At 45.1% G+C, this 124426-nt stretch overlaps 1 long non-coding RNA gene across 5 annotated transcripts; it reads left to right on the forward strand.

Annotated features, from left to right (window-relative positions):
* Positions 1-32711: 32711 nt before the first annotated feature.
* Positions 32712-110541, forward strand: LOC122546204 (uncharacterized). 5 transcript variants are annotated; one of them, XR_015754907.1, is made up of 13 exons: positions 32712-32750; positions 33389-33495; positions 36228-36310; positions 38712-38815; positions 39767-39853; positions 43585-43689; positions 48610-48716; positions 83088-83170; positions 83843-84009; positions 85728-86869; positions 102836-102934; positions 107067-107175; positions 110298-110541. It is a non-coding gene; the product is annotated as an uncharacterized LOC122546204 (long non-coding RNA). The 5 variants fall into 5 exon arrangements; XR_015754904.1 differs by lacking the exons at positions 83088-83170; positions 83843-84009; positions 85728-86869; ... (1 more) ...; positions 107067-107175; positions 110298-110541 and adding exons at positions 56947-57053; positions 62385-62490; positions 71142-72454 and having other exon boundaries at positions 32713-32750; XR_015754905.1 differs by lacking the exons at positions 43585-43689; positions 83088-83170; positions 83843-84009; ... (2 more) ...; positions 107067-107175; positions 110298-110541 and adding exons at positions 56947-57053; positions 62385-62490; positions 71142-72454 and having other exon boundaries at positions 32713-32750.
* Positions 110542-124426: the final 13885 nt, after the last annotated feature.

Below are 124426 nucleotides of genomic sequence, written 5' to 3' on the forward strand. Positions count from 1 at the left end.
AGCACGAGGGGGACTAGCTTTAAATTAAGGAGTGATAGATATAAGACAGATGTCAGAGGTAATTTCTTTACTCAGAGAGTAGTAAGGTTATGGAATGCTTTGCCTCCAACGGTAGTAGATTCGCCAAATTTAAGTCGTTATTGGACAAGCATATGGACGTAGTGTAGGTGAGATGGGCTTCATATGGAATAGTGTAGATTAGATGGGTGTCAGATTGGTATGACAGGTCAGCGCAACATCGAGGGCCGAAGGGTCTGTACTGCGCTGTAATGTTCTATGTTCTATATTCTATGACTTATATCCACTTCACATCTTTCTTTTCTAACCAATTCAATGTTTGTTTTTTTCCACAATACCTTCAACACATTTTCATAAGATATAGATTATGGACACTTTCTAACAGAATTGATAACATAATATTTTTACTCAATATCTAACCTATAAATTTGCAACAATGCTGAACTCTATTGTTGTCCCGTCACCCAGTTCCCAGACTGCAGTTGCAGCAAATAGTCATTAAATCCCAAATGAATTGCCAAGTCTTTACTTCTGATCTAAGTATCCATTTGTCCCTTTATTATTTAAATGGGCATATTAATTACAGACTGTCTGTCTGACTGTAACATTTTGATGTGGATTACTCCAGGCAATTAAACATCAGGAGGTAAGAACAGGGATAGGCCAGCTGGTTGCCAGGCCTGCTGTGAGAATCAACAAGGCCTGACTGTGGTCTTTTCTCCACATTAATGTCTTGTTCCGGACACACAGAGCAACCTGCATCTCCCTTAACCAAACCTCTCGACTCCTGTGATCCCAGCCACCAACGGTGAATAAAATCCAAAGAACTGTAGAAGGTGAAACACAAGAAAATAGAAATTATGAGCGGCGGTAGGAAATTCAACTGTGCAGTTAACCACATTAAACACCATCTGCCAGATATAGCAATCCGCCCCATTTTCTAACCCTACCATTATTCATCTGTAAACTCTTTAGATCCTCATTACAGCCTGTTTTACCACCTAGTTTAATGCCATCTATGAATTTAGTTGCTACACTCTGTCTCTCCTTCCAGCTCATTTGGGCAGATTGTAAACAATTGAGGTCTGAGAACTGAACCCTGCAGCACCTCACTAGTTTCAGTTCGCCAGGGAAAGACCATTTATCCCGATGCTCTGCTTTCTGTTAGTCAGTCAATCCTCTATCCAATTCAATACTCTACCCTTAACCCCTTGGTTCTAACCGCCTAGATCAGTCCTTCAAGCAGCACCTTGTCAAATGCCTTCTGAAGTTCAGATGTCCAGCAGTTGCTGCATCCCCATTATCCACCTTGCTGGTGACATTCTCAAAGACCTCCAGCAGGTTTGTCAAGCGCAACCTGCCCATCATGAAACTGTGCTGACACTGGTGAATTGATCTTTGTTTTTCCAAGTGTTCAGTTATTTCCTATTTTATGGTTGACTGAAGAAACTTCCCCACTACAGAGGTTAAACTCACTGGTCTACAGTTTGTTTATTTTTGCCTATCTCCTGTTTTATGTACGAGTACTACATTATTAATTTTTCAAGATATCGGTATGGTTCCAGAATTCAAGGATTTTTTCAATATCCTAACTAACACATCCACTATCTCTGCTGTTACATCCTTTAATATGATAGACTGCAGGCTGAGGGTCTGACCTGCCTATAATCCCATCAATGTACTTAATATCTTCTTCCTCGTCATCGTACTTCTATCGCGATCCTTTGCAGTTGTTTTAAATTTTGGGAATAAATTATCTTGCACTGTGAATACAGAAAGTGTTGGTTTTGCCTCTGCCATTTCTGAGTTTCCCATTATTACCTCGCCATTTTCATCCTCTCAGAGGCCAACATTTACTTTCAGCATTTTTAAACCTTTTTCTAATCAGAGAAGCGTTCTTTATCATTTCTTATGTTTTTTCCTCATTTTCCTTCATAGCCATTTTGATTATGTTTTTAGTAACTGTTTGGTGACAATTAAAGTGATTTTCTTTAATTCCTGAAAGGATGAGGGTGTCGCTGGTTAAACAGCACTCATTGTCTGTCCCTAATTGCCCAAAGGGCAGTTAAGCGTCAACCAAATTTGTGTGGGTTTGAAGTCACATGTAGGTCAGACCAGGTAAGGATGGTGTTTTCCGGTCATAAAAGACATTCATGACCGGTGTCACGGGTGTTTCCAACCATGACCAATGGATTCATTACCATCAATAGACTCTTAATTCCAGGTTCATATTGGATTCAAATTCCACCATCTGCTGTGGTGGCATTTGAAGCCATATCCCCAGAACATTATCTGGATTAGCAGTCACTGATAGCACCACCAGGCAAGAACCTTCATATTATTGCTGATTTCCTTGTTAAGACATGGATTGCTTTTCAACTTTTTATAATTCCTCTTCCACTCAGGATTAAACTTTATTTGAGGGGTTTTGACTATCTCCCGAAGTAGTTGCCACTCTTCTTCAAATGTCTTGCACTTTAATCTTTTTGACATGTCCACTCAGGCCAAGCCCTTTCTCAGGCCAGTAAAATTATCATTGCCCAACACTAAATCTCTCCTATGTGACTCTGTCTTCTCTTTTACAGTCTGAATGTGCAATTCCAAGATGTTGTGGTCACTATTTCTAAGATGATCCTGATACTACAATATGATTTTTCACTCCTTCCTCATTACGTAATGCCAAAGCCAGTTCTCTGTTTGGTTCCATTACATGTTAATCAAAGAAATAATCCATCATATATTCGACGAATCGTTCTTTGAGGCTCCCCTTGCCAAATTGATTAATCCTAGCAAATTGCATGCTTACATTCCCATAATCACTTTTGTGCTCTTGTCTCAAGCCATCGTTATTTCCTGGTTCATGCTATTCCCTACTTTGAAAGAAATTTGTCGGGGGGGTGGGGGCGGTGGGGGGGGGGGGGGGGTGGGGGGGGGGGGCAGGTTTTGGGCTGGAAATTCTCCTTCCAATAGGTTTCTTTCAACGTGTTTTATTTCAAACCAGACTGATTCATCAGTTTTGTCACACGTACTAATATCATTTCTTAATACTGCCTTGACATAATCCTTAACCAATACAGGCACTCCACCTGCTGTTCCTTCTTGTGTAAATACTGAGTAGCCTTGGGCATTTAACACCCTAGTCCTGACCTTCGTGTAACTACATTTCAGTCATGCCCACCATGCCGTACCTATTTATACCTGTTAGCACTATCAGCTCATTCATTTTATTCCAAATACTGCACACATTTAGTTAAAAAAAACATTTTAACATAAGTTCTATCGATTTATCGTTCTCTTTTAATACTTGTGTGCACAGGCGCTCCATCCTTACTCATTGATCCCTGATAATAGTGAGCCTATCTTTTATTGCAACTCACATTTTTAAAACTGTTGTGATTAGTTCCCTTAGCATGTTTATTTGACAAACCTTTACTTTCTGCTCATTTTATGACCTGCTGCTTTGGTTCCCATCCTCCTCGATCATTAGCTTAAATCCAGGATGTTGGGACCCCTCCAGTTAAACTGTACACTTTCCTTTCTGTACAGTTCCCACGTGCACTGAAAGCGATCGGAATCATCCAAAAATCAGAAACCCTCCTCCCAAACTAGCTCTTTGCCACATATTCAACTCGACTATCTTCCTCTTCCTTATCTCACTTCCAGATGCCCGGGAGTAATCCCAAGAATATAATCCTGGAGATCCTGCTTTTAAACTCACTCCTAACTCCCCTAACTCCCTTTGCAGGACCTTTCGCTCTTCTTACCTATGTCATTGGTGGCAATGTGAACCACGACCGCTGGCTGTTTACCCTCTCACTTCAATATGCCCTGAGCATGCTCGAAGACATTCTTGATCCTGGCACCCACCACCCTTCTTATGAACAAATCATTGAATCATAGAATCCCAACGGTGGGAAAACAGGCCATTTCAAACAGCACGTCCACGCTGACCCTTTGGAAAGTATATGGACCGGAAAGCTGGACAATCTGTCAGAGCTTTGAGAGACAGGAACAGCAATAGAACCTGAAGACACTAATACAGATAGGGAGTATTGCAGACGCTGGAGGAGGTTTCTGCTTTAGTGATGGTTGTAGGGGAGTGTAACGTTTACACAGATAGGGGTGTAAGAGCTGGAGAAGGTTATGGAGATGATTAAATTCGTGGGCAGACTGGAGGAGCTTACATTGACAGGGCGTATGATAACGACAGGAGATAGCCAGTCTTGTAGAAACTGATCGGGAGAGTCACAAGCATTGGAGTTGGTTCCACAGATCGGGGGTTTTACATGGTCCTGAGAGGATTACGCAGATAGGGAGGTTTGTAGAATGTCCACATTTTCAGAGTGTTTCGGGAATGGAAAATGTTACACAGTTAAGGAGGGATGTTGGAGCTGTGCGGGTTCACAGAGACCGGAGGTTTCAAGGGTTTGGGGCTGATTATGGATTGAGGGATATATTTACGCAGAGGGACAGTTTAGATTAGATTCCCTACAGCATGGGAACGGGTATTCTGCCCAACAAGTCCACACCAACTCTCCAAAGAGTAACTCACCCAGACCCACTTCTCTCTGACAATGCACCTAACACTATGGACAATTTAGCACGGCCAATTCACCTGACCTGCACATCTTTGGACTGTGAGAGGAAACCGGTGCACCCGGAGGAACCCATGCAGACACAGGGAGAATGTGCAAACTCCATGCAGACAGTCACCAAACACTGGAATCGAACCTTGGTCCCTGGTGCTGTGAGGCACCATCGCTCACCACTGAGCCACGGTGCTGCCCAAATTGCAGAATTACATAAAGAGAGAGTGTTTGAGGTGCTGGGAGGACTGTAGGGAGTGGATGAGCAAACAGAAATGTGGAGTGCTGTTGTAGCTTGAAAAGGATCTGGAGGTGTTTATTCAGATAAGGAGCTCGGTAGGGATGGGAGAAGGTTACTGTGGTCGTGTGGTGCTATAGGCCAGGAGGCAGGAGTGTGATCGGGCCTGCAGAAGGTTACAGTGATATCATGTTCTCCTGGGGCTTGAGGAAGGTACACAGGTGGGTATTTTGCTCCAGGCTGGAGGATTTTACAGAGACGGGGTTACTGTAAGTATTGTGCAAGACTACAGAAATAGGGATTATTGTACTGAGTGCAGGATGGGATTATTGTACTGAGTGCAGGATGGGATTATTGTACTGAGTGCGGGATGGGATTATTGTACTGAGTGCAGAATGGGATTATTGTACTGAGTGCAGAATGGGATTATTGTACTGAGTGCAGAATGGGATTATTGTACTGAGTGCGGGATGGGATTATTGTACTGACTGCAGGCTGGGATTACTGTACTGACTGCAGGATAGGATTATTGTACTGACTGCAGGCTGGGATTACTGTACTGACTGCAGGATGGGATTATTGTACTGAGTGCAGATGGGATTATTGTACTGACTGCAGGCTGGGATTACTGTACTGACTGCAGGATAGGATTATTGTACTGACTGTAGGCTGGGATTACTGTACTGACTGCAGGATGGGATTATTGTACTGAGTACAGGATGGGATTATTGTACTGAGTGCAGGATGGGATTATTGTACTGAGTGCGGGATGGGATTATTGTACTGAGTGCAGGATGGGATTATTGTACTGAGTGCGGGATGGGATTATTATACGAGTACGAGATGGGATTATTGTACTGAGTGCGGGATGGGATTATTGTACTGGGTGCAGGATGGGATTATTGTACTGGGTGCAGGATGGGATTATTGTACTGAGTGCAGGATGGGATTATTGTACTGAGTGTGGGATGGGATTATTGTGCTCAGTGTAGGCTGGGATTATTGTACTGAGTGCAGGATGGGATTATTGTACTGGGTGCAGGATGGGATTATTGTACTGGGTGCAGGATGGGATTATTGTATTGAGTGCGGGATGGGATTATTGTACTGAGTGCAGGATGGGACTATTGCACTGAGTGCGGGATGGGATTATTGTACTGAGTGCAGGATGGGATTATTGTACTGAGTGCGGGATGGGATTATTATACTGAGCGCGGGATGGGATTATTGTACTGAGTGCGGGATGGGATTATTGTACTGAGTACAGGATGGGATTATTGTACTGAGAGCAGGATGGGATTATTGTACTGAGTGTGGGATGGGATTACTGTACTGAGTACAGGATGGGATTATTGTACTGAGAGCAGGATGGGATTATTGTACTGAGTGCAGGATGGGATTATTGTACATGAAAGAAGTGAAACTATCACTGTATTCTAACAGATGAGGATTGAGCCCTCTACTATCACCTGATGAAAGAGTGTCGCTCCGAAAGCTAGTGAGCTTCCAATTAAACCTCGAGGTAAAAACAATGACTGCAGATGCTGGAAACCAGATTCTGGATCAGTGGTGCTGGAAGAGCACAGCAATTCAGGCAGCATCCGAGGACAGGCAAAATCGACGTTTCGGGAAGGGCTTTTGCCCGAAACGTCGATTTTGCCTGTCCTCGGATGCTGCCTGAATTGCTGTGCTCTTCCAGCACCACTGATCCAGAATTCCAATTAAACCTGTTGGACTAAAACCTGGTGTTGTGAGATTTTTATCCTTGAGGGAGACCTGCTTTCCCCTCTGTTTTACTGATCCCCACTAAGACAGCACAGGCCTGGATTGCTAACTGTCAACTTCCTATATTGACACAGGAAGGCTCAGTACAGCAGAGATGAAAATTAACAAGAGGGTGTGGATTGAGCCTGGGACAAATATTGCTCTGTGTTCGTTCTTCAACACTGTATCTATGTCATGTCTTCTGGACCAAAGTTCAATCCCTTAAATACATTCTGCTCTGTTCACTGTGAGTGATCTTACCTAACTGCAGGATTTACTGAAGGCTCCAGATCTCACTCTCCATCTCTCCCTGGCTGACAAACTGTCTTCAGTGTGGTGATGGACGAAACAGCAGTTGGGAATTATGCTGAGTCAGGAGCATCCTGAGCACCTACAGAAGACAGAGGATCAGACAGAATGGGAAATTAGACTGATGCAGTGAGGGTTACACATGAAGAAAGCCACTGAGTCCCACAGAGATCTGAAAAATCCCAGTCTCCATCCCTGGCCTGTGCTGCTGCGTCTCCCTGGAGTGGAGAATTCTGTTGGCTCAGGATCTGGAGTAGCTGCAAAAGGTGCAGTCAGCGGCAGCAATTAGACCCTCACAGTGACAGATACCACATGGAGAGAGACTGTGTGATATCACCAGAGTGCAGGATGGCATCACGATCAAACCAAGGTCACGAAGAAGGTGCACTGGGATCGGTACGCATGGATGAGCGAGCTATCAGTGGGCCAGGCAATGGCCTAGTGTTACTCTCACTCAACTGTTCATCCAGAATTTAATGCTGGTAGCATCTGACTGCTTAATACCCTTTAAGTAAGGAAATCTGTTATGGGCTGCTGGTCTGGCCTACACAGGAATCCAGACCCAGAGCAAGGAGATTGACTCAACTGCCCCCAGGAATGACCTGGTAAGCCACTCAGCTCAAGGGCAGCTCGGGGGTGGGCATGAAATGCTGGCCAGCCAGAGACAGCAACATCCTACGAGTGAATTAAAAACAACCGTGCTGGGAGAATTGGCCTGGCCAATCATATCGGCAGGTTTATGGACAGGGCTTTAAACTGACAGAGAGGATGCAGGGACAGGGTTCAGGTGAACCCTGTCCAAATATAAAAGGTGACGCATCAGAACAGCATGGGGATGTGACTGAAGACAAGCAGAAGGGAACAGGAAGGCACAGAGTTTAACTAAAACTGTACATCAGTGAATTAGGCTATGACAGGACATTCTGGGAAAAAAAAGTCAATTACAGTTTTTTTTGGAATTGTCAAAGTATCAGCAATAACTTGTGACACAGGGATAAATATGATTTGGTCACCAGAAATATGTGGTTACTGCAGAAACTGTGCTGTACTGTTCTGTGTTCCAAACAGGGAGGGTTACAATGGCAGGAAGAGGTTACAGGAGGCTGGAGAGGATGGAATCGGAAAGAATAGACACAATTAGAAAGGTTTGCTCGGAGTGCCAGCGGTAACAGAAACACCAATGGCCTGATCTGAAGCAGATGACCCAGACTGGGATGGATGTGGGGTTTGGAGGTGGTTTCACAGGGAGGGAGGACAATAGAGGCCACAGGAGGTTACAGAAATGCAGAGAGCTGTATGGCCTGCAGGAGTTCATGGAGATGGGGAGGTTGGGAGGGATGGTCCAGTTTACAGGGATAAGGATGTTGGTCGAATGGAGTAGTTTACCCAGTCAGGAATGTATTAGGCGAATCGACCAGATTACAGTGATAAAGTGGGTTGTATAGATTGGAGGAACAAATAGAGATATGGAGGGTAGTCATGGCTGAAGATGTTTACAGATACAGGAAAGTTTAGGCTCTGCAGATTATTTAGATATGGAGGTTGTGGAGTCCGACAGATTTTCCAGAATGGCAGTAATTTTAGTTGGAAAACAGTTTCACAGATGAGGGAGCATTAGTAACTATCTCCAGAATGGTCAAAATTGGAAGGGTTGTAGGGGATTTTCCCTCCACACTAACAGGGACATACTAGATTATTGAGATCACACTTTGAAAAACCTCCCATTTTCCAGTTATTCCTTTTCCTTCAAACATACCGACCCATGATTTGGACGTGCCGGTGTTGGACTGGGGTGGGCAAAGTTAAACACCACACAACACCAGCTACAGGAGCAATCGGTCTATTTAGAGGCACTAGCTTTCGAAGTGCTGCTTCTTCATCCGGTGGTTGTGGAGCACAGTCATAAGACACAGAATTTATAGCGACAGGATGGCAGTGTCATGGAATGAAATATTAAAAAGATTTTGATTAAGTCTTTCATCTTTTAGAATAATCATCAGAGCATGTAAATCAAGCGCTTCCAAACACAGAGGGTGCTCGATTATCCAAACATCAATTATCTGAATATTGGATTATCCAAAGGAGATCTCGAGGTCCCGATAGAAACATTACATCAAAGAGCTTATTCAACCCTGATTGTGTTTTTTTGTTCACACTGATTAAAACAGATCTCGGCTCACAGAAATCCTGCCGGGAACAGTCCTGGACATCGAGCCCTGGTACTATCTCCAAATGACTGACCTCCCACCCTCTCTGGCACTTCCCACACTTAGCCTAGAGTTCTACATAGGGGTAAATCCTAACCCCCCGCTTCCCTAGATATTCTCTCGAACATTGTCCTGTACAGTGCAGAGGTGGAACTTTTCGCAATGTTGCAGTAAAAAGTTGTGTGCGCGGCTATGTGGGTGCATGTGTGTGTGCATGCGCTATTAGAGACTTAATCCACCAAAGGCAGCAGCTGTCTTACTGTTGGTGTCCACTCCGGCTGCCCAGGAAGGGGAGGAGATGACGGGTGCAGGGGCGCACTAGTGGCGGGACAGCCGGGCGTATGGGCGCAAACGGTGGGTGGGGCGGGCAGGGTGGCAGTGTTGGACAGGTTTGGGACTGGAGGGGCACTGTTGGAGGCGGACGTGGGCAGTGTTTGACAGGTTTTGGGCGGGCTCAGTGTGGTGTTGGATGGGTTTGGGGGCAGGGGCAGGTGCCGGGTGGAGGGTGGCGTTGGACGGTTTTGATGGTGGGGGCAGGCTGGGTCGCTGTTGGATGAGTTTGGGTCTGGCGGGGAGGGCGACGTTGAGGGGTGGGTGATGATGGGGTTGAAGGGTATGGGAGCAAGCAGCGGGGTGTTTTGGGGGGCTGGCGGGGCAAGAGGGCTCACGCATGGTTTGGTGCTGCCGAGGCACCTCAACGGGGACTAGACATTACCGAAAACTCCAAGCCCGAGAGGAAAGGCATTGAATGGATTAATTGAATCATCAATTATCTGAATGAACTATTGCCTGCCCATCTCGTTCAGATAATCGAGGTTCCTGTGTAAACCAGCTGGATGATAACCTGGTGTTGTGTGATTGTTACCTTCACCCTGCTCGATCCTTCTGAATGTCCACAATATTGGCCCTGTTCCAGTTTAAGACCTTAATCTGTGGACTTGTCTGATCTTTCTCCATAACTATATTAAAACAAAGACAGGTTGTGGTCACTGGACCCAAAGTGCTCTCCGACTGACACTTCAGTCACTTGCCTGACCTCGGTTTCTGAGGGGAGGTCCAGTGTTGCATCCGCCTGAGTAGTGTAAAGCCCTCTACACCTTGGTTTAGGAAACTTTCTTCGACATATTTGACAAATTCCACCCCATATGGTCCTTTTGCACTCTGGGTGACCCAGTCAATCTAGGGGAAGTTAAAATCTCCAACCAATGCTACTCTATTATTTTTATAGGTACTTGCAATCTCACTACACATTTTCTCCTCTCGTACCCGCTGGCTATTTGGGGCTCTAATACACGATCCCAGCAGACTCACCATCCCGTTTTTGTTTCTAACTTTTAAATATATGGCCTCATTTGAGGACCGCTTAACAATATTGTCTCTAAGCACTATTGTAATGTCCTCCCTAATCAAAGGGACAACTCCCCCTCCTCACCTACTTGTCCTTCTGTCACACCTGTAGCTTCTGTATCCTGGAACACTGAGCTGCCAGCCCTGCCCTTCTCTCAGCCATGTTTCTGTTCTGGCTATAATATCCCAGTCCCCAGAGCTAATCCATGGTCTGAACTTGTCTGCCTTACCAGTCAGACCTCGTGCGTTGTAATTAATGCCTTTTAAACTAGAAGTCTTTTCCCTCCCTATACTGTGCCCGGATATCCTGGATAGGAAACTTGCTCTAGATGGCTGATGCATTTTTCCCTGACTAGTTGATGGCCCCTGTCTTATTCAGAGTCTCAACTCCCTGCCAAACTAGTTTAAATCCTGCCCGGGTAACACTAGCAAATCTCCTCCCAGGGATACTGGTGCCCCTCTGCATCCAGTGCCATCCATCCCCCTGGTACAGGTCACTCTACCCCAGAAGAGATCCCAATGACCCAAGAACTGAAAACCCTGCCCTCGACACCAGCTCCTCAGCCACACATCCATCCGGCCTATCTTTCTATTTCTATCCTCATTGGCACGTGGCACTGGGAGTAATCTGGAGATCTTTAACGTCAATATTCTGCTTTTTTTAACTTCTTACCTAACTCCCTGTACTCATTCCACAGGACCCCATCCCTTTGTCTACCTTTGTCATATGGGCCGATGTGCACAATGACCTCTGGCTGTTCCCCTTCCACCTTCAGAATGTTCAGTAACCGCTCAGAGACACCCTTGACCCTGGTACCTGGGAGGCAGCACATCATCCTGGGGTCTCTTCTGCAGCCACACAGTCTCCTGTCTGCCCCCCTCACAACTGAGTCTCCCATCAGTATTGCGCTCATTAGAGAGGATCTGGCAAACAGAGACAAGGAGGAACTCCCTACAATTGGGTGCATATTAGAAAAGTGGAGTATTTTAAAGTGATGCAGTGAGAACGCAGGGCCGGTGTGCTCCTTGAAGAGTGAATAGTAAAGGCAGCAAGTCCAGGGAATACTGATCAAGTGATATCGTGAGTTTGATAAAGAAAATACAGTGCAATACAATCAGGTGAGGCTCTTCACAAGTATAGAGAGTGCAAGGGGATTGTGGAAAATGAGGGGAATACAATAGTAATGAAATATATTTGGCAGATATGATTGTGGAAAAGCCACAGTTACTTTATCCGCATCGTGAGAGTAAGAGGATTCCCAGCGAAAGAGGGAGGCCTGTGAGAAACCAAAGGGACGATCTGTGCATGGAGCCAGAAAAAGCAGGTGAGGTCTTCAATGAATACTTCCCATCTGTATTCACACAGGAGAAAGACATTATAGCCGGGGATTTCAGTTGGGTTTGTGAGGTTCAAGTATATGTTAAGATCAATAAGGAGGAGGTATTAAATAGTTTCACAGGCATAAAGGTGGAGAAATCCCCAGTACCCAATGAAATGTATCCCAGGATGCTATGGTAAGGGAGGAGACTTCTGGGGCCCTGATCGATATATTTAATACTTTGCTGGCCACAGGTGAAGTGCCGAATGACTGGAGGATCGTTAATGTGGTTCCTTTGTTCAAGAAGGGCAGTAGGAATAGGCCAGGTAATTACAGAGCAGATAGTCTGACAGCAGGGGGAGGGAAATTGGGAACAATTCTGAGGGACAGGCTGAATCAATAACTGGAAAGGCAGGGATCGATTAGTGATAGTCAGCATGGATTTGGAAGAGGAAGATAATGTCTGATGAAATATGCTGAAGTTTCTTTGAAATTACGATTGACGGTATTGATGAGGGCAGTGCAGATGTGTTTTACATGGACTTCATTTAGGTCTTTGACAAGGTCCCAAGTGGAAGGCTGGTCCAAAAGGGAAGAGCCCATGGGATCCAAGGCAAGTTGGCAAATTTGATCCAAAATTGTTGGAGGGTTGGTTTTCTGATTGAAAGCCTTTGCCCAGCGGGTGTACCACAGGGATCTGTGCAGGAACCATTGTTGTTCATTATGGGCATTAATCACTCGGATGTGAAAGCAGAAGGTATCATTAGTCGGTTTGCAGATGACATGAAAGGTGAGGGTGTTGTCCACAGTGAGGGGGATGGTCTCAGGCTACAGTCTGAAGGTTGAGGCTAGGACAGAATTTCAAGTGAGTCATTTCAATTGACAAGGCAGGCAAGAGCACAGCAGGAAATGGGGGAAATCTGATCAATTAAGCTGCATTTACTTTAATGTAAAAGGACTAACAGGTTAAACAGATGAATGCATGGCATGGATGGGAGCATGGGACAGGGAGCTGAGGAGGGGCAGGACAGACAGCTCAATGTTCCAGGGACAGATGCTACAGGAAGGATAGAAGGGGAGGCAAGAGAGGAAGGGGATTGGTGTGTTTAATCAGTGAAAACATCACTGCAGCGCTTCGAGAGGATATTCCGGGGGATCGCCCAGTGAAGCTGTATTAGTAGAACTGAGAAATACGGCTGGATGATCAGTTTGATATGACGGCACTACAGGCCCGCAGTAGTCAATGGGAAATTGAGCAGCAAATATGTCGGAGATCTCAAACATCTGTAAGAATGATAGGGTTGTAATGGTCGGGGATTTTAACTTTCTAAACCTAGATTGGGACTGCCATAATATTCACAGCTTGGATGGGAGGAATTTGTTCAGTGTGTTCAAGAAAACTGTCTCAGTCAATCAGTCCGACTGGAGAAAGGGATGAAATCTGACCTCCCTTCGGGAAACAAGGAAGGGGAAGAGGTTGAAGCGTTTGTGGCGGGGGGGAGGGGGGATCTTTGGCAAAGTCACTACAATCTATTAGTTTGAAAATAGCGATGAAAAAGAACAGGCCTGGTCCACAAGTTAACGATCAAAATTGACCTTGCACCAGTCCAGAAGTTATTAGGCAAGACTGTCCAAAAGTCTTGGAGACTATTTGAAAGTAAAAGGACGTCGGGCAAATGGGATTCTTTCAAAAGAGAGATAAATTAAGATTTCAGGGCCAGCATATTCCTGTTAGTGTGAAGGACAATGCTGACACAAGTGAGAAACACTGGATGACTTGGGATATTGAGGTTCTGGTAAAGACAAAAGGGGGCACATGTCATATACAACCAGCTGGATTAAGTCAAGTACTTGAAGAACATTGTGGGTGTAGTAATACTCTTAAGAGGGAAACCATGAGGGCCTAAAGGGGAACTGACGGAACTTTGGCAGAGAAGGTTCAGGAAAATCCAGAGATATTCGACAAGTATATTAACAACAGAGGATTAACTCAGGACAGAATGTGACTCCTTAAACATGAATGAAGCCATCCGTGTGTGAACCCACAGGAAATAGCTGAGATCCGAAACAAACAATTCACGTCAGAACTTACTGTGGGAGAAACACTAGGGAAGCAGGGAAATAAACAGGGATGTTTTCAAACAAATTCACATTGGAGAACAGGAGGTGCTGAAGGTTTTCAAACACATTAAAATTAGACACCTCCCTGGGAACTAATCAAGTATACCCCAGGACATCGGGGTAAGTTAAGGAAGAAACTTCAATGATATTTCTATCACTGACACCCACGGGTAGTGATCTCGGAGCCTGGAGATTGCTTAATGTTGTGCCAGTATTTAGGAAAGGCTGCGACAGAAAGTTAGGGACAAAAACACCAATTAGCTTGATGTCAGTGGTGCAAATGCTGTTGGAAGCGAATCTGCGGGACAGGACTTCCATGCATTGGGAAAGGCAATGATTGGTTAGGGATAATCAGCATAGCTTTGTGCATGCAAAGTCGTGTCTCTCAAACTTGATAGAGTTTGTTGAAGAGGTGACCAAGAAGATGGATGAAGGCAGAGCAGTAGACGTTGTCTCTCCTGACTTTAGCAAGGCCTTTGACAGGGTTTAGCCTGGTGCACTGGTTACTAAGGTTAGATCACATGGGATCAGGGAGAGCAAGCCAAACAGACACAAAATGGGATTGACAGTACGAGACAGGTGGTAGTGGGAGAGGGTTGTTGTGCAGACTGGAGGCCTCTGACCAGCGGTGTGCCATAAGGATCGGTGCAGGGTCCACACATGTGCATTATTGACATAAACCAGACTATATGAATTATTGTTAGTAAGTTTGTGGATAGTATAATAAGTGTTATAGTGGGCAGTGAATACAGTTAACAAAGGTGATCTTAACCAACTGAGCCAGAGGATTAAGAAATGAAAGATGGAGCTGAATTCAGGTATTGGATTTTGTTAAGACAAACCAGGGACGACGAACACAATTAATGGCAGAGCTCTGTGCAGTGGTGTCAAACGGAGAGAGACCAAGGGCTGCAGTTACATTGTTCCATGGAAGTGGCATCACAGGTAGACAGGGCGGGGAAAATGGATTTGACACACTAGCCCTCGTGGGTCAGAGCATTGAAAACATGAGTTGGTCCATCATGATTCGGCTGTATCAGACATTGCTGGGACTCCAGTTGGAGTACTGTGTGGAATTCCGATCCTCCTGCTTTAGGAAGCATATTCTGAAACTGTAAATGGAGCAAAGATTGACGAAGATATTACTGATACTGGAGAGTTTGACAGAAACAGAGAGGCTCGATAAACTGCAAAGCAACATGGGTAGAATGAGATAGATATGGCAGATAAAGTTAAGGAGAATCCAAAGAGATTTTACAGCATACAAGTACAACAAAGCTACTAGAGTGACAATAGAGCCCCTCAAAGATCAATAAGGCCATTCATGTGTGGAACCACAGGAGATGGGCGCGACCCGAAATGAATATTTCATGTCAGAACATACTGTGGACAAAGATTATGAAACAAAAGGAAATAAATAGTGATGTCTTGAAAAGAGTCCCCATTACAGAAGAGATTAGATTTAGATTAGATTAGATTACATTACAGTGTGGAAACAGGCCCTTCGGCCCAACAAGTCCACACCGACCCGCCGAAGCGAAACCCAACCATACCCCTACATTTACCCCTACCTAACACTACGGGCAGGGTCAGGTGAATTTAGCATGGCCAATTCACCTGACCCTGCACATCTTTTGTGACTGTGGGAGGAAACCGGAGCACCCGGAGGAAACCCACGCAGACACGGGGAGAACGTGCAAACTCCACACAGTCAGTCGCCAGATGGTGCTGGAGGTCTTAGCACACAAAGGTAGAGAAAGCCCTAGGTCCTGAACAAGTGTATCCCAGAACATTGTGGCAAAGTTGTAGTGGGGGCCGTGACAGAAATATTTGTATCATTATCCTTCGCATTTCCATTGGGTGTAGGTGGCTGAGGGGTGACCTTATAAAGGTTTATAAAAACATGAGGGGTATATGTAGGGTCAATAGTGAAGGTCTCTACCTCAGGGTAGGGGAATCCATAACGAGAGGGCTGAAATATGAGGTGGGAGAGGAAATACTTAAAAACAACCACTGGAGAACATTTCCACACAGAGAATGGTGCACACATTGAATGAGCTGCCGCTGAAGTGGTCGAGAAAAGTACAATTCCATCATGGAAAAGACATTTGGGCAGATACATGGAGAGGAGAAGGTTTGACAGGATAGGGACCAAACGCAGGCAAATACGACTCGTTCGGGAACCGTGGTCAGCATGGACTAGTTGGATCGAAGGAACCGTTTCTGTTCTGCATGCCTCTTTCTCCAGTTATTGGAAGAGGAAACTACTGAGATAAGGCATGTTGTAGGCACTGAAGCAAGTTATAGAGATAGAGATGGTAGTCTAGAATGCAGTATATTTCAAATGTGTGGAGTGACTATCGGGAAGGGAGGAGGTTACAGGGACAGGAACTGTTATAGGAGTTAAAAATTGTTGAAGACGCTGGTCCACGAGACATGGTATATGTATAGTGTTGGAGGGGGAACACAGAACAAAAACATCCCAGGCAGCATTCCCACACACTCATGGGAAACCTGATGTCCCCTCTGTTATATTGATGTTCCCTAGGACATCACAATCCTGGATTGATAACTGTGACCCTCCCGATGCTTGACCAATCTTTTGGAATTCTAAGAAGACATTTCAAGCAAGGTGGACAATGGGGATCCAGTGGATGTGGTGTAGCTGGATTTCCAAAAGACCATCAACAAGGTGCTGTGCAAGAGGCTGTTGCATAATATAAGGGTGCATGGTGTAAGGGGTAGAAGATTAGTTGTCTAATAGGAAGCAAAGTGTGGGGATAAATAAGTATTATTCTGGCTTGCAATCATTGATAAGTAGTGTGCCTCAGGGATCGGTGTTGGGACTGTAATTATTTACAATCGATACAGATGCTTTGGAGTTGGAACCAAATGTAGGGTGTCAAAGATTGCATGTGACACTAAGATGATTAGCGGAACAAAGTGAGTGGAGGAGTGTGAAACTTTGCAGAGGAACATAGATACATTGAGTGAGTGGTAATGGTCTGTAAAATGACGTAGAATGTTCATAAATATAAAGGTTATACTCTTTGGTTGTAGTAACATTTAAAAAAAAACTTGAATGTTAAAAAGTTGAATCATTTGCTCTGCAGAGGGACCTGAGCATCCTTCTGCATGTAGGTTGGTCACCAGGTACAACAATCAGATCAGAAAGCAAAAGGAATTTTGTCCTTCATTGCTGAAGGGATTGTGTTTAAAAGCAGAGGTAATTTTCCAGCTGTATTTGGGTGCTGGTGAGACCACACCTGGCGTACTGCATGTAGTATTTATCTCCTTAGTTGAGAAAGGATGTATTGGCACGAGAAGGGGATGACGAGGGTGTTAACTAGGTTGACTCCGGAGTTGATGGGGGTTGGCTTAAGAGAGACTGAGTAGATTGGGATTATATTCATTGGAATTCATAAGAATGGAAACATATAAAATAATGAATGGAATGGATAAAATAGAAGTAGAGAGATGTTTCCATTGGCAGGTGAAGCTAGGACAAGAGGGCATCAGTACAAGACTAGACGCAGAAAATTTATGACTGAATTGAGAAGGGGCTTCTTGACCTCGATGGAATTCATTGCCCAGGGAAGTATTTGATGCTAGTTCAGAAAACATTTTTCAAGCTAGGTTAGATTTTTTTAAAACATAATTAATTAATGAACATGGTGAGAACGTGGGTAAATGGTTCTGTGTCCACGAAATGATCAGCCATGATCTTATTGAATGGCAGAGCAGGCTAGAAGGGCAGGACGGCCTTCTCCTGTTCCTAGTTCTTCTTCTGTTATACATCCTCCCTCATTCGTGACTTGGAGGTGTTGATGTTGGATTGGGATGGATAAAATTAAAATTTACACAACACCAGGTGTTAGAAACGAAAATCGCTTCTCAATAATCGCTCTAGACAAATTCAGGAAAACAAAGTTTTATTAACAAGTCTGCAGAGTTGGGCACCCTTGAAAAAAAAAGGCGCCCCAGGCTAACAATGTTTCTGATTAAATACAGTACAAGTCCCTCCCCTCTATAGCTCTAAAGAGTCACGAGATTCACATTCTCACAAAGTCTGCAACAGTTTCCTGAGTTGTTTTCCTACCCTGTAGTCTTATCAGTCAAGGACTTATTCTTCTCTGTCAGAGTTAGTGGTCTTATCAATCAAGGACTTGTTTTTCTACTCTGTAGCAGCAGATGTCTCGTCCTTTATTATAGAGAAGCATGTTTTACCCTACCCCCACGGCTCTATTCCCCTTAGACTCTGAGGTCATGCACATCTTAACTATTTGTACCGAAATCGTCTCTCACACCAGGCTATTGGTCAACAGGATTATTTGGAAGCACTAGGTTTGCTGCTTCTTCATCAGGTGGTTTTGAGATGGTGTTGTCATTTTTAACTCTTGTAACTCATGAACAGCAACAAAAGCCACGAAGCAATCCGTATGCTCCAGCCAACAATGGGCTCCAGGTGATTGATGTCAGCGGCGGACCAATGGAAAGGCAGGGACAGAGCTGGAGGACCTGGCGGGGCAGGTGGTCCTCTGACCAATCAGGGTGATTTAGGGGCGGGGCTATGCTATATCACGTGATCATCCTCGCCGTCGTTCCGGATGTGTGGACGGAGAGCTGTTGGTTAAGACAGAAATAAACAGCAGGAAGTGTGAGGGAAATGGTGTTGGTATGGGTTGAGAAGGTTTATAGACATTTGGTGCACATCGAAAATACAAATTTGAAACTTAGTCCCTTTTTTGCAGTAAACGGGAAAATGCCTCATCCAGCGATTGACTCGAGTAAGCGCCGCCATCTTTATTCGGGGCAACAATTCACTGGACACGTGCAGCCGCCAGCTTTGTGGGGGGCAAAGTTCAGCGGGACGCATGTGCAACACTGTCTGGGAGAGAGTCATAGGGCAGGATTTCCACAGAGCATATTCACACCAAGAGAAATGGATTTTTTTTTTCTGGATTTGTTTTGTCATTCACTTAAATGATTTGGATGTGAATAGAGGCGGTACAGTTAGTAAGTTTGCAGGTGACACCAAAATTGGAGGTATTGTGGATAGTGATAAAGGGTATCTCAAAGTACAATGGGATATTGATCGGATGGAACAATGGGCTGGGGAGTGGCAGATAGGGTTTAATTTAGATAAATGTGAGGTGCAGCATTATAGAAAAGCAAATCAGAGCAGGAGTCACACACTGAATTGTAAGATCTTGGAAAATCTTGCTGAACAAAGAGACCTTGGAATGTAGGTTCATATTTCCTTGAAAATAGAGTCGCGGGTAGATACGATAGTTAAGAAGGCATTTGGTATGCTTCCCCTTATTGGTCAGAGCATTGGGTAAAGGAGCTGGACAGGTCATTGGTTAGGTCACTTTTGGAATATTGTGTGCAGTTCTGGTCTCCCTCCTATCAGAAGGAGGCACTGAAACGTGAAAGGTTTGAGAATTGATTTTCAAGGAGTTGGAGGATTTCAGTTGCAGGGAGAGGCATAATAGGCTGAGGTCATTTTCCCTGGAGTGTCATAGGCTGAGGTGTGATGTTATAGAGGTTTATAAAATTGTGAGGGACATGGATAGCGTAAATAGACAAGGGTTGGTGGAGCCCAGAACTAGAAGATATAGGTTTAGAGTTGGAGGGGGGGAATTCAAAAGGAGCCTAAAGGACAACTAAAATTGTAACATTTCAAAGGCATTTGAATAGGAAGGGTTCAGAGTGATGTTGGCCAAGTGCTGGCAAATGGGAATAGATTAGGTTAGAATATCTGTTTGGCATAGATGGGTTGGACCGAAGAGTCTGTTTCTGTGCTAGACATCTCTGATTGTGGGATCATAAAAGTGAATATTGCTCTGATTCATCTCTGGGCTCTTTGATGTCCACTTTGTTGTTGTCTAGCTTTCTCAGTCTATCGTGTATATTTTTGCTATGTGTAGTATTTTACTGTTACGTTCACAGATCTTTTTTGTAAATGAATTTTCCACTGCTGCCTGGCTCCTGACCATATGCTCCATTATCAGGTTATTTTTTCTACAATATCTTTGACAGTCAAGAGTTCTTTTTTCCAATAAGTGAGTGGATTTTCCTTCCATTTCTGACAGTCAAATTCTGCACCATTTTCATTCCCTATAAATCATATTGCACTCTCTGAAACATGATGTGTATTTCTCCTTCCACAGACACCAGTGATCAAGGCCAAAGCTCTGTTGCCTGTTGAGAAGGTGATGTTTGACTTCCTTGTACTGCTGCAGTTGGTACAGTGAAGGTGCTCCCACAACGTGGTTGGGTAGGAGACATTACAGATTATTCACTCAGAGATAGTGAAGAGTAGAAGATATCTGTACAAATCAACACATTTTTAATTTCACAAAAATATTGAGAACTTTTGACATGAGGCCACCGATGGAGAATATTATGTCCGGTGACCAAACCTTTGCCAAATAAGCAATTTTTCAGGAATGACTTAAAGGAAGAAAGCAGATCTCCAGACCATGTTGCCTTGGAATCTGTAGAAACAGTCACACAGCTGAACTCAAAAATAAACACATCATTGGGAGTCTAAACTGAAATGAGTTATTGAGATGTGAAAGGGTGTCTGGTGCATGGAGATAGGAATGATTACAGCCAGGAATTAAGTCTAGGGTGTGAAAGTAAATTGCTGTTGCTGATAAATGGGAGCCTTTTGATGGATCAGCAAGCTCTGGTACAAGTGAGCACTTGGGCGGTAGAGTTTTCAATATTCTGGATATTATAGGGAGGGTGATTGTGGGATGTTGGCCAGGAGTGGGTTTAGATAATGAAATCTACAGTTAACAAAATGAATGAATGAATGAGAGTTTCAGTAAATGAGCTGAGACTGTGGTGAGGTCAGGTGATATCACTGAAGTCGAAATAATGGTCTTGGAGTAGGATTGGGCTATCACCCTCACCTCACCTCTGGAATTCAGCTGTTTGTCAGTTTGTGAATCAAGTCTGTAACAAGATCAGGAGCTGAGTGGCCCTGGCAGAACCCAAACTGGGTGTCACAGAAGGTTATTGTTGAGCAGCTGCGTGACAGCACTGTTGATGACACCTTCCATCACTTCACTACTGAGCGAGTGTCGACTGATGGAGGGAAATTGGCTGGGTTGGCTCTGTCCTGAGTTTTTGTGTTGAACATCCCTGGGAAATATTCCACAATGTCAGTAGGTGCCAGTGCTGGACTTGTCTTGTTGGGCAGCAATTTCTGGAGCACAGCCACAATGTTGGTAGGGCTGACAGCCTTTACACTACTTCTCCGTTTCTTGATCTGATTTGAAATACGTTTTGAACTAATTTGATTCACATCTGTGATGTGAGGGACCAATGTAGAAGGCTCATCCACTCGGCACTGCTGGCAGAAGATTGCTGCAAATGCTGTTGTCTTGTCTGTTGCATGGATGTGTGAGACCCCTCCATCAGTCAGGTTGGCGATATCTGTGATGCTTCCTGCAGCGAGTTGTTTAATTGCCCATCAACATTCCTGACTAGGTGTGGCAGAACTGCAGAGCTCAGATCTGATCCATTGGTTGTTGGATCCATTGGTTGTTGCCTCCTCTATATTGGGGAGACAGGCCGGCTACTTGCGGAGCGTTTCAGAGGCCTCCTCTATATTGGGGAGACAGGCCAGCTACTTGAGGAGCGTTTCAGAGAACACCTCTGGGACACCCAGACCAACCAACCCAACCACCCTGTAGCTCAACATTTCAATTCTCCCTCCCACTCCACCAAGGATATGCAGGTCTTTGGACTCCTCCATCGTCAGACCACAACAAAACGACAGTTGGAGGAAGAACGCCTCATCTTCCGACTAGGAACCCTCCAACCACAAGGGATGAACTCGGATTTCACCAGTTTCCTCATTTCCCCTCCCCCCACCCTGTCTCAGTCAAATCCATCAAATTCAGCACCGCCTTCCTAACCTGCAATCTTCTTCCCGACCTCTCCGCCCCCACCCCAGTCTGACCTATCACCCTCACCTTGACCTCTTTCCACCTATCACATTTCCGACGCCCCTCCCCCAAGTCCCTCCTCCCTACCTTTTATCTTAGCCTGCTGGACAAACTTTCCTCATTCCTGAAGAAGGGCTTATGCCCGAAACGTCGATTCTCCTGTTCCCTGGATGCTGCCTGATCTGCTGCGCTTTTCCAGCAACACATTTCCAGCTCTGATCTCCAGCATCTGCAGACCTCACTTTCTCCTGTTGGATCACATAGTTCTATTTGGTGTTGCTTGCACTGTTTGGCGTGCAGGTTGGGTAGCTTCACCAGGTTAGCACCACATTTTTATGTATGCTTGGTATTGCTCCTGGCATGCCCTGTGGAACTCTCCATTGAACTAGGGTTGATCCCCTGGCTTGATGTTAATGGTTGAGTGGGGGTTATACCAGGCCATGTGATTTCAGATTGGGCTGGAGTACAGTTCTGCTGCTGTTGTTGGCCTACAGTGAGGCGGAAGTTTGACGGCTAAGAGGGCTGATTGTGTTGTATTTTCCAGTGCATTGGAAGGTGTAATGTGGTCCATCCAGTTTCATTCCTTTATTGAGACTGTGCAGTGATTAATACAATGAGTGATTTGGTGGGAGTGTTGAGTGTTGTCAGGAATGCAACTTTTAAAATAAGGTTTTGTGATTTACACATGAAAGAAATGAATCTATCATGGTATTCAAACAGATGAAAGACTCAACAGACAATCAAGGTATTTTTCAATGGAAAATTTCAGTTACATCACACTATAAATTTTTGCTATACATTCTGTGCCTTAGAACTGTGCCCTCCACAATCACCTGATGAATTAGCGGCGCTTCGATAGCTAGTGTACTTCCAATTAGACCTGGTGGACTATAACCTGGTGTTGTGTGATTCTTAGAACATTACAGCACTACTAACAGGACTGCATGTAAACAGGCTCAGTCCAGTTAATCAATACATTCGGAAGGATTTCCTCCAAGTTTGATGACACAATATTAGTTAAAACCGTCAACTTCAACCTGCAATGTTGCTGTTAACAAAAACTTCAGGCTGACACAAAGCTCCCCATCCCACTGCAATGTAGTAACTGGGCCCGGCCCAGGAACTGGAACTGGGACATATGTGGACTGTGATCTCAAAGGAAGCGAGCAAACACAATTCTGATAGATTAGTCCTCAAAGATGAGTAGCAGGTTTGAGACAAGGCAGGTGATATGCCATCTTGCACTTAGCTTAATTGCATTTCTTATTTACAGTCGTGTTTTGCAATGTATAAAGAACTGTGTTTTTTTCCATGGTTGGGGAGTTTTATCCTCGTTGATCACAGTTGCTGCCACTCGCTCCTCAAGTCAAATCATAGGATGTATAATAAAACAAACTGCAGGTGATGGAGATCTAAACCCCAGAAACAAAGTGCTGGAGAAACTTAGCAGTTCTGAGGGCATCGGTGAAGAGAAAAAATGTTACATTTCAACTTCACTGACTCTTCATCTGAAAGGACAAAAGGTCATGAGACTTTGAACTTACAATGTTTTATTCCCCTCAGATATGCTGCTGGACCTGCGGTTCTCCAACATTGTGCTTTTTATATTGAACTTTATTTACAAAACAGATTGGAAAATACTAATCTGCAAAAGTGAAAAGTTCATTGTAAACATGAGCATAGTGTCTACACTTGAGTTACAGAAGCACACCTCAGTTTAAAAAAAACACGATTTAACTCAAAATAACATTCCATCTCAAAACTAGCCAAGTTGCACCAGTAATAAAGCTCATCCACCCAATGAGGCACTTCAGCACAACATCCTGCAGTGTTGCACACAGCCACCTTTATCAAAGAATGATCACATGTCACAAAATTGAACGCCAAGAGCATGTCTCTTTAAAGGAATGGAAGGCAAACTCAATTTTTGGAAGGATTTTTATTAAACCTGATTGAACATTTAAATCTCAGAGCATACTCTTTGCTTTTTTTAAACAAAGTTTGTGGGAAAGATCCCACATCTTGCTAAAGGTTCAGTTCAGTCTAATACATAGAGCCAAATGTCAAACAAACATCACACTTTCCATTCACTTCTACAAATTGTTTGTAAAATCATGTCACGTTAAAGAACTGGACAATAAATGTCATTGTATGCAATAAGAGTGAAGCCTGTGACAGCAGATTTAGCTTTGGAAGGCAGTGTGTGCGCTTTCTAAATTCTGGGAGCACTTTGGGAGACTGCTCCCAGATGGTGATAGTGAGCATATCTGGAATGCACCGTTTAGATTTGAGAATCCTTGGGAGACAATCTGTGGTTTCAGTAGTTCTTGGCTTGTGTTGGTGTACAGTAAGCAATTTAAAAAGTTACTTATGCATTGTTGGTGACTACCCGAATGGTATTCACATCTGCCAGCTTTTCTTTAATAGTGTGAATGCATCTATTGTAAATGTTTGGAATATTTCAGAACTGCCCAGTGCTTGGCAAATTCAGGGGGGACAAATAAATCACATTTGAGTAATTTGAAATTAAGAATCCAAGAGGACTTAACCACTGAAGTATTCAATTCAAATAGTTAAATGGAGTGCTCACATTTAAAATACCTGTTATCCATAAGAATGGATGGACTGACCGAATTGGGACCAAATTTCTAGCTGGGGCATGTGAAATGTGCTTTGATAAAGTCACCTGCATTTACCAACAATAACTTGGCAAGCTCGGAAATTTAAAAAAAAACAATACGAGCTTCATTGCTGCTCCAGTCGGGTCCCAAGCTCTGTGAAAGAAAAACAATGTTCAGGTTTATTGCATACACTCTGAAACACGTGTTTCTTCTACAGATCCTGCAAGTTTCCCCAATGAGCATAGTCCATCCAAATGATGTGGCTAACTTTGGCCAACTCATTTCTTTGAGCCTCTATAGCCTGATGAGTAACCAGAGCAATTACTCCCCATATGTGGGAACATTACCGACGAGGATTTGTTCCTTCAGAATTGACTTCCATATATTCAGTGCCCAGAACAGATAAAAAGCTTGTTACCTTATATAGAGCAATGATTCAGTGGGAGTAAAACGCTAACCTTTTCTTGCTTAATAATCAAGCTGCCTAAATTCTAAACATGAACACTTCTTAATAGTTCACTAGATCATAACAAAATAATTTGTGCAAAACAAATTATATGATACATAGTTATTCAGATAACAAAATAAGTTTGTTCATTGAAGAACCGAGAGGAAAAGGTCATGAAACAATGTGAGTTTGATATACCTCAATCATCATTTCAAGTGCATTCTCTGCATAAATTCTCCTTTTCTCCTCGAAGTATTTAACGTCTTGAATAATTGAGAGAATGAAGTCACAGTTGTACAACACAAAATCAGACCCTTCAGTCCAACTTGCCCATGCTGATCAGATATCCAAAATTAATCTAGTCCCATTTGCCAGCATTTATTCCATATCCATCTTAAACCCTTTCTACTGATTATCAGTTTATTTTTCTTTATCAGCACTTGAAATACTGACTTTTTTTTCTCCCAACATTGGTTAAAGAAATCATTCATCCAAGTTAGTTTTGTAATCTTTCACAAAGAAACAAGTGAGAACAACATATAGCTGAGTGCAAAACGAAATACTGCAGCTGCGCGATATTTGGGAACACGCTAAAGGTGAGGCACTGATACTGCACAAGTTTGTCAGCACGGTTTCATAGAACATAGAACAATATAGCACAGAACAGGCCCTTCGGCCCACGATGTTGTGCCGAACTTCTAATCTAGATTAAGTACCCATCCATGTACCTATCCAAATGCCGCTAAAAGGTCGCCAATGATTCCGACTCTACCACTCCCACGGGCAGCGCATTCCATGCCCCCACCACTCTCTGGGTAAAGAACCCACCCCTGACATCTCCCCTATACCTTCCACCCTTCACCTTAAATTTATGTGCCCTTGTAACACTCTGTTGTACCCGGGGAAAAAGTTTCTGACTGTCTACTCTATCTATTCCTCTGATCATCTTATAAACCTCGATCAAGTCACCCCTCATCCTTCGCCGTTCCAACGAGAAAAGACCGAGAACTCTCAACCTATCCTCGTACAACTTCCTCTCCATTCCAGGCAACATCCTGGTAAATCTTCTCTGCACCCTCTCCAAAGCTTCCACATCTTTCCTAAAGTGAGGCGACCAGAACTGCACACAGTACTCCAACTGTGGCCTAACCAAAGTCCTGTACAGCTGCAACATCACTTCACGACTCTTGAATTCAATCCCTCTGCTAATGAACGATAATACTCCATCGGCCTTCTTACAAACTCTATCCACCTGAGTGGCAACCTTCAAAGATCTATGTACATAGACCCCAAGATCACTCTATTCCTCCACCTGACTAAGAACCCTACCATTAACCCTGTATTCTGCATTCTTATTTGTTCTTCCAAAATGGACAACCTCACACTTGGCAGAGTTGAACTCCATCTGCCACTCCTCAGCCCAGCTCTGCATCATATCTAAGTCCCTCTGCAGCCGACAACAGCCCTCCTCACTGTCCACAACTCCACCTATCTTCGTATCATCTGCAAATTTACTGACCCACCCTTCGACTCCCTCATCTAAGTCATTAATAAAAATTACAAACAGCAGAGGACCCAGAACTGATCCCTGCGGAACTCCACTTGTAACTGGGCTCCAGGCTGAATATTTACCATCTACCACCACTCTCTGCCTTCGACCGGTTAGCCTGTTTTCTATCCAATTGGCCAAATCTCCCTCTATCCCATGCCTCCTGACTTTCCGCATAAGCCTACCATGGGGAACCTTATCAAATGCCTTACTAAAATCCATGTACACTACATCCACTGCTCTACCCTCATCCACATGCTTGGTCACCTCCTCGAAGAATTCAATAAGACTTGTAAGGCATGACCAACCCTTCACAAATCCGTGCTGGCTGTCCCTAATCAAGCAGTGTCTTTCCAGATATCATAAATCCTATCCCTCAGTACCCTTTCCATTACTTTGCCTACCACAGAAGTAAGACTAACAGGCCTGTAATTCCCAGGGTTATCCCTATTCCCTTTTTTGAACAGGGGCACAACATTCGCTACTCTCCAGTCCCCTGGTACCACCCCCCTTGCCAGTGAAGACGAGAAGATCATTGCCAACGGTACTGCAATTTCCTCTCTTGCTTCCCACATAATCCTAGGATATATCCCGTCAGGCCCGGGGGACTTGTCTATCCTCAAGTTGTTCAAAATGTCCAACACATCTTCCTTCCTAACAGTAATCTCTTCTAGCTTGCCAGTACATTTCACACTCTCCTCTTCTACAATACGGTCCCTCTCGTTCGTAAATACTGAAGAGAAGTACTTGTTCAAGACCTCTCCTATCTCTTCAGACTCAATACCCAGTCTCCCACTACTGTCCTTGATCGGACCTACCCTCGTTCTCGTCATTCTCAGGTTTCTCACATACGCATAAAATGCCTTGGGGTTATCCTTGATCCTATCCGCCAACGATTGTTCATGCCCTCTCTTAGCTCTCCTAATCCCTTTCTTCAGGTCCCTTCTGGCTATCCTGTATCCCTCCACTGCTCTGTCTGAATCCTGTTTCCTCAACCTTATGTAAGCCTCCTTCTTCCTCTTTACCAGACATTCAACCTCTCTCGTCAACAAAGGCTCCCTCACACGACCATTTCTTTCCTGCCTGATAGGTACATACATATCATGGACACGTCGTATCTGCTCTTTGAAAAAGTTCCACATTTCCACCACATCCTTCCCTGACAGCCTATGCTCCCAACGTATGCTCCTCAAATCCTGCCTTACAGCATCGTAATTTCCCTTCCCCCAATTATAAAATCTACCTCGTTGTGCGCACCTATCTCTCTCCATAACCAAGATGAAAGTCACAGAATTGTGGTCACCATCACCAAAATGTTCACCCACTAACAAGCCCACCACTTGTCCCGGTTCATTACCGAGTACCAAATCCAATATGGCCTCCCCTCTGGTTGGACAATCTACATACTGCGTTAGAAAAGCTTCCTGCACAAACACCGCCCCATCCAATCTACTTGATCTAAAGAGCTTGCAATCAATATTTGGGAAGTTGAAGTCGCCCATGACTACGACCCTGTGGCTTCTGCACCTTTCCAAAATCTGTTTCCCAATCTGTTTCTCCACATCTCTGCTGCTATTGGGGGGCCTACAGTAAACACCCAACAAGGTGACTGCACCTTTCCTATTTCTGACTTCAGCCCATACTACCTCCAGAGGCAGATCCCCCTCAAACTTCCTTTCTGCAGCCGTTATACCATTTCTAATTAGCAATGCCACCCCCCCTCCTTTTTTCCCACCCTCCCTAATCTTACTGAAACACCTGTAACCAGGAACCTCCAACAGCCATTCCTGTCCCTCATCTATCCACGTTTCCGTGATGGCCACAACTTCGTAGTCCCAGGTACCGATCCACACCTTAAGTTCACCCACCTTATTTCTGATACTCCTTGCGTTGAAGTATACGCACTTGAGCCCATCTCTGTGTCGGCAAGTAGTCCCAATCAGTGATACCTTCTCCACAGCCTCCCTACAGACTTGGGCATCCTGACACACAGCTAGCTTACTTGCTGGACTACAAGTCCGGATCCCATCCCCCTGCCAAATTAGTTTAAACCCCCCCCCCCGAAGAGTGCTAGCAAGCCTACCCCCCAGGATATTGGTGCCCTTCTGGTACAGGTCCCACCTTCCCCAGAATGCAGTCCAATTGTCCAAATATCTGAAGTCCTCCCTCCTACACCAGCCTTGCAGCCACGTGTTCAACTGCACTCTCCCTATTCTTTGCCTCACTGTCACGTGGCACCGGCAACAACCCAGAGATGACGACTCTGTCTGTCCTAGCTTTTAGCTTCCAGCCTAACTCCTTGAGCTCTTGAATGACCTCCCCACCCCTCTTCCTACCTATGTCGTTGGTGCCAATGTGTACCACGACTTCTGGCTGCACACCCTCCCCCATAAGGATTCTGAAGACACGGTCTGAGACGTCTCGGACCCTGGCACCCGGGAGGCAACAAACCATCCGTGAGTCTCGCCCATGTCCACAGAACTGCCTGTCCGTCCCCCTAACTAGAGAGTCCCCTATAACTAGCGCTCTCCTCCTCTCCCCCTTTCCCTTCTGAGTCTCAGAGCCACAGACCCCTTCACTGCAGCTGACACCTGCAACGCTGTCCCCCCCAAACAGTTTCCAAAGCTGTATACTTATTTTTTAGGGGAACGACCACAGGGGAACCCTGCACTGCCTGCTTCTTCCCCTTCCCACCTCTAACTGTTACCCAGCTACCTCTGTTCTCCGGCGTAACTATGTCCCTGTAGCTTCTATCAATCACCCTCTCAGCCTCGAATAATCCTCAGTTCATCCAACTCCAGTTCCAGTTCCCTAACTCGTTCGGTGAGGATCAGGATCTGACTGCATTTCCTGCAGACGAAGTTGGCAGGAGTATCGGTGGTCACCCCTACCTCAAACATCCTGCAGGAGGAACATTCCACCGCCTGCGCTGCCATGACTGTACACTTTCTCCAAAAACAAGAACACGGAGTCAATAACACTGAGTCACTTACCTGGGGTCTAGAACACACCCACTCAAATACTAATCACTTACCTTCCCACCCAGCTATGCGCTCCAACCTCACTTCCGCTGCTCCCACTCAAATGACCGTTGGTGATTAAAGGGTGAGTATTTATACTCACAGTTCTCCTTCCCGGCTGCCCCTCCGTTTGCCGTCACTTCCTCTGTTGCTCCCGCTCTTTCTGTGAAGAGAGAAAAAAAAAACACCGCTGCCCGCTACAGGTAAGTAATTTTGAAACAAACTGTCTTACCTTAGCTGTAGTCTCCCGGGTTCGCCTTTACTCGGCCGCTGCTTCCACTCAAATGACAATAATTTAGTAATGTCTTAGCCTTCACATAGTTAAGGTAAATGTGAGATATCTGAATTTCATGAATGGGTTCCTATTGCACTTTGATCAACAAAAAATATTCTTGGTTTAATCTACTCAAAGAAGAAAGTGACGACCAAAGAAGCTGGACATCAGAGTCGAAAAGTGTCATGCTGGAAAAGCACAGCAAGTCAGGCAGCATCCGAGAAGCAGGAGAGTTGATGTTGCGGGCATAAGCCCTTCATCAGAAATCACAGGCTTCAGAAAACAAACTGGAATAGACTTATGCCAATACATACGTAGAAGGGTCAGAACATGTTACTATCAGATTAGAGACTAATTTCAGATTTGGTACCATTCAGTGCAACATTTCAGTACGATATTTACATATGTACCTAAAAGAGAAGTTGTCTAAAATTACAAGCTCTAGAATGATTCTACGATTAAACCTGGAAATAAAGCTGGTGAACAAGAATGGCAAAGTGAAGTCCCATCAGTATCGCCTTGGGCAGTGTCAAGTAAGAATTTGAGAGCAGAGTTGCCACTTTGGTGTAATCTTCAGTCTGGTCAAATTGCAGCAAAAAGCTGTTCAATTTTATCTGCAAATTATTGAATGCAAAATCCTCCTTGCACAATAATGAGGCAGCATTTTGGGATGTCATTTTTAAAATATATTATTTTCAAAGTTATTCACAATTAAGAGTGATCACTCGGTGCTGTCTGCATAACACAGTATGAAAAGGAATTAACAGAAAAAAAAAATTATAACCCAAATTCAGAGTCACAAATTCATTGATTATTGCATGGGTCCAGCATTTATAAGTAATCTATTTTTAAAAATAAATACAGATACATTTACTAACTACATTGGAATACAGTCAAGTTTCTTACTGAACAGTGACAGGATTGGACAGAGTCCGCATGGATTTAAGTGAGGGGAATCATACTTAGCAAATCTACTGAAATAACCTACAGAGTCGAATATTAAAGTAAGAAATTGCAGGACATTTAGAAAAGCTTATCATTAAACATGGTAGACTGGGTTTTGTGAAAGAGAAACTATATTTGACAAGTTTGCGATAGTTCATTGAGGAGATAACAAGCAGGGCTGATAAAGGGCAATCCAATGATGTTCTGTATTTGGATTTTAAAAATCCAAATGATAAGGTGCTACTTAAAAGTTAATTGCACAATTTAGGAGCTCATGGTATCGGCGTATTGTATTAGCATGGACTGAGGATTAGTTAACCACACTGGCTGTTGCTGAGTCCTCACTTGCAGTGCTGTATACAGTGTTAGCTCCCATATTTAATAAAGGGTAAACCAACATCGGAGACCATTCAAAAAAGATTCACTTAGGTGCTTCGAGGACGAAAGGGTTGACCTATCAAGAATAGATAAGCAGGGGTGATCTTATGGAAACAAGATTCTGAGGAGCTTGACAGAGGAGATGTTGACTAGATCTTCTAGCACCAGTGAAGTCTCAAACCAGGGGACATTACATAAGGGAACATTCATTTTAGAAAAAGTAAAGAATTTTTTCTATCAGTGAATGGCTAGAATTTTCTCACCCAAACAATTGTGCAAGTTAAATGTTGGAGGGGAATGGTTGGGTTACTCTTTGGAGGGTTGTTCTGGCTTGTTGGGCTGAAAGGCCTGTTTCTACACTGTAGGGAATCTATGATTCTATTTCGAATTATTTTAAAAGAGGGCAGATAGATTTTTGAAATATTGAGCAGTTGAGAGCTATGTGGATCAAGCATAAAAGAGGTGTTGAGGTCTGGGTTGGCCCAGCCATGATCTGATAGAATGGGGGAACAAGCTGGAGGGGATGAATGCCCTACTCCTGCTCCGATTCCTTGAGGCTCCATTTCATGTTTTTTTGGTTTCCAAAGAACATACAATGTGCGAAAGATCTCAGATGTTGTGAAAATGGGGTGTTTATGTACTGATTCAGATGGCATTGATTCATCAATGTGAGAGGTAATTTCGGTTTAAACTTTAAGATGTGCCTGGACCACGGACTGGTCTATAATAAAAGACAAAACTTTTGTTTCTTTTCTAGAACATTTTATATACTCAAAAGTAGAATAGTTTAAATTGTGCAGAATGCTGACAATTTGTGAGCAGAGTAAAAACAAGCAGGCTAGTTTAAATTGTGCAGAATGCTGACAATTTGTGAGCAGAGTAAAACAAACAAGCCCTTGATTGATGAAACCATTGACACAGGAGGGAAGGATGAGTCCTTGACTGATAAGACTCCAGGATGGGGGAACGACTTGAGACATCTGTTTCAGATTAAAGCCTTTGACTGATAAGACTACAGGGTGAGAAAAACAACAAACTTTGGAGACTCTGGAGCCTTTTGTTGCAGACTTTGTGATAAAAATAATGATGTTTTTAAGAATGTGAACCTCATAGCTTGTTGGAGCCAAGGAGAGGAGGGACTTGTGCTGTATATAATGGGAGACTTTGTAAGCCTCAGCGCGCCTTTTCTTTAAGGGTGCCCGACTCTGAAGACTTGACTTGTTAATAAAACTTTGTTTTCCTGAATTTGTCTAGAGCGATTATTGAGAAGCGATTTTCGTTTCTAACATCAATCATAGCTATGAAGCCATGAGTAGGAAGGCAATTCCCTCCATGAATAGAGGAAATCTACTGCAGAGCTCACACAAAGGGAATTCTTACACTCAGTAAACTCTCCCATCACATTACCCAACATATCAGCTAAAGCAGGACGCACTGCGCATGCTCTAGTCACCCGGCGACTCCGGGTGATTGATATCAGCACCGGACCAATGAAAGGACGGTGGGCGGAGCTGGAGGACCTAGCGGGACGTTGGTCCTCCAACCAATCAAAGTGAATGAAGGGCGGAGCTAAACTAAACCTCGCGCGCGGCGCAGAGTCGCTGTCATGAATGCTCGGGAAGTTATGGAGAGAAAGGATACGGTAAGGAAAGAAATAAACAGGGAAACGGGAGAAAAACTATGTTGCTATGAGCGGAGAGGTTTTACAAACAAATTGTGCACGTCGGAAAACACAAATTTGAACGTCCCAGTCCCGTGTTTGCAGTAAATGGGGAATGGCCTCAGCGCGGCTGCAGGCCTGAGTGTGCGCCGCCATCTTTATTCGGGACAACGATTCACTGCACACGTGCACCGCCGCCATCTTTGTAGGGGGCAAGGTGCAGCCAGGCGCATGTGCAGCCTTTCTCCAGTATAGAGTCATTGTGATCATAGCAGCCCATACAGCTCTGATTCACCTCTGGGCTCCCTCATCACCACTTTGTCAATATCTAGCTTCCTCAGTCTCGAACCATGGGTTTATTGTTGGTCTGTTTAGTACTGTATTATTACTTTTATAGACCGTTTGTAAATGAGTTTTTCACTGCGGCCCAGCCCCTGACCATGTACTGCTCTATTATCAGATTACTTTTTTCTTGAATATTTTTGACAGTCGAGAATTCTTTTTTCCAACAAACAAGTGTATTTACCTTCCATTTCTGACTATCCAATTCTGCACCATTTTCATTCCCTGTAATCCATTTTGCACTCCCTGAAACATCAACTGTGTTTCTCCTTCCACAGATACCAGTGATTAATGCCAAAACCCTGTTGCTTGTGGAGAGGATGATGTTTGACTTTCTTGTACAGCTGCAGTTTGTGTGGTGAAGGTGCTCCCACAATGTGGTTGGGTAAGAGACATTATAGATTATTCATTACAGCAACAGTGATGATTTGAAAATAATGTCAAATCAACAACAGTTTGTATTTTTATTATCATGCTTATAATTTCACAAAAATACTATTGAGAACTTTAGACATAAGACCAGAGATGGAGATATTAGGTCAGGTGACCAAAAGCATTGCCAAAAATCAGGTTTTGAGGGATGTTTTAAAGGTGGAAAGCAGACCTGTGAGGTTTTGGCTGTGAATTTCAGACTATGCTGCTTCAGCAACTGCAGAAACAGCCACACAGGTGAAGTAATGAATTAACAAATGGTTGGGAGTCTTGAAGAAAATGAGTTGTCGAGGTCTCAATGTGTGTGTGGTGCAGGGAGCTCGGGATGATCACAGCCAGGAATTAAATCAAGTGTGAGAATTCTAAATTGAGGGATATTGGCCGGGTGCTGGCAGGTGAGACTAGATTGGGTTGGGGTATCTGGTCGGCATGGATCGGTTGGACCGAAGGCTCTGTTTCCTTGCTGTACATCCCTATGGCTGTATGCTGTTGATTATAATTAGGAGCCTTTTGATGAATCAACAAGCAGAGATTTAGACTTTCTTGAGATTACAGGGAGGTTGAATGTGGGAAGCTGGGCCTGAGTATGTTTAGAAAACGAAGTCTGGAGATAACACAAGGTGGATGAAAGTATATGAGCTGAGACAAGGGTGGAATCAGCTAGAAATAGTGATCTTGGAGTGGGACTGAGTAATCACACTCACCTCACCTCTGGGATTCAGCTGGTTGCCAGATTGTGAATTAGGGCGGTACCACAATCGGGAGCTGAGTTGCCATGGTGGAGCCTAAAATGAGTGTCACTCAGCTGGCTGTTACTGAGCAGCTGCTGCTTGGTAGCCCTGTTGATGACATCTTCCATCACTTTTTACTGCTGATCGAGTGTGGACTGATGGATGTAAATTTCCTGGGTTGGATTGCCCAGTGCTTTTGTGTTGAACATGCCTGGGCAATGTTCCACATTGTCGGTAGATGCCGGTGCTGGAGCAGTACTTGGCTTGGTGGGTGGCAAGTTCTGGAGCACAAGCCATCAGTATTATTGCCAGAATGTTGGCAGGGCCCGTAGCCTTTGCACTACTTAACCATTTCTTGATGTTATTCAAACTCAACCGAACTGGCTTAAAACTCACATCTGTGATGTTAGAAACCACTGGAGAAGGCTAAGATGGATCATCCCACTTTGCATTTCTGGCTGCAGATTGCTGCAAATGCTGTCATCTTGTCTGGTGCATGGATGTGTGAGGCCCCTCCATCAGTAAGGGTGGGGATTTCTGTGATGCTTCCTCCAGTGGGTTGTTTAATTGTCCATCATCGTTCACAACTGGGTGTGGCAGAACTGCAGAGCTCCGATCTGTTCCATTGGATGTAGGATCACTTAGCTCTGTTGCTTGCTGCTGATGCTGTTTGATATGCAGGTAGTTCTGTTTGATAGCTTCACCAGGTTGGCACTTCAGTTTTAAGTCTGCCTGGTGTTGCTCATGGCATGCCCTCCTTTCCTGTCCATTGTGATGGGTGGGAGCAGGATTTACAAACCCATGAGATTACAGATTGTGCTGGAGTACAGTTCTGCTGCTGTTGATGTCCCACAGTGCCTCAGAGATACCCAGTTTGAGATCCTACATCCCTTCGAAGTCTGTCCCATTTAGAACGGTGATAATGCCACTCAACACGATGGACGTTTTTCTCAACTTTAAGGCAAGACTTTGTCTCCAAAAGGAATGTGTAATGGTCGCTGTCATGGCCAGATGTATCTGCCGCTGGTCGATTCTTAACAATGAGATCAAGTATGTTTTACTTGTTGGTTCCCTCACCACCCGCTGCAGACTCAGTTGAGCAGCTATTTCCTTTAGGACCTGACCAGCTCAGTCAGTAATTCTGTTGCAGAACTAGTCTCGATTGTGGACATTGAAATCCTTACCCAGAGTACGTTTGACACCATTTTACTTCCTCAGTGCTTTCTCCAAATGTTGTTCAACATGAAGGAGAACTGATCCATCAGCCAAGGGAGGACGGGACGTGGTCATCAGCAGGAGCCATGAGGCTTCCTGGTCTCCGGAGCCAATGCTGTTTACTCCCAGGGCAAATCCTCCCTGTCTGTACACCTCAGTGCCACCACCTCTGCCTGGTCTGTCCTGCCGATGGGACAGGACATATCCAGAGATTTCAGAAGAAAGTGAAGACTGCAGATGCTGGAGATCAGAGTCAAGAGTCTGGTGCTGGAAAAGCACAGCAGGTCAGGCTGATGAAGGGCTTAGGCTCGAAATGTCGATTCTCCTGATCCTCGGATGCTGCCTGACCTGTTGTGCTTTTCCAGCACCACACTCTCGATATCTAGGGATGGTGATGGTAGTGTCAGGTCATTGTCTGTAAGGGATGATTCCATGAGCATGACTATGTCAGGCTGTTCCTTGACTAATCTGAGGTACAGCTCTCCACATTTTGGCTCCAAAAACCATATGTTAGTGAGGAGGACGTTGCACCACTGAGAGGGCTGATTCTGTGGTTGTAATTTCTGGTGCCTTGTTGCGAACTGGTCCATCCAGCTTCATTCCTGTGTTGAGACTTTGCAGTGATGAGTACAGTGAGTAGCTGGCTGGGCCGCTGTCAGGTTGGCAGGATTTTTTTCGCCATTGACAATGGTTCCATGGAGATCAGGAGATTCCTAACACTTTTGTTTCTTGAATTCAGATTCATACATCTGCCAAGATGGGATTCGAATCAGGACTTCACTTGTTTGTTTTAATATTCTGGATAAAAGCTAAATACATCAGGTTTGTTCACTCATTTTAAATATCACTAACCCTGGTTTTGTTTCTTTGTAAAACACAGTCCATCATCCTGTCTCCTCTATCCTCCCCTCCAACAACGAGTGAGGAGCACATGGAGTTTCTCTGTCACTAAGACTGAGATAATCCGATCTGCTGCTTCTCTCCCTCCCGCTAGCCAACCGAGCCAAACTGCCTCACGTGGTGTTCCTGGTTTTTGTCCTAAACCTACATCTTTCTCCAGTCTCTTGTCAAGCCTTAACAGAGCTCACCTTGACCCTTTACCCTAATCTCGCTAAACTCACTTTCCAACTCTCTTTCCTCCACTGCCGCCTCATCACCCCCCTCGCCAATTCATAGATGTTGTTCCTTGTTCTGTCTGTTGGTCTTTTCTGGTTATGTCCTTTTCTCCCATTCTGTGAAAAACTAATATTTGACCTCCCCGTTGTTGGAAAATTCTGCTCCATCTCCACTCTCCCTTTCCTTTCTGAATTCCTTGCATTTGGCGTCCCTCAACGGTCTATCCTTGGTCTCTCCTGTATCTCAGGTACATAGTGCCAGGAGGTGATATCATCCAAAAACAATGTTAGGTTTGACATATACACTGACGATGCCCAGCTCTCCCTCCCCATCATCCCTCTCCATTACTCCACTGTTAGTCAGTTATTAAACTGCTTATCACATTGCCACTACTCGATTAGCTGCAATTTCCTCCAATGAAACATTGTCACGGTTAAACCCATTGCCTTACCTTTACCTTTCTACTGCGCCCCTCCCTCCCACTGGGAACTCTCTGAGGCAGAATGACCCTCTTCACAATATTGCTGTTACATCTGACCCCAAGGTGACCTTCTGATCAGACATCCACACAATCCCAATCTCTTAAACGTTGCTTTTCTCCACCTCACCCCAGCTCCATTGCTACTGAAACCCCTTAACCGTGTCAGTGTCGCCTTATCTTGATGAATCCAAAACAGAACCCTTGATTCCGTGACTCAGAATCTGGTTTCAGACTCCCCTCTCAGTATTTACCCTCAGACACATCCTCTCAGTATTTATCCTGTCAAACCCTTTAAGAATCCCATCTGTCTGAATGAGATCACCTCTCTTTCTCCAAAATCCAGTGAGTAGAGTCCCAACCTTTTCAGCCTTTATTTAAAAGATAATCCCTCCAAACCACGGAGCATCTCATTGAATCTTCCCTGAAATGCCTCCAATAAAGTGACACATTTCCTGATCTAAAGGGACCAAAACTGCTCTCATTACTGCAGATATGGTGGTCTCACCAGCACTTCCACACGTTACTCTCAGGTATATACTCTATGCTCTAATACTGAACACCTTTGAAACAAAACATTCCATTCCCCTTCCTGATTCCCTGTTGTAACTGTGTGGTAGCTTTCTGTGTTTCCTGAACAATTAACCCTGGTCCCTTTGTGGTGCAGCTTTCTATGGTTTCCACCATTTAAATAGTACTTTGTTCTTTTATTATCTCCTCCAAAATGAGCAACTTCCCATTTTCCCAAGTTACACCCCATCTGGCAACTTGTTGCCCCCTTCTCCTGTACATCTCTCTCTTTTCATAATCCTCTTAGACCTTTACAGTTATGCCTTTTCTAGGAGATATCCCCCCTTCCCATTCTTCCAAACATTTACTGGGAGCACTGGGCAGTGGGAAGCAGGCAGAGTTGCTATCTTTTTTGGGATACGCTTTGGAGTGATTGAAAGAATCTTCCTACACATTGGTCAGGATGGAAACAACTTGCCCATCGTTAGGCATTAGCCTTTCACACCCATGTCTTATTGATGAGGCAGAGCGGCAGCACGGAATGAAAGAAAAGAAAGTAATTCTTGTTCCCCATATCTCACTGACGCTTGGACCATTTTCTCCAATGTGTCAAAGAACTGCTGTGTTCAGTCACATGAGATCTCAAGTGGGCGGCACGGTGGCACAGTGGTTAGCACTGCTGCCTCACAGCATCAGAGACCCGGGTTCAATTCCCGCCTCAGACGACTGACTGTGTGGAGTTTGCACGTTCTCCCTGTGTCTGCGTGGGTTTGCTCCAGGTACTCCGGTTTCCTCCCACAGTCCAAAAATTTGCAGGTCAGGTAAATTGGCCTTGCTAAATTGCCCGTAGTGTTAGGTAAGGGGTAAATGTAGGGGTATGGGTGGGTTGCGCTTCGGCGGGTCGGTGTGGACTTTTTGGCCCGAAGGGCCTGTTTCCACACTGTAATGTAATCTAATCTAATCAAGTTGGAATCTCCTAGAAACCCACAGATTTCCCCCTGAGTTGACTGCTGTTGTCCTCAAGGGTAATATGTACAGTAATCCTGGGCCACAAGGAGGGGATGGTGTGAGTTTCTAACCTGAACTGAGAGTGACAGATTTTATAAACTTGTATTACAGGATATTACAGGTGGACATTCAGATGGTAATCTCAGTAAATATTCTGCCAAACTCTGATTGAATTACTCAGTATATCAGGACCTGGATATTTGCATTGTGTGTGTGTGAGTATTGTGTTCCAGATCAATCCCATTTGCTGCTTAAAAATTCTCCTTTGAATCATCGCATTATCTCAAAAGGTCTCCCCAAACCTTCAACGTGTCATGTAATCCTTTTATGATGACCTGATGAGTGTAAGGTTTATTATTCGAATGTGTAATTTTTGTATAAGGATGTCTCAGAGAGGGAGTAGAATATTCTTAAAGGGGAGAATAACCATTTTGAGGGGAGGCTGTTGTTTATTGGTATCAATGACATAGGGATAGAAGAGTTCACATTATTGGATCATTGGAGTCTCTTGTGGGGTAGAATTAACCTCCATCAGAAGGATGGATTGTCCCGGCACTGGAAGGGAACAGTTGCTAGTGCTATTCAGGAGGCATTAAACCAGTGAAGGAATGTGGATAAACCCAGACAGAGAGTGAGGGAAGAGCTAAGTCTGACACTGGTACAGTTCAGACGTCAAACAGTCAAGGCAGACAAGGGCGTGGCACAGAATGAGCAGTTACACTGCATTTATTTCAATGCAGGAGGCCCGATAGGCCGGGCAGAGGAGCTCAGGGTATGGTTTTGAACATCGCACTGGGATATTATAGCAATTACAGAGGCATGACTTCATGATGGAGAGGACCAGCAGCTTAATGTTAGAGTGTATAGATGCTACAGCAAAGATAGAAAGGGGGCAACAGAGCAGGGGGAGTGGTATTTTTGATTAGGGATAACATTGCAGCTTGGCTTCAAGAGGGTATTCCTGGGAGTACATCCAGGCAGGTTATACAGGTGGAACTGAGAAATAAGAAAAGGATGATCTCCTTATTGGGATGGTACTATTGACCCCCCCCCCACTCCCCAACAGTCAGCAGGGAGTTGAGAAGCAAATTTACTCAGAGATGACTTCTCTGTAAGAATAGTATGATTGTATACAAGACTTGACCTTCTTTGTTATTCATTCACAGGATGAGGGTGTCACTGGCTGGGCCCAAAGGGCAGTAAAGAGTCAACCACGTTGCTGTGGGTCTGGAGTCACATGTAGGCCAGACCAGGTAAGGATGACAGATTCCTTCCCTGAAGGATATTAGCGAATCTGATGAGGTTTTTTTTCGCAATAATCAACAATGGATTCATGGTCTTTAGTAGATTCTTACTTCCAAATTTTTATTGAATTCACATTCCACTCTCTACCGTGATGGGATCCAAACCCTGGGCCCCAGAACGTTATCTGGGTGTCTGGATTATCCATCTAGTGATAATCTCACGAGGCCATTTGGCAGGGTGAGTGACTGAGGTATCCGTGGGCCAGCACATCAGCACCAAAGATCCCATGGTCTCTGCGGAAGATAGAAAGGGCTGGGGAGGGAGATATATCCCTGGTGGTGGGGTCTGACTGTAGGTAGCGGACATAGCAGAGGTTAATGGAGATTAGTGGGTGGCAGGTGAGGACTGGGGGGTTATATTCTTATTGTGGTTGGAGGGGTGGGGGGGAAGGTGGAGGTACAGGAAGTGGAGGATATGCGTTGGAGCGCATTGTTGATCACGTGGAAGGGAAATGTGGTCCTTGAAATAGGAAACCTCTCTGGGATGTCCTGGAGTGGAACTGCTTCTCCTGGGAGCAGATATGGCAGAGGCGGAGGAATTGGGAGCACAGGATCACGTTTTTACAATAATACACTCGAGGGTAATCAGGAGAGCAAAAAGGGGACTTGAAATATCTCTAGGAAATAGTTTAAGGAGAATCCAAAGAGATTCTACAAATACATTAAGGATAAAATAATAACCGGACAGAGAATAGGGCCCCTTAAAGATCAACAAGGCCATCTATGGAACAACAGGAGGTGGGAGAAATACGATGCTATTCTATTCTAGAGAGTTTGGAGAAATAAATAGTGATCACTGGAAAAGTGTCTATATTACAGAGGAGGAAGTATTGGATGTCTTAAACAGTAGCAAGGTGGATAAATCCCTGGGACCTGATCAGGTGTATCCCAGAAATTTGTGGAAAGCTAGGAAGGTGATGGCAGTGCCCCTCCCTGAGGTATTTATATCATTGTTTGTGACAGGTGAGATGCTGGAAGATGGGTGCCATTATTTAAAAAAGGTGGTAAGGAAAGGCCAGGGAACAAGAGAACAGTCCACCTAACGTCAGTGGTAGGTAAGTTGTTGGAAGGGATTCTGAGGGACAGGATTTACATGTATTTGGAAAGACGAGGATTGATTAGGGATAGTTAACATGGCTTTGTGTGTGGGAAATTCTCTCTCTCTAACTTGATTGAGTTTTTTTGAAGATGTGACAAAGATGATTGATGAAGGCAGACCGTGGACGTTGTCTATATGGACACTGAACGATGTTCCACAAAGCAGACTGGTTAGCAAGGTTAGATAACAACATGAAATGGCGGGAGAACGAGCCATTTGGATACAAAACTGGCTTGAAGGTAGGAGGCAGAGGGTGGTGATGGAGGGTTGCTTTGCGGACTGGAGGCCTGTGAGCAGCATTGTCCTGCAGGAATGGGTATTGGGTCCTGAAATAAATGACTTGGATGTGAATATGAGATATGGTCAGTGGGTTTACAGAAGACACCAAAATTGGAGGTGTAGTGGACAATGAAGAAGTGGACAAGTTCAGAATGCAACAGTATCTTGACCAGATGGGCCATTGGAGCGAGGAATGGCAGACTGGGTTCAATTTAGACAAATGTAAGCTGTTGGATTTTGGAAAGGCAAATCAGAGCAGGACTTGTACACTTAATGGTAAAGTCCTTGGGAATGTTGCTGAACATAGAGATCATGGAGTGCAGGTTCATTGTTCCTTGAAAGTAGAGTCGCAGGTAGGAAGACTAGTGAAGGTGGGGTTTGGTATGCTTATATTTATTGGTCAATGCACTGAGTACAGAAGCTGGGACGTCAAATTGTGGTTGGACAGGACATTGATTAAGCCATTTCAGGAATTATGTTTTAAGTTCGAAATTCCCTGTTCTGGAAAGGATGTTGTGAATCTTGAAAGAGTTCAGACAAGATTTACAAAGACTTTGCTAGGGTTGGAGGATTTGGACTACAGGGAGAGGCTGAATAGGCCAGGGTTAATTTCCCTGGAGAGTCAAAGACTGGGAGGTGACTTCATGGAGATTTATAAAATCATGAAGGTCATGGATAAGGTGAACAGCAAGGGTCCTTTCCCCCCAGTTAGGTGGGATCAAAATAAGATCACATGGGCTTAGGTTGAGAGGGCAAAGATTAAAAACGGATCTAAGGAGCAAAGTTTTCAAGCTGTGTGTGGTGTATGTGTGGAATGAGCTGCCAGATGAAATAGTGGAAGCTGATACAATTACAACATTTGAAAGGCATCTGATTGGGTACATGAATAGGAAGAGTTTCCAATGATACGGACCAAGAGCTGGCAAATGGGGCTCCATTTGTTGAGGATTCCTATTTGGCATGGACAAATTGGACCAAAGGTCTGTTTCTGTGCTGTATATCTCTATGACACTAATAAATTAAAATAAGATGTGTTCCTCTTTTGTGGAGAGCTAGCAGAAGCACAGATAATTGTCCTTGGAGCCGAGAAGGTTAAGCAGTGATTTTAACCAGGTGCAAATTTGTTTCTAGGATATCTAATCTGCAGAGAGAGTGGAAATGTTAACAATGTCACAATTTTAGTTACTATTTTCAGGTAATTGGCAAATAATGTGAACATTATTTTATTCAGTAAGTTCTGAGTATCTGGAGCAGTCTGAATGGCAGCTGGACACAGACTCAGCAGTTATTTATAAACAGATTTGGAATTTTACTTTTTAAGGGAAGATTTGGGGGGCTATGGGCAAATGGGAAGGGAATTTGGACAGATTTGCAGCATCTCCATAGGAAGAGGGTACATCTCAAATGGGCTGAATAGCCCCAGACCCTGTGCTCTGTGATACTGCCCCATTGAGTGTGAATGTTGTAGCTCATCCCAGGGCAGAGAGAGGCAGGATCCCACCACTCACTTCACAATGGGCCCCGATGATTGATGTCAGCGCAGGCCAATAGGGGGCAGCGGGCCGTACTGGAGGACCAGATCGTACCAGTTTGTCTTCCAACCAATCGGAGTGAATGAGGGCATCCTCAAGGCTGGAACAAAAGAAAGGCACATATCGCAGAGATTTGAGAAACTGGAGGACATGAGATAGGGAGTGTTCTGTGGCTGGTGAGGAATTATATAAACAGGGAAGAGTTGTGAGGCTGGATGAGGTGGCAGTGAACGGGAGAGTTGAGGATGGAGGAATTTAGAGTTAGTGAGGATTAGAGTCATCATGTTACACAGCAAGGAAACAGGCCCTGTGGTCCAACCAGTCCATGCCAACCATAATTGCAAACTGAACTAATTGTACCTGCCTCCGCTTCGTCCACATCCATCCAAATGTTTCCTATTTATGCACTTATCTGAATGTCTTTTAAATATTGTAATTGTATTCACAGCTACCACTTCCTCTGGAAGTTCATTTCACACATATAAATTTTTTTTAAAACCCTAATGTCTTTTCTCAAATCTTTCTCATTTCTTCTCAAAATGAATGCACCCGAGTTTTGAATCCCCCTCTCCCTCGTCCATTCACCTTATCTACACTCTTTCTGATTTTATAAACCTCTAATAAGGTCACCCCTCAACCTCCTGCACTCCAGTGAAAACATTCCCAGCCTATCCAGCCTCTCCTTAGAACACAATCCCTCCATTCATGGCAACATGCAGGTAAATCTCTCCTGAACCTGCTCCGATTTAATAATATCCTTCCTATAACAGCACAACCAGAACTGGACAGAGTATTCCAGAAGAGGCCTCCCCAACGTTCTGTACATCCTCAACATAACGTCCCAACTCCTGTACTCAAAGGTCTGAACAATGACGGTAAGTGTGCTAAGCACCTTAACCACCCTGTCTACATGTGACACAAACTTCAAAGACGTGAAGCCTTCGGTTTCTTTGTTCCCATATCACTACTCAAGGCCCTCCTTTTATTGAGTGTAAGTCCTACCCTCGTTTGTATTGTCAGGATATTATATTTTGCATTTATTCCAATCCAAAAAAATTTTGAGTATAAAGGCAGTAGAGTATAATTAAGAGGAAAATCAGGAGGCAAAAAAAAGGGACGTGAGATAGCTTTGGCGAATAGGGTTAAGGATAATCCAAAGGGCTTTTGTAAATACATGAGGAGCAAAAGGCTAACTAGGGAGAAAATAGAGACCCTCAAAGATCAGCAATGCAGCCATTGTGTGGAGCTGCAGGCGATGGGCGAGTTCGGAAACAAGTATTTTGCATCAGTGTTTACTGTGAAGCAGTACATGGGAGATATAGAATGTGGGGAAATAAATGGTGACATCTTGGAAAATGTCCATATTACAGAGGAGGAGGAGGTGCTCAATGAGTGGCTAAGGAGCTGGTGCAGGGGAAAAGGATTCACGTTTTTTGGATCGTTGTGATCTCCTCTGGAGTAGAGTTGACCTGCATAAGAAGGATGGATTGTACCTGAATTGGAAGGTGTCTAATGTCTAGGCAGGGAGACTTGCTGGTGATACTCGGGAGGCATTAAACCAGTGAGGGAGTGTGTGTAAACCCAAGAAGATAGTGAGGAAAGAGATATGTCTGAGGCTGGTACAGTTCAGAAGTCAAATAGTCAAGGCAGGCAAGGGCAAGGCACAGAATGAAGTCGGACTGAGCAGTTGCACTGCATTTACTTCATTGGAAGAGGCCTGACAGGGAAGGCAGAGGAGCTCAGGGTATGGTTTTGAACATGGCACTGGGATATTATAGCAATTACAGAGGCATCACTCAGGGATGGATAGGACTGGCAGCTTAATGTTCCAGGTATAGATGCTATAGGAAGAATAGAAAGGGGGACAAGAGAGGAGGGGGAGTGGCATTTTTGATTCGGGATAGCATTGTTTTTGCTTAGGGAGGATATTCCTGGGAGTACGCCCAGTGAAGTTATTTAGGTGGAACTGGGAAATAAGAAAGGGATAATCACCTTATTGGGGTTTTCTGCATGGATTTTGTCCGGGTGCTCTGGTTTCCTCCCACAGTCCAAAGATGTGCAGGTTGGGTGGATTGTCCATTCTGAATTGCCCATAATGTTCAGGGATGTGTAGGTTGGCTGGCCCTGAGAAGTGCAATGTTATAGGAGGAGGTTAGGAGGCTTTCCAGGTCAGTATTAGTATGATGGGCTGAATGACCTGCTTCCACACTGTTGGGAGTCTCTGATAATTCTACTAATTTTAAAATAGTTACAGAAAATAATATACCAGATCTAACAGTTAAGGTTCTGAATTGGACAAAGGCCAATTTTGATAGCCCAAGGCAAGAACTTTCATCTGGCCCCTCGAGCCTGCTCTACCATTCAATAAGGTCAGGGCTGATCTTCTCATGGCCTCAGCTCCACTTTCCTGCTCTCTCACCATAACCTTTAATTCTTTTCCTCTTCACAAATCTACATTTTGCCTTCAAGGCATTCAAGTTGATAACGTCAAATGCTGCACTCGGCAGGGAATTCCACAGATTCACAACCCTTTAGCTGAAGAAGCTCCTCCTGAACTCAGTCCTAAATCTGCTCCCCCTTATTTTGAGGTAATGCTCTGTAGTTTGACCCACCCCCAGTGGAAATAGCCTCCCTGCTTCTGTCTTATCTACTCCCTTCATAATTTTATTGTTTCCTATCCAACCTCCCATTCTTCTAAATTACAATGACTATAGAACCAGTTTTCTCAATCTCTCCACATGCACCAATCCTCAACTCCTGACTCAACTAGTGAACCTCCTCTGTACTCCCTCCAGTGCCAGTACATCTTCCTGAAGTAAGGAGACCAAACCTGTACACAGTACTCCAGGTGTGGCCTCCCCAGCACCCTGTACAGCTGCAGCATCACCATCCCTCTAGCAATGAAGGACAATATTCCTTTAACTGCCTTAATTACCTGCTGCACCTGCAAACCAACTTCCTGTGATTCATGCACAAGGACACCCAGCTCCCTCTGTACAGCAGCCTGCTGCACGTTTTCACCATTTCATCATCCAGTTTGTTGTTAGTCCGACCAAAATGGATGACCTCACATATCCCAACATTGAACTCCATCTGCCAGATCCTTACCCACTCGCGTAACCTATCTGTATCCCTGTGCAGACTTACAGTGGCCTCTGCACACATTGCTCTACCTCATCTTTGTATCAAATGTGAACTCTGACACCGTACACTTGGTCCTCAACTCCAAAACATTTGTGTAAATTGCAAACAGTTGTAGTGCCAACACAAATCCAAACACCTATTTATCCCCATTCTTTATTTTTTGTTGGTTAACCGATCCTGTATCAATGATAATTACCCATAATGCCATGCATCTTTACCTTATTCAGCAGCCTTTTATGTGGCAACTTATCGAATGCCTTCTGGAAATCCAGGTACACCACATCCACCGAGTCCCCCTTGTTCAATGCACTCGTCGTATCCTCAAGTAATTCTAATAAACGCGTTAAAGGTGACCTGCCGTTCATGAATCCATGCTGTGTCTGCTCAATGAGACAATTTCTACCCAGATATCTCACCACTACTTCCTTGAGAGGTTCAAGCATTTTCTCCACTACAGAAGTTAAGCCATCGGATCCTTTTTGAAAAATAGTGGCACCACATTTGCAGCTTCCAGTCTGTCAAAACCAGACATCCAACAGATTTTAGTGAATTATCACGAGGTCTATGTGTTATTCTCCCCCCCCCCCCCCCCCCCAAGATCTCTTTTAGTCCCTGGGATACATTCCATCAGAGTCAGGAGACCCATCTACCTTTAGGCTGTTATCTTTCCCAACATTACCTCTTTACTGAGAATGATTTCTTCTGTATCCTCATCTGCCATTGCCTCCATAGGCCTGCGACAATGAGAGTATATAGACAGTATGTTCTTGTTTTCTGCCAAGGCTGGTAGGTGTAAAGAGTGCTGCCTGACGAAAGAAATTGAGGGCCTGGTCGAGAAAATGAAGGAGGGATATGGCAGGTACAGAGAGCTGTGTTTGTGTGAATCCCTAGAGGAGTGTAGCAGCAGTAGGAGTATACTCGAGGTAAACCAGGAGGGCAAAAAGGGGACATGAGATAGCTTTAGGAAATAGGTTTAAGGAGAATCCAAAGTGATTGTACAAATACACTAAGGACAAACGAGTAACCAGGCAGAGAATAGGTACCCACAGAAATCAAGGCTGTCTGTGGAACCGCAGGAGGTGAGAGCGATTCTGTATGAGCGGAGAGGTTTTACAAACAAAATGTGCACGTCAGAAAACACAAATTTGAATGTCCCAGTCTCGTGTTTTCAGTAAACGGGGAATTGCCTCAGTGTGGCTGCAGGCATGGGTGCGCGCCGCCATCTTTATTCAGGGCAAGAATTCAATGGACATGTGCGGAGCCGCCAGCTTTGTAGGGGGCAAGGTGCAGCCAGGCGCATGTGCAGCCTTTCTCTGGTACAGAGTCATTGGGCAGGATTTACACAGAGCACATTCTAACTCAGAGAAATGGATGTTTATTTCTGGATTTGTTTTGCCATTCATTTAAATGATTTGGTATCGTAAATGAGTTTGCAGGTCATACAAAATTGGAGGTATTGTGGATAATGAAAAAGGTTACCTCCGATTACAATGAGATATTGATCAGATGGGGTTTAATTTAGATAAATATGAGGTGCTGCAGTTTGGAAAAGCAAATCAGGCAGGACTTGTACACTGAATGGCAAGGCCCTGGGGACGTTTGCGAAACAAAGAGACCTTGGATTGCAGGTTCATAGTCCTTGCAAGCCAAGTTGCAGGTAGATAGGATGATGAAGAAGATGTTCAGTATATTTTCCTTTATTGGTTCAAGCATTGACTATAGGATGTGGGAGGTCATGTTGCTGTACAGGACATTCGTTAGCACTTTTGGAATATTGTGTGTAGTTCTGGCCTGCCTCCTATCGGAAGGGTGCTGTGAAGCTTGAAAGGTTTCAAAAAAGAATTACAAGGATGTTGTTGGGGTTGGAGGATTTGAGCTACAGGATGAGGCATAAAAGGCTGGGGCTGTTTTCCCTGGAGTGCCATAGGCTGAGTGGTGATATGGTGGAGGTTTATACAATCATGAGGGGCATGAATAGAGTAAATGAACAAGGTGGTTTCCCTGGAGTGGTGGTGTCCAGATGTAGAGGGCATTTAGGGTGAACGGAGAAAATTTCAAAGGGGCCTAAAGGACAACTCTTTCATGCAGTGGGTGGAATGAATGCCAGAGGAAGTGGTGGAGGCTAGTACAATTAAAACATGTTAAAGGCATCTAAATAGACACATGATATGATTAGGAAGCATTTACAGGGATATGGACCAAGTGCTGGCAAATCGGAATAGATTAGGTTTGGATATCTGGTTAACATGGATGAGTTCGACCGAAGGGTCTGTGTTGGTGCTATACATCTCTGTGACTGTGGGATCATAACAGCTTACACTGTTCTGCTTCACCTCTGGGCTCCCTCATGACCACTTTGTCAATATCTAGCTTCCTCAGTCTCGAACAATGCGTGTATATTTGGTCTGTTTAGTATTTTACTATTACTTTTACAGACATTTTTGTAAGTTAATTTTTCACTGCCGCCCAGCCCCTGACCATGTGCTGCTTATTAATTTTTTTCTGGAAAATCTTTGACAGTCGAGAATTCTTTTTTCCAACAAACAAGTGTATTTTCCTTCCATTTCTGACTATCCAATTCTGCACCATTTTCATTCCCTGTAATCCGTTTTGCATTCCCTGAAACATCGACTGTGTTTCTCCTTCCACAGATACCAGTGATTAATGCCAAAACCCTGTTGCTTGTAGAGAGTGTGATGTTTGACTTTCTTGTACAGCTGCAGTTTGTGTGGTGAAGGTGCTCCTACAATGTGGTTGGGTAAGAGACATTTTAGAGTATTCATTCAGTAACAATAAAGATCTGAAGATAATGTCCAAATCAACAACAGTTTGTATTTTTATTATCATGCTTATAATTCCACAAAAATATTATTGAGAATTTTAAACATAAGGCCAGAGATGGAGATATTAGGTCAGGTGACCAAAAGCATTGCCAAATAAGCAAGTTTTGAGGAATGTCTTAAAGGGGGAAAGCAGACCTGTGAGGTTTTGGCTGCAAATTTCAGACCTTGTTGCTTTGGCAACTGTAAAAGCAGCCACACAGGTGAGGTAATGAATTAACAGGTCATTGGGAGTCTCGAACAGAATGGGTTGTCGGGGTCTCAAAGGTTGTGTGATGCAGCGAGCTAGGGATGATCACAACCAGGAATTAAATCAATGGTGCGAATTTTAAATTGAGGGATGTGGGCCGGATGCTGGCAGGTGAGATTAGATTGGATTGGGAAATCTGGACGGCATGGACGGGTTGGATTGAAGGGTCTGTTTCCATGCTGTATATCTCTGTGGCTCTATGTTGTTGATTATGAATAGGAGCCTTTTGATGGATCGACAAATTTTGGTACGAGGGAGTACTTGGGCAGCAGAGATATAGTGTTTCTTGAGATTACAGGGAGGTTGAATGTTGGCAGCTGGCCAGGGGTGTGTTTGGATAATGAAGTCTGGAGATAACACAAGGTGGATGAGAGTATATGAGCTGATACAAGGGTAGAATCCGCTAGAAATAGTGATCTTGGAGTGGGACTGGGCTGTCGCTCTCACCTCACCTCTAGGATTCAGCTGGTTGCCAGATTGTGAATCAGGCGGTAACACCATCGGGACCCGAGTTGCCATGGTGGAGCCTAAAGTGAGTGTCGCTCAGCTGGCTGTTGCTGAGCAGCTGCTGCTTGGTAGCCCCTGTTGATGACACTTTCCATCACTTTACTGCTGATCGAGTGTGGACTGATAGAGGGAAATTGCCTGGGTTGGATTGCCCTGTGTTTTTGTGTTGAACATCCCTGGGCAATGTTCTACATTGTCGGTAGATGCCAGTGCTGGAGCGGTACGTGACTTGGTGGGTGGCAAGTTCTGGAGCACAAACCATCAGTATTATTGCCAGAATATTGGCAGGGCCCGTAGCCTTTGCACTACTTAACCATTTCTTGATGTTATTCAAACTGAACCGAACTGGCTTAAAACTCACATCTGTGATGTTGGAAACCACTGGAGAAGGCTGAGATGGATCATCCCACTTTGCACTTCTGGCTGCAGATTGCTGCAAATGCTGTCATCTTATCTGGTGCATGGATGTGTGAGGCCCCTCCATCAGTAAAGGTGGGGATTTCTGTGATGCTTCCTCCAGTGAGTTGTTTAATTGTCCATCACCGTTCACAACTGGATGTGGGAGAACTGCAGAGCTCCGATCTGTTCCATTGGATGTTGGATCACTTAGCTCTGTTGCTTGCTGCTGATGCTGTTTGATATGCAGATGGTCCTGTTTGATAGCTTCACCAGGTTGGCACTTCATTTTTAGGACTGCCTGGTGCTGCTCATGGCATGCCCTCCTTTCCTGTCCATTGTGTTGGGTGAGTGCGGGATTTACAAACCCATGAGATTACAGATTTTGCTGAAGTACAGTTCTGCTGTTGATGTCCCACAGTGCCTCAGAGATACCCAGTTTGAGATCCTACATCTCTTCAAAGTCAGTCCCATTCAGAACGGTGATAGTGTCACTCAACACAGTGGAGGTTTTTCTCAACTTTTAAGGCAAGACTTTGTCTCCAAAAGGAATGTGTGATGGTCGCTCGTACTGATACTGTCATGGACAGATGTATCTGCAGTTGGTCAATTCATAACAATGAGATCAAGTATGTTTTTCCCTCTTGGTTCCTTCACCACCCGCTGCAGACTCAGTTGAGCAGCTATGTCCATCAGGATCTGTCCAGCTCAGTCAGTAATTCTGTTGCAGAGCTAGTCTCGATTGTGGACATTGAAATCCTGTACCCAAGAGTACGTTTGACACCATTTTATTGCCTCAGTGCTTCCTCCAAATGTTGTTCAACATAAAGGAGAACTGATCCATCAGCCAAAGGAGGACGGTGCGTGGTAATCAGCAGGAGCCATGAGGTTTTCTGGTGTCCGGAGTCAATGCTGAGTACTCCAAGGGCAAATCCTCCCTGTCTGTGCCACGACCTCTGCCTGGTCTGTCCTGCTGGTGGGGCAGGACATATCCAGAGATTTCAGGAGAAAGTGAAGACTGCAGATGCTGGCGATCAGAGTCAAGAGTCTGGTGCTGGAAAAGCACAGCAGGTCAGGCTGATGAAGGGCTTAGGCTCGAAACATCGATTCTCCTTCTCCTCGGATGCTGACTGACCTGTTGTGCTTTTCCATCACCACAATCTCAATATCTTGGGATGGTGATGGTGGTGTCTGGTCATTGTCTGTACGGATTGATTTCATGAGTATGACTATGTCAGGCTGTTCCTTGATTGGTCTGTGAGACAGCTCTCCACATTTTGGCACCAAAATCCAGATGTTAGTCTGGAGGACGTTGCACCATCGAGAGGGCTGATTCTGTGGTTGTATTAAATGGTGCCTTCTTAGCTGCCGAGTGGTCCATCCAGTTTCATTCCTTTGTTGAGACTTTGCAGTGATTAATATAGTGAGTAGCTGGCTGGGCCACTGTCAGGTTGGCAGGTTTTTTTTCCGCCATTGACAATGATTCGATGGAGATCAGGAGATTCCTAATTCCAGGTATTTTTTTTGAATTCAGGTTCCACATCTGCCAAGATGGGATTCGAACCAGGACTTCAGTCGTTTGTTTTAATATTTTGGATAAAATTTAAACACATTACGTTTGTTCACTCACTTTAAATATCACTTACCCAGGTTTTGTTTCTTTGTGAAACACTGTTCATCATCCTGTCTCCTCCATCCTTCGCTCCAGCAACAAGAGTTTGGAGTACATGGAGTTTCTCTGTCACTAAGACTGAGATAATCCGATCTGCTGCTTCCCCCCCTCCCCCCCCCCTCCCCCCCTCCCCCCTCCCCCCCCCCCTCCTCCCCCCTCCCTCCCCCTCCCCTCCTCCTCCTCCCCTCCTCCTCCTCCCCTCCTCCTCCTCCCCTCCTCCTCCTCCCCTCCTCCTCCTCCCCTCCTCCTCCTCCTCCTCCTCCTCCTCCTCCTCCCCTCCTCCTCCTCCTCCCCCCCTCCTCCTCCTCCTCCCCCCTCCTCCTCCTCCTCCTCCTCCCCTCCTCCTCCTCCTCCTCCTCCTCCCCTCCCCTCCTCCTCCTCCTCCTCCTCCCCTCCTCCTCCTCCTCCTCCCCTCCTCCTCCTCCTCCTCCCCTCCTCCTCCTCCTCCCCTCCTCCTCCTCCTCCCCTCCTCCTCCTCCCCTCCCAGTCAAACTGCCTCACTTGGTGTTCCCGGTTTTTGTCCAAACCTACATCTTTCTCCAATCTCATCTCAAGTCAAGCCTTATCAGAGCTCATTTTGACCCTTTACCCTCATCTCACTAAACCATAGATTTTCCAACTCTCTTTTCTCCTCCTCTTCATCAGTCCCCCTCACCGATTCACTGACATTGTTCCTTGTTCTATCTTTTCTGGTTATGTGCTTCTCTCCTATTCTGTGAAAAACTGACATTTGACTTCATTTTTTTGGAAAGTCCTGCTCCATCTCCACTTTCCCTTTCCTTTCTGAATTCCTTGCATTTGGTGTCCCTCGTGGATCTATCCTTGGCCCCTCCTGTATCTCACCTACATACTGCCAGGAGGTGACATTGTGCAAAAGTACCATGTTGGGTTTCACATGTACACTGACGATGCCCAGCTCTCCCTCCCCATCATCCCTCTCCATTACTCCACTGTTACTCAGTTATCAAACTGCTTACCACGCTCCCACTACTCGATTAGGTGCAGTTTCCTCCAATAAAACATTGTAATGGTTAAACCCGTTGCCTGACAAATTCCTTTCCCTTACTGCTGAGCCTCTCTCTCTCACTGGGAACTATGCAGCAGAACTACACTCTTCACAGTATTGCAGTTATATCTGACGCGAAGCTGACCTTCTGATCAGATATCTACACATCCCAAACACCAGGAATTCCAATCTCTTAAACGTTTATTGTCTCCTCCTCACCCCAGCTCCATTGCTACTGAAACCCCTTACCCGTGTCAGTTTTGCCTTAAACTTGACGAATCCGAAACAGAGCCCTTGATTCTGTGACTGGCTCAGAATCTGGTTTCAGAATCCCCTCTCAGTATTTACTCTCAGACACATCAGTATTTATTCTGTCAAACCCCTTAAGAATCTGGTGGTCCGGTCTGATTGTAGCTGGTGGAAATGGCAGAGGATGATGTGTTGTATCTGGGTGGAAGGTAAGGACTTGGGGGAGGGGGGGTTCTCTCCTTGTTGCAGTTGGAGGTGTGGGTTTCAAAGGCAGAGGTGCGGGAAGTGGAGGAGAGAGAGTGGATGGTAGTGACACATGGGAGGGGAAATTGCAGTCCTTGAAATACGGGGCCATTTTGTATGTTCTGGCCTCACTGGAACACTGCAGTAAGCATGAGACAGAGATGTTGGCCAGAGAACAGGCTTGTGTGTTAAAGTGGCAGGCAGCTGGAAGCTCGGGGTCTGTTTTTGCAGCAGAACGTAGATCATCAGTCGCCATTTCCACCACCTCCACGGAGATGCTGCCAGACACAGGTTCCTGTCCCCTCCATTAACAGCTACGCACCCTCCCAGCCAGATCGTAATCCACTCCTTTGTCTTTCCAAATGTTCCGGTCTGTCTTTGGGTTCTGTCCCTGCCAATGATTTCCTCTTTAACCCCTATCTCCTGCAGTACAAAGATCTGCAGGTTAGTTGAATTAGGGGTAAGGTACAGTGAGGCGCATGTACATGTCCCCTTCTGGGGGGGGGGTGGCGGTGTGCGATTTGAAGAGAGGCATTTACACATCAAGCACATACCAAGAAAAAAGTATGTCTTTATATTCTTCCTGTACTGACTGTGAGTTTTGTTTTGTGAATTCATTTCATCGGATATTAAATCAGAATAATTGAGGCTGGGATCTCAAAAGCAGTTTTTACAGTCAATGGAGTCATCAGGATCTGAATATCATTGGCATTTAACTGTGAAAGGAGAAAGGTTTGTCTGTTCTGTTTGTGGGAAGATATCTCCAATATTTTTGTTAAGCAGAAAGATGTACAAATTCATGGTTGGATCACCTTTTGGATGTGTGCTCTGTTCTGGGCCCTGCAGCTGAGGAAGGAGATATTGGCTTGAGAGGGAGCACAGATTTATCCAAATTACACCTCGTCTCTTTACTCTCAGATTTAGACCCAACCACCCACATCATGATGTTAACCTGTAAACTTCAATTACCTGCAAACTTCCCATTAAAAATCCTTTTGGACTCAAATTCCAGTACCTTTTCAGGTGGAATGTTCCAGCTTCTGACAACTGTCTGTTCATCCAGAAACTGCTGAGGTCCATGTTGACTCTGGGGTTACAAAGGGCTGAATTGAAAGATGAGGTGCTGTCCCTGAGCTCCCATTGAGATGCATTGGAACAGTACAGGAGGCTGAGGGCAGTGTCGGTATGAGCAGACAATGAAAATGAAAGGGCTGCACTATGCGGGCTGCTTGGCTCAATGAGAGTGTTCTGGAGTTGGGTGTAAACAGACTGATGTGAGACAGGGAGAAGGTGAGGCTGAAACTCAGTTTTCGTTCAGGCCGTTCAGAAATTCACATGGTCCCAATGTGAACAGCCAGTTTTTAAGTGATACCTGTGGATTATTTGTTAACAGTTTTTATAGTATTTTTCCTGAGGGCAGTTGAGAGTTAACCACGTTGCTGTGGGTCTGGAGTCACATGTTGGCCAGACCAGGTGAGGATGACCGTTTCCTTCCCTACAGGACATTAGTGAACCAGATTGGTTTTCTAACAATTGACAATAGTTTCATGGTCATCATTCGCCTTTTCATTCTAGATTGTATTCAATTCCGATGCCACCATCAGCCATGTTGGGATTCTATCCCTAATCCTCGGAACATTGTACATGTCACTCATCTGGCAGGAATACCATTAAGCCATTGCCTCCCTTTTAGCAATGTTTAAAAGAAAGTTCCATCATTCTACGTGTACAATGTGAGATAAAATACTGCAACGTCCATGTGTCAGCCTCTCCGAAAGGTCAATCAACAGAAATTTGTTTGGGGCCAAATATTTCACTTTTTTGGGGGGGTTTATGAAACAAAAATGAATCCAAACAAAAATCTTATGCCACGGACATGTAATTTCTGAAGCCGGAGGGGGATTACAGAGACAGGGAGGGTTGTGGGGCCAGAGGGGGATTGTTGTCCAAACATCACTGTGGTGTACATGGACTGCAGCATTTCAGGGAGGCGGTTAACCACCACTTTCTCCAAGACAAGTAAAGGTGGCCAATAAATACTGGTCTGGGCAGCAAAGGCAACCCCCAGTGAATAAAACCAAACAGTGACCCCTCTGAGCTGACTTGCTGTGAAGTTAAAAACCTCTCTGGAAATGGAGTGGGCAGAGAAGAGAAACAGTGACATTTCACAGCTGCTCTCAGAGAGACCTCACCCTTGGAAGTACTCCGAGCCGGGGATCAGCTCAGTGAGTTTCAGTCTCTTCAAATGTCAATCTTAGTTGCTTTTATTTTATTCAATCTACAATCGTGAGTAAGGTGAGGATTTCTTTTTAATGTCTTAGGGTCTCTTGATTAAATGTTTAAAATATGAAACGTAAGCAATACGTTATTGTCTGGCAATATTTTCCGAGCAGTAAGACTGTGCCTTTGTCTTGGTCTGTAGGTTGTTAAGGCAGAGAGATGGCCTGTTGTAGAGTGTTGTGCTGTTCCTGTCGGATGTGGGAGATTAGGGAGAGTTTCAATGATCCTGATGATTATGTCTGCAGCAAGTGTGATTGCAAATCCTTTTGGATCTCATGGATTGGTGGAGGAGTGATTAAAGGCAGTGAGGAATTGACAGGAGCCGGGGGGTGTGATAGGTGGCAGTCTCAGGAATGCAGAATACTGCAGATACAGTCAGGTAGATAGGTTACCGCCAGAAAAGCTAGGAGGGGTAGGTCGGTACTGCAGGAGTCTCTTGTGGCTATCCCCATCTCAGACAAGTATACTGTTTTGGAAAATGTAGGTGGTAATAGACTTTCATGGGAATGTAGCACTGACAGCCAAGTTACTGGTACTGAGACTGGCTTCTAACATAATGTGAGGTATATCCAGTTCCACACGATCGATGGTGAAGAGGGGACTCTCTAGTCAGGGGCACAGTCTGCCATTTCTGCAGCTGACACTGAGACATTAGAATGTGGTGGTGCTGCCCTGGTGCCAGTGTCACGGATGTCTCACAGAGGGAGCAGAATATTCTCAAAAGGGAAAATAACCAGTGGGAGGACATTGTACATTGGTACCAATGGCATAGGAAGGGGAAAGCATGGGGTCCTGACGAACAGGGAGATTTGCTAGTGCCACTGGGGAGGCATTCAACCTGTGAGGGAGTCAGGGTAATCCTAAAGAGATAGTGAGAAAAGAGGTGAGTCTGAGGCTGGCACTGTTCACCAGTCAGACTGTCAAGGCAGGCAAGAGCAAGTGACAGAATGAGGTGCGACGGACCATTGCACTGCATTTATTTCAGTGCAAGAGACCTGACAGGTCAGGAAGGTGGGCTCAGGGTATGGTTTTGAACATGGCACTGGGATATTACAGCAATTACAGAGGCATCACTCAGGGATGGATAGGACTAGCAGTTTAATGTTCCAGGGTATAGGTGCTATAGCAAAGATAGAAAGGGGCCAACAGAGCAGGGAGAGAGGTGTTTTTGATTAGGGTTAACATTATGGCTGGGCTTTGGGAGGATATTCCTGGGAGTACCTCCAGGCAAGTTATTTGGTTGGTACTGAGAAATAACAAAGGGATGACCATCTTACTGGGATTGTATTATAGACTCTCTCCCAATAGTCTGCGAGGAATTGAGAAACAATTTTACCAGGAGACATCAGTTATCTGGAGGAAAAATATGAATGCAATGATAAGGGTTTTTAACTTCAACAACATGGCCTCGGAGTGCTGTAGTGTTAAGGGCTTGGATGGGAAGGTATTTGTTCAGTGTGTACGAGAACGTTTCAGATTCAGTTTGTAGGATGTACCTACTAGAGAAGGAACAAAACCTGATCTGTTTTCTTTATTCATTCACAGGATGAGGCTGACTGGCTCGGCCAGCATTTATTGCTGCGTTTACCCAGAGGGCAGTTAAGAGTCAACCACGTTGCTATAGGTCTGGAGTCCCATGCAGACCAGATCAGGTAAGGATGGCACTTTCTTTCCCTAAAGGTTGTGAGTGAACCACATTGGTTTTTCCAACAATTGACAATGGATTCCTTGTCGTCACTAGATTATTTTTTCCAGATATTTATTTAATTCACGTTCCAAAATCTGCCATGATGGGATTCAAACACGGGTCTCCAGAATGTTATCTGGGTCTCTGGATTAACTGTCTAGCGATAATTTCACTCCGTCATCACTGCTACTTAGGAAATGAGGCAGGGTGAGTGACTGAGTTATCAGTGGGGCAGCGCATCAGCACCAAAGAACCCACAGTATTGTGGCTCAGTAGTTAGCGCTGCTTCCTCAGCCCCAGGGTCCTGGGTTTGATTCTAGCCGCAGGCGACTGCCTGTGTTCAAGTTGGCACATTCTCCCCAGTGTTTGTGAGGGTTTCCTTCGGGTGTTCCAGTTTCCTCCCACAGTCCAAAGATGTGTAAGTTAGTTGGATGAACCACGTTAAATTTCCCATAGTGTCCAGATGCAGTATATGAGGTTTTGGGATGTGCAGGCAAATCTCTGCTTGGTGTGAAAAGATCCTTTTGTTATCTTGGACAGAGGTCAGAGGGAGGTGTGGCCACACGTTTTACATCTCCCATGACGGCAAGGGACGGTCAAGGGTGTGGACCGAACATGGGAGGTGCAGAGGGAATGGTCTCTGCGGAACACAGATAGGGTTGGGGAGGGAAGTATGTCTGTACTGGTGGGGTCTGACTTTAGGTAGCAGAAATAACAGATTTCAATACGCTGTATCTGGAGATTAATGGGGTGGAAGGTGAAGACCGCAGGGTTATATTCTTTATTGTGGCTGGAGGGGTGGGGTAAAGGCGGAGGTGCGGGAAGTGGAGGGTATGTGTTGGAGGGCATTGTTGATCAAGTCAGAGGAAAGTTACGGTCCTTGAAGTAGGCCTTTCTGGGATGTCCTGGAGTAGAATCCAAAGAGCTTAAACAAATATATCTCAGACAAAACATTAACTGGACCAGAGAATAGGACCCCTTAAAGGTCAACAAGGCTGTCTATGGAACCACAGGGGGTGCGAAAGATATGCAAATATTTCACGTCATTTTTACTGGAGAAGTATACGGAAGCTCGAGAGTTTGGATAAATAAACAGTGATAACTTGAAAAGTGTCCATGTTACAGAGGAGGTGGTACTAGATGTCTTAAATCGCATCAAGGTGGATAAAGCCCTGGAACCTGATCAGGTGTATCCTGAAACTTTCTGGAAATCTAGGGAAGTGATTGTTGGGCCTCTCCTGAGATATTTGTATCGTTGATAGCGACAGGTGAGATGCCATTATTTTAAAAAGGTGGTAAGGAGAGGCCATGGAACAAGAGAACAGTGAGCCTGAAGTCAGTGGCAGGCAAGTTGTTGGAAGGGATTCTGAGGGACAGGATATCCATCTATTTGGAAAGGTAAGGAATGATCAGGGACAGTCAATGTGGCTTTGTACATGCACAATTGTGTCTCACTAACTTGAGTGTTTTGAAGTGACAAAGAAAATTGATTAATCCAGGCTGTGAATGTTGTTTATATGGACATTCAACAAGGTTCCACAAAGCAGACTGGTTAGCAGGGTTAGATAACATGGAATGCAGGGAGAGCAAGCCATTACAAAACTGCCTTGAAAGTAGGAGACAGAGGATGATGATGGAGGGTTGTTTTGCGGACTGGAGGCCTGTGAGGAGCAATGTGCTGCAAGGATGGATATTGAGCCCTTAAATAAATGACTTGGATGTGACTATATGAGGTATGGTCAGTAGGTTTACAGAAGACACCAAAATCGGATGTGTAGTGGACAGTGAAGAAGGTTAGTTCAGAATACAACAGGATCATGATCAGATGGGCCATTGGAGCAAGGAATGGCAGACGGAGTTCAATTTAGATAAATGTGAGCTGTTGTATTTTGAAAAGGCAAATCAGGGCAGGACTTATACACTTAATGGCAAAGTCCTGTGGAACATTGCTGAACAAAGAGACCTTGGAGTGCAGGTTCCTAGCTCCTTGAAAGAAGAGTCACAGGCAGGCAGGGGAGTGAATGCAGCATTTGGTACGCTCCCCGTTATTCGTCAATGCATTGAATGCAGCTGTTGTGACGTCATATTGTGGCTGTACAGGGCACTGATTAAGGCCCTTCTGGAATTCTGTTTTCAGTTCCAATCTCCCTGTTCTTGGAATAATGTTGAGAAACTTGAAAGGGTTCAGAAAACATTTGTAAGGATTTTGCCAGGGTTGGACGTTTTGAGCTATTGGGAAAGGCTGAATAGGCTGGGACTATTTTCCCTGGAGAGTTGGAGGCTGAGAGGTGATCTTATAAAATCATGAAGGGGATGGATAAGGTGAGCAGTCAGGGACTTTCTCCCAAGTTCGGTGGGTCCAGAACTGGAGGGTACAGGCTTAAGTTGAGAGGGGAAAGATTTAAAAGGGAGCTAAGGAGCGTCTTATTCATGTTGAGGGTATTGCAGGTATGGAATGAACTGCCAGAGGAAGGGGTGGAAGATAGTACAATTGCAGTATTTAAAAGGCATTTGATTGGGTACATGAAGAGGAAGACTTCAGAGGGATAAGGGTGAACCGCTGGCAATGGGACTCCATTAACGCTCTCCGTTATTGGTCAATGCATTGAATACAGAAACTGGGATGTCATATTGTGGCTGGACAGGACGTTGATTAAGCCACTTCTGGAATTCTGTTTTCAGTTTGAATTTCCCTGTTCTGGGAAGGATGTTGTGAAACTTGAAAAGGTTTGGACAAGATTTACAAAAACGTTGCCAGGATTGGAGGATTTGGGCTACAGGGGGAGGCTGAATAGGCTGGGGCTATTTTCTGTGGAGAGTCAAAGACTCTCCACGGTGGCACGGTGGCCCAGTGGTTAGCACTGCTGCCTCACAGCGCCAGAGACCCGGGTTCAATTCCCGCCTCAAGCAACTGACTGTGTGGAGTTTGCACGTTCTCCCCGTGTCTGCGTGGGTTTGCTCCGGTTTCCTCCCACAGTCCAAAGATGTGCATGTCAGGTGAATTGGCCATGCTAAATTGCCCGTAGTGTTAGGTAAGGGGTAAATGTAGGGGTCTGGGTGGGTTGCGCTTCGGCGGGTCGGTGTGGACTTGTTGGGCCAAAGGGCCTGTTTCCACACTGTAAGTAATCTAATCTAGACTGTGAGGTGACTTTATGGAGATTTATAAAATCACGAGGGGCGTGGATAAGGTGAGCAGCCGGGTTCCTATTTCCTCAGGTTAGGTGGGTCCAAAACTAGAGCACCTGGGTTTAAGTTGAGAGGGCAAAGATTGAAAAGGGATCTAAGTGGCAACGTTTTCAAGCTGAGTGTGGTGTGTGTATGGGAGGAGCTACCAGATGAAGTAGTGGAGGCTGATAAAATCACAACATTTAAAAGGCTTCCAATTGGGTACATGACTAGGAAGGGTTTTGATGAATACAGGCCAATAGATGGTAAATGGGAATCCATTAGTTTAGGATTCCTTGTTGGACCGAAGGTCTGTTTCTTTGATCTTAATAAATTAAGATGCGTTCCTCTATTTTGTGGAGAGCTAGCTGAAGCACAGATAATTATCCTTGGAGCTGAGAAGGTGAAGCAGTGATTTCGATCTGGTGCAGATTTGGTTCCAAGATCTTGAATTTGCAGAGAGAGAGAGGGATTGTTAACACTGTCACAATTTTTAGTAACTACTTTCAAGTAATTGGCAAATAATACAAGGTGAAAATGTGAACACTATTTTACTCAGTAAGTTCTGAGCATTTGGAACAGTCTGAACGACACAGATTCAGCAGGTATTCTGAAACAGACTTGGAATTTTACTTTTTAAGGAAAGATTTGGGGAGCTATGGGCACATGGGAGGGGACTTGGGACAGATTTGCAGCATCTCCAGAGGGAGAGAGTACAGCCCCAATGGGCTGAATAGCCCCCAGGCCCTGTGCTCTGTGATACTGTCCCATTCACTGTGAATGATGAAGCTCATCTCAGGGCAGAGAGAGGGATTAGCCCTCCACTCTCATCACAATGGGGCCCGGCTGATTGACGGCAGCTCTAGACCAATGGGAGGAGAGTCTGTGTGGTCCTGCAGCCAATGGGATTGAATGAGGGGTGTGGCCAGCAAGACAACACCTGTCCATGAGCTGTGCAAGTGCAGTGTCACTGTTTGGGGTTGGGAGAGACAGCAGAGACTGGGACAGAGGCTGTTGGACCTGAATTACAAACTCCCGGTAAATTAAAACCAAAAGAACTGCGAAAGATGTAAATCAGAAACAACAACCAGGAGGTTCTGGAAAAGCTCAGCAGGTCTGGCAGCATCTGTGAAGAGAAATCAGAGTTAAAGTTTAAGATCCGGTGTCCCTTCGACAGAACAGATGTTGCTGAGGAAAAAAAAGTCAGTTTATGTGCAGAAGATAGTGTAGGGGGAGGATAAAAGGAGTAAAGGATAGGTGGGGATAGAGTGAGAGGAACAGTTGGATAAAGGATAACGATCTGGCTGGGGGAGGGTGACTAGCTGTTAATGGAGATAGTTCGTGGCTAACCATAGGTAGTGTGTAATGGCAGGCTGTGAGAACAAGAACTGGTGTGTGGGGTAGGGGGCTACGACATGAGGTTGTTAACCTATGGTTAGCCACTAACTGTCTCCATTGTAAGCTGTTGCCCACCTATATCACTCCACGATTGGAGCTGCCGAGGACACAAACCTTTGGAATATCCTCCCGAACCCCTTCTGTCCGCCTTAAGGATGTATCTAAAAATCGTTCTCTTTAATCAACGTTTCCATCATTCGTGAAGATTTTAGGAGATTTGTCAGTGTGAAAGGCTCCATACAATGCAGGTCGTTGTTGTTATTGTCTGACATCAGGAGAATCAGGGATGAGCCCTCTCTCTCATACCTGATGAACAGCAGCAAAAGCAGGAAGCACTGAGCATGCTCCAGCACACAATGGGCCTCGGATTATTGATGTCAGCGCAGGACCAATAAGAGTGGGGGAACGGGGGCGAGAGTTGCTAGTTGGTCCTTTAACCAATCGGAGTGAATGAGGGGCGGGACAATACTCAACCACGTGATAAACTTCACGGACAGCATAGTGTTGTTGTGGCCAAGGCATTGGCAATGTGTGAAGGTGAAGGGCAGGGGAAAGGAAAGACACATTGACCAGGAAGAGGAGGAAATTTTCATGGTATGGGATGAGAGGTTTTATAGAACTTAGTGCACATTGTAAAACACAAATTTCAAAATCCAAATTCTGCACCATTTTCCCTCCCTATAATGCATTTTGCACTCCCTGAAATATCAACTGTGTGTTTCTCCCTCCACAGATACCAATGATCAGTGCCAAAGCCCCATTGCCTGTGGAGAAGGTGATGTTTGACTTCGTTGTACAGCTGCAGTTCGTGTGGTGAAGGTGCTCCCACAATGTGTTTGGTAAGAGCTGTTATAGATTATTCACTCAGTAACATTGAAGAGTTGACAATGTATGTGCAAATCATCAACAGTTTGTTTTTTTTTATCATGTTTATAAATCCACAGAAATACTATTGAGAACTTCTGACGTAAGGCCACAGATGGGGGTATTAGGTCAGGTGATCAAAAGAATTGCCAAATAAGCAGGTTTTCAGGAATACCTTAAAGGAGGAAAGCAGGTCTGAGGGCGTTAGGGTGGGAATTCCAGACCGTGTTGCCTTGGCAACAGTAGAAACAGCCAGACAGTTGAAGCAATGAATAAACTCATCGTTGGGAGTCTGAAAGAAAATGAGTTGTCGGGGTCTCACAGGTTGTGTGGTGCAGGGAAACAGGGATGTTCACAGCCAGGAATTACATCAAAGGTGAGAATTTTAAATTGTTACTTGTTAATAGGAGCCTTTTGATGGATCAACAAGTTTTGAGCACTTGGGCAGGAGGGCTTTAGATACTCTTGAGATTACATGTAAGTTGAATATGGGAGGCTGGCCAAGAGTGTTTGGATAATGAAGTCTGGAGATAACACAGGGATGGACGAGTATTTCGGTCAATAAGCTGAGACTAGGGTGGAGTTGGGTGATGTCACTAATGTAGAAATAGTGCTTTTGGAGTTGGGCTGCTCCTCCTCCTCATCACTCCCCCTCACCAAATCACATATTGTTCCTTGTTCTACCTGTCTGTCTTTTCTGGTTATGTCCTTCTCTCCCATTCTGCTACAAACTAATATTTGAGCCCACCGTTGTTGGAAAACCTGCTCCATCCCGACTCTCCCTTTCCTTTCTGAATTCCTTATATTTGGTGTCCCTTAAGGATCTCGCCTTGGTCCGTCTTGTTTCTCACCTACACACTGCCAAGAGGTGACATCGTCCAAAAGCACCGTGTTAGGTTTCACATGTACACTGACAATGCCCAGCTCTCCCTCCCCATCATCCCTCTCCATTACTCAGTTATCAAACTGCTCATCACACTCCCACTACGCGATTGGCTGCAATTTCCTGCAACGGACCGTTGCAACGATTAAACCCATTGCCTTCAGTTGCTATTACAAATTACTTTCCCTTACTGCTGAGCCCCTCCCTCTCCCTGGGATCTGTCTGAGGCAGAACCGCACTCTTCACAATATTGCTCTCATATCTGACCCGAAGGTGACCTTCTGATCAGACATCTACACAATCACAAACACCAGGAATTCCAATCTCTTAAAATGTTGCTGATCTCCACCTCATTCCAGCTCCATTGCTAATGAAACCCCTGATTCGTGTCGGTGTTGCCTTAAACCTGACGAATCCAAAACAGAACCCATGATTCCGTGACTGACTCAGAATCTGGTTCCAGACTCCCTCATGATGGGAAACATCCACTCAGTATTTACCCTGTCAAACTCCTTAAGTATCCTGCATGTTACAATGAGATCCCCTCTCATTCTTCCCAAATCCAGTGAGTAAAGTCCCAACGTCTTCAGTCTTTTCTTAAAAAATAATCCCTGCAAACCAGGGATCATCGCAGTCAATTTTCTGTGAAATGCCTCTGATGAAATGACGTATTTCCTTCAATAAAGGGACCAAAACTTCTGTCATTACTCCAGATGTGGTCTGACTCGCACTTTATAAAGTTACTCTCAGGTATATACTCCAAACAACTTCCTTTAAACTTGCACAGATGTTGTTGGAAATGCTCAGCAGGTCATGCAGCATCTGTGAAGGAAAATTAGTTAAAGTTTCGGGTCTGGTCACCCTTCCTCAGATACATTAACTCTAATTTATTTTCGCACCTGCTGCTCGACCTGCTAAGCTTTTCCAGAAACTTCTGTTTCTCTTCCTGGTTTCCAGCATCTTCAGTTGTTTCGGTTTTCACATCCTTTAAACTTGCCATCTCTCCTCTAGAATTTGTCATTTCCACATTGGAAAAAAGATTCACATTTGTTTGGTCTCCCCTACCCTGGGAAAAAAGAAACCATGACTCGTCACCCTATCATTGCTCCTCATAATTTTATAAAGTTCGATAAAGCCACCTAAAATGTCCAGTGCTGCAGGGAAATAGCCTCAGCCTATTCAGCCTCTTCCTATGGTTCAAATGTTCCAATACTGGCACCACAAGGTAAAACTTTTCTGAACTCTTGCAAGTTTCCCAACATCTTTCCTGTAACAGGGAGACTGGAATTGAAAGCAGTCTGGGGATTCCAAAAGTGGCTGAGCCAATAAACTGTACAACCGAAACATGATCTCCCAACTCCAATACTCAATGTACTGCCCAATAACAGCTAGCATACCGCACACCACCTTCACCGACCTGTCTACCTTCAACCACACTTTCAAGGAACAATCAACCTACACTGCATGGTCTGTTTGTTTGTCAACACTTCCCAGGAACTTGCCATTAAGAGGTTGAGTCCTATTCTGGTAACATCTTTCTGAAATCATGGAGACCACAATTGATTGCAGTATTCTAAAACTGGCCTCACCAATGCCCTATTCAGCCACAACGTGACCTCCTAACCCCTATACTCAGTGACAGAATCCCCACAGTGTGGAAGCAGGCCTTTCTGCCCATGAGACCATACCAAACATCGGAACAATATTCCACCCTAACTCTGTAACCTACCATTATCCAAAGCTAATCCATCTAAACTGCATGTCTTTGGAATTGTGGGAGGAAATTAAGAGCACCCAGAGGAAGCCCACGCAGACACACGGGGAGAATGTGCAAATACCACACAGACAGTGGAATCAAACCAGAGTCCATTTATTGACCAGCACATTCCATTAAAGGTCAGTGTCCCAAATGCCACATTCAGCACCTGATCTCCCTGAAACTCCACTTTCCAGGAACTATGCAGTTGTTCTGAGCCCTTCAGAGGAAATTTAGGTGAGGACGAGAAAACACGAACAGGGTTGAGTTGTAGAGAGTTAAAATAACTCTCCATCTTCCCCCTCTCTGTTCCCCCCCGTCTCCCCCCACTCTGTCTGGTTCCCCCCCTCTGTCGGTCAGTCCTTTGTCGGCTCCCCCACCTCGTCGGTCGTCCCTCCCCCGTTGGTCTGTCCCACAATCTGTCGGTCTGTCCCCCCATCTTTTGCCCCCTCGGTCTGTCCCCCCTCTGTCAGTCGCCCCCCTGTCGGTCGCACACCCGTCTCTTTACCCCCTCCATCGGTTGCCCCCCCTCAGTCTGTTCCCCCTCTTTGTCGGTCGCCCCCTCTGATCCCCCTGTCTGTTCCCCTCCTCTCTATTCCCGCTTTCTGTCCCCATCCATTTCTGTGCCTCCCCTCTCTATCCCCCCTCTCTCTCCCCACCCATTTCTGTCCCAACCCTCTCGATCCATCCACCCTCTCCTACCCTCCGCCCACCCCCTCTCTGCCCCCTAGTTCTGTACTCCCCCCTCCGCAGGGAAAATATCTTGTCTATTTACCCTATCCATGCCCGGCCTGATTTTAAAAATCTCTTTCAGGTCACCGTTCAGCCTCTGACGCTCCAGCGAAAACATCCTATCCAATCCTGGCAACATCCTTGTAATTCTTTTCTGACCCCTTTCAAATTTGAGAACATCCATCTGATAGAAAGGAGACCAGGATTGCATGGAATATTACAAAAGTTGCCGAATCAATGTCCTGTACAGCCCCAATATGACCTCCCAACCGCTACACTCAATGCTCTGACCAATAAAGGCAAGCAGACCAACTGCTGCCTTCACTATCCTATCTACTTGCTACTCTACTGTCAAGGAACGATGAACCTGCACTCCAAGGACTCTTTGTTTAGCAGCACTCCCCTGGAACTTACTATAAACTGTATAAGTCCTGCTAAAGTTTGCTTTTCCAAAATGCAGCAGCTTGCATTTTTCTTAACTGAACTCCTCCGCCCATTCACCCTTCTGATCCAGATCCCCTTGTACTCTGAGGTAATCTTTTTCACTGTCTGCTACACCTCCCATTTTGATGTCATCTGCAAACTTACTAATAATACATCTTATGTTCACATCCAAATCATGGATATAAATGGCGAAAAGTAGTGGATCCAGCACCGATCCTTGTGACACTCCACTGGTCACAGGCCTCCAGCCTGAAAAGCACCCTCTGCCTTTTACTTTCAGGCCAGTTCTGTACTCCATGCGATCTAACCTTGCTGACCAGTCTCCCATGAGGAACCTTGTCAAACACGTTACTGAAGTCCATGTAGATCATGTCCATGCTCTGACCTCAGCAATCCTCTTTGTTACTTCTTCAAAAAAAACTGAGTCAAGTTCATGAGATATGATTTCTCATGCACAAAGCTGTTATTAGTATCCAGGATTTAACTCTGTACATTGGGGTCTGCGTTGCCCAGTTATAGGTGTTAATATTCTGGATGAAGTTCAAGTACACCAGCATTTTGTCAGTGAGTCTGTATTGAGTCCTGTTAATGTCACCAACACAGGTGAGTTCCTTTAGAAAGGCAGTCCCTGTATCCCTTGCCCACCAGGAAATAGTGTAAGTGTCCTTACCTCTGGACTAGGAGGATCAGGCTCAGAGTTGTGTAAAAGCATCTTTGAAGAGGCTGATTAGTAAACCTGCCCAAGCCACCAGGCCATGCTGTCTCCCAGCTGTCCCTGCCTGAGCCTCTAAACAGAACCTTCCTGTAGTTTCTCTCCTGTCAGACTCTCCCATTGCTCAGTTTGTCCAGGATCCCCTCTTGCTGCTGCACTGCTCCTGTCGCTCACTGACATGTCCATCCCCCAGTGTCCTCCACATTCATTCACTGTTCACAATCCCATTGACCCAGTCCTCCAGCCACGCCCCCTCCACTCGAAAGAGACGGCTCAGTGGTTAGCACTGCTGCCTCACAGCATCAGGTACCCGGTTTAGATTCCGGCCACGAGCGACTGTCTGTGTGGAGTTTGCGTGTGCTCCCCGTGTCTGAGCGGGTTTCCTCCCATAATCCAAAGATGTGCAGGGCAGGTGAATTGGCCATTCTAAATTGCCCACAGTATTAGTTACAGTAGTTAGTGGGCATGGGTCTGTGTAAGTTACTGTTTGGAGGGTCAGTATGGACTTGTTTGGCCGAAGGGCCTGTTTCCATACTGTACGGATTCTGATATATTGGGCAGCAGCTGCTGTCAATCACCCGGACTCCTGTATGATCGGGAGCACGTGCTGTAGGAGGGGAGACCAGTGCACGGTCGCAGTGCTGGCAACTGTGGGAGTATGTGCAGTCTTGGTCAGTGCCTGGGAACGAGGCTGTGGGTGTGAGGAATGAATGTATCATTAGCAGTTTCATCCCTCTGGGAGCAGGACCCAGGGGAATGGCCCCTTTCTTGCTACCCTGACATGTGGTCAGACTATCAGTGGTGCAGCGTTTTGCAGAAAATGATCAGAACTCTTTTGTGAAGATTCAGAGTTGTTATGGAAAGGGACAAGGATGGGCCTGCAATTAGAATTCTAATTTGGCTCATTTTAGTAAGATGGGTCTTGGCCAGAGTTGCAGGAAGCAGTGTATGCAGGATGGTTCTCATCAGGAGCTAGGAAACTGAATTCGAAGAGAGAGTGTGTGAGAACTGGGTGTGGAGGAAAGGAGTGGGGGATTGGTTTGGATTTCAGTTCACAGAAGAGAGAAATTGTGAGACTGAGGCTTAAAGCTTTGGAGGAACAAGGAAGCTACAGTTTAATACTACAATTGTCTTATGAATTTCCATCCTGTATTAACAGTGGTAACTTGTGTGCTCTGTTGTAAGGTACTGAAAGGGTGGATTTGCAGATGAGAAATTCAAATTGAACTTCGTGTTCAGATGTGATAGTTACTTGATCCGTGCCGCTCTGAATATCATTGGCTTTTTCATCTGGAAGGAAAGGTGTGCATTCTGTCCATGGGTGAATATCCCAAATGTCAGTGTGACTGCAAAAGTACTGAGACACAGCCAAGTCCATGTCAGCATGGTGACTGGGGAGAGAGATTCCATTTGCTTTTGAAAGTCTGGAAAATCATGGCACATTTCCCAGGAACAATTGAGCCACAACTTTGCTTTCTAGAAGGACAAGTCTTTAATTAAGAATGCAACCAGAAAGACACAAGGATACCTGCACCATGGGAAACACTATGAAAACGGGATTGTTGTAAAGGAGTTCATTCTCGATCATGGATTGTAATCCATTGACATTGTCACGTCGGTTCCAGCACTGTGGGGAAATTGTGTTGCATTATTTTCAGTACACAACATACCTTACATAAGGGCATCAGTTTAATTTAGTTTCACAGCTTTTTAACAGGTGCAGAGAAGGATCAACTCTATATATGACAGGTCCATTCATAAGTTTGATAACAGCACGGAAGAAATTGTTCCTGAATCCATTGGTGCGTATTTTCAAACATTTGCATCTTCTGTCCGTTGGAAGACATTGGGAAAGAGCATTGCGGTGAGGGGAGGGGCCTTTGATTGTGTTGGCTGCATTCCTGAAGCAGTAGGAGTCCGAGTCCGAGTCAATGGAAGGAAATGTGATTTGCGTGATGGATTGGGTTAGGTACACGCAACTCTGCAATTTCTTGCAGTACGGCCAGAGCAGTTACCATACAAAGTGTCTGGATAGAATGTTTTCTGTGGTGCAATGTTAAAATTGGTCAGAGTCATTGCCAGAATGCTAAATTTTCTTCCCCGTCTGAGGAGGCAGATGCATTGATGTGCTTACTTGGCTGTAGAGTTGACATGGATAGACTGATTATTTGTAATATTTATTACTGGGAACTTGAAGCTGTCCATCACCTCCAACTCAGCACCAATGACAGAGAGCAGTGTGTGTCCTTCAGTCCAATACCTGAAGTCAATGGCCAGTTCCCAATGCTGAAATTGAGGGAAAGATTGTTGTCTTTACACTATGTCAGTAAGCTCTATTTCCTGTAGGAGAAAGTGAGGACTGCAGATGCTGGAGATCAGGGCTGAAAAATGTGTTGCTGGAAAAGCGCAGCAGGTTAGGCAGCATCCAAGGAACAGTAGAATCGACCTTTCGGGCATAAGCCCTTCTTCATGAATGAGGAGGGTGTGCCAAGCAGGCTAAGATAAAAGGTACGGAGGAGGGACTTGGGGGAGGGGCGTTGGGAATGCGTAGTTTGAAGGAGGTTAAGGTGAGGGTGATAGGGCGGAGAGAGGGTGGGGCGGAGAGGTCAGGAAGAAGATTGCAGGTCAAGAAGGCGGTGCTGAGTCTGAGGATTGGCACTGAGATTAGGTGGGGGAGGGGAAATGAGGAAGCTGGAGATATCTGCATTCATCTCTTGTGGTTGGAGGGTTATTAGGTGGAAGATGAGGTGCTCTTCATCCAGGCGTCTGTTGCCATGGACTGGTGATGGAGAAGGCCAAGGACCTGCATGTCCTTGGCGGAGTGGGAGGGGGAGTTAAAGTGTTCAGCCACAGGGCGGCTGGGTTGTTTGGTGCGGGTGTCCCAGAGGTGTTCTCTGAAATATTCCGCCAGGAAGCGGCCTGTCTCCCCAATATAGAGGAGGCCACATCGGGTGCAGTGGATGCAGTAAATATTGTGTGTGGAGGTGCAGATGAATTCATGACGAATATGGGAGGATCCATTGGGACCTTGGAGGGAAGTGAGGGGGAGGTGTGGGCGCAAGTTTTCCATTTCTTGCGGATGCAGGGGAAGGTGCTGGGAGTGGAGGTTGGGTTGGTGGGTGGTGTGAAATTGACGAGGGAGTCGCGGAGGGAGTGGTCTTTCGAGAACGCTTGTAGGGGAGGGGAGGGAAACATATCCTTGGTGGTGGGGTCTGTTTGGAGGTGGCAGAAATAACGAAGGATGATACGATATCTGGAGGTTGGTGGGGTAGTAGGTGAGGACCAGTGGGGTTCTGTCCTGGTGGCGATTGGAGGGGCGGGGTTCAAGGGCAGAGGAGCAGGAAGTGGAGGAGATGCAGTGGAGAGTATCGTCAATCACGTCTGAGGGGAAATTGCGGTCTTTGAATGAGGCCATCTGGGTTGTTCGGTATTGGAGTTGGTCTGCCTGGGAGCAGATGCGGTGGAGGTGAAGGAATTGAGAATATGGGATGGCGTTTTTACAGGGGGCAGGGTGGGAGGAGGTGTAATCTAGGTCGGTTTTAAGACCTACCCACTATCGTGGTGTCATTAGTAAATCTGTAAATGGAGTGAGAGCTGAATTTGGCGGTACACTCAAAAGAGGGTAAGAAATATTGAAGGGGGCTGAGTACACAGCCTTGAAGGGCATCAGTATTGCGTATTATTGAAGAGGAGGAGTTTCTAGCTATCCTCATTCATTGTCATGTGCAGGTCAGAAAGTTAAAGATCCAGTTCTCGTTGTGAGGAAAGTCCTAGGACTCAGAAATGTCGATGACTCTTGTTGGCATGAGGGTCTTCAAGGCAGAGCTAAAGCCAATATACAGAAGTCTGATGTAGGTGTCCATGTTATCCAGATGTTCCAAAGAGAAGTGCCAGAGAGATGGGGTCTGCATAGATCTAGTACGATCGTGGCGAATTATCGAGGACCTGAGCAATGTGGGAGTTAATGTTTGCTATTCCTAACCTCTTAAAGCACTTCATAGATGAGATCGGTCATGATTGTATTAAAAATCGGAGCAGAGTCGAGGAGCCGAATTCCAGATTCATGTTCCTATTTCTTGTGTTCATCTGTTCCTCATAGCTCACAGGGAAACATGTAAATGAATGGTCCTGGCAGACAATGAAGATCCACACACACAAATCCCATTTCTCGGCTATCAGCCCATCGTCCAGATGATTTCAGCAATGCATGGGATTATTGAAATACCACATAGGTAATATGAATGCTTATGGTTCAAACTTTCTTCCTAGTAATGAGAGTGTGTGAGACTTTACGTTTTTCTGGGTGCATGGTAGCAGACTGTAAAATGAACCTCAGCAGGAACTGCAAAGAGGAGGATATCAGAATAAGGAGCACAACCAGTCCAAGAGCTGCAAATGTTGTTAGGAAGAGGACGACCTGCACAAGAACTACCCAAGACAGGGGAGGGGGGGCCTGGGAGTGAGGGTGTCGATCCAATATTACCAGACGTGTGAACGTGAGTTGATCACTCAATGAATTAATTAACATTTGATGAAGAAATGTATCTGACTCTGTCACTGTCAGTCCCTCATTTTTTAAACTGATATAATACCGCCCTCTGCTGGCCTCCCAGTGTCACTGTACAAGCAGCAGATTTTTTTTTCTCTCTGGGACACTTTGCTCCTGTCCCTGTACATTCTATTATTTCTGACATTCTCACAATGCGCTGAATGACGCAAAGGCGCAAGCGGCTGCGCAGTGACGTCACAAAAAGAATGGCCACAACCAGCGGGGAAAGTCTGACACCGAGGAAGCGAGAGGAGGCAACAGGTGACTCGTGCCAGGGCCGTGAGCTGAGGGAGAGCGATCCCCTCTGGCCGCCACGAGAGGAACCAGCAACCACTTTCTGAATGAAAGCAACTAGTTATTTTTGGAGAACTACATCGTTTATTCTTATTTCCGTAACAAGGCAGCACCCACCCCCTGAAATACTTCAATACTATAGTACAGGAAATGTATCAATGTTAGGAACCACAGAACGATGAAAGGGTTTAACATTGTTGCTTGGACAGAATTTCAGCAGTGGCCCTGTTTTCTGCCTCCCTCCATTTTCAAATCGAAAAGTTACATTTGTTGCTTCCGAGTTTAAATGAACCTTCTCTGAATTTAATGAAGGAAAACAAAAGAAGTGGAGAGCAATAGTGATAAGGGGATTGCATTGTTCGGGCATCAGGCAGATGTCTGTGACAGTGCAGATGCGACACCAGCTGGCACGCTGCCTCCCTGGTTGCAGAGTCTGGGATGTCACTGAGTGGCTGAAGGACAGTCTGAAAAGGATACTAGCAAATATAAGATGTGGCAACGGATGGAGCCTTGAAAACAGTATATCGGAAGCTGTGAGATCAATTGACAACACAGGGTTAAATACAGAGAGGGAGAGAGAGAGAGTGGAAGGGGGAGAGCAAGAGGGGACAAGAGAAGGGGAGACACAGGGGGCAGAGAGAAGGGGAGGGGAGGCTGGGGGAGAGATGGGGCAGAGGGGGGGGCGAAAGAGGGGAGTGAGATAGGGGAAAGGGGTGAGAATGATAGGGGAAAGAGGGGGCGAGAGAGAAGGGAGGGGGAGAATGAGAGGGAGAGAGAGATGGGGAGAGATTGACACACGGAGTGAGGAGTGAGAAAGAGAGGTAGAGAGAGGGGGGAATGAGAGGCGGTAGAGGGATGGGGTCGAGAGAGGGAGAGAATAACACGGGGAGTGAGGGGTGAGAGAGATGGGGAGTGAGAGGAGGAAGTGTGGGGGGGAGTGAGGGGGGAAGAGAAAGACGGTAGAGAGATGGGGGAGAGAGAGGGGGATGCAGAGAGGGGGGAAACAGACAGAGGGATAGAGAGAGGCGGGAGAGAGAGTGGAAGGGAGAGTGGGAGAGCGAGAGGGGACGAGAGAAAGGGAGACAAAGGGGGCAGAGAGAAGGGGAGGGGAGGCTGGGGGAGACAGGGACAGAGAGGCGGGCGAAAAGAGGGGAGCGAGATATGGGGAGAGGGGTGAGAATGATAGGGGAGAGAGGGCGCGAGAGAGGAGGGTGGGGAAGAATGAGAGAGGGGAGAGAGTGGGGGAGAGAATGACACGGGGAGTGAGGTGAGAGAAAGAGGGGGAGAGAGATGTGGAGAGAGGGGGGAGTGAGAGGCGGTAGAGGGATGGGGTCGAGAGAGGGGGGGAGAGAGGGAGAGAATAACACGAGGATTGAGGGGTGAGAGAGTGGGGGAGACAGAAGGGGGAGTGAGAGATTTGTCTGGGGGGGAGTGAGAGGGGGAATGATAGGGGTAATGAGAGGGGGAGAGAGAGGAAGTAGAAAGATGGGGTAGAGAGGGGGAGAGACAAGGTGGAGAGGGGCGAGAGAGGGGGAAAGTGGGGAGAGAGAGGGGGGCGTGTGAGAGAGGGGGAGAGAGCGGAATAGAGAGGGCGAGAGAGGGGAATAGAGGGGGCGAGAGAGAGGGGGAGGGAGAAGGTGCAGGAGAGAGGGCAAGAGTGCAATGAAGAAGGGACAACAACACTGGCCTTGCCAGCAGTGCTGACATCCAGTGATAAACAAAATGTTGAAAAGCCTGACCCGTCATCAGTCTGCTACAGAACCCTGAGCTCCAAACCTAACAGCACGCGAGGGTTGATATGTTCATGTTTACCCAGCAGACTTCAGTGGCTCAAGGCAGCTCACCACCGTGACCATTTCGAGAATGAGGGAAAGGTAACAAATACCAGCATTACCGGAAACATCTAAATTCAAAGAACGAATTTAAAAATCTGAAACAAAAAAATCAAAATTGACTTCATTCTACTAAATCCACAACAGTGTTATGGGGAATGATGGTGTGAATACCTAGATTCTGGACAACAGGGTCACTGCAATGAGAAAAGACTCCGGTTTTCCTCCCTTCTCTGGAAAGGATTACTGGAAGGAGCTGCACATTCTAACATCACATTTTTGAAAGGCTATTCAGCTTCACATCGCTGCATAGGTCAGCGCCTCCCTTTTTCTGGGGCTCCAACCAGGCCAGCTCTGTTTTGGGCTTTTCCTTCAAGGCTTGTCCTCGCAGCCTAAGGAGTGACACCTGGTGCTGTGCACGCAGCTCCTCCTCCTCCATGTACTGTTACACCATCTCCACGGTGAATGGAGAGAAACTGGCTTGTCTCCCCGAGAAGGGCATGCTCAAATAATACTGGACAGTTAAAGACAGGAAGACAAACAGTACACAGTGAAGTGAGCTGCTTCCCCTGACTCAAGTAAAACTTGCTCAGTAATCCACGAAAACACCGGACTGAGTGCAGACAACAGCAACACTTAAAAAATAGTTGGAGTATCATCAGACATGCTAATCATGCTGCATCACAAGTGATCCCATCAAACTATCCCAATATTTATCAGGATTAGTAAATGTTGGCTGTGTCATTTCATCATCTGTGAAACACATTAAGACCGGCGAAGTCCTTCATACTGATAATTTTCTGGCCAGGACTCCAGTCACTAATTTGCTGCCAGGTTCTGACAAATAACCAGAAACACAACAGGAGTTGCCCTTGCAGAGAATAAGGGTGCCACGGTTACATCATCATCAGAACACGAGGAGGCTATTTAGCTTCTTGAGCCTATTCCACCATCCACCCAAATCATGGTAATCTTCATCATCATGACAAATCCCTGTCTTTGTCTCATAATCCTTCAGTATTTTCATTCAAAATCTACCAACCTCAGATTTAAAACTCGCAAATGATTTCCAATCAATCGCTGTTTGTGGAACTTTATCAAACTTTATCCATTTCTGTGTATAAAAGTGTTCCCCGTTATCACACCTCAATGTTCTGACTCTAACACTTTATCTGTTTAATCTTTCTTCTTAAGTTAAGCCTTGGAATCCAAGTATCACTTCAGTAAATCTACACTGCACTTCCACTCAGAGTGATACTCTCCTTAAGCCATGGTGCCCAGCCCTGTCAGCTTGGTCTAACTAGGTTCTGATTTGCTGATGCACGACGTCTCAGCCTTTGGTTTCTAGTCTTCGGTAGAGATCAATGTCAACATTCCACTGGCCTGTTGATCACTTTTCTGAACAAGTTTGTGACATATTCATAAACTATACAGCTGGATCAATCCCACCAAGTTTGTTTGGACTCCACTCTCTCTCTCTCTATTTTCACAATCAAGAAACATTTTATTTTGATCCAACCACTCACTTGCCGACACAAACTCATCTGTCGTTATTTTCATTTACTGAATCTATCAAGATTGCTTTCTACTGCTATGCTTCATCTACCTACACTTGAAATCGCTGTAATCTGTAGAGTGGCCCCAAATTTTGATTGTGGCTTTCCTTTCATTATGAATAGCGAATAATTAGGGCTCCAACCTCGATCCTTGCAGGATATCACTAACCATATCCTTCCAATTAGCATACCCCTTATTATCTGCACAAATGTCTCTTGTTCAAATCAAATTCCTCTGCAAACACCCCCTTTCTTTTCTATCTTATTATCACCTTTAATGGACAGTAGAAAAGTGTAAATTCAGGAACATTCTTAGCAGTCAGATTTAGCTTGTGTGTACCTGATTGGGTGAGCAAGGAATCCCAGTAAATATTAATCTTTGTCTTCACTGCATGGGAACTCGATCACAAAGATTAACAATGTGAAATATTTATCCTTCTTCAAGATTTATAAACTCTGGGCACATTATTACTGAGTAGTACTCAATTTTTTTTCAAAAACTCAGGCCCTGCCCAACTGTTGGCTCACACCCGTTACACCATATGGTCCTCGTCCTCTCCATCTGAATCTCCTGGCAAGATACCTCGAACATGGAGAGGACCAACTATTCCAAGCACTGAGATCCCAGTAATTGTTACCACCACTCACCCTAATCCATTGGAGAGGCCATTGGTCCAGCACTATGTCCTCATCTGAGTCATCCTGCTGGCTGCGTTTCCTCCCCATATTAAAGCGGTTATGGCTCTCTGATGGCAGAAGGGAATGGAAGGATTTCTCTTCAATCTTTTGTCATTGACTCGTCGAACTTAAGGGAGTACTCAGTGGCAACAGAAGCAGAGTCTGGAGAGACAATAAATGATTGATATTTTTCTTTGTTATTTTCCATTGCTCACTGAAAGGTTTAGAACTTGAACTTCAAATTTAGGGCTGAGCTAGAATCCTTGGATTAATCATCTGCTCAAGGAGGTGATTAATCCAATATATTCTTCTGCTTTAACATTCTAACTATAGTCCCATTCCAGTTTAGCGAACTACTACCTTATACCCTTGTAACTGCCTTTAAGTTTAGATACTAGTTGAAGAACCAAATTCCTCACCCTCAAGCTAAATTCTATCATGCTGCATTGCATCTTACCAAAAGGGTCTTTTACTTTGAGCTCATTAATCAATCACATTATCAGGTCTAAAATAGCTGTTCCCTGATTGGTTCCCGGGCATCTGTTCTGTGAAATTGCACAGAGCAGTCTACCTCAAATAGCTTCAGAAGGTAACATAAGCTGAGTGCGCAATACAATTTTAACTAACAGAGAACCCTCTGAATACCAGGATTCTGTTAGATCCCCCAAATTACTCAGAGCATGGAATCCCTACGTTGTGGAAACAGGCCCTTCAGCCCAACAAATCCACACCAACCCTCCAAAGAGTATCCCAAACAAACCTATTCCTCAACGTTTACCCCTGATTAATGCACCGAAACTGTGCATCGCTGGACACTATGGCAATTTAGCATGACCAATTCACCTAACCTGCAGTTCTTTGGATTGTGGGTTCGCAGCCCTGCTTCGCAGTTGCTTCATGAAGTCTGAATGTTGCTGCCTCTATTAGTCCAACAGCACTGTCACTGACCCAGGAGCTGTCCCCCCAGATCGGTTTGTGGCAGTCAGAGATCCTGCTACAACCTGCGCACATGCCAACCCAGTCATCTCAATCAGAAAGAATTAGTACAGCACAGAATAGAAGACCAGTTGGATCACATTGTGCTTTTGAAATCAGAGGCCCCTATTCAACCCATCACAACTGTGCCACCTTTTTAAAATAGCTATTTGGCTAGATCCCTGCTCTCACAGTAATGCAAATAATTCCTTTTTGCAAATATTCAAATTAAGTTTGGAAATTAACAGTGAATCAGTTGCCACCTCCTTTGCAGATGATCTCAGCTCTTTGAAACAGCAAAACCCAATGAGAACATTAAGGCATCCAACGTTTAAAAAAATCACATGCTCAGTCACTGTAATATGATGAGTTTTGTTTTACATAATTCTTAGCAAAAGTTAATTTGAAGCAAAAAGGAGAACTCAAAGAGAAAGGTGAACCGCCCGTGGGTAATAAAGGCAGTCAAGGGCAGTACCCATAAGGAAAAGAATGACATAGCCGCGGATGACTAAAAAGAGGAAAACTGATCATGTAACTAAATTGGCAAGAAGCAAAAATGAATGGCAAGAGTTGTACAGGTATATAAAAATTGAATATCTAAAGTCAGCATCGAACCCTTGGAGGCTCTGACTGTGGAATTGATAATGGGTACAAGGTAACAGCAGATAATTTAAAACTATATTTTATATTGATCTTCATGAAGGAGGATACCGTTATCATCCCAAAGGTAGCAAATAAGCAAGTTAATCATGGGTAGAAAAATGTTATAACAGTCTTTGTCACAAGGGACAAAGTATTGACCAAGTAATAGGACTAAAGGCAGACAGGACCTAATGGCCTGGATCAAACATTTTTAAGGCAACTGACTGCAGAGATATTCAAGGCATCGATTGGAATATTCCAGAATCAGGGGATACAGGAAGCATCCAGTGGATTGATGAACATGTTCAAGAAGGGAAGTGAGACAGAAATCAAGAAACTGTAGACTAGTTAGTTTAGTATCTGCTTTTGTAATACGGCAGAGTCGAATATTAAAGTAATAAATAGCAGGACATTTGGAAAAGCTTATCATTAAACATGGTAGACTGGTTTTGTGAAAGAGACACTATGACAAGTTTGCGACAGTTCATTGAGGAGATAACAAGCAGGGCTGATAAAGGGCAATCCAATGAAGTTCTGTATTTGGATTTTAAAAATGTAAATGATAAGGTGCTTCAGAAAAGTTAATTGCATAATACAGGACCTCACTGTGTCAGGGGCAATGTATTTGCATGGAGTGAGGATTGGTTAACCACACTGGCTGTTGCTGAGGCCTCACTTGGAGTACTGTATACAATGTTAGCTCCCATATTTAATAAGGGATAAACCAGTATTGGAGACCATTCAAAAAACATTCAGCTAGCTGTTTCGAGGACGAAAAGGTTGACCTATCAAGAATAGCTAAACAGGTTAGGTCATTATTCAATTGAATCTCGACAAACAGATTACATACAGTGTGGAAACAGGCCCTTTGGCCCAACAAGTCCACACCGATCCACCGAAGCACAACCCACCCAGACCCATTCCCCTACATTTACCCCTTCACCTCACACTACAGGCAATTTAGCATTGCTAATTCACCTAACCTGCATTTTTTTGGATTGTGGGAGGATACTGGAGCACCCAGAGGAAACCCACGTAGACAACGTGCAAACTCCACACAGAGAGTCACCTGAGGCAGGAATTAAACCCAAGTCTCTGGCACTGTGATACATCATTGCTAACCACTGTGCCACCCACATAATATAAGGGGTGATCTTATGGAAACAAGATTCTGAGGAGCTTGACAGGGTAGATGTTGACTAGATCTTCTAGCACCAATGAAGTCTCAAACCAGGGGACATTACATAATGGAAAATTCATTTTGTAAAACATGTAAAGAATTTTTTTATCTCAGTGAATGGCCAGAATTTTCTAGCCCAAATAATTGTGAAAGCTAAATGTGGTAGGGGAATGGATCTGGTTGGGTTACTCTTCAGAGGGTCAGTGTGGCTTGTTGGGCCGAAGGACTTGTTTCCACACAGTAGGGAATTTATGATTCTACCTCAAATTATTTTAAAAGAGGGCAGATAGATTTTTGAAATATTGAGCAGTTGAGGGCTATGCAGATCAAGCATAAAAGAGGTGTTGAGGTCTGGGTTGGCCCAGCCATGATCTGATAGAATGGGGGGAACAAGCTGGAGGGGATGAATGCTCCGATTCCTTGAGGCTCCATTTCATGTTTTTTTTGTTTCCAAAGAAGAGCGTGATACAATGTGCTAAAGATCTCAGATGTTGTGAAAATGTGGTGTTTATGTACTGGTTCAGATGGCATTGGTTCATCACTCACAGCTATACAGTCATGACGAGAAAGTCAATGCCCTCCATGAATAGAGGAAATCCTTCCTCTCAATAAACTCTCCCATAACATGACCCAACATATCAGCTAAAGCAGGACACACTGCGCATGTTCTCGCCAACAAAGGGACTCCGGGTGATTGATGTCAGCACCGGACCAATGAAAGGACGGTGGGCGGAGCTGGAGGACCTGGCGGGATGTTGGTCCTCCAACCAATCAACGTGAATGTCGGGCGGAGCTAAACTAAATCATGTGATCACCCTCGCGCGCGGCGCAGAGTCGCTGTAATGAATGCTCGGGAAGTTATGGAGAGAAAGGATACGGTAAGGAAAGAAATAAACAGGGAAATGGGAGAAAAACTATGTTGCTATGAACGGAAAGGTTTTACAAACAAATTGTGTATGTCGGAAAACACAAATTTGAACGTCCCAGTCCCGTGTTTGCAGTAAATGGGGAATGGCCTCAGCGCGGCTGCAGGCCTGAGTGAGCGCCGCCATCTTTATTCGGGACAACGATTCACTGGACACGTGCGCGGCCGCCATCTTTGTAGGGGGCAAGGTGCAGCCAGGCGCATGTGCAGCCTTTCTCCAGTATAGCGTCTTTGGGATCATAGCAGCCAATACTGCTCTGATTCACCTCTGGGCTCCCTCATCACCACTTTGTCAATATCTAGCTTCCTCAATCTCAGTATTTCTGGTCTGTTTAGTACTGTATTAATACTTTTTTAGACCCTTTGTAAATGAGTTTTTCACTGCAGCCCAGCCCCTGACCATGTGCTGCTCTATTATCAGATTACTTTTTTCTTGAATATTTTTGACAGTCAACAATTCTTTTTTCCAACAAGCAAGTGTATTTTCCTTTCATTTCTGACTATCCAATTCTGCACCATTTTCATTCCCTGTAATCAATTTTGCACTCCATGAAACATCAACTATGTTTCTCCTTCCACAGATACCAGTGATTAATGCCAAATCCCTGTTGCTTGTGGAGAGAGTGATGTTTGACTTTCTTGTACAGCTGCAGTTTGTGTGGTGAAGGTGCTCTCACAGTGTGGTTGGGTAAGTGGCATTATAGATTATTCATTCAGCAACAGTGATGATTTGAAAATAATGTCCAAATCAACAACAGTTTGTATTTTTATTATCATGCTTATAATTTCACAAAAATACTATTGACAACTTTAAACATATGGCCAGAGATGGAGATATTAGGTCAGGTGACCAAAAGCATTGCCAAAAAGCAGGTTTTGAGGGCTATCTTAAAGGTGGAAAGCAGACCTGTGAGGTTTTGGCTGCGAATTTAAGACCATGCTGCTTCAGCAACTGCAGAAACAGCCACACAGGTGAAGTAATGCATTAACAAATGGTTGGGAGTCTCGAAGAAAAAGGGTTGTCGAGGTCTCAAAGTGTGTGTGGTGCAGGGAGCTAGGGATTATCACAGCCAGGAATTAAATCAAGTGTGAGAATTTTAAATTGAGGGAAATGGGCCGGGTGCTGGCAGGTGAGACTAGATCGGATTGGGTTGGGGTATCTGGTCGGCATGGACGGGTTGGACCGAAAGGTCTGTTTCCTTGCTGTACATGCCTATGGCTGTATGCTGTTGATTACAATTAGGAGCCTTTTGATGAATTAATAAGCAGAGATTTAGACTTTCTTGAGATTACAGGGAGGTTGGAGGGAAGCTGGCCCTGAGTGTGTTTGGAAAATGAAAGTATGAGCTGAGACAAGAGTGGAATCAGAAAGAAATAGTGGTCTTGGCGTGGGACTGAGTTATCACACTCACCTCACCTCTGGGATTCAGCTGGTTGTCAGGTTGTGAATCAGGGCGGTAACACCATCGGGAGCTGAGTGGCCCTGGTGGAGCCTAAAGTGAGTGTCGCTCAGCTGGCTGATGCTGAGCAGCTGCTGCTTGGTAGCCCTGTTGATGACATCTTCCATCACTTTACTGCTGATCGAGTGTGGACTGACAGAGGGAAATTGCCTGGGTTGGATTGCCCTGTGTTTTTGTGTTGAACATCCCTGGGCAATGTTCTACATTCTCGGTAGATGCCAGTGCTGGAGCGGTACGTGACTTGGTGGGTGGCAAGTTCTGGAGCACAAGCCATCAGTATTATTGCCAGAATGTTGGCAGAGCCCGTAGCCTTGGCACTACTTAACCATTCCTTGATGTTATTCAAACTGAATCGAACTGGCTTAAAACTCACATCTGTGATGTTGGAAACCACTGGAGAAGGCTAAGATGGATCATCCCACTTTGCACTTCCGCTGCAGATTGCTGCAAATGCTGTCATCTTATCTGGTGCATGGATGTGTGAGGCTCCTCCATTAGTAAGGGTGGGGATTTCTGTGATGCTTCCCCCAGTGAGTTGTTTAATTGTTCATCATCGTTCACAACTGGGTGTGGCAGAACTGCAGAGCTCTGATCTGTTCCATTGGATGTTGGATCACTTAGCTCTGTTGCTTGCTGCTGATGCTGTTTGATATGCAGGTAGTTCTGTTTGATAGCTTCACCAGGTTGGCACTTCATTTTTAGGTCTGCCTGGTGCTGCTCATGGCATGCCCTCCTTTCCTGTCCATTGTGATGGGTGAAAGCAGGATTTACAAAACCATGAGCTTACAGATTGCGCTGGAGTACAGTTCTGCTGCTGTTGATGTCCCACAGTGCCTCAGAGATACCCAGTTTGAGATCCTACATCTCTTCGAAGTCTGTCCCATTTAAAACTGTGATAATGCCACTCAACACGATGGAGGTTTTTCTCAACTTTGAGGCAAGACTTTGTCTCCGAAAGGAATGTATGATGGTCGCTCTTACTGATACTGTCATGGCCAGATGTATCTGCCGCTGCTCAATTCATAACAATGAGATCAAATATGTTTTACACTCTTGTTGGTTCCCTCACCACCTGCTGCAGATTTAGTTGAGCAGCTATATCCTTTAGGACCTGACCAGCTCTGTCAGTAATTCTGTTGCAGAACTAGTCTCGATTGTGGACATCGAAATCCTGTACCCAGAGTACGTTTGACACCATTTTACTTCCTCAGTGCTTCCTCCAAATGGTGTTCAACATGAAGGAGAACTGATCCATCAGCCAAGGGAGGACGGTACGTGGTCATCAGCAGGAGCCATGAGACTTCCTGGTCTCCGGAGCCAATGCTGTATACTCCCAGGGCAAATCCTCCCTGTCTGTACGCTACTGTGCCACCACCTCTGCCTGGTCTGTCCTGCTGGTGGGACAGGACATATCCAGAGATTTCAGGAGAAAGTGAAGACTGCAGATGCTGGAGATCAGAGTCAAGAGTCTGGTGCTGGAAAAGCACAGCAGGTCAGGCTGATGAAGGGCTTAGGCTCGAAACGTCGATTCTCCTGCTCCTTGGATGCTGTCTGACTGTTGTGCTTTGCCAGCACCACTCTCTCGATATCTAGGGATGGTGATGGTGGTGTCTGGTCATTGTTTGTAAGGGATGATTCTGTGAGTATGAGTATGTCAGGCTCTTCCTTGATTGGTTTGTGAGACAGCTCTCCACATTTTGGCACCAAAAACCATATGTTTGTGAGGAGGACGTTGCACCATCGAGAGGGCTGATTCTGTGGTTGTAATTTCTGGTGCCTTGTTAGTTGCCAACTGGTCCATCCAGTTTCATTCCTATGTTGAGACTTTGGAGTGATTAGTACAGTGAGTAGCTGGCTGGGCCACTGTCAGGTTGGCAGGATTTTTTTCGCCATTGACAATGGTTTCATGGAGATCAGGAGATTCCTAATACGTTGATTTTTTTCTTGAATTCAGATTCCACCATCTGCCAAGATGGGATTCGAACCAGGACTTGAGTCGTTTTTTTTAATATTCTGGATAAAAGCTAAATACATCAGGTTTGTTCACTCATTTTAAATATCACTTACCCAGGTTTTGTTTCTTTGTAAAACACTGTCCATCATCCTGTCTCCTCCATCCTCCCCTCTAACAATGAGTGAAGAGCACATGGAGTTTCTCTGTCACTGAGACTGAGATAATCCGATCTGCTGCTTCTCTCCCTCCCACTAGCCCACTGAGCCAAACTGCCTCACGTGGTGTTCCTGGTTTTTATCCTAAACCTACATCTTTCTCCAGTCTCTTGTAAAGCCTTATCAGAGTTCACCTTGACCCTTTACTCTAATCTCACTAAACTCACTTTCCAACTCTCTTTCCTCCACTGCCGCCTCATCACTCGCTCTCGCCAATTCATAGATGTTGTTCCTTGTTCTGTCTGTTGGTCTTTTCTGGTTATGTCCTTCTCTCCCATTCTGTGAAAAACTAATATTTGACCTCACCGTTGTTGGAAAATCTCCACACTCCATTTCCTTTCTGAATTCCTTGCATTTTGTGTCCCTCAACGATCTATCCTTGGTCTCTCCTTGTGGTGAAACGGTTAAAAATTATGTCCCAATACATGTGTGAATCTAACCGGAATGGAGGTGTTGCTTAGTCCCGTGTGAATCTTATTACACACCTCCCCGTGTGAATCTTCTTATCTGTATGTAACCAGAATGGAATGTGTTTTTTAGCCTTGCTCTGCTGTTCACATGAATGTTTATATCTGGAAAAGAGTATATCAGCTGGAAAAGTCTCCAGTTCGGTGAGTCTGCTCCGGGGTTACGTTTAACCGCCGAGCGTGGGTTGTTGGCAACCGCTCTACGAGAACTGACGGCTCCCAGTTCCGGTAACATGTAGAGTGAGTATAAGCCAGACCCGTTGTAAGTATGAGACCTGGTTGTGGCGACGCTGCGGGGAATAAAATGCTCATATTCTAGCAGACTCGCCTCTTGGTCGTTTGTTCTGTGTCAGACTACTCTCCTACGAACCTGACCTTGAGAATTTTTTAAAACACCCCTGTATCTCACGTACATAGTGCCAGGAGGTGATATCATCCAAAAACACTGTAAGGTTTGACATGTACACTGACGATGCCCAGCTCTCCCTCCCCATCATCCCTCTCCATTACTCCACTGTTACTCAGTTATCAAACTGCTTATCACATTCCCACTACTCGATTAGCTGCAATTTCCTCCAATGAAACATTGTCACGGTTAAACCCATTGCCTTACCTTTACCTTTCTGCTGAGCCCCCTCCCTCCCACTGGGAACTCTCTGAGGCAGAACGACACTCTTCACAATATTGCTGTTATATCTGACCCCAAGGTGACCTTCTGATCAGACTTCCACACAATCACAACAGCAGGAATTCCAATCTCTTTAACGTTGCTTTTCTCCACCTCACCCCAGCTCCATTGCTACTGAAACCCCGCGTCTGTGTCGCCTTAAACTTGAATCCAAAACAGAACCCTTGATTCCGTGACTCAGAATCTGGTTTCAGACTCCCCTCTCAGTATTTACCCTCAGACACATCCTCTCAGTATTTATCCTGTCAAACCCCTGAAGAATCCCATCTGTCTCAATGAGATCACCTCTCTTTCTCCAAAATCCAGTGAGTAGAGTCCCAACCTTTTCAGTCTTTATTTAAAAGATAATCCCTCCAAACCAGGGATCATCTCATTGAATCTTCCCTGAAATGCCTCCAATAAAGTGACACATTTCCTTATCTAAAGGACCAAAACTGCTCTCATTACTGCAGATATGGGGGTCTCACCAGCACTTCCACACGTTACTCTCAGGTATATACTCCAAACTCTAGTACAGAGAACCTTTGAAACAAAACGTTCCATTCCCCTTCCTGGTTCCCTGTTGTAACTGTGTGGTAGCTTTCTGTGTTTCCTGAACAATTACCCCTGGTCCCTTTGTGCAGCTTTCTACAGTTTTCACCATTTAAATAGTACTTTGTTCTTTTATTATCTCCTCCAAAATGAGCAACTTCCCATTTTCCCAAGTTACACCCCATCTGGCAACTTGTTGCCCCCTTCTCCTGTACATCTCTCACTTTTCATAATCCTCTTAGACCTTTACAGTTATGCCTTTTCTAGGAGATATCCCCCCCCCCTTCCCATTCTTCCAAACATTTACTGGGAGCACTGGGCAGTGGGAAGCAGGCAGAGTTGCTATCTTTTTTGGGATACGCTTTGGAGTGATTGGGAGGATCTTCCTACACATTGGTCAGGATGGAGACAACTTGCCCATCGTTAGGCATTAGCCTTTCACACCCAGGTCTTATTGATGAGGCAGAGCGGCAGCACGGAATGAAAGAAAAGAAAGTAATTCTTGTTCCCCCTATCTCACTGACGCTTGGATCATTTTCTCCAATGTGTCAAAGAACTGCTGTGTTCAGTCACATGAGATCTCAAGTTGGAATCTCCCAGAAACCCACAGATTTCCCCCTGAGTTGACTGCTGTTGACCTCAAGGGTAATATGTACAGTAATCCTGGGCCACGAGGAGGGGATGGTGTGAGTTTCTAACTTGAACTGATAGTGACAGATTTTATAAACTTGTATTACAGGATATTACAGGTGGACATTCAGATGGTAATCTCAGTAAATGTTCTGCTAAACTCTGATTGAATTACTCAGTATATATCAGGACCTGGATATTCGCATTGCGTGTGAGTGAGTGTTGTGTTCCAGATCAATCCCATTTGCTGCTTAAAAATTCTCCTTTGAATCATCGCATTCTCTCAAAAGGTCTCCCCAAACCTTCAATGTGTCATGTAATCCTTTTATGATGACCTGATGAGTGTAAGGTTTATTATTCGAATGTGTAATTTTTGTACAAGGATGTCTCAGAGAGGGAGCAGAATATGCTTAAAGGGGAGAATAACCATTTTGAGGGGAGGCTGTTGTTTATTGGTATTAATGATATCGGAAGAGAAGAGTTCATATTGTTGGATCATTGGAATCTCTTGGAGGGTAGAATTGACCTCCATCAGAAGGATGGATTGTACCTGCACTGGAAAGGAAGAGTTGCTAGTGCTATTCAGGAGGCATTAAACCAGTGAAGGAATGTGGGTAAACCCAGAGAGAGAGTGAGGGAAGAGCTAAGTCTGACACTGGTACAGTTCAGATGTCAAACAGTCAAGGCAGGCAAGGGCAAGGCACAGAATGAGCAGTTACACTGCATTTATTTCAATGCGGGAGGCCCGATAGGTCGGGTAGAGGAGCTCAGGGTATGGTTTTGAATATCGCACTGGGATATTATAGCAATTACAGAGGCATGACTTAATGATGGATAGGACCAGCAGCTTAATGTTCCAGTGTATAGATGCTATAGCAAAGATAGAAAGGGGGCAACAGAGCAAGGGGAGAGGTAATTTTGATTAGGGATAACATTACAGCTGGGCTTCAAGAGGGTATTCCTGTGAGTACATCCAAGCAGGCTATACAGGTGGTAATGAGAAATAAGGGATGATCTCCTTATTGGGATGGTACTATTGACCCCCCCTCCCCCTTCCCCAATAGTCAGCAGGGAGTTGAGAAGCAAATTTACTAAGAGATCACTTCTCTGTAAGAATAGTATGGTTGTGTACAAGACTTGACCTTCTTTGTTATTCATTCACAGGATGAGGGTGTCACTGGCTGGGCTTAAAGGGCAGTAAAGGGTCAACCACATTGCTGTGGGTCTGGAGTCATATGTAGGCCAAACCAGGTAAGGATGTGGCAGATTCCTTCCCTGAAGGATATTAGCTAATCTCATGTTTTTTTTTCGCAGTAATCAACAATGGATTCATGGTCTTTAATAGATTCTTAATTCCAAATTTTTATTGAATTCACATTCCACTCTCTGCCGTGACGGGATCCAAACCCTGGGCCCCAGAACGTTTTCTGGGTGTCTGGATTATCCATCTAGTGATAATCTCACTAGGCCATTTGGCAGGGTGAGTGACTGAGGTATCCGTAGGGCAGCACATCAGCACCAAAGATACCATGGTCTCTGTGGAAGATAGAAAGGGCTGGGGAGGGAGATATATCCCTGGTGGTGGGGTCTGACTGTAGGTAGCGGACATAGCAGAGGTTAATGGTGATTAGTAGGTGGCAGGTGAGGACCGGGGGATTATATTCTTATTGTGGTTGGAGGAGTGGGGGGAAGGCGGAGGTACAGGAAGTGGAGGATATGCGTTGGAGTGCATTGTTGATCAAGTGGGAGGGAAATCCGGTCCTTGAAAGAGGAAACCTTTCTGGGATGTCCTGGAGTGAAATTGCTTCTTCTGGGAGCAGATATGGCAGTGGCGGAGTAATTGGGAGGACAGAATCACGTTTTTACAGGAATATACTCGAGGGTAATCAGGAGAGCAAAACGGGGACTTGAAATATCTCTAGGAAATAGTTTAAGGAGAATCCAAAGAGATTCTACAATACATTAAGGATAAAATAATAACCGGACAGAGAATAGGACCCCTTAAAGATCAACAAGGCCATCTATGGAACAACAGGAGGTGGGAGAAATACTATGCTATTCTATTCTAGAGAGTTTGGAGAAATAAATAGTGATAACTTGAAAAGTGTCCATATTACAGAGGGGGAAGTACTGGATGTCTTAAACAGTAGTAAGGTTGATAAATCCCTGGGACCTGATCAGGTGTATCCCAGAAATTTGTGGAAAGCTAGGAAGGTGATGGCAGTGCCCCTCCCTGAGGTATTTATATCATTGTTTGTGACAGGTGAGGTGCTGGAAGTTGGGTGCCATTATTTAAAAAAGGTGGTAAGGAAAGGCCAGGGAACAAGAGAACAGTCAACCTAACGTCAGTGGTAGGTAAGTTGTTGGAAGGGATTCTGAGGGACAGGATTTACATGTATTTGGAAAGACAAGGATTGATTAGGGATAGCTAACACGGCTTTGTGTGTGGGAAATTCTCTCTCTCTAACTTGATTGAGTTTTTTTGAAGATGTGACAAAGATGGTTGATGAAGGCAGACTGTGGACGTTGTCTCTATGGACACTGAACGATGTTCCACAAAGCAGACTGGTTAGCAAGGTTAGATAACAACATGAAATGGCGGGAGAACGAGCCATTTGGATACAAAACTGGCTTGAAGGTAGGAGGCAGAGGGTGGTGATGGAGGGTTGCTTTGCGGACTGGAAGCCTGTGAGCAGCATTGTCCTGCAGAATGGGTATTGGGTCCTGAAATAAATGACTTGGATGTGAATATGAGATATGGTCAGTGGGTTTACAGAAGACACCAAAATTGGAGGTGTAGTGGACAATGAAGAAGGTTAGTTCAGAATGCAACAGTATCTTGACCAGATGGGCCATTGGAGCGAGGAATGGCAGACTGGGTTCAATTTAGACAAATGTAAGCTGTTGGATTTTGGAAAGGCAAATCAGGGCAGGACTTGTACACTTAATGGTAAAGTCCTTGGGAATGTTGCTGGACATAGAGACCATGGAGTGCAGGTTCATTGTTCCTTGAAAGTAGAGTCGCAAGTAGGAAGACTAGTGAAGGTGGGGTTTGGTATGCTTATATTTATTGGTCAATGCACTGAGTACAGAAGCTGGGACGTCAAATTGTGGTTGGACAGGACATTGATTAAGCCATTTCAGGAATTATGTTTTAAGTTCGAAATTCCCTGGTCTCGAAAGGATGTTGTGAATCTTGAAAGAGTTCAGACAAGATTAACAAAGACTTTGTTAAGGTTGGAGGATTTGGGCAACAGGGAGAGGCTGAATAGGCCAGGGTTAATTTCCCTGGAGAGTCAAAGACTGAGAGGTGACTTCATGGAGATTTATAAAATCATGAAGGGCATGAATAAGGTGAGCAGCCGGTGTCTTTCTCCCCCAGGTTAGGTGGGTTTAAGATAAGATCACATGGGCTTACGTTGAGAGGGCAAAGATTAAAAACGGATCTAAGGGGCAAAGTTTTCAAGCTGTGTGTGGTGTATGTGTGGAATGAGCTGCCAGATGAAGTAGTGGAGGCTGATACAATTACAACATTTGAAAAACATCCGATTGGGTACATGAATAGGAAGAGTTTCCAATGATACGGACCTATAGCTGGCAAATGGGGCTCCATTTGTTGAGGATTCCTAGTTGGCATGGACAAATTTTTTGTTCAATGTGTGCAGGAGAGTTTCCTGACACAATATGTAGACAGGCCAACAAGAGGTGAGGCCATACTGGATTTGGTTCTGGGTAACGAACCAGGCCAGGTGTTAGAATTAGAGGTAGGTGAGCACTTTGGGGATAGTGACCATAATTCGGTGATTTTTACTCTCGTGATGGAGAGGGATAAGTGTGTACTACAGGGCAAGAGTTATAGCTGGGGTCAGGGAAATTATGATGCGGTGAGGCATGACTTAGGATGTGTGGCTTGGAAAAGTAGACTCCAAGGCAAGAGTGTAAATGATATGTGGAGCTTGTTCAAGGAGCAACTATTGAGTGTCCTTGATAATTATGTACCTGTCAGGCAGGGAGGAAAGGGTCGTGCGAGGGAGCCGTGGTTTAATAAGGAATTGGAATCCCTTGTTAAATGGAAGAGGGCGGCCTATCTCAAGATGAGACGTGAAGGTTCAATTGGGGCGATTGAGAGTTATAGGGTAGCCAAGAAGGACCTGAAGAGAGAGCTAAGAGCAGCAAGGAGGGGACATGAAAGGTCCTTAGTCGGTAGGATTAGGGAAAACCCTAAGGCTTTCTATAGGTATGTTAGGAATAAAAGAATGACTAGGGTAGGAATAGGTCCAGTCAAGGATAGTAGTGGGAAGTTGCGTGTGGTGGCGGAAGAGATTGGGGAGACACTGAATGAATACTTTTCTTCAGTATTTACTCAGGAACAGGGCATTGTCGTCGATCTGAATACTGAGTCACAAATAAGTAGAATGGATGGCTTTGAGGTATGTAGAGAAGAGGTGTTGGAAATCCTGGAAAAGGTGAAAATAGATAAGTCCCCTGGGCCTGATGGCATTTATCCTAGGATTCTATGGGAGGCAAGGGAGGAGATTGCAGAGCCATTGGCCTTGATTTTTATGTCCTCTTTGTCTACAGGAGTAGTGCCAGAAGACTGGAGGATAGCAAATGTGGTTCCCTTGTTCAAAAAGGGGAGTAGGGATAACCCTAGTAACTATAGGCCGGTGAGTCTCACTTCTGTTGTGGGCAAAGTCTTAGAGAGAATTGTAAGGGATAGGATTTATGCACATCCGAATAGGAATAATGTGATCAAGGATAGTCAGCATGGTTTTGTGAAGGGCAGGTCGTGCCTCACAAACCTTATTGAATTCTTTGAAAAGGTGACGAAGGAGGTTGATGAGGGGAAAGCGGTAGATGTGGTATATATGGATTTTAGTAAGGCGTTTGATAAGGTTCCCCATGGTAGGCTACTGCAGAAAATACGGAGATATGGCATTGAGGGTGAGTTGGAGGTTTGGATTAGGAATTGGCTGGATGGAAGAAGACAGAGGGTAGTAGTTGATGGCTAAGTTTCTTCATGGAGTGCCGTCACTAGCGGTGTTCCGCAAGGATCTGTTTTGGGACCATTGCTGTTTGTCATTTTTATAAATGACCTGGAAGAGGGGTTGGAAGGTTGGGTGAGCAAGTTTGCGGATGATACGAAAGTCGGAGGAGTTGTTGACAGTGAGGAAGGATGTGGCAGGTTACAGCAGGATATAGAGAAGCTGCAGAGCTGGGCAGAAAGGTGGCAAATGGAATTCAATGTAGCTAAGTGTGAGGTGATTCACTTTGGGAAGAATAACAAAAAGATGGGGTACTGGGCTAATGGTCGGATACTTGGTAGTGTGGATGAGCAGAGGGATCTTGGTGTCCATGTACACAGATCTCTGAAAGTTGCCACCCAGGTAAATAGTGCGGTGAGGAAGGCATTTGGCGTACTGGCTTTTATTGGTAGAGGAATTGAGTTCCGGAGTACTGAGGTCATGATGCAGTTGCATAAGACTCTGGTGCGGCCGCATCTGGAATATTGTGTGCAGTTTTGGTCGCCATACTATAGGAAGGATGTGGAGGCACTGGAACGGGTGCAGAGGAGGTTTACCAGGATGTTGCCTGGTATGGAAGGAAGATCGTATGAGGAAAGACTGAGACACTTGGGGCTGTTTTCATTAGAGAAAAGAAGGTTTAGGGGTGACTTGATTGAGGTGTACAGATGATTAGGGGGTTAGATAGGGTTGACAGTGTGAACCTTTTCCCGCGTATGGAGTCGGGTATTACAAGGGGGCATAGCTTTAAATTAAGGGGGGGTAGATATAGGACTGAAGTTAGGGGTAGGTTCTTCACTCAGCGAGTCGTAAGTTCATGGAATGCCCTGCCAGTAGCAGTGGTGGACTCTCCCTCATTATGGGCATTTAAGCGGGCATTGGATAGGTATATGGAGGATAGTGGGTTAGTATAGGTTAGGTGGGCTTGGATCGGCGCAACATCGAGGGCCAAAGGGCCTGTACTGCGCTGTATTCTTCTATGTTCTATGTTCTAAATTGGACCAAAGGTCTATTTCTGTGCTGTACATCTCTATGACACTAATAAATGAAAATAAGATGTGTTCCTCTTTTGTGGAGAGCTAGCAGAAGCACAGATAATTGTCCTTGGAGCCGAGAAGGTTAAGCAGTGATTTTGACCAGGTGCAAATTTGTTTCTAGGATATCTAATCTGCAGAGACAGGGGAATTGTTAACAATGTCACAATTTTAATAACTATTTTCAGGTAATTGGCAAATAATGTGAATATGTGAATGTTATTTTATTCAGTAAGTTCTGAGTATCTGGAACAGTCTGAATTGCAGCTGGACACAGACTCAGCAGTTATTCATAAACAGACTTGGAATTTTACTTTTTAAGGGAAGATTTGGGGGGTTATGGGCAAATGGGAAGGGAATTGGGACAGATTTGTAGAATATCCAGAGGGAGAGAGTACAGCCCCAATGGGCTGAATAGCCCCAGACCCTGTGCTCTGTGATACTGCCCCATTGAGTGTGAATGTTGAAGCTCATCCCAGGGCAGAGAGAGGGAGGATCCCACCACTCGCCTCACAATGGGCCCCGATGATTGATGTCAGCTAGGGCCAATAGGAGGCAGAGGGCAGTACTGGAGGACCAGGCCGTACCAGTTTGTCTTCCAACCAATCGGAGTGAATGAGGGCAACCTCAAGGCTGGAACTAAAGAAAGGCACATATCGCAGAGATTTGAGAAACTGGAGGACATGAGATAGGGAGCGTTCTGTGGCTGGTGAGGAATTATATAAATAAGGAAGAGTTGTGAGGCTGGATGAGGTGACAGTGATCAGGAGAGTTGAGGATGGAGGAATTTAGAGTTAGTGAGGATTAGCGTAATAATGTTATACAGCAAGGAAACAGGCCCTGTGGTCCAACCAGTCCATGCCAACCATAATTCCAAACTGAACTAATTGTACCTGCCTCCGCTTGGTCCACATCCATCCAAATATTTCCTATTTATGTACTGATCTGAATGTATTTTAAATATTGTAATTGTATTCACAGCTACCACTTCCTCTGGAAATTCATTCCACACGTATATATATTTTTTAAAACCCTAATGTCTTTTCTCAAACCTTTCTCATTTCTTCTCAAAATGAATGCACCCGAGTTTTGAATCCCCCTCTCCCCCGGCTATTCACCTTATCTACGCTCTTTCTGATTTTCTAAACCTCTAATAAGGTCACCCCTCAACCTCGTGCACTGCAGTGGAAAAAATTCCCAGCCTATCCAGCCTCTCCTTAGAATACAATCCCTCCATTCATGGCAACATGCTGGTAAATCTCTCCTGAACCTGCTCCGATTTAATAATATCCTTCCTATAAAAGCACAACCAGAACTGGACAGAGTATTCCAGAAGAGGCCTCCCCAACGTCCTGTACATCCTCAACATAACGTCCCAACTCCTGTACTCAAAGGTCTGAACAATGAAGGTAAGTGTGCTAAGCACCTTAACCACCCTGTCGACATGTAACACAAACTTCAAAGACGTGAAGCCCTCTGTCTCTTCGTTCCCATATCACTACTCAAGGTCCTACTTTTATTGAGTGTCAGTCCTACCCTGGTTTGTTTTATCAAGATGTAATATTTAGCATTTATTCCAATCCAAAACATTTTCAAGTATAAAGGCAGTAGGAGTATAATTAAGAGGGAAATCAGGAGGCAAAAAGGGGACGTGAGATAGCTTTGGCGAATAGGGTTAAGGATAATCCAAAGGGCTTTTATAAATCCATTTAAGAACAAAAGGCTAACTAGGAGAAAATAGAGATCAGCAAGGCAGTCTTTGTGTGGGGCTTCAGGCAATGGGCGAGATAGGGAAACAAGTACTTTGCATTAGTGTTTACTGTGAAGAAGTACATGGGAGATATAAAATGTGGGGAAATAAATGGTGACATCTTGAAAAATGTCCATATTACAGAGGAGGAGGAGGTGCTCAATGAGTGGCTAAGGACTGGTGCAGTGGAAAAAGGATTCACGTTTTTGCATCATTGTGATCTCCTCTGGAGTAGAGTTGACCTGCATAAGAAGGATGGATTGTACCTGATTTGGAATGTGTCTAATATCGAGGCAGGGAGATTTGTTAATGCTACTCAGGAGGGATTAAACCAGTGAGGGAGTGAGTGTGATTGCAAATAGATAGTGAGAAAAGAGGTATGTCTGAGGCTAGTACAGTTCTGAGGTCAAATAGTCAAGGCAGGCAAGGGCAAAGCAGAGAATGAGGTCAGACTGAGCAGTTACACTGCATTTATTTCAATGCAAGAGGCCTGACAGGGAAGGCAGATGGGCTTAGGGTATGGTTTTGAACATGGCACTGGGATATCATGGGTATTACAGAAACGTGACTCAGGGATGGATAGGACTGGCAGCTTAATGTTTCAGAGTATAGATGCTATAGGAAGAATAGAAACAGGGCCAAGAGAGGAGGGAGAGTAGCATTTTTGATTAGGGATAGCATTATGTTTGTGCTTAGGGAGGATATTCATGGGAGTACGCCCAGTGAAGTTCTTTGGGTGGAACTGGGAAATAAGAAAGGGATGATCACCTTATTGGGGTTGTCTGCGTGGATTTCATCCGGGTTCTCTGGTTTCCTCCCACAGTCCAAAGATGTGCAGGGTAGATTGGATTATCCAGGCTGAATTGCCCGTAGTGTTCAGGGATGTGTCGGTTGGGTGGCCCTGGAAAATGCAACGTTACAGGGGGAGGTTAGGAGGCTCTGAGCGTCAGTATCGATGTGATGGGCCGAATGGTCTCATTCCACACTGTTGGGATTCTGGGATTCTCTGATAATTCTACTAGTTTTAAAATAGTTACAGAAAATAATAGACCAGATTATCCAATTTCGAAACTTAACTTTTCAAAGGTCAATTTTGATGGCACAAGGCAAAAACTTTCATCTGACCCCTCAAACCTGCTCTGCCATTCAATAAGGTCAGGGTTGATCTTTTCATGGCCTCAGCTCCACATTCCTGCTCTCTCACCATAACCCTTAATTCCTTTCCTGTTCCTTAAAGGCAAATAAAGTTGATAGCTCAGCTGCTTCACTCAGCAGGGAATTCCACAGATTCACAACCCTTTAGCTGAAGAAGTTACTCCTGAACTCAGTCCTAAATCTGCTCCACCTTATTTTGATGCTATGTTCTCTAGTTTCACCCACCCCTGGTGAAAATAAACTCCCTGCTTCTATCTTACTTACTCCCTTCATAATTTTGTTTTTTTTTCCCCATCCAACCTCCCATTCTTCTAAATTACAATGAGTATAGAACCAGTTTTCTCAATCTCTCCACATACACCAACCCTCAACTCCAGGCCCAAACTAGTGACCCTCCTCTGCACCCCCTCCAGTGCTAGTACATCCTTGCTGAAGTAAGGAGATCAAACCTGTACACAGTACTCCAGGTGTGGCCTGTACAGCTGCAGCATAACCATCCCTCTGGCAAGGAAGCTCAATACTCCGTTCACTGCCTTAATTACCTGCTGCACCTGCAAACCAACTTTCTGTGATTCATGCAGAAGGACACCCAGCTCCCTCTGTACAGCAGCATGCTGCAAGTTTTCACCATTTCATCATCCAGTTTGCTGTTAGTTCGACCAAAATGGATGACCCCACATTTCCCAACATTGTCCTCCATCTGCCAGATCCTTACCCACTCACGTAACCTATCTGTATCCCTGTGCAGACTTACAGTGGCCTCTGCACACATTGCTCTACCTCATCTTTGTATCAAATCTGAACTCTGACACCGTACACTTGGTCCTCAACTCCAAAACATTTGTGTAAATTGTAAACAGTTGTAGTGCCAACACTAATCCAAACACCCGTTTATCCCCATTCTTTACTTTTTGTTGGTTAACCCATCCTGTATCCATGCTAATACATTACCCATAACGCCGTGCAGCCTTTATCTTATACAGCAGCCTTTCATTGGGCAACTTGTCGATTACTTTCTGGAAATCCAGATACACCACATCCACCGGGTCACCCTTGTCCAACGTATTTGTGATGTCCTCAAATAGTTCATGTAAATGTGTTAAACATGAGCTGCCTTTCATGAATCCATGCTGTGTCTGCTCAATGGGATAGTTTCTGCCCAGATAACTCGCTACTACTTCCTTGACAGGTTCAAGCATTTTCGTCACTACAGAAGTTAAACTAATGGGTGTTTTTTTTTTAAATAGTGGCATCACATTTGCAGCTTTCCAATCTGTCAGATACGTCCCAGAGTCCAGCAAATTTTCGCGAATTATCATAAACACATTTGCTATTTTCCCGGCCATCTCTTTTAGCCCCTGGGATGCATTCCATCAGGGCCAGGCACCCCTTTTACCTTTAGGCTGTTACCTTTCCCAGCACTTTCTTTACTGAGAATGATTGATTCTCTGTCCACATCTGCCATTGCCTCCATAGACCTGTAAAAATGAGACAATGAGAGTACACAGACAGTATGTTCCTGTTAAGGGCAACTCTGGGAGGCGTAGAGAATGTTGCCTGTCGACAGAAAATGAAGGAGGGATATGGCAGGTACAGACAGCTGGGTTTGAGTGGATCCCTGGAGGAGTATAGAGACAGTAGGAGAATACTTGAGGGAAACCAGGAGGGCAAAAAGGGGACAAGCGATGGCTTTGGGAAATAGGTTTAAGGAGAATCCAAAGAGATTCTAGAAATACACTAAGGACAAAGAGTGACCAGGCAGAGAATAGGGACCCTCAAAGATCAACAAGACTGACTATGGAACCGCAGGAGGTTGGAAAGATTCTATATGAATATTACACATTGGTTTTTACTGAAAAACGATATGGAAGCTAGAGAATTTGCACAGATAAATAGTGATAACTTGGCAAGTGTCCATGTTACAGAGGAGGATACTCTGAATGTCTTAAAATGGATAAAGGTAGATAAATCCCTGGGACCTGATCAGATGTATCCCAGAAATTTTTGGGAAGCTAGGGAAGTGATTTTTGGGCCCCTCCCTGAGATATTTGTGTCATCAATAACCACAGGTGAGGTGCTGGAAGATGTGTGCCATTATTTGAGAAAGGTGGTAAGGAAAAGCCAGGGAACTATAGACCGGTGAGCCTGAAGTCAGTGGCAGGCAAGTTGTTGGAAGGGATTCTAAGGGACAGGATGTTCATGTAATTGGAAAGGCAAATAAATGGGGAGAATCAGCATGGCTTTGTGCATGGACATCGTTAACTCGGACTTCAGGAAGACACAATGTTCCACACAACAACAGACTGGTTAGCAAGTTCAACATCATAGAATACGCGGAGAACTAGCTATTTGGATAAAAAAATTGACTGAAAGGTCATTCATCACAGAGATATACAGCACAGAAACAGACCCTTCGGTCCAACCCATCCATGCCAACCAGATATTCCAGCCCAATCTAGTCCCACCAGCCAGCACCTGGTCCATATCCCTCCAAATCTTTCCTATTCATATACCTATGAATGTTGCAATTGTACTCACCACCACTTCCTCTGGCCACTCATTCCACACACGGACCACCCTCTGTGTGTAAACGTTGCCCCTCAGGTCTCTTTTATATCTTTCCCCTCCCACCCTAAACCTATGCCCTCTAGTTCTGGAAGCCCCCACTCCAGTGGGGAGACCTTGTCTATTTATCTTATTTATCCTGTCCATGTCGCTCAAGATTTTATGTACCTCTGTGAGGTCACTCCTCAGCCTCCGACACACCAGGGAAAACAGCCCCAGCCTATTCAACCTCCCCCTATCGTGATTTGTCTCCAGGATATTTAGTTGACAGAGAGGGAAAGTAGAAGGTTTGTCACAATTTTTAGTAACTACATTCATGTAACTGGCAAATAATGCAAGGTAAAAATGAGAAGATTATTTTACTGAGTCAGTTCTGAGCATCTGGAACAGTTTGAACAATAGCTGAATGCAGATTCAACAGTTACTGTCAAAACAAATTTGGAATTCAACTTTTTAAGGAAAGATTTGGAGGGCTATGGACAGATGGGAGGGGGGTTGGGACAGATTTGCAGCGTCTGCAGTGGGAGAGAGTACAGCCCAAATGGGCTGAATAGCCCCCAGCCCCTATGCTCTGTGATAATGCCCCATTCACTGTGAATGATGAAGCTCATCCCACCGCAGAGCCATAGAGATGTACTGCACAGAAACAGACCCTTCTGTCAAACTCGTCCATGCTGACCAGATGTCTTAACCTAATCAAGTCCTATTTGCCAGCACTTGGCATATATCCCTCTATACCCTTCCTATTCATCTACCCATTCAGATGTGTTTCAAATGGTGTAATTGTACCAGGCTCCACCACTTGTCCTGACCGAAAATTCAATGCATGCAGCATCCTCTGATTGACAGAAGTTGCCCCTTAGGTCCCTTTTAAATATTTTCCCTGTCAACTTAAATCTATGCCCTCTCGTTCTGGACCTGTCTATTTATCCCATTCATGCCCCTCATGGTTTTATAAAACTCAGTGAGGTCACCCTTCATTGGTAGGATCCCACCAACATGACACAATGGGGCCCAGGTGATTGACAGCAGCTGCAGACCAATAGGAGAGTTGGCGTGATCCTCCAGCCAATAGAAGTGAATGAGGGGTGTGGCCAGCAGGCCAGCACGTGACCATGAGCTGTGCAGGCGCAGTGTCACTGTGAGGGGGGGACTCAGTGAGTGTGATGGGAGTGGCATAGACTGGGAGAAAAATGGAGTTTGTGGGTACTGGGGCGGTTTATAAACACACGGTGTAGGCTGCTTGACATGAATTACAAGCTCCCGCTAAATAAAAACCAGAAAAAATTGTGGATGATGGAAATGATAAACAACAACCAGAAAGTGCTGGAAAAGCTCAGCAGGTCTGGCAGCATCTGTGAAGACAAATCAGAGTTAACATTTCTGAACCTATGAACCTTCCTCAGAACTGATGTGACTGAGGAAAAAATGTTGGTTTATATGCAGAAGGTATAGGTTAAAGAGTAAATGATTGGGAATAGAGTCCAAAGAGAGAGATAGAAGAAATTGGACAAAGGAGTGTATATCGATCTGGCTGGGGGAGGGTGAATAGCTGTTTATGGGGACTGTTAGTGGCTAATCACAGTGTGTAATAGCAGGCTATGTAATAACAAGGCCTGGTATGTAGGGTAGGGGGCTAGGATGCTAGGACGTGGGAGAGTTCAGGATCTAAAATTATTGAATTTGATATTGAGGCCAAAGGGCTGAAGGGTCCCTGAGTGGATGATGAGGTTTTGTTCTTCCAGCTTCATTAACATGTGGCACTGGAAACGCACAGCAGGTCAGGCAGCATCCAAGTAGCTGGAGAATCGACGTTTTAGGTATATGCCCTTCATCAGGAATGTGTGGTGTGGGAAAGAGTGCTGAGAGATAAATAGGAGGGGGTGTGTAGGGCTGGGGGGGAAGGGAGCTAGGAAAGTAATAGGTAGATGCAGATGAGAGGTAATGGTCAGAGGGTGGAGTGGATAATGGGGAAGGAAGATGGACAGGTGGGTCAGTTCAAGAGGCCAGTGCCGAGTTGGAGGGTTGGAGCGAGGATAAGGTGGGGTGAGGGGAGATGAGGAAACATTGATGCTGTGTGGTTAAAGGGTCCCAAGGCGGACGATGAGGTGTTATTCCTCCAAGCTTTGGGTGGCTTGATTTGGCGATGGAGGCAGCCCAGAACCTGCATGTCCTTGGCGGAGTGGGAGGGTCTGTTGAATATGTCGGCCACAGGGCAGTGTGGTTGGTTGGTACGTGTCCCAGAAATGTTCCCTGAAATATTCCGCAAGTTGGCGTCCTGTCTCCCCACTGTAGAGGAGACCACATCGAGAGCAAAGGACTCAATAGGTGAGGTGTTTGAATGTAAGAACTATCTCTGCTGAATGTGGAAGGATCCTTTGGTGTCTTGGATGGAGGTGAGGGGAAGGTGTGGGCACAGGTTTTCCACCTCTTGCAATGGCGAGCGAAGGTGCCTGGGAGTGGAGGATGGGTTGGTGGAGAGCGTGGATCTAACAAGGAAGTCACAGAGAATGGTCTCTGAGGAATGCTGAAAGGGCTGGGGAGGGAAATATATCTCTGATGGGGTCTGATTGTAGATGGTGGAAATGGTGGAGGATGATGTGTTGTACCTGGGTGGAATGTGAGGACTTGGGGGATTCTATCCTTGTTGCAGTTGAAGGAGTTGGGTTCAAGGACGGAGGTGTGGGAAGTAGAGGAGATACGGTGGAGGGTATTGTTGACCACATGGGAGGGGAAATTGCTGTAATTGAAATACGGAGCCATTTGGTATGTTCTGGAGTGTTCTGCCAGTTTGTATCAAGCTTCACTGGAACATTGCAGTAAGTATGAGACAGGGATGTTGCCCAGGGAACAGGCTCGTGTGTTGAAGTGGCAGGCAACTGGAAGCTCAGGGTCTTTTTGCGGCAGAACGTACATCAGCCACCATTTCCATCCCATCCACTGAGATGCTGCCAGACACCGGTTCCTGTTCCCTCCATTAACAGCTATGCACTCTCCCAGCCAGATCGCTATCCAGTCCTTTTTCTTTCCAAATGTTCCTTCGGGCTCTGTCCCCACCTATTATTCACTCTTTAACCCCTATCTCCTTTGCCATTGCACTGGGAGCTAAATTGCCCCTAGTTTTCAGAGACGTGTAGGTTAGGTGCAAGATAAATATTTGTCTTTACTATTCATCCTGCACTGACTGTGTGTGTTGTTGTGTGAATTCATTTTATGGGATATTAATTGAGACTTGGATCTCAAAAACAGGTTTTTACAGTCAGCAGAGACAGCAGGACCTGAATATAATTGGCATTTAACTGTGAAAACAGAAAGGTTTTTCTGTTCTGTCTGAGAGAAAATATCATTTAGTGGGCGGCACGGTGGCACAGTGGTTAGCACTGCTGCCTCACAGTGCCTGAGACCTGGGTTCAATTCCTGCCTCAGGCGACTGACTGTGTGGAGTTTGCACGTTCTCCCCGTGTCTGCGTGGGTTTCCTCCGGGTGCTCCGGTTTCCTCCCACAGTCCAAAGATGTGTCGTGTCAGGTGAATTGGCCATACTAAATTGCCCGTAGTGTGAGGTAAGGGGTAAATGTAGGGGTATGGGTGGGTTTCGCTTCGGCGGGTCGGTGTGGACTTGTTGGGCCGAAGGGCCTGTTTTCACACTGTAAAGTAATCTAAATCTAATCGTCAATCCTTTTGTAAAGCAAAAATCAGAGAGATGGACAAATTTGTGGCTGGATCACCCTTTGGGTGTGTGCTCTGTTCTGGGACCTGCAGCTGAGGAAGGAGATATTGGCCTGAGAGGGAGCACAGATTTATCCAAGTTGCACCTCATCTCTTTGCAGGAACTGTCAGATTTAGTCCCCAATCACCCACTTCGTAATGTTAACCTGTAAACTCCTTATTTTCGGTTCTCTGCAAGCTACCCATTAAAATTCCTTATGAACTAAAATTCCAGCATCTTTTCAGGTGGAATGTTCCAGATTCTGACAACTGAAAATGACAGGGCTGCACTGAGAGTGCTGCTTGGCTCAGTGAGTGTGTTTTGGAGTTGGGTGAAAACAATGAGGTGAGACAGGGAGAAGGTGAAGCTGAAACTCAGGTTTAGTTCAGGCCATTCAGAAATTCACATGGCCCCAATGGGAATAGCCAATTTTTATGAGATACCTGCTGAATATTTTGTAACAGGTTTTAAAGTATAACATGTCAGCTTAAGTAAAGGTCGGGGATTTAGATTATAATGGACATGCTTGAAGTGAAGAAAGGTTGCTAGCTCATTTAAGTTCTCTCGCGATAGGAGAACTAGCTGAATCTAGAGAGACATTGTTACAGGAGACCTCAGATCCACGGTGTTCTCCTCTTGTACAATGTGGGAAATAAGGGATGCTTCTAGTGTCCCTGGCGACAATATGTGCAGGAAGTGTGCCCATCTGCAGTTACTGGGAAACTGCTTTTCAGATCTGAAGCTGTGAGTGGACTCACTGTGGAGCATCTGCAATACTGAGGATTTTATGGACAGCACGTTCAGTGAGTTAGGAAAGGGAATGGATGACTATCAGATCAAGTAAAAGGCTCAGGAAGGAAATGCAGGAGTTCCCAGTGATCATCCCGTTATCAAACAGATACTGTATCCAGCTTCGGATTCTGCAAAGAACAGGAGAAAAGAGAGTGACGGGGATTCAATAGTCAGGAGTACAGACAGGCACTTCTGTGGCCACAGACATGAATCCAGGATAGTATGTTACCTCCCTGGTGCCAGGATCCGCGATAGCATGGATAGGTTATTGGACATTGTGGAACTGGAGGGTAAACAGCCAGTGGGGTCAGAGTCTCTGGTATTAAACTGTTGAACACAATGCCCCCATCTTCTCCATATTGGTCATCAAACACACATGCCCACTGCGATCATCTCATACCTTTTTGATATTAGAATAGATGATAGATGATTGGTTAATGTTTTGGGGAGGCAAATGAGCAGAGAGGTTTAGTAGGAAATTCTGGAGCTCAGGGTGCAGGAATCTGAGTTAAAAATGTGCTATCCTCAAGGCTGGAATTACAGAAAGGCACTTAGCAGAGAGATTTGTGGGGATCGAGATTACAGAGATAGGGAGGATTGTGTGATTGGAGGATGTTACAGAGATGCTTATGATAGCAGAGATAAGGAAGAGTTGTGAAGCTTCATGAGGTGACAGTGAGCATGAAGACACCGAGAGTTAGAGTTTCAAAGGTATATATCATGGAAACAGACCCTGTGGTTTAACCAATCCATGTCGACTATAATTCCACCTAAACTAATCACACCTGCCTCTGCTTGGCATATATCCCTCCAAATATTTCCTATTTATGTACTTATCCAAATATCTTTTAAGTATTGTAATTGTATTCACAGCTACCACTTCCTCTGGAAGTTCAACCCATAAGTGCAAAAATAGAAAAGCTCATGTCTTTTTAAAATCTTTGTCATCTCTTCTCAAACTGTATGCACCGGTGTCTTGAATCCCCCTCCCATGCAGCCATTCATCTTATCTACATACTCCATGATTTTATAAACCTCTAATAAGGTCACCCCTCAACCTCCTGCTCTCCAGTGACAGACATCCCAGCCTATCCATCCTCTCCTTCTAAAACAATCCCTCCGTTCATGGCAACATCCTGGGAAACATCTTCTGAACCTTCTCCAATTTAATGACATCCTTCCTCTAACAGGGGGACCAGAACTGAACACAGTGAAGAGGCCTCACCAACATCATGTATAACCTCATGACAGTGTCCCAACTCCTATACCTAAAGGTCTGAGCAATGAAGGTAAGCGTGCTAAACACCCACTTAACCACCCTGTCTACATGTGACACAAACTGCAAAGACCTGAACTCCTCGGTCTCTTTGTTCCACATCACTTCTCAAGGCCTTACTTTTAATTAGTGTACTTAATTAATGAGGCTAAAGGAGATGTTTGTTTTATTAAATATAATATCTTACATTTATTCAAATTAAATTCCATCTGCCACATTTCAGCCCATTCACCCAATTGATCAGGATCCCTCTGTATTCGTGGATAACCTTTTGTTACTGTCTACCTTAACAGTTTTTGATGTCACCCACAAACAAACCATGCTTTGTATATTATAATTCAAACCATCTACACACATGACAAACAAAAATGGACCCAGCACCGATTCCTGGAGAACACTGCTGGTCACGGGCCTCCAGTGTGAAAAACAACCCTCCACTATTACTGTCTCCTATTGTTAAGCTAATTTTGTATCCAGTTGGCAAGCTCTTGCTGAATCCCATGGGATCGAACTTTACAACTTCGTCTCCCCTGCACAACATTTTTAAAGGCTTTACTAAAGTCCAAATAAACAATGTCTGCCACTCTGCCCTCATCGATCTTCTTGGTGACTACCTTAAAAATCTCCATCAAGTCTGTGAGACACCCTGTTAAGTAACCATGTTGAGTGTCCCTAATCATTCCTTAACTCTCCAAATACATGCAAATCCTATCCTTCCGAATCGCCTCCAGCGGCTTACCCACCACTGAGGTCTACAGTTCCTAGGCTGCTCCTTATATCCCTTCTTGAACAAAGGTACAACATTAGCCACTCTCCAGTCATCAGGCAGCTCACCTGTAGTTATCGATTACACAACTATTTCTCCATAGTGCCCACAATTACCTCTCACCCAAACTGTTCCCGTCCTATCACTTCCGTCACTTGCCCTGTCTGATCAGACAAGAAAAGGTCAGGTGTTGCTTGCTTCCTGATAGGAACATTTAAATATTGATAAAGAACATTTCTTGAACTCATTTAACACATTCTTTACCAACCAAACCTTTCACACTATCGTAATCACCTACTACTATAACCTTATTGTTGTGACTGTATATCGGAGATCTCTCTGTATATTTGTTCCTTATGTTCTCCCTGATTATTGCAGCGTCTATAGTGCCATCTGTGGTGAAAGGGTTAAAATTATGTCCCAATACATGTGTGAATCTAACCGGAATGGAGGTGTTGCTTAGTCCCGTGTGAATCTTATTACACACCTCCCCGTGTGAATCTTCTTATCTGTATGTAACCAGAATGGAATGTGTTTTTTAGCCTTGCTCTGCTGTTCACATGAATGTTTATATCTGGAAAAGAGTATATCAGCTGGAAAAGTCTCCAGTTCGGCGAGTCTGCTCCGGGGTTACGTTTAACCGCCGAGCGTGGGTTGTTGGCAACCGCTCTACGAGAACTGACGGCTCCCAGTTCCGGTAACATGTAGAGTGAGTATAAGCCAGACCCGGGAGTCTGCTCCGGGGTTACGTTTAACCGCCGAGCGTGGGTTGTTGGCAACCGCTCTACGAGAACTGACGGCTCCCAGTTCCGGTAACATGTAGAGTGAGTATAAGCCAGACCCGTTGTAAGTATGAGACCTGGTTGTGGCGACGCTGCGGGGAATAAAATGCTCATATTCTAGCAGACTCGCCTCTTGGTCGTTTGTTCTGTGTCAGACTACTCTCCTACGAACCTGACCTTGAGAATTTTTTAAAACACCATCCGACCAAGGTGATTTTTTTTTAAAGTTTGAAAACACAATTTTTAAAAAAGCTTTCCTCTGCGATTTAAATATAAATCTCTTTTTGTTTATTCACTCAGATGTGGATGTTTACCCTGAGGGCAGTTGGTAGTTAACCACATTGCTGTGGGTCTGGAGTCACATGTTGGCCAGACCGGGTGAGGATGACAGTTTCCTTCCCTAAAGGGCATTAGTGAACCAGCTGGGTTTTTTCCTAACAGTCGATAATAGTTTCATGGTCATCATTAGCCTTTTCATTCGAGATTTTATTGATATCAGATGCCACCATCAGCCATGATGCTACCATCTAACCCTAATCCTCGGAACATTGCTCATATTACTCGTCTAGCAAGAATATCATCTGGCCTTTGCCTTCCTTTTTAGCAATGTATTTTTTTAAAAAAAGCTCCATCATTCTACGTGTACAATTTGAGGTAAAATTACACACATGCAATTTCTGAAGCTGGAGGGGGATTACAGAGACCGAGAGGGATGTGGGTCTAGTGGGGGATTGTTGTCCAAACATCACTGTGGTGTATATGGACTGCAGCATTTCAGGGAGGCCGTTCACCACCATTTCTCCAAGACACATAAAGGTGGTCAATAAATACTGGTCTGGGCAGCAAAGGCAACCTCCAGTGAATAAAACTGAGCAGTGACCTCTCCCAGCTGACTACTTGTGAAGGTATAAACCTCTCTGGAAATGCAGCTTGGAGAAAAGAGAAACAAACAGTGACATTTCATAGCTGCCCTCGGAGAGACCTCGCTCTCTGAGCTGCTCACAGCCAGGATCAGCTCAGTGGGTTTCAGTCTCTTGAAACATCCATTTTAGACGGTTTTATTATATTAATAGTGAGAAAGGTGAGGGTTTCTTTTTCATGTCTTTCGGTCTGTTGTTTAAATGTTTAAAATATAAAGCGTAAGCATTAAGTTATTCTCGGGAGTATTTTTCGAGCAGTAAGACTGTGCCTTTGTCTTGGTCTGTAGATTGTTAAGGCAGAAAGATGGCCTGTTGTAGATTGGTATGCTGTTCCTGTCGGATGTTGGAGTTTAGAGAGAGTTTCAATGATCCTGATGATTGTGTCAGCAGGAAGTGTTTTTGCAAATCCTATCAGATCACATGGATTGGTGAAGGAGTGATTGAAGGCAGTGAGGAATTGACAGGGGTCAGGGGTGTGATAGGTGGCAGTCTCAGGATTGCAGGATACTGCAGATACAGTCAGGTAGGTGGGTTACCTCCAGGAAAGCTAGGAGGGGTAGGCAAGTACTGCAGGAATATCCAGTGGTTATCCCCAGCTCAAACAAGTGTACTGTTTTGGAAAATGTAGGGGGTAATAGACTTTCAGGAGAATATAGCACTGACTGCCAAGTTACTGCAACTGAGACTGGCTCTAACATAATGTAAGGTATACCCAGTTCCAAACAAACGACGGTGTTAGGGGACACTCTAGTCAGGGACACAGTCTGCCATTTCTGCAGCTGACAGTGAGACATCAGAATGGGGTGGTGCCTCCCTGATGCTAGGGTCAAGGATGCCTTGGAGAGGGTGCAGAATATTCTCAAAGGGGAGAATAGCCAGTGGGAGGACATTGTACATTGGTACCAATGGCATAGGAAGGGGAAAGTATGGGGTCCTGATGAGCAGGGAGATTTGCTAGTTCCACTCGGGAGGCATTAAACCAGTGAGGGAGTTGGAATAAACCTAAAGAGATAGTGAGAAAAGAGGTATGTCCGAGGCTGGTACTGTTCAGATTAGACTGTCGAGGCAGGCAAGAGCAAGCCACAGAATAAAGTGGGACAGACCATTTACCCTGCATTTATTTCAGTGCAAGAAGCCTGACAGGTCAGGCAGATGGGCTCAGGGTATGGTTTTGAACATGGCACTGGGATATTATAGCAATTACAGAGGCATCACTCAGGGATGGATAGGACTAGCAGCTTAATATTCCAGGGTGTAGATGCGATAGAAAGGGGGCAACAGTACAGGGGGAGTGGCGTCTTTGATTAGGGATAACATTACAGCTGGGCTTCGGGAGGATATTCCTGGGAGTACATCCAGGCAAGTTACTTGGGTGGTACTGAGAAATAAGAAAGGGATGACCATCTTACTGGGATTGTATTATAGACTCTGTCCCAATAGTCAGCGGGGAATTGAGACACAATTTTACCAGGAGACCTCAGTTATCTGTAAGAATAATATGGATGCAATGATAAGGGGTTTTAACTTTACCAACATAGACTTGGAGTGCTGTAGTGTTAAGGGTTTGGATGGAAAGGTATTTGTTCAGTGTGTACGAGAACGTTTCAGATTCAGTTTGTAGGATGTACCTACTAGAGAAGGAACAAAACCTGACCTGTTTTCTTTATTCATTCACAGGATGAGGCTGTCACTGGCTCGGCCAGCATTTATTGCTTTGTTTAACCGGAGGGCAGTTAAGAATCAACCACGTTGCTATAGGTCTGGAGTCACATGCAGACCAGACCAGGTAAGGATGGCATTTTCCTTCCCCTAAGGTCATGAGTGAACCAGATGGGATTTCCCAACAATTGACAATGGATTCATTGTCGTCACAAAATTAATTTTTCCAGATATTTATTGAATTCACGTTCCAAAATCTGCTGTGATGGGATTCAAACCCAGGTCCCCAGAACATTATCTGGGTCTCTGGATTAATTGTCTAGCGATAATTTCACTCCGTCATCGCTGCCTCTTAGGAAATGAGGCAGGGTGAGTGACCGAGGTATCAGTGGGGCAGCACATCAGCACCACAGATCCCACAGTATTGTGGCTTAGTGGTTAGCGCTGCTTCCTCAGCACCAGGGACCTGGGTTTGATTCCAGCCTCTGGCGACTCTGTGTTGGAGTTGGCACGTTCTCCCCAGTGTCTGTGAGGGTTTCCTTCGGGTGTTCCAGTTTGCTCCCACAGTCCAAAGATGTGTAGGTTAGTTGGATGAACCATGTTAAATTTCCCATAGTGTCCAGATGCAGTAGATGCGGTTTTGGGATGTGTGGAGAAATCTCTGCCTGATGTGAAAAGATCCTTTTCGTGTCTTGGACAGAGGTCAGAACGAGGTGTGGCCGCATGTTTTACATATCCCGTGGCGGCAAGGGAGGGTCAATGGTGTGGAGCATGGGTTGGTGGGAGGGGGTGGGCCTAACAAGGGTGTTGCCGAGGGAATGGTCTCCGTGCAACGCAGATAGGGGTGGAGAGGGAAATATGTCTGTGGTGGTGGGATCCGACTTTAGGTAGCAGAAATAACAGAGGTTAATGCACTGTATCTGGAGATTAGTGGGGTGGAAGGTGAAGACTGCAAGGTTATAATCTTATTGTGGTTGAAGTGGTGGGATAAAGGTGGAGGTGTGGGAAGTGGAGGGTATGCATTGGAGGACATTGTTGATCAAGTGAGAGGGAAATTGTGGTCCTTGAAGTAGGAGGCCTTTCTGGGATGTCCTGGGGTGGAATTGCTCCTCCTGGGAGCAGATATTGCAGAGGCAGAGGAATTGGGAGCACAGGATCACACTTTTATACTTGAGGGAAATCAGGAGAGCAAAAAGAAGACATGAAATAGCTTCAGGCACTGGTTTAAGTAGAATCCAAAGAGATTAAACAAATATATCACAGACAAAAGTTTAACTGGACCAGAGAATAGGACCCCTTAAAGATCAACAAGGCTGTCTATGAAACCACAGGGAATGGGAAAGATATGCAAATATTTCATATCATTTTTTACTGGAGAAGGATATAGAAACTCGAGAGTTTGGAGAAATAAACAGAGATACCTTGAAAAGTGTCCATGTTACAGAGGAGGTGGTACTGGATGTCTTAAATGGCATCAAGGTTGATAATGTCCAGGGACCTGATCAGGTGTATCCCAGAACTTTCTGGAAATCTAGAAGTGATTGTTGGGCCTCTCCTGAGATATTTGTATCGTTGGTAGCGACAGGTGAGGTGCCATTATTTTAAAAAGGTGGTAAGGAGAGGCCATGGAACAAGAGAACAGTGAGCCTGAAGTCAGTGGCAGGCAAGTTGTTGGAAGGGATTCTGAGGGACAAGATATCCATCTATTAGGAAAGGTAAGGAATGATTAGGGAGAGTCAATGTGGCTTTGTACATGCATAATTGTGTCTCACTAGCTTAACTGAATGTTTTGAAGTGACAAAGAAAATTGATGAAGCCAGGCGGTGAATGGTTTTTATGTGGACATTCAACAAGGTTCCACAAAGCAGACAGGTTAGCAGGGTTAGGTAACACGGAATGCAGGGAGAGCAAGCCATTTGGATACAAAACTGGCTTGAAGGTAGGAGACAGAGGGTGGTGATGGAGGGTTGCTTTGCGGACTGGAGGCCTGTGGGCAGCAGTGTGCTACAAGGATCGATATTGGGTCCTTAAATAATTGACTTGGATGTGAATGTGTAAGGTATGGTCAGTAGGTTTACAGAAGGCACCAAAATTGGAGGTGTAGCGGACAGTGAAGAAGGTTAGTTCAGAATACAACAGGATCTTGATCAGATGGGTCAATGGCGCAAGGAATGGCAGATGGAGTTCAATTTAGACAAATGTGAGCTGTTGGATTTCGGAAAGGCAAGTCAGGGCAGGACCTGTACACTTAATGGTAAAGTCCTGGGGAGTGTTGCTGAATAAAGAGACCTTGGAGTCCAGGTTCATAGTTCCTTGAAAGTCGAGTCACAGGTAGGCGGGGTAGTGAATGCAGTGTTTGGTACACTCCCCGTTATTGGTCAATGCATTGAATGCAGCTGTTGTGACGTCATATTGTGGTTGTACAGGACATTGATTAATGCTCTTCTGGGATTCTGTTTTCAGTTCCAATCTCCCTGTTCTCGGAATGATGTTGTGAAACTTCAAAGGTTTCAGAAAAGGTTTGCAAGGACTTTGCCAGGGTTGGACGGGTTGAGCTATTGGAAAATGCTGAATAGGCTGGGACTATTTTTCCTGGAGAGTTAGAGATTGAGAGGTGACCTTATAAATGTTTATAAAATCATGATGGACCTGGATAAGGTGAGCAGTCAGGGACTTTTTCCCGGGTTCTGTGGGTTCAGAACTAGAGGACACAGGCTTAAGATGAGAGGGAAAAGATTTAAAAGGGATCATTTTTCTCAATGAACAGAGTTATCAGAATCTGGAACATTCCACCTGAAAAGGTGCTAGGATTTGAGTCCATAAGGAGTTTACAGGTTAACATTATGAAGTGGGTGATTGGGACTAAATCTGACAATTCCTACAAAGAAATGAAGTGCAATTTGGATCAATCTATGCTCCCTCTCAGGCCAAAAAAGACCCTGAGCTCCCGGTTGCCTGCCACTTTAACACACGAGCGTGTTCCCTGGCCAACATCTGTCTCATGCTTAGGTGCAGTGTTCTAGTGAAGCTGGCAGAACACTACAGAACATACCAAATGGACCATATTTCAAGGACTGCAATTTCCCCTCTCATGTGGTCAACCCCAATGTCCTCCAGTGTATCTCCTCCACTTCCGACACCACTGCCCTTGAACCCCATCCCTCCAACCCTTAACTCTCACACATTGTTATCACATTGCCTGCCATTACACACTACCCACGATTAACCATTAATTGTCTCCGTTGACAGCTATCCCCCACCTACATCACTCAACGATTGGAGCTGCCAAGGACACAAACCTCTGGAATATCCTCCCTAACCCCCTCTGTCCTCCTTTAAGATTGTTGGGCCTCTCCTGAGACATTTGTATCGTTGGTAGCGACAGGTGAGGTGCCATTATTTTTAAAAAGGTGGGAAGGAGAGGCCATGGAACAAGAGAACAGTGAGCCTGAAGTCAGTGGCAGGCAAGTTGTTGGAAGGGATTCTGAGGGACAGGATATACGTGTATTTGGAAATGATTAGGGAGAGTTAAAGTGGCTTTGTTTGTGCAAAATCGTGTCTCACTAACTTGAGTATTTGTTTTCCTTGAAGATGTGACAAAGATGATTGATGATGGCAGCCTGTGAACGTTGTCTCCATGGGCATTGAACAAGGTTCCACAAAGCAGACTGGTTAGCAAGGTTAGATAACATGGAATGCTGGGAGAATGAGCCATTTGGATACAAAACTGGCTTGAAGGTAGGAGACAGAGAGTGGTGATGTAGGGTTGTTTTGTGGACTGGAGGCCTGTGAGCAGCAGTGCGCTGCAGCAATGGATATTGGGGCCTTCAATAAATGACTTGGATGTGAATATATGAGATATGGTCAGAAGGCACCAAAATTGGAGGGGTAGTGGGCAGTGTAGAAAGTTAGTCCAGATGGGCCATTGGAACGAAAAATGGCAGACTGAGTTCAATTTAGATATATGTGAGCTGTTGTATTTTGGAAAGGCAAATCAGGACAGGACTTATGCACTTAATGGTAAAGTCCTGGGGAGTGTTGCTGAACAAAGAGATCTTGGAGTTCAGGTTCATTGTTCGTTGAAAGTAGAGTCGCAGGTAGGCAGACTAGTGAAGGTGGTGTATGGTATGCTTATATTTATTAGTCAATGCATTGAATACAGAAGCTGGGAAGTCATATTGTGGCTTCACAGGACATTGATTAAGCCATTTCAGGAATTCTGCTTTCAGTTCGAATATCCCTGTTCTGGGAAGGATGTTATGAAATTTGAAAGGAGTCAGACAAGATTTGCAAAAACATTGCCAGGGTTGAAGGATTTGGGCTACAGGGAGAGACTGGGGCTATTTTCCCTGAAGAGTCAAAGACAGAGGTGACTTTATGGAGATTTATAAATCATGAGGGGCATGGATACGGTGAACAGCCAGGGTCTTTTCCCCCCCAGGTGAGGTGGGTCCAAAACAAGAGCACATGGGCTTAAGTTGAGAGGGCAAAGATTTAAAAGGGATCGAAGGGGCAACGTTTTCAAGCTGAGTGTGGTGTGTGTGTGGAATGAGCTGCCAGATGAAGTAGTGGAGACTGATGCCATTACAACATTCGAAAGGCATCCGTGAATGGGATGGGTTTTGAGGGATAGGGCCCAATAGCTGGCAAATGGGACTCCAGTAGTTTAGGATCCCGAGTCGGCATGAACGAATTGGACTGTTTCTGTGCTGTCCATCTCTATGACACTAATAAATTAAGATGCGTTCCTCTTTTGTGGAGAGCTAGCAGAAGCACAGATAATTGTCCTTAGAGCTGAGACGGTTAAGCAGTGATTTGGACCAGGTGCAGATTTGTTTCCAAACAATTAATTTGCAGAGAGAGAGGAATTGTTAGCACGATCACAATTTTTCGTAACTACTTTCAGGTAACTGGCAAATAATGCAGAGTGAAAATGGGAACATTATTTCACTCAGTAAGTTCTGCGCACCTGGAATAGGCTGAACGGCAGCTGGACACAGATTCAGCAGGTGTTCTCAAACAGATTTATAATTTTACTTTTTAAGGAAAGACTTAGTGGGCTTTGGGCAAGTGAGAGGGGAGTTGGGATAGATTTGCAGCATCTCCAGACGGAGAGAGTACAGTCCCAATGGGCTGAATAGCCCCCAGCCCCTGTGCTCTGTGATACTGCCCCATTCACTGTGAAGGATGAACCTCATCACAGGGCAGAGAGAGAGAGGATCCCACCACTTACCTCACAATGGGGCCCGGCTGATTGATCTCAAACAAGTACACTGTTTCGGAAAGCGTCGGAGGTCACCCTCTCAGGGGCATATCGCACTGACAAGCAAGGTACTGGTACAGAGACTGGCTCCAATGTAATGTGAGGTATATGAGGTTCCTGGTGATCGATGGTGATAGGAGATTCTCTGGTATAGGGCACAGACTGCCGTTTCTGCAGCTGACAGTGAGACATCAGAATGGGTGGTACCTCCCTGGTGTCAGGGACAAGGATGTCTCGGAGAGGGAGCAGAGTATTCTCAAAAGGGAGTATGATCAGTGGGAGCTCATTATACATTAGTACCAATGACATCGGAAGAGGAAAGGATGAGGGTCTGACGAGAGAATATAGCAAATTATCCTGGAGGATAAAAAGTAGGTCTTCGTGGGTAGTAATATCTGGATTACTCTTTGTGCCGCATGCTAGTGAGAGTAGGAACAGCAGGATAGAGCAGATGAATGTGTGGCTGTGGATCTGGTGCAGGGGAGAAGGATTGCCATGTTTGGATCATTGGAATCTCTGCTGGGGTAGAATTGACGTGCATAAGAAGGATGGATTCTACCTGAATTGGAAGGTGTCTAATATCCAGGCAGGGAGATTGGCTAGTGCTACTCAGGAGGCATTAAACCAGTGAGGGAGTGGGGGGTAAACCTAAAGAGATAGTGAGAGAAGAGGTATGTCTGAGGCTGGTACAGTTGAGAAGTTAGACAGTCAAGGCAGGCAAGGGCAAGGCACAGAACGAGGTGGGACAGAGCAGTTTCACTGCATTTATTTCAGTGCAAGAGGCCCGTCAGGGAAGGCAGATGAGCTGAGGGTATGGTTTTGAACATGGGACTGGGACATCATGGATATTACAGAAACGTGGCTCAGTGATGGATAGGATTGGCAGCTTAATGTTCTAGGGTGCAATGGGAAGGATAGAAAGGGGGACGAGAGGAGGCAGAATGGCGTTTTGGATTAGGGATACCTTTATGGTTGTGCTCAGGGAGGATATTGGGAGTATTTCCAGTGAAGTTACTTGGATAGAATTGGGAAATAAGAAAGGGATGATCACCTTGTTGTGGTTGTCTGCTTGGGTTTCGTCTGGTTGCTCTGGTTTCCTCCCACAGTCCAAAGATGTGTAGGATGGGTGGGTTATCCAGGCTGAATTGCCCATAGTGTTCAGGGATGTGCTGGCCAGGTGGATTGCTCATTGGAATTGCAACGTTATAGGGGTAGGGTAGAAGGCTCTGATGTTCAGTGTGGATGTGATGGGCTGAATGGCCCGCTTCCACGCTATCTGGATTCTCTGATAATTCTACTAGCTTTAAAATAGTTACAGAAAATAACAGACCGGATCTAATAGGTAGCCTTCTAAATTGGACAATTTCGATGGCACAAGGTAAGAACTTGCAAAATTTGTTTGCGGGAGGTTATTTCCAGGGAAAGGGATGGCTGGACAAAAGAGTAACCAGGCAGAGAATAGCAACCCTCAAAAATCAGTAAGGCTGTCTATGGAACCGCAGGCGGTGGGAGAGATTCTGTAAGTATTTCACATCAGTTTTTACTGAAAAATGATATGGAAGCTAGAGAGTTTGGAGAAATAAATAGTGATAATTTGGCAATTGTTCATATTACAGTGGAGGAGCTACTGGATGTTTTAAAAAGCAGAAAGGTGGATAAATCCCAGGAATCTGAGCAGGTGTATCCCAGAACTTTGTGGGAAGCCAGGGAAGTGATTGCTGGGCCCCTCGCTGAGATATTTGTATCATCAATTGCCACAGACAAGGTGCTGAAAGATGGGTGCCATTATTTGAGAAAGTTAAAAATCACACACCAGGTTATAGTCAAACAGGTTTATTTGGAAGTGTGCTTCCAATTAAACCGGTTGGACTATAACCTGGTGTTGTGTGATTTCTAACTTTGTACACCCCAGTCCAATACCGGCATCTCCAAATCATTATTTGAGAAAGGTAGTAAGGAAAAGCCAGGGAACTATAGACCGGTGAGCCTGAAGTCAGTGGCAGTCAAGTTGTTGGAAGGGATTCTCAGGGACAGGATTTACATGTCATTGGAAAGGCAAGAAAAGATTAGGGATAGTCAGCATGGCTTTGTGCATGGAAGTCATTAACTTGGACTTGAGAAAGACACAAGGTTCCACAGAACAGGCTGGTTAGCAAGTTCAACACCATAGAATACAGGCGGAACTAGCTATTTGGATACAAAATTGTTTGGAAGATCAAAGAGTCATAGATGTACAACACAGAAGCAGAGACCCTTCGGTCCAACCAGTACATGCTGACCAGATATCCCAACGCAATGTAGTCCCACCTGCCTGCACCCGGCCCTTATCCTTCCTATTCATATACCCAATAAGATGCCTTATAAATGTTGCATTCGTCCAACCTCCACCACTTCCTCTGGCAACTCATTCCATACACGTACCACCCTCTGTGAAAACGTTGCCCCACAAGTCTCTTTAAAGTCTTTCCCCTCTCACCCTAAACCTATGCCCTCTAGTGCTGGGATCCACCACCCCAGGGAAGAGACTTTGTCTATTTATCCTATCCATGCCCCTCATGATTTTTTATACCTCTATAAGCTCACCTCTCAGCTTCCGATGCTCCAGGGAAAATAGCCCCAGTCTATTCAAAATCTATTCAACCCCCAGCTGAGCTCAAATCCTCCAATCCTGGTAACTTTCTTGTAAATCTTTTCTGAACCCTTTCAAGTTTCACAACATCCTTCCGATAGGAAGGAGACCAGATTTGTACGCAATATTCCAATAGTGGCCTCACCAATGCCCTGTACAGCCACAACATGACCTCCCAACTCCTGTACTTAATGTTCTAACCATATGCCGCCTTCACTATCCTATCTACCTGTGGCTACACTTTCAAGGAGCTATGAACCTGCACTCCAAGGTCTCTGTTCAGTAACACTCCTCAGGACCTTACCATTCAATGTATAAATCCTGCTAAGATTTGATTTCCCCAAATGCCACTCCTCAGCCCATTCACTCATCTGATCAAGATCCCGTTGTACTCTGAGGTAATTGTTTTCACTGTCCACTACACCTCCAACTTTGGTGTCATCTCACTAACTATGCCTGCTATGTTCACATCCAAGTCATTCATATAAATGACGAAAAGTAGTGGATCCAGCACCGACCCCTGTGGCACTCCACTGGTCACAGGCCTCCAGTCTGAAAAACAACCCTCCACCACCACCCTCTGTCTTCTGCCTTTGAGCCAGTTCTGGATCCCAATTGGCTAGTTCTCCCTGTATTCCATGAGCTCTAACCTTGCTGAGCAGTCAGTGTCTTGGTGGAGGGTGCTTTTAGGACTGGAAGCCTGTGGTGAGCAAAATGCTGTCAGGCTGGGTGCTGGGTCCACTGCTTTTTGTCATTTATATCAATGATTTCCATGTGAATATAGGAGCTATGGTTAGTAGGTTTACAGTAGACACCAAAATTTGAGGTGCAGTGGACGGTAAAGTTACCTCAGAGTACAATGAGACTCCGATCAAATGGGCTGAGGAGTGGCAGATGAAGTTTAATTTTGATAAATGTGAGGTTCTGCATTTTGGAAAAGCAAATCAGGGCCGGACTTCTACACTTAATGGGAAGGTCCTGGGCAGTGTTGCTGAACAAAGACACCTTGGAGTGCAGGTTCATAGTTCCTTGAAAGTGGAATCATAGATAGGCAGGGTAGTGAAGAAGGTGTTTAGTATTCTTGCCTTTATCGGTCAGTGCATTGAGTACAGGAGTTGTGACGTCATTTTGCGGCTGTACAGGACATTGATTCAGTCACTTCTGGAATTCTGCTTTCAGTCCTGGTCTCCCCACTATCGAAATGAAATTGTGAAACTTGAAAGGATTCAGAAAAGTTGTGCAAAGGTGTTTCCAGGGTTGAGGGATTGAGCTATAGGGAGAGGCTGAATAGGCTGAAGCTGTTTTCACTGGAGAATCGGATGCTGAGGGGTGACCATAGAGGTTGATAAAATCGTGAGGGGCATGGATAAGGTAAACAGCTAGGGTCTTATTCCTGTTTAGGTGAGTCCAAAACTAGAAAGCACAGGCGTGAGGGAAAAGATTGAAAAGGGATATTAGGGGCAAAGTTTCAAGCTGAACATGATACGTGTATGGAATAAGCTGCCAGAGAAAGTGTGGACGCTGGTATAGTTACAACATTTAAAACGCATCTCATTGGATATGTGATTGGGAAAGGTTTAGAAGGCTATGGGCCAAGTGCTGGCACGTGGGACGAGATTAATTTAGGATATCTGGTCGGCATGGACAATTTGGACAAAAGGGTTTGTTTCTGTGTTGTACATCTCTACGACACTAATAAATTAAAATTAAGATAGGTTTCTCTTTTATGGAGAGTTAGCAGAAGGTCAGACAATTCTCCTTGGAGCTGAGAAGGTTAAGCAGTGATTTCGACCAGGAGTTGATTTGTTTCCAGGATATTTCATTTATAGAGAGACAGAGTGAGAAATTTTTAACGTCACAATTTTTAGTAACTACTTTCAGGTAACTGGCAAATTATGCAGGTTAAAAATGTGAAGATTATTTTACTCACTAAGTTCTGAGCATCTGGAACAGTTTGAAAGACAGCTGAATGCAGATTCAGTAGCTATTGTCAAAACAAATTTGAAATTTAACTTTTTAAGGAAGGATTTGGAAGGCTATGTCCAAATGGGAGTTGAGTTGGAACTGACTGGTACCATCTCCAGAGGGAGAGAGTACAGCCCCAATGGGCTGAATAGCTCCCAGCCCCTGTGCTCTGTGATACTGCCTCATTCACTGTGAATGATGAAGCTCATCACAGGACAGAACTGTAGAGATGTACAGCATGAAAATACACCCTTTGGTTAAACTGGTCCATGCTGACCAGTTATCCCAACCTAATCTAAGTTCCATTTGCCAACACTTGGCTCATATCACTCTGCACCTTTCCTATTCATATACCCATCCAGATGCCAAATGGTATAATTGTACCAACATCCTCCACTTCCCGACAGAAGATTCCATACATGCACCAACCTCGGTGGGAAAAAAAATTGCCCCTCTGATCCATTTTAAATTCTTCCCCTCTCATGTTAAACCTATGCTCTCTCATTCTGGACTCCCCCACCCCAGGGAAACGACCTTGTCTATTTATCCTACCCATGCCCCTCCTGATTTTATAAACCTCTGTGAGGTCACCCCTCACCCTCTGATGCACCTGGAGGATCCCACCACTCAGGTCACAATGGGGCCTGGCTGATTGACACAGCTTCAGACCAATCGGAGAGTTGGCATGATCCTCCAGCCAATGGGAGTGAATGAGGGGTGGGTCCAGCAGGCCAACACATGACCATCAGCTTTGCAGGCGCAGTGTCACTGTGAGGGGGGACTCGGTGAGTGTGAAGGGAGTGGGAGAGACAGCAGAGACTGGGAGAGAGATGGAGTTTGTGTGGACTGGGAGGGTTGATAAACACTGTTTCAGTCTGCTAGAACTGAATTAGATTCTCCGGGTAAATTGAAAGAACTGTGGATGCTGTAAATCACACACAACAACTGAAAGTACTGGAAAAGCTCAGCAGATCTGGCAGCATCTGTGAAGTGAAATCGGTTCGCATTTTGGATTCGGTGACATCCTCAGGAACTGATGCTACTGAGAAAAAAATGTTGGTTTTTATGCAGAAGGTAGGGGTTAAGGAGTAAATGATAGGGGGGGATAGAGTCCAAAGAGAGAGATAGGAGCAGTTGGACAAAGGAGTGGATAACGATCTGAGGGGGAGGGTGAATAGCTGTTTATGGGGACTGTTAGTGGCTAACCATAGGTAGTGTGTAATGCCAGGCTATGTAATAACAAGGCCTGGTGTGTGGGGTAAGGGGCAAAGACACTAGGACGTGGGAGAGTTCAGGACCTAAAATTATTGAATTTGATGTTGAAGCCAGAGGATTGTAGGGTCCCCGACTGGGAGATGAGGTGTTGTTCTTCCAGCTTGTGTTAAAGTGTGGCGCTGGAAAAGCACAGCAGGTCAGGCAGCATCCAAGGAGCAGGAGAATTGACATATTGGGCATGTAAGCACTTCATCAGAAATGTGGGAGTTGGGGGAAGAGGGCTGTGAGATAAATAGGGAGGGGTGTTTGGGGTTTGGGGGAAGGGAACTACGAAGAGACTAGGTAGATGTAGATGGGGTAGTGGTGAGAGGGTGGAATGGATAATTGGGAAGGAAGATGGACAGGTGGGACAGTTCAGGAGGCCAGTGCCGAGTTGGAGGGTTGAATCTGTGATAAGGTGGGGGAGAGGAGATGAGGAAACCTTGATGCCGTGTGGTTGAAAGGTTCCAAGGTAGAAGATGAGGTGTTCTTCCTCCAGGCGTGGGGTGGCTTGGATTTGGGGGTGGAGGACACCCAGGACTTGCATGTCCTTGGCAGCGTGGCGGCGGAGGGGATGTAGCTGAAGTGGTCGGCCACAAGGTGGTGGGGTTGGTTGGTGCATGTGCCCCAGAAATATTCCCTGAAATATTCCACAAGTTGGCGTCCTGACTCCCCAGTGTAGAGGAGTCCACATTGAGAGCAAAGGACACAATAGTTGAGGTGTTTGGGTGGGCAGGGAAATTTCTGCTGGATGTGGGAGGATCCTTTGGTGCCTTGGATGGAGGTGTGGGCACAGGTTTTACACTACTTGCAGTGGCAAGCGAAGGTGCTGGGTGTGGAGGATGGGTTCTGGGGAGCGTGGACCTAACGAGGAAGTCACAGAGGGAATGGTCTCTGTGGAATGCTGAAAGGGGAGGGGAGGGAAACATATCTCTATTGGGGTCTGATTGTAGGTGGTGGAAATGGCAGAGGATGATGTGTTGTATCTGGGTGGAAGGTGAGGAGTGGGGGAATCCCATCCTTGTTGGGGTTGGAAGGGTGGGGTTCAAAGGCAGTGGTGTGGGAAGGGGAGGAGATACACTGGAGGGCATTGTTGACCACATGGGAGGGGAAATTGCAGTCCTTGAAATAGGAGACCATTTGGTATGTTCTGGAGTGTTCAAGCTTCGCTGGAACACCGCAGTAAGCATGAGACAGATGTTGGACAGGGAACAGTCTTGTGTGTTAAAGTGACAGGCAACTTGAAGCTCCGGGACCTTTTTGCAGCCACAATGTAACTCATCAGTCACCATTTCCACCACCGCCACTCAGATGCTACCAGGTTCCTGTCTCCTCCACTAACAGCTTTCCACCCTCCCACCAGATCGTTATTCACTCCTTTGTCTTTCCAAATGTTCCTGTCTCTCTTTGCACTCTGTCCCCACCTATTATTTACTCTTTAACCCCTATCTCCTGTAGTCCAAAGATGTGCAGGTTCAGTGAATTGGCCCAGCTAAATTTCCCGTAGTGTTCAGGGATGTGCATTAATCCGGGGAAATGGAGAGTAATAGGGAGGGGAATGGGTCTGAGTGAGATGAACTTCGGAAGGTGGGTGTGTAATTGTTGGGCCGAAGAGCCCGTTTCCACGCTATAGGGATTCTACTTTTCCCAGCTGTTTTCGGTTCTGATGAAGGGTCACAGAACCCGTGATGACCCTTGGTGTGTGCAGGAGGCGGAAAGGGGAGAGTGGCAGCAGAAACCGGATGAGATGTATCAGTGTAGACTGGGAGGGTTTAGTTACACTCTGTGCAGGTCGTTAATCTAAATTAGAAACTCTTGGTCCCACGTTTGCAGCAAAGGGGAAAACAGCTGTGGGCCTCAGGCAGTGAGAGGTCCTGGGTTATGGCCGCCATCTTTATTTGGGGCAAGGTACAGCAAGGCGCATGCACATGTCCTCTTTTGGGGGGGGGGGGGGGCGGGGTGATTTCAAGAGGAGTGTTTACACATCAAAACACATACCAAGCGAAGTGTTCGCCTTCACTATTCACCTTGCACTGATTGTGAGCTTTGTTTTGCAAATTCATTTTCTCGGATATTAATTGAGAATAATTGAGACTGGGATCTCAAAAGCAAGTTTCTACTGTCAGCGGAGTCATCAGGATCTGAATATCATTGGCATTTAACTGTGGAACGAGAAAGGTTTGTTCAGTCTGGGAAAATATCACCAATAGTTTTGTCAAGCAAAAAGCAGAAAGATGTTCAAGTTCATGGTCAGATTACCCTTTGGGTATGTGTTCAATTCTTGGCCCTGCAGCTGTGTAAGGAGGTAGTGTCCTGAGAGAGAGCACAGATTTATCCAAATGCCAGATTTAGTCCCAGTCACCCACTTCATGATGTTAACCTGTAAACTCCCTACTTCCAATTCCCTGCAAGCTTCTCATTGAATTTCCTTGTGGACTCAAATTCCAGCACCATTTCAGGTGGAACATTCCAGATTCTGACAACTGTCTGTTCATCCAGAAACTGCTGAAGTCCATGTTGACTCTGGGGTTACAAAGGGCTGAACTGAAAGATGAGATGCTGTTGCTGAGCTCCCATTGAGATGCATTAGAACAGTACAGGAGGCTGAGGGCAGTGTAGGTATGAGCAGACATTGAAAATGACAGGGCTGTACTGAGAGTGCTGCTTGGCTCAATGAGAGTGTTTTGGAGTTGGGTGTAAACAGAGTGAGGTGAGACTGGGAGAAGGTGAAGCTGAAACTCAAGTTTCGTTCAGGCCATTCAGTAATTCACGTGGTCCCAATGGGAACAGCCAATTTCTCAGTGATACCTGCGGAGTATTTAAGTTTTTAAAGTATGACATATCTGCTGAAGTAAAGATTTCTGTTAATCTTTGAAGTTTTTCTAATCTCCTGGTTTCTCCTTGGTCTTTACCAATTTGTATGCCTTCAATTTCAATTTGACAGACTCCATTATTTCCTTAGACACCCATGGCAGATTACTCCTTTTCCGACAGTCCTTCCTTTTCACTGATATATGTTTTTACTGAGCACTTTGAAAAATTGCTTTGATATTCCTCAACTGTCCGTCAACTGTCCCACCCTAAAGTCTTTGCTTCCAGTCTACATTAGCCAACTCCTGCTTCATCATATTGTAGTCTCCTTTGTTTAAGCACAGGATCTGGATTGGATTTAATCTTCCCGCTTTCCATTTTGTGTTCTAAATTCAACCAGACTTCTCAGGTCTTTTATCAGATTACGTGGGGAGGCGGTGTTTTGGGTTTCATTGTCAGAGACCATGGCTTTGTAGTAAAGTATAGGATAGATATTCACAACAGAGTATTCTGGACGCTGTGAATGTCCTACACAGTCGAACACCATAAATCACTGTGTCCCCTCAGTTTAAAATTGCAAAATCATTATCTCCTACTCGCTTCCTCACTACCTAAGTTTGGAACGCTAATCCACCTGAGTATCCTGCATTTTGTGAAGGTGGTGATTTTTGGATTCAGCTTTCCAGTTATTACCGTAAGAAGATAAGCACTGGGCACAGGAGAGGCAATGCAGCCCTTCGAACCAGCTCCACCATTTAATACAATGATGATTGAGCTCACCTCGCTCTCAGCTGGATTTTCCCGCCTGCGCTCTCTCACCCTTCAACTCATTGCAAATGAAACATCTGTATCTTTTCATTAAGTTTGCTCATTGCCCTGGCATCCACTGCATTTTGAATAGGGAATTCCACAGATTCAGAACACATTGAGATAGGTACATTCTTCTTCATGAGAATAGAATAGAGTCCCTATAGTGCAGAAACAGGGTGTTCATCCATCGAGTCCACACCAACCCTATAGTCAGCATCCCATTTAGACCCATCCATTCCCTGTAACCCTGCATTTCCTGTTGTTAATTGTCTAACTGGCACATGCGTGGACCCTGTGGGCAATTTAGCATGGCCAATCCATCAAACCTGCACATCTTTGGACTGTGGAAAGACAGCGGAGCACCCAGAGGAAACCCACGCAGCCAGAGGGAGAATGTGTAAACTCCACACAGTCGCCGAAGGCTGGAATCAAACCCGGCTCTCTGACGCTGTGAGGCAGCAGTGCTAGCCACTGAGCCACCTCTCTTAAAATTTGCTGCCCCTTATTAACCTGCCCACCCCGCAATTGACTGAATGTATATTCCTTCCGTCAGAACTCGGGTTGTCTAAGCAGATGTCTCAGTAAAACCCAGTGACAGCCCACATGTCCTGTGTGTCTGAATGGGGATCCAACACCCTCCAGCCCACAATTTTCATTCACTTTCCAGAGGCTTCATGGGGACAACAACTCCCACAATCCCTGAGACAGGGACCACACGTGTGGGGAAACCCGGCATTGTACATGTATGGAATGTGGGCGTGTTTTGGAGCATTTGTTTTGGGTAACTAGCAGAAAGCATTTCACACCGACTGGCTGGAGAAGGGACGCATCTACTTATAGTATTGATTAGTTGTGGGGGGGGGGGGGGGGGGGAAGGAGGGGTCAATGTGCCATCACACCCACGTGGAACTAAGTTCCATCCCCAACTCGTTGTAATGCTGGGAATCGACCTATGAGAAACGAGGAAGGATCTGACCCATTCTCCCAGCCTGAAGGTTCCTCTTCTGTCCACGATCTGCCACCTCCCTTTCTGTTTCCTTTTGTTTCATTCTGCTGTTACATTACTGACTTGCAGCAACTGAAGGGAAAGGAAGTGAACCCAGAAAGGATGCAGAGTCTAACCAGGGACGGGAAGTGGTGGCATGGATCTGTTTATCAACAACTCCATGAGAATGGGGAGGGTGTACATTAGGGGGTAGCAGAGTCAGAATGGAGGGAGAGCGTAAGTGGGCTGGAGGGTTACAGCTTTGGGGGAAGAAAGGGGAAAAATATTCCAGAGAAATTAGAATTGTCTGTTCTGAATTTCTAATCTGTACATATTCCTTTATACAGGGTGCTAGATGGTGAAGATTTGCAGACTGAAATCTCAAAATTATGTGCAGATCGTGATTAAGTTAACCAGCATTTGAAGAACCAAAGACTGAGACTCACTCGGCCAAAATCCTGCAACACTCTCCCTCCCAGCATTGTCGGTCTATCTGCACCAAATGGACTGTGAATGGTTCAAGACAGCAGCTCACTACCATCTTCTCAAGGGTAACTAGAGATGGGGTTTAAATGCTGGCTGAGCCAGTGATGCCCATATCCTGGAAATGGTTTCTATCTCTAGTTGCTGAAACGCGGTTGATGTTACTGCAGGATGATGAGGGATGCTGAGTGCATCCTCCAGGAGGCAGCACCATCACAATACCCCTGCCTATACCCACACAGTAACACCGCAACGCCACTGAAACAAAAGGTGGTGAAGCCAAAGGAGGACTTCGATGAATTTACCTCGAAGAACTATATCTAAGGGGATTGGGACACAGCAGGAACAGGTGATGGATGGTCAGCTGTTTCCCATTGGTTGGTGGAGCAGGATTGAAAAGCCGAATAGCTGCTTCCTGCTATCTCCGAGGTATGTATATAGCCATGGAGCCCGAGTAGGAAGAAGTAGGCAGGGCAGGGATTCTCCTGGAGATTGCACCTCCACATCAGTTTTCAGTGAGAGAGGGTTTGATGGATTTTATTTAATATTTGTCTTTTACATTTAAAAAAAATAAATTTGCAAACCTTGTGTTCAAGTTTATCCCAGAATAAAAGTAAAAGAATCGAAACGATCTGAATATAAGTTTTTAAAATTTCAAACGCCCTGTAAAACAAAATCCTGTCTATTCCCGGACACCATCACTTCCCAGTTGCTCAAACTCCAAGGAAATATTCCCTCCCTGTCAGAACCTTTGGTTTGATTTAACTGCATTTCTGTTCTCGTTCTGTGAGCTGTGAAGTGTTCTTTTTCCCCCCATTTCTCCGACCCAGGAATGTTATCTCACACAGCTGTGCAACCTTCCCACCATCAACATCATCATTACTCCATTTTGCTTTTTGTTACCAGCAGGAAGCCACCCGTGTAACCAATTGAATATTTCCAAACAAGACCCCTTACAGGCAAAGCAAACCATTACAAGTGACAAAGTGAGAAGGGACTAAATCAAGGCAGAGTTGTAGGGAGGGGGCAGCGACAGAGATATAGCACATATCCCCTGCGGTGCCCACCTCTGTCTAAAGGCATTGAGAGCATTGATACACACCACATGCTCCTTCTCCAGGGACACCCTGCTGTGTAGCGTTTATCCTCAATCATAGAACAGAATCCCAACAGTGTGG

Source organism: Chiloscyllium plagiosum, unplaced genomic scaffold, assembly GCF_037043375.1.
Source record: "Chiloscyllium plagiosum isolate Xiang-an unplaced genomic scaffold, Cpla_swu_hap1 HiC_scaffold_48, whole genome shotgun sequence".
NCBI classification, from domain to species: domain Eukaryota; kingdom Metazoa; phylum Chordata; class Chondrichthyes; order Orectolobiformes; family Hemiscylliidae; genus Chiloscyllium; species Chiloscyllium plagiosum.